The 143727-nt window shown below is 42.3% G+C and overlaps 4 protein-coding genes and 3 long non-coding RNA genes across 14 annotated transcripts in view; 4 read left to right on the top strand and 3 right to left on the bottom strand.

Annotated features, from left to right (window-relative positions):
• Positions 1–236, top strand: part of LOC309340285 — a 7390-nt gene extending 7154 nt beyond the window's left edge. For both annotated transcript variants that reach the window (XR_014155921.1, XR_014155922.1), the window contains exon 4: positions 20–236. This is a non-coding gene — a long non-coding RNA (uncharacterized lncRNA). The remainder of the gene's footprint in view (positions 1–19) is intronic.
• Positions 237–38365: 38129 nt separating this feature from the next.
• Positions 38366–43718, bottom strand: LOC309340111. Its single transcript, XR_014155803.1, has 3 exons — positions 43598–43718; positions 42064–42184; positions 38366–38531 (listed from the first exon to the last, which is right to left on the bottom strand). It is a non-coding gene; the product is annotated as an uncharacterized lncRNA (long non-coding RNA).
• Positions 43719–53080: 9362 nt separating this feature from the next.
• Positions 53081–57970, bottom strand: CRYAA (crystallin alpha A). The gene is made up of 3 exons (XM_081858637.1): positions 57328–57970; positions 55492–55614; positions 53081–54141 (listed from the first exon to the last, which is right to left on the bottom strand). The coding sequence occupies exons 1-3, from the start codon at positions 57514–57516 to the stop codon at positions 53932–53934; spliced, it is 522 nt and encodes a 173-aa protein (XP_081714763.1). The 5' UTR covers positions 57517–57970; the 3' UTR covers positions 53081–53931.
• Positions 57971–69442: 11472 nt separating this feature from the next.
• U2AF1 (U2 small nuclear RNA auxiliary factor 1) lies at positions 69443–85014 on the top strand. Of its 4 annotated transcripts, XM_081858634.1 has the most exons (9): positions 69443–69601; positions 71349–71436; positions 73899–73929; positions 74498–74564; positions 78012–78061; positions 79405–79503; positions 81235–81368; positions 81975–82067; positions 84742–85014. In XM_081858634.1, exons 2-9 carry the CDS (start codon positions 71390–71392, stop codon positions 84893–84895), a joined length of 675 nt encoding a protein of 224 aa, XP_081714760.1. In that variant the 5' UTR covers positions 69443–69601; positions 71349–71389; the 3' UTR covers positions 84896–85014. The 4 variants fall into 4 exon arrangements, with proteins under 4 accessions (XP_081714760.1, XP_081714758.1, XP_081714759.1 ...); XM_081858632.1 differs by lacking the exons at positions 73899–73929; positions 74498–74564 and adding an exon at positions 75307–75373; XM_081858633.1 differs by lacking the exon at positions 73899–73929.
• Positions 85015–97127: 12113 nt separating this feature from the next.
• Positions 97128–135483, top strand: LOC309340083 (cystathionine beta-synthase-like). 4 transcript variants are annotated; one of them, XM_081858591.1, is made up of 17 exons: positions 97128–97246; positions 110620–110831; positions 111010–111116; positions 113741–113875; positions 115964–116043; positions 116404–116538; positions 118025–118094; positions 119542–119633; positions 121105–121230; positions 121992–122076; positions 123324–123429; positions 124657–124734; positions 127068–127202; positions 128519–128627; positions 131161–131196; positions 133728–133812; positions 135227–135483. In XM_081858591.1, the coding sequence occupies exons 2-17, from the start codon at positions 110626–110628 to the stop codon at positions 135334–135336; spliced, it is 1695 nt and encodes a 564-aa protein (XP_081714717.1). In that variant the 5' UTR covers positions 97128–97246; positions 110620–110625; the 3' UTR covers positions 135337–135483. The 4 variants fall into 4 exon arrangements, with proteins under 4 accessions (XP_081714717.1, XP_081714718.1, XP_081714716.1 ...); XM_081858592.1 differs by lacking the exon at positions 97128–97246 and adding an exon at positions 99084–99255; XM_081858590.1 differs by lacking the exon at positions 97128–97246 and adding an exon at positions 107443–107583.
• Positions 135484–140427: 4944 nt separating this feature from the next.
• LOC309340124 overlaps positions 140428–143727 on the bottom strand; it is a 6091-nt gene continuing 2791 nt past the window's right edge. Inside the window, exons 2-3 of the long non-coding RNA XR_014155818.1 lie at positions 141441–141578; positions 140428–140579 (exon numbers count right to left, since the gene is read on the bottom strand). This is a non-coding gene — a long non-coding RNA (uncharacterized lncRNA). The remainder of the gene's footprint in view (positions 140580–141440; positions 141579–143727) is intronic.
• LOC309340084 (cystathionine beta-synthase-like) overlaps positions 142753–143727 on the top strand; it is a 36505-nt gene continuing 35530 nt past the window's right edge. The window contains exon 1 of the mRNA XM_081858595.1: positions 142753–142850. The gene's annotated coding sequence lies outside the window, so the exon portion shown is untranslated. The remainder of the gene's footprint in view (positions 142851–143727) is intronic.

Below are 143727 nucleotides of genomic sequence, written 5' to 3'. Positions count from 1 at the left end.
AATGTTTTGTTTTTCCCAGGGCCGACAAGATGGGGGAAGAAGCGGCCACAAATTGCCAGGGCCCGGCAGTCTGGAAGGGGGCTCAGGGCCTGACTGCCTTGCAACTGTTTTATGTAATCCTTAGCAAAATATATGTTTCCTGTTCAATGCACACACAATTCTGAAGAACAGCTTGCGAACTTGTGCCGTGAACCAAGCGTTTCCGAATATTTATACTGTAGTCTACACGAACATTCACTTCTGTGCTTCAACAGTTTGACAAGCCAGTCTCATCTTATTATGCACAGTTACGTTTGTATGTTTTTGTAAGTGAACACTTTAGCTTAACCTTTGCATTTGGGGGGATGTTTTTGGTTGGAGAACTGCATTGCAAAATCCAGAGAACAAATACATGCACTAAAACTTTTTAAAAAAACATTTGGAATAGATGCAAAAGTCCAGGGATGTCCCCACTCACAGCAATTTGTTACAAATATGAATGAGCTGGTGCCATTCTTTGGGGTGATTTACAACAATGGATGGTATAATGGTATAATGGATGGTATAATGATTTGATTGGATGGAAGAGGCTTTTTAAAGACAGGATTTTAAAATCATATGAAGAAACAAGCAAAGAGATAGTAGTAGTAGTAGTAGTAGTAGTCATAATAATAAAATTTATTTACCGTATTTTTTGCTCTATAAGACTCACTTTTTCCCTCCTAAAAAGTAAGGGGAAATGTGTGTGCGTCTTATGGAGCGAATGCAGGCTGCGCAGCTATCCCAGAAGCCAGAACAGCAAGAGGGATTGCTGCTTTCACGGCACAGTGATCCCTCTTGTTGTTCTGACTTCTGAGATTCAGAATATTTTTTTTCTTGTTTTTCTCCTCCAAAAACTAGGTGCGTCTTGTGGTCTGGTGCGTCTTATAGAGCGAAAAATACGGTATACCCCGCCCAGGACCAGGCTCAGGGTGGCTAACATCAAAGTATGATACATTAAAAACATAAATCAATCAATCAATTAAATTACAGCTTAAAATCACATTTGGAGCAGAATAAAATCAAGTGGCAACCCACGGATTATAACTATAGGGGATAGGAACATTGAGTGGGACAATACTGACCATCTTTATTTCAATACTTCCAAGTCAGACACATTACCCCCTGCTTGTTGATAAAAATTGGCCCTTTAAGGAAAGCAGAACTTAAAAGCTTAATGATAAAAGCACTGAAACAGAAATTACTGAGAAATATATATAATATTTTTATGATCATGGATTTATTTAAAAATCAACATATCAAACCAGATTTATTTAAACATGTTAGACCAGATGGAATGAGGGAAGATATTCCTGAAGAAGTATGGAATTGGGTCTGGCAGAGCTTTCCACAGCAGACTGTGAGCACAAGGCTTTGAAAGAAAGCTTTTATAAATTGATATTTTGCTGGTATTTAACACCCACAAGACTCAATCGCAGAACCAGCCCACCCATGAAATGGGCTGAGGCAGTAGCCTCGGGCAGCACCCATCAAGGGGTGCCACCCCATTCCACCTCCTGCCTCCCCACAGGGGCGGAGGAAGGGGGTTCAGTGGGGGCGAGCCGCCCCAGATGTCACCACTGAGGGGAGAGACAAAATGTGGGGCAGCACTCACCGTGGGGCCTGCAGTGCGCCTAAGCCATGCATCTCTCCTGGGAGTCACATGGTGGCTTGAGCGCCCGCAGGCTCCACGCAGCCCCAAATGGTCCACCAGCCGCCTCCCTCTCAGCTGTAGGGCAGCTGAGTGGCAGGAGGCAGGCAGACTCCTCTGAGGCCCCACGGAGCATCCTGCCCCAGCTGGCCCCGCCCTGTGGGCAGCTGTCCCTACCCCTGCAGGTGGCTGGCCCCGCCCCCGGGCCACTCCAGGCGCCCAATAGTCTTGCTCTGCCACTGCCTCCCCTCCTGCTAAGTTGGATTCTTGAGGAGAAGCTCTTACAGAGTTTGCTGCTCTGTTGTGGGGATGGTAGCAGGGCGTTTCTCCTTAGGGGCCAAAATGCCTTAGGCCACCCCACAGAACAGCCAGCACATGCTGGAGACAAGAAACACATCATATTTCTATGTCTTTGTTTTGTCCCAAAATAATGATCATTTGGGTGGGCAGAACAATTGAAAGTGAAATAATAACAGGGTGCAGACTTTGGGCTAACTCATTCAATAGATTACATGGAAATATGGTCTGGTCTTACCAGAGGTCATGGAGCTCACCATGCACCTTCTAATAGCCACTCAGCTAGCAATCTGCTATAAATGGTGGAGGGGACGGACTCAAGGGCACCTACAGTAGACAATTGGTCATTATAGTCATGGAAGCATTCCTACAGGGCAAAATTAACCAACATATTGAAATTGAAGAATAGCAGGCAACTTAATGACATATCAGTACAACAAGATGTAAGAAAATATCTGCCCAATTATATTGTTGGAAACGTTTTAAGGAACAATCTTTTTTAATGATGTCTCTGACCTTTTGCTGGATTATACAGATGTGTTTATATTTTTATACTTAAGCATGTGGGATGTTTCTTTATATTTCACATTTGTTTTATGCTTTGGTGCACCATTTTTATTTTAAGCAAACTGAACCAAATTGCCTGCTCATTTGTAGCTCATGAAAGTGTTGATTGAGGACAGGGGTTATGCTTTTATTCCCTGACATCGTCTCTTTCCTTTGAACAGCTGTGTGTTGTGTGCAGTTTGGGTGGAAGGAGAAGCCAGGGTGTGAGCTTCTGCTTGCTATTAAGAGCTCATTGCAATTGGGAAAGCAACATAATCAGGGATGTTGATTTCTGTGTTGATTGGGAAATATCACATTTGTACCAAATTTCAGGGTTCCAGATCATTGAGAAGAACTCTACGGGTTAGTCATTGAGGCCCAATGCTCTCTCATACCATACTCTTTTTCTTCCTCAGAAGCTGCTAAGATAATTCCCATCTCATGGCAAAGTCAATGTCTTTGATCTTCCTCATTACAGCTGGGGATCTTAATGGAAGCTTCCCCCTTCTTTTTTGGAAATAGGAGATCTTGGCCTTTATTCACTTTCCCGAAAAGTGAAAATAATCAATACAGCTTTAAGTAGTTATGTGCACTCTAGAGAGGGTTGAGGAAAAGGTGGTATGGCGTTTCTGTGGAGGCCCAGTATGGTTACTGACCCTTGAAAGAAGGTTTGTGGTTAGCTTGTTTATTTTTATGTTTTGTGGGCATGAAGTAACTTTGATGGTTCAGCAATGAATATTTCATCCCTTGTGGGAAAAATTCTTCTGTGACCCTTTCCCCCTCAAACTCTGCATGGGACATGAACCCACAGCCTTGCACAATGTTTCCAAGTCAGTTCTTTAGAACAGCAAAGCCTGCATTTACGCAGTTTTCTTACTGAGAGTGTCCGCGTTAGGCAATCTGTCCTACCGTGAAGCAGTGAGGCAGCTACCTTAGGCAGAAGATGCTGGGGACAGCAAATGACAGGAAAGTATTGCATATCCTGCAACTGCCCCAATTAAATTGGGACATCCTGGTTCACAGAGCCCAAAAATGCATGTTTTGGGGTAAAACATGCAAAATGGTGACCTTGCGCAAGATCCGTGATCTTGCACAGATCACACGACTTTCACGGGAGCAGGGCCAGAAATACGAAGGTCCCAGTTGCCGCAGTCAACAAAGAGGAAAAAAATTCAAAGAGAGAAACAAACCCAGTTTCCCCTCCACCCGTAACTGCTGTAGTGGTTAGTGCTTGGTCTCAGTTTTGGGGCAAGGTTCAAGAAGACAACTCTTCTTTCATTGGGAAGAGCTGCTCTGACCTTCCTTCAGATACAGGTAATAGGAAACAGCTTGTCTCCATTTACTCCTGGCTCTGCAGTGCATCACGCCTAACTTAAGCTGCCATGTTCCATTATTGTGCTGCTCTGATGTGTTTCTTGTACCTCTGTCTGGAAGCTGGATGAGAATGCTAGTAAGTTAAAAGCTGAGGGCCACCCCTCTATGCTCCTTGAGTTGCCGTATTTTGAAGTAGACAGCCTTGCAGCTCAAAACCATATAGCAAGCATCCAGCTGAAAATAGATGTTCAAAACAAGAGGGGTGGGGGGTGATCCTAAGAACGCCTCAAGTAATTGAATGTTGCTGGTAGTTGACGGCTGTTTATGAGAGCAAGCATTCCAGTTTGAGAGAGCAGGAAGCTGTCTTGCTCAGACATCACGACAGAAACAGAAACCACCATATTCCTGACCTCTTCCTCTCCAGGCAGCACAGCAAAGCTCTGTCTTCTTACTGGCACATCCTTGGGTCACTCCAGGGAGTCACGATGCAGATTTTCCACTGGCGTCAAATGTGCACAGATTTATAACCTGGGGCTCATGAGAGCAGCTAAGGAAGAAAATGTTTTTTAGATAACTGGCATACCTAAGAAATCATCTAATATGGGTCTTGATACTGAAAGGTCAACCATTTCCCAAAGGGCATGAGAAATATTTGATTCCTTCAGCTGTGTGTATATAGTACTATATTATGTACACATAAGAAGTCACCTCTAGCTTAATAGCAACTTTTCCACTCAGAAAGTTAGAGATGGGCTGATGTTCTTAATCAGCTTCTTCTTTTTTGGCCGGGGAGGGCGGGAGATGGCCAACTATTGTATTCTTCAGGCCAGGCAATTATCCAGAGGATAGGAGCGGTGACGGAAGTGTGCACTAGCAGCCTCAGAAGTGATCATACCTAATAAAGTAGGTGCCATGTAAGGGGATCCTAATAAATGGTGAGCACCCCAGAATCGTAATAAAGGGTTATATCCAACCCTGCACACCTGAAGTTTCTACACAAACAATGAGATTTCCCCTTCCTCTCTTCTCCCCCCACACAGTCAAAACTAGGAAACAGCAGCATTTTATTGATCTCTTTGAAACAGCACCATTATCGATATGAATAAACACTTAAGATTGTGAGAACCTATCGGCCATCTACTTCTTTAAGCGATGGACTAACCCCAAGAATAAGTAGAGACAAAACAGTAATGCTGCATTTCAGCACACATTTAAGAAATGAACAAACCTCTCTGCATTTGGACTATGGAAATGCAGCCCCTTTACAAAGTGAGTACATGTAGCTGCTATACAAAAAAACTACCCCAGTGGTTATATATTGGTGCTCTCCTGGTGCCTTCAGAGAGAATATCTTCACATAGGCCAGTCTTGATAAATATTCAAAGATCGGATCTCTATACAGGAGAATTTGCTGGCATAAAAAAAATAAATCATTGCGAAAGGAAAACCCATGTACGAATATGTAGTTTTTAGCATCACATGAACAGTTACTTCACCTATTTGCAAATGTATCTCTGTACCACCGTATCATAAAATACCAGGGTGGTATACAACATTATCAGGGACGCGGGTGGCGCTGTGGGTAAAACCTCAGCGCCTAGGACTTGCCGATCGCATGGTCGGCGGTTCGAATCCCCGCGGCTGGGTAAGCTCCCGCCGTTCGGTCCCAGCTCCTGCCCACCTAGCAGTTCGAAAGCACCCTTAAGTGCAAGTAGATAAATAGGTACCGCTTTATAGCGGGAAGGTAAACGGCAGCTTCGCCACGCTGGCCACGTGACCCGGAAGTGTCTGCGGACAGCGCTGGCTCCTGGCCTCTAGAGTGAGATGAGCGCACAACCCTAGAGTCTGTCAAGACTGGCCTGTACGGGCAGGGGTACCTTTACCTTTATACAACATTAAAATAAAAAACACTGTTAAAAACAATACAGGTAATCATTAAAGTGACATATATGTAAACAACCACTTGGATTGGAGCTCTTAAAAAGCTATCAACGTTGCCTTCCGAAAAGATTCTGTTTCTTTTCACACCAATGCAGATGAGAAGCAGCATTGTGCATAAGGTGCCTTTCCTGCTAGGCGCAAGACAGTTCCAATTACCTGGCTGCTATCTGTGGACAGAATGTGTTGCTGGTGATCGCTGAGCTTGGCTGCTAGCTGCAGCCAGGTGCTTTTCATTCATCCTAGAAGCACCGTCCCTCAAGTCCTCAGCACAGCAAGATGACAATTGCCACACAACTCCCCCATCATAGGCACATTCCCAAGGATCATCTTTCCTTAGGAATGAATTTGTTTCGAGAGCAATCGGGTGGCAAACAATGCACTCTGCCAGCTGGGATTTGCAGTTTCTGTACTTAGCTTTGGAGGTGAGGCATAAACCTTCTACCCTCCTGGCAGCTTTTGCGTAAGCATGGATGGAACTGTTGAGTGCTATCTGGCAGTGCTAGTGGGAAACAAAATATTTCTGTAGCTAGTCAAATCAGCCTTGAAATGTTATTGACTCTGTTAATGTTGCCAATATCAGGGCAGTGGTGAAATGAAATGAAATGAAATGAAATAGTTTTGTCACCAAACCTGACCTGAAACCTGAGTGTGGTACTGATAATGTCAAGGTCACAGGTTCGATTCCCATACAGGCCAGCTGCATATTCCTGCATTGCAGAGGGTTGGACTAGATGATCCTTGGGAACCTTTCCAACTCTACAATTCTCTGATTCTATGAAACCCCCACAGGTCTACAGAGGAATCAATGTGGAGGCCATGTTCTGTTTCTAAGTTGTGTTGCATCTTAATATCCCACTCTAAGCAGAGTTTCCAAAACTTGGGTTTCTAGCTGTTCTTGGATTACAACTCCCATCATCCTTAGCTGGCAGGACCAATGGTCAGGGCTGATGGGTACTGTAGTCCAAAAACAGATGAAGACCCAAGTTTGGGAAATCCTGATCTAGAGTAATAGATGCACTGGGGGTTCTCTTTCTCTTTCCCTGTTAGAAGGAAAATGCTCCAAATGGGCATCTTTTGTTTTTCTTTAAATAGGAACTACTGTAAATGCCGAAATACAATCTCTCTTGATGGTCTTGTTTGAATTATTCTCAGTTTTACAGAAGGAGTTTCCCTCCATTTTCTATTTTCCTATCTCCACTTTATAGGAAGAAGCCTTCCTGAATGTGAACTGCCCTCTAGCCAGCTCAGGGCACCTGCATGGCAGCAACTGTCCAGTGGGATTGTGTCATCCATTGCATCCGCTTCATGGAAGGCAGGACTGTTGTGCCTTGGGTGGGGAACAGAACAAGATGGTCTTTGGTTTCTGCCAAGTCTCTTTCTTTCTAAAAGCTGCTTTCTAAGATTTTTAATCTGTGGAAACAAAACCCAGGAAATGGTTATCGTATCAACAGGTAGCCTGGTCTGCTCTACCAGAGACACTATGATGTTGGTGTAGATAATATCCTCTCTTTCCTGCCTAAATTCAGGGGAATATATTTTCAGTTCTCCTACACACACACACACACACACACACACACACACACACACACACAATGTTCAGGAGGCAGGGGGGAGAGGAGAGAAAGTAGCTTCTCCTGTGTTGGGATAGTGGAGGCATCCCAGGCTACCTTCTTAGGCCAAGTTTGATTAGAGGGACATGAAGTCTCCCTTATATTTGCTGCCAGGCAAAACAAAACCCTGCACATTTTGAGGGCAGATGTCCTTCCCTCAAAATCCCGCTTTCCTTCCAAGCTTTATTAAACAAATCTTCCATACCCTGGCCTTTGTTGCAACCAGGGTAACTGGTACACAGAATTGCCTTCCGCTGCCACGGCTATTAACTGCATCTTCAATTACATGCTCAGCTTGTGAAATCCCTGCAGGAAACCACACCCCAACCATACTTCTCTTTCAGGCGTTTTAGTCATTTATGGTAAGCTTATGTAACCCTTGGGCCACCCAAGGGCCAGTTTCATAAATTGTGGAGGGTTGTTCTCATTCGTTTCATGAGGCTCCACCCACGAAACCTGGGAACCATTTTTGACCGGGTGACTTGCCACGCCACTCACTCACATCGGGAGGGTGTAATGCCAACCATCTGTTTACTTCAACTTAATAAGTGAAAGAGAACAAAGTTTTCTAGTAAATATCAAGTTCTCTCCCTCCACCCCAGCTGTGGCACAGAGTTCACTATGTAATCCAGGAGGTGACTTACTTTGCAGCCTGGCTGTCCTATTAATCTGCAAGTTAATTGGTCAACCAATCTGGAGTGGCTCAGGCTTGAAATCTGGAAGCCACCAGGTCAGGATTTTTGCAGGAAAGAGGCAATTCTATTTGAGCCGTGTGCTCCATGTCACCTTCTCTCTGCAGGTAGTTTGCCCAGCTTCTGTTGCAGGTTCTGCTACTAGGTGAAGTCGTGGCTGACTCTGGGGTTGCGGCGCTCATCTCACTTTATTGGCCGAGGGAGCCGGCGTACAGCTTAGTCATGTGGCCAGCATGACTAAGCCGCTTCTGGCGAACCAGAGCAGCGCACGGAAATGCCATTTACCTTCCCACTGGAGTAGTACCTATTATCTACTTGCACTTTGATGTGCTTTTGAACTGCTAGGTTGGCAGGAGCAGGTACCGAGCAACAGGAGCTCACCCCGTCGCAGGGATTCGAACCACCGACCTTCTGATCGGCAAGTCCTAGGCTCTGTGGTTTAACCCGCAGCGACTTGCTGCAAACTTACCTGAAGAGTGAAGTAGCTGTATTGATTCATGAAAGGGGCGGATGGGATGGGAAGAGAAATCGCCAAATCACAGCAGCGTGGGACCCAGGGGCATAACTATTTGATAATTTTTCAATACAGTGGCCTCCTCAGCACCACACCACACACATTTTCCATCACAGCCCTCCACACTTCCATACCTATCCAGTTTGTTTGCTGTTCTTGCATATCATTCTACCGCAACCACACATTCTTATTATTTGTATTGTACATCTTGTGTCATGTTGCCCATTTCCAATATCCCACCCATGGACCTTGCATGAGCTACCCATTACCTCCCCTAAATCTCCTTGCACTTCTTCCAGTGGAAAGAACGGAAATACACGCACGGTTCTTACTTTGAATTTTTTATTTTTTAAAACGTATTTCCAGGAAATTGTTAAATTGCTACTTTGCTTCTACTGAACTACATTGCTCATTGTTATTGCAAATGCATTGTGACAGGCAGCATCACTGTATTTCACACGAATTGCTGCAGAATGGTAGGGGCAAAAAATAGTGCAAAAAAGGGAAAAACTTTCAGCAGAGTACTCCTGATGGGGCTCGATTGCATGCCATAGCAGTGATTCTTCCACTAGGTGGCTACTGCTCAGATTGTGTCTTCCTTCAAAAGCTTGCACTTCTTTCACCAAAGAGTTCTTAGGGTCTCTGAATGAGTTTGGACAGCGATTGGATAACTCTTTTTGTAGAGACCAAAGCATAGCTATGGAATTTTGACCACTACTGAAGCTGTAGGCAAACTTGTTTATTAGCAAGAAAGCATTCAGCTGTTTCTTTGCTTTTTTTGAAAAAACAAAAAACAAACCCTGTCCTTCTAATTCTAATTATTATTATTTTTACAATTGAGTCCAACACTTATCAACTTTGACATGTTCATTTGTGTGGCAAGTTCATACTAGTATTTTAATGCATGCAAAGCTCTTAATTCCTGCAGCAGACTCCAGATTTCAAGAAACTGGAGAAATGCCATCCCCTTCATAAATCTGGGTTTAGTATTAGCACAGGTTCGAGCCCATACAACATGAGTCTGTCATCTTGCCTGACTTCATGAAATTGAAAACAAACACAGCCTTTGTCCTGCTATAAAGTGCTCCCATTAATGAAATGAGAGCTTATGCAGTCCATCACAAGGTATGTTGGATTTAAGCTACAAGATCTGGTTTCAAAGCCCTGCTCAGTCATGCACAACTCACCTTTTCTTGGGCCCAAGTTCCTCAGCTGCAAGGGCAGAAAAGCAGCTCATAATGATTCCTGCTCCTCTGGTTGTCTCACTGCTTACAGTCTTCTAAATGCTTCAAGAACATTAGTGCAATTTCTCTCTTAAAATCCTTTGTGACTGTGTATGGAAAAATAATATACTCATCCACACTTTAGGGACATGCAAGAGAACAAAGAATAAGATTGGTTGAGTCTATGCCCTCGGTCCAGCACTTGCATGAGCAGAAAATCACTCAGTTTCCTACTGCAGCCCCCAGTGACCCATCCCATGCAATTCCAGAGGGTCCATTTACCCCCCAGAATGACGTTGTTGTTGGCATCTATCTGTCTCGAGTGACAATGGAGTGGGTCTCCAGGGGTGAAGTCAGATCACGGTGTTAGCAGCACCAAAGTGACCACTCTGGGGCAGTGTGTATGGAGCTCCTGGGCTGCCCAGATGACAATACCCTCTTCTTGGCCTCACTGACGTGGTCCAAAGGAAAACAGAGTAATACACTGGGCAGTAACTTGGCTGCAGGAGATGCCAGGAGGAGGTATACAAGGCTTCATTCAACCATCTTAGGAACCCCACTCCAGATTTGTGTAGGGTTTAGTCCTTAGTCTTTTCTTCTCCCAAATGATGTAGGGGGGCTGCAATAGGAGGGAGATGAGATAGAAAAAGCCTAATGCATGAGCTGAGTTCTGCTCAATCATCTCTGGATCCAACCTAATATAGTCGTACCTCAGGATAAGAACTTAATTTGTTCTGGAGGTCCGTTCTTAACCTGAAACTATTCTTAACTTGAGGTACCACTTTAGCTAATGGGGCCTCCTGCTGCGGCCGCGCAATTTCTGATCTCATCCTGAAGAAAAGTTCTTAACCCGAGGTACTATTTCTGGGTTAGTGGAGTCTGTAACCTGAAGCATCTGTAACCTGAAGCGTCTGTAACCCGAGGTACCACTGTATGTGTAGAATGCCTAACCTATGGCTAGGTTAAAACAAAATAAAAAAATTCCTTCCAGTAGCACCTTAAAGACCAACTGAGTTAGTTCTAGGTATGAGCTTTCGTGTGCATGCATTCATTTCGTGTGCATTCTAGGTATGAGCTTTCGTATGGCTAGGTTGTTGAGCCGAGCCCCTAGGCACCCTCCGCTTTCACCTGTGCTAAAGGAACTACACTGCCTGCCAATTAGCTACCTGAACAATTGGGATCAGGTTACCTGAAGGACTGCCTGCCCCTGTATGAGAGCTGGTCCAAGACATTTTGCTACCTGAGGCAAAGGACAAGATGGTAACCCCCCTTCCGTGTTCAGAAGGTGATTGGACTGAGAGCTGACTCAAACGTAAACACTGGCAACAGCATAGCAGCATCCCCCAGCACACCTGAGGGCCACTGTCTATTTTAGAGGGTGTTTGGCAGGCCACCTGGCAGGCCACCTGGAACATCCACTTCTGCCCTCCAATGAAGTGGAACAATCAAGACAGCTGTACTGTTGTTCCCCTCAGCAATGGCTGCCTGAGGCAGTTGCCTCCCTCTACCCAATGGTTGTGCCAGTCCTGCCCTATACACACCTGTAATATCATTTCAATCATCTAGATATATTCTGCACAGGGCACCACACCCTGCAGAATATCAGAAGACAGTGGCTCGAAAATGGACATTTTCTGCCATTGTCCCTGCACTCTGGAATGTCTTTCCTCTGCCATACCTGAAGCATTATCCATAAGTTGTAAAGATGTACCTATCTTCTTTTTTTTACCAAGCTGTAAATAAGTAATTAAGCATATTTTCTTTAAAGAAAATGCTTTGTCTTGCCATGTACAAAAAAATAACAGATCATCATGGTTTGTTTATTTGTACTATTTGTAAAATTTAATTAAAATTATATAAAAAATAAAGACATACATTTTTGCCCAGGCTTTCCCTGACCCATAAGATTGGACCCTGTTATTACTAGATTTTTGTTTTTATCTCTGTGTTTATTATGTTGTTTTACTGTTGTTTTGTACACCACTTGGAGATTTTAAATATTAAGCGGTTTAGAAGTGCTTTTAAACAAACAAACAAACAAACAATGAGCTTCCATAAGGGAGTACTAGAAGGAGCCGAAAATCAGATGCAAAACTGCACTGCAAATTTGGCATCTGTTCGTATTTACATTGCACTAAGTTTCATTTGAGATTGGTTAGGCTAAAAAGAAGAGTTAAGGATAAATGCATTTTCTTTCGTGTGCATATCTGTGTGTTCTGAATATCAAATTTCACCTTGTTTCTTGATTTGCAGCTACTGAAATGTAAGGCAAATACTTGATTTGCATATTCATGGTGTTTTGATCACACTTTTGAGCAGTCTCATGTCAGTTTGGAATAAGGAGATAGGAAAGTGAGATACTAGGACAAGAATAATTAAAAACTGAATAAAACAGCCCAGGAGTTCAAACAAAGACTAATCTCTTATTTATAGGCATGGAAAGTTTAATGGGATTCATCTATTTCAATACATTTTATTAACTTCAGATGTTATCTAGCGTATTGCTTATTTTCTCATAGGTTTAGGGAGCCAATTTTTTTTTCTTCTTATCTTGGTGCTGATATATGTTCATAAGATAGAACATCCTGGGAGTTAAGACTAGAATATCATGGAAGGGGAAGGGGGGGGGAGTTTAGAAGTGTCTATCCCAGATCACGAATCAAATACGTAATCCTGTTTGTTTGTTTGTTTGTTTGTTTGTTTGTTTGTTTGCTTGCTTGCTTGCTTGCTTATTTGTTTGCTGTCTACCTTGGACCAGCTTTCTTTTTCATTCTCACTAAAATGGTGCCTGTTCCACTGAGACCATTTGAAACTGCAGTTATTGTATTTTCAATTACTACATGCCCTGTTGAATTGCACACCTGGAACCAGTGCTTTTTTCTTTAAAAAAATAATGTTTAGGGGTACTCTCATTTTCCTACTCATATTGAAATACTGCCCCTCAATGAGGCCAAACTTAGATTCACAAAATGTTTAGGGGTATGTGTACCCCTGCGTACCCCCCAGAAAAAAGCACTGCCTGGAACTGTGGAGTTTAAAGTGATGTGCCACTAAGTGCAGCACTACTTTGCTTGTACCTTGGCAACTTTAATTATCTGACAGGCTTGATTCACACATGAAATGGACTGTCTGGACAAAATGGCTTAGATCTACAGTTGCATGTGCTGGACTTCCTCACGCTTCCTCCCCAATGCCCCTAAAACACCTCCCCTGAGGATCTTTCCAATGGCATTGTATTTAGTTATTTATTTCCAAAACATTTAGATACCACTGGATTGTTTGAAGAAAAGCGGTTTACAGAAAATATAAAATTATCACTTAAAAAATTTACAGCCAGAATTTAAAACATACGTAAAGTACAGTGGTACCTCAGGTTAAGTACTTAATTCGTTCCGGAGGTCCGTACTTAACCTGAAACTGTTCTTAACCTGAAGCACCACTTTAGCTAATGGGGCCTCCTGCTGCCACTGTGCTGCCAGAGCACGATTTCTGTTCTCATCCTGAAGCAAAGTTCTTAACCTGAAGCACTATTTCTGGGTTAGCGGAGTCTGTAACCTGAAGCGTATGTAATCTGAAGCATATGTAACCTGTATACATAAACCATGTGATCCTGTATGGCTCCTCTTCTGTTTCCCAACAGTGACTTTGCAGGGATTGCCCTGGCAGATGAGATACATCTGGTAGGATCTAACCCAGAAAGGGGCTAAGGTGTTTGCTTGTCAAGGAGAGGCATGAAGAGAAAAGATACTCCTGCACCAAAATCCTTCCACTGAAACATTAACGAAACAATGAAAACAATGGGGAAACAACACAATTCCTCAGCTAGAACGTAAAATAATATACTGTGTTTTCAGAAGTAATGGCCAGAATCCCAAAGCTATTCATTTTAAGCAGCTTGTGCTAGTCCAAAGGAATTTTTAATTTTATGCCTATGAACAGTAGGTCCCCATGCCATCATTTCACAAACTGGTTTTGAGATAAAGCACAGATTCAGGTAGGGTGGTTGCCATTTGGCACAAAAGCTGCTGGTTGAGAAGAGCAAGCTCTCTTAGGCTCCTTCCTCCTCTAATAATTCCAGACCACTTTTCTTTTCACTGTGGGGGCCACCGGCTGATTGCCATCCAGCTGTCACGTGTCACAATGTTTTCCACTTCGTCGTGAATGAAATTAGGGGGCTTTATGTGGTATATGAATTTCCCCTTTGGCATTGAACATAAAAAGGGAGGAAGAAAATAAACTCAAGGATAGACGGGTTTTATTTCCCTGCATATATCTACAAGGCAGAAACATAATCACTATTTTTTTTCATGTTAGTGTCTATGGTGTGTGTGTGTAGTGAATATAACAATATGGTGAGACACACACAAAAAAGTTAGCAGAAGAAAGCCAGTGACCTGAAGTGTATTTGTGTGTGTGAGAGCGAGCACAGGAAAGAGAGGTGAAATTTAAATGTCTTGAGAGAGACTTAAGACTCATACATGAGAGATGCACTTAGAAAATCTCAAAGGGGTAGATTCAAAGGGGTACACACACACATGCCCCCTCAAAATATTTAGGCTTTTCAAGTATCCCCTTGGAATTATGAGGGGTGGGGGGGTACCCTTGAGGCTTGCTTCTTCTTTAAATCTTTTTCTTTCTTTAAGCAAAACTATTTTTTAAAAAACAGGGCAGGGTTTTTTTTTTACATAGTTCTCCTTTCTGTGCTAGTTCCCTCTTCCTTTGCCAACAACCTCCTGACCAAAAATGTACATATGAAAACGGAAAAGGGATAGGTAGCAGTGGGAAGACTTCATGACAATCATTTTCCAAAACTGAAACTTAAGCTATTCCCTGTAGTACTCCATATGCAAAACATGGTTATACATGGCAATAAACTTCTGCGATTGATTCCACATTAGGGCCATTTATTTATTTATTTTCTTTCATTGCATTTATATGCTATCTTTTTACTGAGGTGGTTTATAATTTTAAGGGACTAAAACATGTAAATTTGGCCAGGGACAAGGAGGGGATGAACTGGAACTGGTATTGATGTTACCTCTGCCTGCCGCACTCCCCTTCTTCTTTCTCCTCAAGAGGACAGATGGTGTCCATTGTCCTTGTGGTTGTGGGGTGGAAGAAGTGACTGTTCAGCTGGAGCAAACCTATTGTTGTCTGTGCCTGCTTCCCTTGCCTTCTTCTTCCTCCTCACAGGTCAGATGATGTCCTTCTAGCGCTGCTGAAGCACTGCTTTTCTGCAATCAGCTGAAAACAGTAGAGAAATGGTGGTTCTAAACAACACTTAATACTGCACTACGTTATCCAAAAATCCCCTTCACGATTGTCAAGACTCTGCCACAATGTTTATTCACATTTATGTCCCAGTCAGGAAAGGCCCTCTGCAATGTAGTACTTTCTTCTTTGCAAGTTATTTCTCTCTTTTTTTGCTTCCTGTTCAGTGTGGCTAGGGGGTTAGCAGTAAATTGCCCGCGTCACATGAAACAACAATCCAACAAACCTTAGCTACAGCTCCTGACTAGAGAAAGCTTAACCATAAGTTGGGACAAAAGGCTATGCCAAACCTTGATTTAGCTCTACAGTAAAAAGGACCAGGGAGGAACAAAGTTGCTCCTCTCTTAGTGTGCAATCCACATTTTTAATATTTTGCAGCCCAGAGTGGGTGGGAAACCCAGACAGATGGGTAGGGTATAAATTATTATTATTATTATTATTATTATTATTATTATTATTATTATTATTAAACATGTTGTCAGCTTCTCTTTCTAGGGAAAAGGAGCCATTTAATAATTGGTTTCCTGTCACTTGTTTCTCTTTTTCTTTCTTTCTGTAGTGAAGAGAGGGGGGGGTGGAGTATATTAGAGCCCTCCACTTCCCTCATGGGAACTAGAGGAGTGATTAAGGGGCTAAAGCATCAATAGTGCTTGACCTGTCCACAAATCATTGTCACAAATCAGGCCTGAAAAAACATGAGCAGACGAAACAGAAACAGTGATTTTGCAACATCATCTGGATTCTCTGTTGATTTGACAACAGCGTCATCTGCATTCTCTGTTAAATGTGAGTGGACAATGAAAAGCGTGTATATCTAAATTGGATAGCTTCCCGGATCTGTGCAATATCCTTCATATAATCTCATCAGAAATAAGAAAAGGCGAAATCTGGAAGACACTAGGTCACTTATCACACTGCTTTGAAAAAGAGCAAGTTGTAATTAGCAGCAGCAAAATGCAGAGTGGTACAACATGGGCTAAAACTGCAGCTCTTATATTTGAAAAGCCAGTGTCAGAAGAGCATTTTGGAAGAGGTTTTCTGAGAGGACATGTGTACAATGCAATGCAACCTAAATGACTTGTTTCTTCCACCCCACACAAACGCAGGCCGGAAAAATCCCTTAGCACTGCTAAATCTTCATATAGAACACGTATGCCTTTGTTTGAACTTACGCAGTCCCTTGGCCTCAGTTGCAAAGAAGCAAGACAACAATTGTCAAAGTGTTAAACTGTATCTACAGGGGTGTGAAGGGTCTGTTCACACCATGCTGAACTAATTCTGTCAATAAAGCATTTCCTCTGTTCAGTCATGAAGGCAAGGACAGGAGGAGGAGAGCCAGGGCTGGGGAGTTTCAGAAATGACCCAAATTAGCAATCTAGAAAAACATTTTTCTGTAAGGATTTGTTTTCATTCTTCACAGGGCCGTGCACAGCTTAGAGGGTTTCAATGCTGGCGTTTGGTGTGTGCAACAAAGGGGACATTCCCCCTCCTCACTTCGATATTCAGTTTTTGTAAGGAAAGCAGAGTGGGTTTTGAGAAAGGGTTGCTTCCTGTGTTTAAATTGAGCCCTGACTGTTCTCTCTCACACATCCATCTCTTTGACATCTAAGAAAATAGACATTTTCTCTGCTTGTTGCAACAGAATCTATTATTCACAAGAACTTTTTTTTTTCAGAGAGTGTGATTAAGCCTGGAGGATACAGCAGGGTTCCTTCAGAATTGGCATTGGAACTGAAGGCAGCATTTGCTGGTTCTCCTCCCAGTGCTTTGTCCTACCTTAAAGGTTTGGTCAGTGGGGGATTTAAAGAAAGCAAAATGCCAATACTCTACACTTAACCTGAACTTACAAATGCTAGATAGTGGCTGCATTCAGAAACAAGCATTGGGCTCATACTTTTCTACCCTCCTTTATTCTCCTTGTGTGCTGCTTTCCATTCTTCATTTCTGGTTGGATCGAACAAGGGTTCCCCATTATGACTTAACTGAGGAGTTGCACTGTCGCCAAGTCAACAAAATGTATAAGCAGGATTTAAAGGAAAATGGATTTGATGAGAAAAAGACAAAATTTGAAACAGAAATATTAAACAATGAATGCAAAATAATGTCTAAAATGTATAAAATACTGCTGGAATGGCAGTATTGAAAGACGAGGAAGTGAAAACGGTAATGATACACTGGGCAAAAGACTTTGGATACAACACACAGCTTAAAGAATGGGAGAAGTTGTGGAAAGAAAGAATAAAATGTACAGCTTGCAATGCCTTGAAAGAGAATATGATGAAAATGATGTATAGATGGTATATTACACCTGTGAAATTAGCCAAAATGTATACGACAAATAATAAGTGTTGGAAATGTAAAGAAAAAGAAGGAACATTTTATCATATGTGGTGGGAATGTAAGAAAGTAAAAAACTTCTGGGAAATGATATATAATGAGATGAAAAAGATGTTGAAATATACATTTTTTAAAAAACCAGAAGCATTTTTACTTGGTATCATAGGTGAGGATATTAATAGACAAGATGTTAAATTGTTTTTATATGCAACAACAACAGCAAGAGTATTGTTAGCCCAGAAATGGAAGCAAGAAGAAATTCCGACGAAAGAAGAATGGCAGACAAAATTAATGGACTATGCAGAATTAGATAAAATGACAGGAAGGATTCGAAACTTGCGGGACCAGAGATTTACAGAAGATTGGAAGAAATATACAAACTATTTGAAGAGCAACTGTAATCAACAAATTACACTAGTAGGACTACAAGAAGTTTTGTAAGGAGAAACATTTGAAACATTACAAAGTAGAAAAAGAATAGAGATATTAGTTAAGAGATTTAAATGTAATAGTGAAAGTAAGAAATGTTTATTAAGTGACTAGATTGGAAAATTTTCAGATGTGATTGATGGAAGTCAAAAAATTGTATAAGATGTAAAAGTATGTTTAATTGCTGTTGAAAATGATATGTTAAAAAAACTAAGAGAGAGAGAGAGAGAGAGAGACTTAACTGGGGAACTCTGGTTTTCATGCTGGTTAACAAACCAAGATAATAAGCCAGGAATTAAGTGCAAAAGGCAGTGCATGAGCGAAGGAGGGAACATTTTTGGTTAGGTAAGCCTTTCCAGACATGTATAGCATTGACATGTTTTCATCCGGGTTTTAGCTTATTGTTGATTTTAATTCTTTTAAATGTTTTAAATAGTTGCTTTTACCTGGGGTTTTTCTTTTACTGATAATTTCAGTATTATTGTTATTGTTAGCACCCTAGAGAGGTCACTTTGGTGCTGCAAATGCCACAGTTTGACTTCACCCTCGAAGGTGCACGCCATTGTCATGAGACAGATGGATGCCAACAATGCTTTTTGTAAACCACTTTGAGGGCTTTAAAAAAAATACAATACAGCAATATATAAATATTGTGAAATAAAAATAATAAATAGGTGGAAACTTCTCCATATATGTATGTGGATGTTTAAGGATAGGCATCCATTGTTCACCCTTAGCCTGTTTGCTGCAGAGTCACATCAGCAGCAATCATGCGGCGAGCATGATTGCCATGTGAAGTGTGGGGCTGCTTGCAGTCAACAACAGCTGCTTGTATCCTTAGTGGTTTAGCCAGTCACATCTGTGCTCACACAAACAAACACACACGGCTGTGTGAGGGGGGCTATTGTTTTGGTTTTGCTCTTATTTTGATTCTATATTTTGTGTTCTCATTTTTTATTGTTATGTGGTGAACCTGCCACAGAGGGAAGGAGTTGAAGCATCCTCCTGCCGGTGGTAACACCAGAGGGAGGTGGAAAAGAAGCCGATGGCCACTGAAGCCATGCAGCTGCCACATTCAGCTCTGTCCCCGGCTCCTCCCGATGTCCTGAAGACACATGCACGACGTCAGGTAGTTGGGACATCACGTGTGTGACATTTCCTCCTCCCCAACTGCCCTCATAAGCTGGCTCCTCTGGGGTCTTCAGTTTCAGGAAATCAGAAACCCTACTGTCTTCTGAGCAAAAACGCAGACGTCTTCTTGTATGGGAGGCCAACAATTCCTTACCTTAGTAATGGTGGTCTGTAGACAAACAAGATACAGTGGTACCTCGGGTTACATACGCTTCAGGTTACAGACTCCACTAACCCAGAAATAGTGCTTCAGGTTAAGAACTTTGCTTCAGGATGAGAACAGAAATCGTGCTCTGGTGGCGCAGCAGCAGCAGGAGGCCCCATTAGCTAAAGTGGTGCTTCAGGTTAAGAACAGTTTCAGGTTAAGAATGGACCTGCGGAACAAATTAAGTACTTAACCCGAGGTACCACTGTACAGTACACAGTGAATATAAATCTCAATGATGCCCCTTTTAGAAGCAAACCTTCATTTTCAATTGCCATCTTGAATGCACATACACACACACACACGCTTAGAAATGGTTTCAGGTTCTATAAAATTTGGATGATCACTTCGTGGCTTTGGGCTTCTTGAAACAGATGAGACTCATGAGAAACAAGGAAGAATGGCTAGCTATTAATAGAATGGCAGATTTTTCTCCAGGGCCATAAAAAACACACACCCTCAAACCTTGTCACCCAGTTGTACTTGAAGCATAGCTCAAGAGAGCTTATCTGATTTTGGACGTCATTCCCACTAACATCTGCACATGCTGTTTCATTCCTCCCTTTTTCTGTTCTAAGTTATCCTAAGAGGTGCTTTCTGACAGATAATGTGAAATGCCATCTTCATCGCTAGGTTGCAGAACTGATGGTTATACAGGTTGTCATCCTAAAAAAGGAACATTGTTAAGTTGTTCATAAAAAGAACTGCTGCACACTCCATGGACTTGCTGAATTGCAGAGTCTAAAGATGGAGAAGTCCTATTAATGACTGAAATCAAAGCAAAGCAGTTTATTTTAGCCAACACTCCAAAAGCTATATAAAGTTGCATCCCATAAATGCCTATGGGTTCAATCTCTGACTGGGATGTCAGTATCTGCAGTTGTCTCAAGAATAGGAAATAAACAAGGCAGCCATTGGAATGGAAATGGCACTGTTTCCATTCCTGTGCTGTTGAGTTTCTGTCAAATACTACATTATTTGTCTCGCTGTCTGCTCTTTAACATAAGTTATATGGTTAACTATTTACATAAGTATGTAAATTACATTCACTTCAATGTAAAGGAAACATCAAAACAATGTAAAAAAAAGAGAGAGGAATTGATTATGTATCATTTGTTTGCAAACTTAAAAAACAAGGACAGTGTGAGCAAATACCAATAATATTGAGACTGCCCCAATAGTTCTCTCAAGCCATTCATGGATGGTCCCTTCAGGAGCTGGCGTTATGAGCTCCCTGGCCTGGGCTTCCTTGCTTCCACCTTCCCTCAGGATACAGCCCAGAAAAGATGGAAGACTCTAATGGGGCATTATGCAACGCCCCCCCTCAGGACATAAAGTCCCCCTGGCCCTCAGGGCTTTGCCCAAGCCATGCTCCTCAGACCACATTCCCTCTCTCTAGGCCACAGTTCTCACCAGCCCAATCCCCAGCTCTCCTCAAGTGCTTCTGCATGGCTGGAGTTTGTTCGTGAACTGTGGTAGTGAATCTTGCTTTCCTGCATGGAAAATGGGTGTGTGTTTGGGAATAAACCTTTGGCTTTACCTCAGCGGGAATATAGACTATTATACGAAGGTACAAGTCACATCCATTGCTACGCCAACTTTATGCTCCTGAACCACCCACTGTTGGCCTATGCCCCCTACTGAAAGTTTGCTGACAGCTGTTGGACTGAAAAAAAATACACCCCACTTATCCTAATTTATACAAATGCCACATGTCGCTGGCCTCTGGAGAGCCATTGTTAATATGTACTGGGGACAAATACTTACCCTGTTCCCTAGTCCTAGTCCTTGATATGCCTATTCCACAGGACAGAGTACATTCTATGGGGCTTGAGCTAGATTTGTGGCCAGGTGACCTCCAGAGTTAGAATAATACAGTTATTCCAGGCTGATTCGATGTGTAGGGCCCTCAGACCAGAAACATACATTTTATAACTGTGGTGGTTTTTAGATTTTCCATCAAACTAATTGACGATCGGGGTTTTCTGAGCATAGGCATAGCGTCATTTTCTTACCACCAAGTGATCACAGGTAGATACATATGCATAACTGGGGAGATTAATTTTCCTGCTCAGAGGTCGGACCTTCCCTCTCATACATTTTGATTAAATTAGTATTCACACACTGTGTCCTATGGGCAAATGTGTTAACCAATTCTGAAGATGTAGCTTTGTCCACCAGAAACTTGTTCTGGAAGGAGGCTCTTTCCTGCGCTTTACTGAGCCAGCAAGCAAACAATGGAATATCACAGTTGCACACGTAGGAAATTATTTGTTTCATTGAATTGCTACAAAGACTCTGCCATTTGGGTTCATTCCAGAGTTCTTATTGTTTTCTGGCTTATGGTGGCGAAAGTAGTAATTGTGACTAACTGACATTCTAAGGAGCTGTTGACAGGAAGCCAGTAATTAGCTAAGATCTGGGACTTACCGTTTATTGAGACCCATTTGAGGCTGTTTTTCTTGGGAACATGGAAACCAGAGGATGTCTTGGTGACCTGAGGAACTGTTTATTTAGTATTCATCCTGATTTGTTTCCAGGGAGATCAGACAACAATTGGTTATTTTGTGAGCATTCATTCTGATAGGTTTGCAGGGAGGTGAGATGACGTTTCATCAAAGCAAATGTTATCCCACTTTCTAGTGGACTTCCCTGTCACTTGCCTCATCACAAAAAGTCCAGTCATTTGGGAAGCATGTTTGTTGTGCAAGCACAAGACCTCTGAGTCAACTCCAACTGTGCAACCTGAAATTTACAGGATGTAGTGGTTGAATACCACCTGAAAATGGTGACACTCTGGAAGCTCCTTGGCTTTCTTTTGTGACTTTGGGAGAAGACATGTATTTGGTTATTCCATCTAGACTCCTTTCATGTTCTCTATACTGAAGGATTAGGATGTTTATCATGTCCTTTACCTGACCTTTGGTTTCCTTCCTTCCTTCCTTCCTTCCTTCCTTCCTTCTTAGCTTGCATGTATATTCTTTTCTATATTAGCTTTTGAAACTTTGTGGTATCTCGAAACTTCTAAATAAGAAAGCAGGAAAAAGAAGAGGAGATAAAATAAAATATACCTTCAGGAAATGTAGGTTCAATTCTGCTGTCCACAGAAACATCACCATTCAGCTGACAGGAGCAGCTATGCATGATGTGGCCTGCAGGGTATCCAGTCTCTTGGTTTCCACGTGAAGCCAGAGGGCCTGCCTATCTAGTATCAAGGCTAGGGATGCCTTCTGGATTTGTTTGTTTTAATGGGAACCGTGGTTCAGCTTTACTAATTTTGACAGGGAGTGTCCAGAATGAATCTAGGAGTGGTATTAAACTAAGTTAAGTGAATCTGTTGAAATGAATCAACTTAAGTTAGTCATGTCTATTAACTTCAAAGGGATTCATTCTCTTGTTCCTTTTACCTAGTAGGCTTAATAGCAGCTCTGGAGGCAATAAGGGCCTGTGCCTTAGCATTCATTTGTACAGGTTTTCAGAACCAAAAGTGTCATCAAGAAATGTTGCATCAGAAGGGCACCTTAGAAGAGCAGTTTGTTTGATTTGGGGATGGTGCGGAAATTTACACAGTTCCAAGTGGTTTGCCAAAGGGAAAGACTTAACAGGGTGAAGAAATCAGCTGAGTTAGCTGAGTTGAAGAAGACATAGGATGAAAACCCTGAATAACAAAGCAATATTTTAAATGGGTTTTGAAGCGCTCACAACTATGGATGCCCAGGGCCAACATAAACAGAAGACAGATGATGACAGAGTAGTCAACAATCAAATAAGACAGAAATAAGTACTTCAGCTTGCTTAATGGATTCTGAAAATTGTATCTGAAAAATGATAGGGATTGTGCTGTAATTTCCATACTTTAGGGGGAAAGTATAGTTTATTCTTTGTCTACAGTAGCAATCCTTTCTTGAACTAGTTAGCCGCTGCAATTTAGCTGTAAAAATGTTAGGTGTCCACCTAAAATGAGAGCATCTCATGAGGGGAGTACAACTGGATCAGACAAGGGTCCATTATGTCCAGCTTCCTTTTCTGACAGTGGCCAATAAGATGCCTTTGGGAAGCCATGGAGACATCAGCCCCAATCACCCCCCATAGCTGTTGTGTTCATGCGTATGCAGTGAACCTGAAACTAGGGTTATAGATACCATACCATACCATACCATACCATACCATACCATACCATACCAATACCTTTATTGGCATTACAAGTTAAGACATTTCAAATCCATGGGATAATTTAAAAGGGACAGGAGTGAAGCTGTTGAGGGTCACAAGGCACTCGATTGTTCTACTTCACCCTGTCTATTCCCTAGAGGGATGATTCATTAAGAACCCTTTCGAGTAAGATGGAGATTAAAAAGGAAGCCACTGAGGCAGTAATGCCCTTGTCCTTGTCCGCTAGGAGGAACCTCATTTGGCTTTCTCTCGGAGCTGTGGGTCGCAGGTCCACCTTCTTCTTCAGCATCTGTTTGCGGAGTTTGCTGTGCAAAGGGCAGTCCAAAAGAATATGGTCCAGTGAATCTGGTACTCCCTGATTGCAGGCACACAGGCAGGCTTGATAGGGAATTTGCAAGTATCTACCTGTGGTCACTGTGGAGGGGAAAGCATTTAGTCACTGAATGAATTAGCATTTGAGCCAATATTTAACAACCAGTGATCTCCTTTCAGTTGAGTTTGGAAATCCAGTGCTTCACTGTAATTTTATGTAATGAATAAAAATATGAAATAAAATATGAAATATGAAATCTTTCCTGTGTAATAAACTATAGACTGTAAAACAAGATCTTTCTCGCTGCCTGTAAGAACCATAGCAACCTGTCCTTTGTTCATGTGCAATATGCAAAGAGCTGATTTTGCCATTTAGGCTGGTTGGCAAAAACGACTTCTTACACTTCCAAAGTAGCCCTGTCCATAAAAAAAAGCCCACTTCAACTTATCAATACCAAATCACCAAAAACTGAATTCTAAGTAGGCAATTTCCTCCCAGTGTGATTTTTGAACAATGAACTGCAAAGCATTTTAGAATCAATAAGATATGAGTGCCAGGCAGGGGGAGAAAGTAAGGCGGCTGTGATTTTCCCTGGTACTCACAGACCTTAGGGCCTAGTTCTCACTGAGGCAGCAAACCTGCATCTAGATCAGAGACTGGGAATCTGTGATCCTCCAGATGTTGCTGAACTGCAGCTCTCAGCATCCTTGACCATTCACTATGCTGGCTGGGGCTAATGAGAAATGGAGTCCAAATACATATGGAGGGCCATAGGTTCCCCAACTGTCTTAGGGACTCCACTCCAGATTTGTATAGGGTTCCTTAGCCTTTTCTTCTCCCAAAGATGTCCTCAGGGTTTACTCCTGATGCCTTTCTCATGAACGAGTATAGCTGCAAGGCTGGCTGACTGGGAACAGTTATGGACCACAGGTATGAAATTTACGGCATGTAATGCCTTAAGAGAAAACTTAATGAAAATGATTTACAGGTGGTACATGACACCAGTCAAGCTTGCAAAAATTTACCATTTGCCCGATAATAAATGTTGGAAATGTAATGAGATTGAAGGTACATTCTTTCACCTTTGGTGGACATGCCCAAGGATTAAGACATTCTGGGAGATGATTTATAACGAAATGAAAAAGGTATTTAAATATACCTTCCTGAAGAAACCAGAGGCCTTTCTCCTGGGCATGGTCGGCCAATTGGTGCCAAAGAAGGATAGAACATTTTTTATGTATGCAACAACAGCAGCAAGAATACTCATCGCAAAATATTGGAAGACACAAGATCTACCCACCCGGGAAGAATGGCAGATGAAGTTGATGGACTACATGGAATTGGTGGAAATGACTGGCAGAATCCGAGACCAGGGAGAAGAGTCGGTGGAAGAAGACTGGAAAAAGTTTAAAGACTATTTATGGAAATACTGTAAAATTAATGAATGTTAGAAAAATGTTGGAATGAAGTTATATGGCTTTAGTAGAAATGTTATAAGGAATTAAGGATAAATAGATTAATAGAGTATTAAAGGGAAAATAAGGTTAGAATGTGTTAAGATAATTATAGGATTAAAAATAGAGGAAGATGGAAAGGAATTGCTGAAAAAAATAATAGAAGTGGAATACAAAAAGGGAGGTGTGAGGAGGTCGCGGAAATAAGGGAATGAAAGATAAGATATTGAAATTATTTGGTGTGTTTTAAATTGTGTTTGTTTTGTTTTGTTAGTTTAATGTTAGATGTTTTGTTAGTGTAATGTATAGTTTTTTTGTTTTGTTTTGTTTTTTTGTATTGTATTGTATTGTATTGTATTGTATTGTATTGTATTGTATTGTATTGTATGGTTTTTATTCTTTGTAGTGTTTAAATTGTTGGAAAAGGTAATAAATATTATTTTTTAAAAAAGAGTATAGCTGCAAGGCAGTGGAGGTTTAGGATCAGAGTTTTCCTTCTCCTGGATGGGCTCCCTTCTCAGGTTGATGTGCCCCACCTGCCCTTCACTGCCCTCTACAGCATGTGCAGAAACTGACTGTTGGACCCACTATTGGTCTCAGCCATTCCCATCAGCTACCCTCACCTGGTTTAGCTGGCCAATCGAAGCTGTTTCCTAGGCTGTGGCCGCTGTTGCATGCTGACAGCTTCTAGAAGCCAAAGGTGAGACCTGAGTACTGAGTCGGGACCAAAGGTAGACAGACAATAGGAGAACAGTGAGGTACTACCCTTCCCCTAATACCCCATACATATTTTATTTTCCAAACAAATGTCAAACATATTTAATAATTGCATCCTTTAAGAATCACATCAATCAAGTGAGGCTTTTAATTGCATTTATGTCGTGCTTTCACTGTATATTCTCTGTCAATTTCACTCAAGTCATTATTTTCAGCTGCAGAATTCCCTGATATAATTCCATTTCACAATATTATAGGATATGCATCATGGACTAGTCTCCCCACCCACCTGCATCGTCAGTGCTAGGTGGAAGGTAAAGTAAATGAATGAATAAATGCAACTCATCTGCAAATGAAGCTCAAGTGATTCAGGTCTACTGCGTTTGCTGGGCTTGGCTGACGTAGCTGGCATGAGAAAATTACAGACACACCTGCTGAGGAACATAAATGACTAACCCTCATCAGATGAGTCCTAGCTTCTGCGGCAGTGGGCTAAAGTAAACCTGGATCTGACTGGCAGGTTGTTGTTGTTGTTTTAAAAAAACCTCACTTCTTGCAGCCCATTCATTGTGTCTTTTTGTAAGCCTTTTGTCAAAATAAGAATGCATCAAGAATAGTCTGTTATTAGGCACTATCCTTTTGTTAGCATTTACTGAGATAAAGCAGCTGGATTCTTAAAGCACACAACAATTTCACACACACACACACACACACACACACACACACACACACACACACCCCATAAAAGAGAAGAGCTCAAATAATCTAGCCATTCAGCAGATTGTTTGTTCCCTATTGTTCTGAAGAGACTTTTGGATCAAAAGTCCTGTATTTCCTCTTTTTCTTTCTTCTTCTATTCAGTTTACTCTTGTCTATGTTTTGTTTTGTTTTTTGATGTTATTTTCCTTTAATGTAACTTATCTATTGGGTGTTTTTTTTAATCTGATGTTATTTTATGTGCTTTTAACTATTTATTGTATTTTGTATGTCACCTTGAGACCTGGAAGGTGATAGTGAATAAATAAGTAATATTAGTTTAATAGTATTTAGCTCTTTCCATAATTTTCTTACAAGATCTAATTCATTAGGTTTCCAATTACCTTTTTCTTGACCTTCCGTAAAGAATCCTAGCCATAACTTATAATGCCTAGTTTTTATATTCAGGTCTTCTGTAAGTTTTCACATAATTCAATAAGAACAAAAGGGGATGTAATGGTACTTCAGATCCAAAGATCTCAGTGAGCACAGCAGTTACCATTTGCCAGAGCCTTCCATATTTTGAAAACATTTCTCTCCCCTACCCTCTTGCTTATCACAGCAAGTCCCTCTTTTGTGGGTCAGTTCTTAATTTGGTACTCTTCCATCTGGGTGTCAGGCTTCAGGGACTCATTTTCTCTCTCCCCCCCCCCCCTTTGGCAGTAGATAAGCAGAACAAAGCAAAGGGAGTCTCTTACCAGTTAAAAATTTTAATGATCATAGTGAGAGAACAAAGAATCCATTCCTAGGAATGAAGGTGCTCCCAATTAAGGATTCCCCCCACTTCCCCCCAGTCACCCACATCAGTTCCGTGTCTTGCAACCTGATCTCACAACCACTGTGCTTTCTGTGCTGCCACCTTATCTGCTCTCCTTGACCTTGGGCTGAGCGGATGTACGCTTTCCAGTGAGAGAGAGTCTGTTAACTGTCTCTCTCCCAGTTCCTCTTCTCCCATCTGTTCACCACCCAGTTTTTCCCAACTTCTGTCTTCTGAACTATGTCCCTCTGCAAACCACTGTTCCAAATCTATACTGTCCCACTGCTCCTGGGAAGATTCAGGATCCCAATCAGGAGCAGGGGGAAGAGGAGACTCCCACCATTCCTCCTCAGTGCAGCCCTCAGCATGATCCCTGACACTGGGCACCTTTTGTTACTGGCCACAGGCCTGTACTCTGTAACTAATGCAGCCCTGTGGGTCCCACAGATGCTTTGCAATCACAATCAGACCTTTCTTTTTCTTTAATTCCTTGCCTTGATTGTAAGTTATTCTCACTGACCCACACCGTACATTTAGAGCATATAGCTTTCCCCAAAGCTATTTCCCAGCTTTCCTGGGAACAGTCATTTGTTATGGGCACTGGCAAACTACACTTCCCATGATTCTTTGCAGGGATGGCATATGCTTTAAATGTATAGGAAACGTGATTTCAGTGCGCCATAAGACATAATTTCCAACATCCAGGGATGCTCAGGTTTTGACTCCCAAGCTGTCATGGGAGTCAACTGACTTGCACCAGAATGTGAGGGGGGGGTGGAAACCCAGTGCCTTTTGGTCCAGCACTCTGGCATGAGCCAGCTGACTCACACCAAAAAAATTGGGACATTCTAGGATCCAATCAAAAGTGGCTTCTGTAATTCCAGAGTGTCCTGGTTAAATTGGGATGGTTGAGCAGTATGATGAGGAGTATGGTGAGCAGCACCTTGGATAACAATACAACATGGCTACTTCTGGGTTGCAGTCCCAGCATTCTCTGCAACACTGTGAAAAATCCCTGAGTGCAACTCTTTACATCAGTGGCCTCCCTACTAATATTGCCATCCTAAACAGCCGTTCAGGAAACACTGCAGTCCCTGGTTGCTGTTAAGGCTTTGCTAGTGGTGGTGATCTTTTCCTAGGATTCTTTGTGGGAAGCCATGACTGCTAAAGAGGTATAAATATGCTTTCAGTGTATGGTGTTGATGCATGCACATTTAACTGGGGGGTCTCCACAAAGACTGTACCAACTCTAATCAAAATAAGGCTTACGCAGCATTTTGTTAACACCTGACCCTGAGGACTGTGTGGTGAAATATAGGACATGTCAGGAGGAGAGCAGCTATACTGATAACGAATTGTTCATCCCATCTCTTCATGCACACTATCAGCCTTTCAGCTTTTCTGCTCTGCGCGATCACAGCTCATGGCTGCTTGGTTGGTTTTAGGGGGGGGGGTGTTCGCCATTTGATTTTCCTTTGTTCGAATGACAAAAAGAAAAGGAAAGCAAGAAAGGGAAGGAAACAATGGAGATAGGATGGGGAGGGGGAGTTCCAAGCCCAAATGCTGTGCAGTGTCAGGAGTTCATTAAAAGTGGAAGGTTATAGCTCTTATTGTCCCTGCGTCAGTTCTCCCCTTAATGAGCTCTCCCCGTGACGCCAGGAGGAGCCTGTTAAATGTCAGCTATTTACTAACTGTATAGAAAAAGGAAGAAAAGTGGCTGTGTGCGGCTAGCCTGTCTGCCTACAGTCACCTCTCCTGAATAATCTGTTATGAAAGAATCGATCCAGCCTGCAAGAGGTGGCTACAAAGCCAGCCGAAGTCCAGGTGGGCTTTTCTTAAAAGGAAGCCACAAAAAGATGAGGAAGGTTCTGCTTGTCAGGTTCCGTGACCTTTCTTCTTTCTTCTTCTACTGCTTTCCTCCCAAACTTTCCTCCCCTTTCCTCCATCCCCTGCCCAAAAGAAAAAAATATATCTCCATTTTCTTTTCTCCTGCAGTTGGGAATACACAGCCTAAATGGCAGGGACACTTTTCCTTTCCTTGCAACCACCAACGTTTATGAATCCAAGAGGGTAACAATTTATGGAGATGGTGATAAACTGCACAGCACATATCTCAGAGCTCACATAGTCACCAACACAGACACAGATGCACAGCTGGCCTGGCCACACAAGTGTCAGGGCTCAAGCCATCAGTGGATCTTGAGCTGCTGGTCTGAAGAATTTCAGCTACAGGGTTATCAGCAGTCAACTCTGGGCCAGTGAAGGGATTTCAGAGAGAGAAGCAGGCAGAAGAAAAAGTCTGGAATGCAGTTGCTGCCAACCATGTAAGGTTAAAATCATGTATAGTAAATGTGTGTAGGATGCGATTTGATTGTAACAAAGAAACAATATGATGAAACCCTGGAAATACAATACAAAACAACAACGAAAACCACCCCTGTACAGCACATTGATTTCCCTTCTTTCCACCAGGAGCACCACACAGTGGGAGGTTCAGGGAAGCTCATGTCTTGCTTACGCAAAGTCATGGGCAGGATATTCAAAACAGGCAATGTTACACAAAATGCACAACAAAAGTAAACAGATGTGTGATCCTTGAGGAACAATATGTGTGAACAGCAAACAGCTACAAAATGTATGTGAAAAATGTGGGTTTTCAGTGGCGGTGCAGAAAAGCCCATTGTGTTGTTTAACAGGGATAGTAAGCTTCCTGTACCTCCATTAATGCTCTGTTGTCCATATGTACTGAAGATAGAGGTAAAAACTTAACTATGCAAAATACATTTTGGAGGTTTACATCAATAATCAAGGAAGGCAGTGACATGGAAGAGCATCTCACATGAACAACGGGGAATTAATGAGAGGAAAGTATGGATGGGCCCTAAGACACAGGACACTATACAAGCTGAGGAAGCTATTTATAGTACATCACATGGAAAGACAGTTGCAGGTGGCTGAAAATAAATCATGTATCAACTTGAAAGGTCTGCAGGTCTCCTGTCAGATACAGTGTTGGAGCGCAGCTTCCCATATTCAATCATGCATGCTGATAGTGAAAGATTCAGGTGCAATCTGTGGCAACTGTAGTAAGAAGAGTGCAAATCCTGGGCTAGGAGAGACCCCGGAGAAACACTGCAAGCCACAGCAGACAGCAGTGAGCTAAGTGCTCTTCAAGAGTAGCCCCTTTCACACTGCCAAAATGTAGTGTTATTGAATTCAGGTGGAGGGTACATATCTGTGCATAGGCTCTGTTCAGAGAGGGACATGAATGCACAAGGGAGCTCAGATGCAAGCCCTTCCCCCCCCCCCCATATTGGAAGAACACATGAGGGACTCCATCACAGCTGCCATTCACACATTTTTGAATGTATCAGCAGTTCATTGTCTCTTCTTGGGTAACACAGCAAGGATAAGAGCAGAGTGGGAAGTGCTTGCATCTCCTTGAGTTCAATCAACCCCCCCCCCTCACCCTTCCTCTCTCGTTCCCCATCATTAAATACCTTTTATCTGAAATGTTGATTTGGTAAATGAGCTGCTATTCAGCGTGCGAGGAGGGGGAAGCTTCCTCCAATTTTCGCTCCATGTAGTGATTGCGGCACGGAGAACGAATCTTTGCAAAATGACAACACCATGGGGCAAATCTTCAATGAGATATATACACAGATTTTAAACGCTGCAACCGTCATTTACATTAATGGGAGCCGTATGGCCAAACCGCTGAGCTAGAAGTGGGGGGACGGGGGACGGGGACGCGTCTTGCCCCCAGCCTCTCAGGTGAAAGGAATTGGAAGCATTAGGAGAGGGAACAAAAGATTCAATTCGGCCTCTGTGTGAGACTGACAGAAGACCTATCACTGAGGAAGAACTGTCACTCACTGCTAGCTAATCACAGTGACAGGCAGCAGGGGACAGGTATTGAAGGCTCAGGGAGAGGGCCGGAAACCTTTTGTGCATCGGTGACTGGAAATTCTAAATGAGATCCGCTGTGGTGACAGAAAGCACAAATCTCAGCAGCTTGCAAAAAGAGTGGGGGAAATGGCAATTATTTAACACTAGTTAAAAGCCTGTCCAAAGGCAGGCTGGGTTGGGGCGGGGTGGGGTGTTTGTGATTGAGCTCCCCTCTCTCTCTCTCTCTCTCTCTCTCACACACACCCACACCCACCCACCCCTACCTACTGGCACTTCAACCCAATGGCTTCTTCTCTTGCATCTGGAGGCCATTCACACCAGAACCACATAGCCCTATATTCCTTGGCAGCAAAGGAAAATACTTATACCTCATCCTTCCCCAACAAACCCAAGATGGCTAACAACTTTTCTTAAAGGAATTAACCCCCCCCAAAAAAAAAACAGTTTGATGACCACAACAATAAATGCAATAAAAGATTAAACAGCAGAGTGAAAAGATGAAGAAATACAAACCACCCATAAAAAACCCTTCACTTTTGGAGAGGAATTAAGACCACTCCCAACTATTCATGACCCAAAAGTCTTCCTAAAAGGGAAGGTTTGGATCATCCATAGACGACTACTAGAGAGTGGATGCAGGGATGATGTAGGCAATGAAACCACACTAGATATGTTCTTGTTGTTCTTCTTGTTGTTACTCAGACCAAGTGGAGGCCAAATGCTATAATTTCTGCAATGTCTGTATGGCCCTGATAGCACTGTGGTTTTTGTTATCCAGCTCACTGCTATTGTTCAAACAATTGTCATTTTTAAAAAGTCATTCTTCTTCAGGCTGCGATGAAATGGGGGCTCATATCACATAGACAGCCAGGTTGGTTGCCCTCTTGGAATCCACCACCAGGTGGATCCTGCTGAACTCAGCTTTATTTAGGTCGCTGGAAATGTCAGGGGTTCTCTAGAGCCCCAGAGGTTGTCTCATTCTGAGGATCCCATGAGGTTCAGTTGTGCTAAATAAGTCACTGTGTCCATGACTCATGGCACTTGTGGCTTCTGAGAAGTGATTCAGATATGAAATACTGTTTTGACTGTGCTAATTTGAGGATAATCTAAATGGGAGAGAAATTGGTTTTTTTTAAGAATAATATTAATAATGTTATTGAGCCTCATTTCTCAGGGGGCTATTTTTTTCTTACTTGACTGAACATTCTAGACTAAAAATCCTCAACTTGGTGTAACTAGGGAGTTCCCCAATACAGTTGTGTAGCATAGGGAGGCAACAGGGCTGGTTGGCTTGGGCGCAAAATCCTAAAGCAGTTTTCTGCAGGCCTGCAGAGACAGAATTTACAGAAAATGAGGTCCTTGTGGCAACGGGATGCCTTTTGAGATGGGTCATTACTTGAAGCTTTTTGGAAAATTATCTCGATCAGGGGTTGCCAAACTGTGGTCCATGAGCTTCATTCTTTGGATTTGTGGTTGAAGACAGGAGACAGTATAAACCTTGCATGAAATATTCATATTGACTTTTAATTGGCTTTTTATTCTTCCTTTTATTTCTTATAATTCATTGCACTTTGATTTCCATGGAATTCAAACTGTAATGCAATAAAAAAAATATAAGCAATAGAAAGCAATTAAAATGCAATTAAAAATCATCCAGCATTGTAATTGCTACAACAGGCAGGGAAAAAATCATTAAGTGGTCCACCAAGCACCTCAGCAATTATTAGTCTGTGGGGCAAAGTTTGGGAACCACTGATCTAAATGACTTAGCTATGTGTCTCTGTGTTTCTGATGAAGGTGAGAGAGTAATAGATAAATTGATTTGAACGCCCCATTCAGAGAAATGGGGCCATGCACAAAATAGGCTTTTTCTTTCTTTCCTACCCTGTTCTGTCAGCTTCTTTTCTCTTTCTCAAGACCCATGAAGTCTACTGGTGTTGACTATATAAAGACACAAAAGGGGAGGGGGAGATATATCATTTAACATCATGCACTCAGAGTACAATGAAAGCACCTGTGTTTTGACAAGAAAACTCAGTACATGTGACATGAAAATTGCACAAAAGAAATGGTAGATCAAAACAAGTACAGCTCAGATGAAGCACATTTAAATTAAGCAGTACTAGAACAAGGAATGGTCAGCTTTTAAAATGGCACATTTTCTTGCTAGCCACTTTCTGCCACAATGTAACCCTTGTTACAGAGTCTACCTTCCCCACCCCTACGCACCCAGAAGAAACTGGCTTTTCTGAAAGTTGAGATGCCATAATTCACCACAGGTGCACTGATGAATAGGATAAAATGACACAAAATCACACTTGAAGTATGCTAATCCTTGAAAAGTTAATTTCTAGTTTCTGGAAGTGCTCTTACAACTAGTAAATATAATAGCACCCTGAAATGCTATTAGAAAGATATGATTTATGAGCTATGGTATCTCTCAGTGGCTTCAAATTGTGTGTGTGTGTGTGCATGCGTACATTGTTGCTAATTGAAAGTAACAACAAAAAAGCCAGTGCTGTTGAGTTTTTCAATACCCTACTGAAATTCACACACAGCCCTATACACTCAGGACCTGCTTCACCTATCAGAAGACAAGTACAGTCGGTTTGATAGATTGGATTATAGGAGGTTTCCATCCAATTCCATCACCCATACATATCGGGTACCAGCTGGGAGGTAGATAGTGTCACCCTTCACCAGTCCTATAAACTGATAATGGAGCTGATGCATACATCAACACCAGGGATGGGGAAATCTGTCAGTTTCAGTTTCTCCCAATTTCTCACTCCCGTTTCGTAATCTTTAGTTTAGTACAGTCAAACCTCACTTCCAGAACACCTCCGTTTTGGAACGTTTCAGCTCCTGAATGACGAAAACCCGAGAGTAACTGCTTTGGTTTTTGAACGATTTTCAGAATCGTTTTCATTTTTTCCTATTGACTTTGCAGCCAGCCCATTGATTCTCGGTTTTAGAATACTTTGGAAGCCAAACAGTCTTCTGGACCGGATTAAATTTGAAAACCGAGGTTCCACTGTACACTACATTTCTGCACCAGTTCACAATCTCTTTCTTTTTGAAAGTCCTCACACACAAAAATTATCAGCAATTTTGTTTCTTCTAATAGACATATTTGTGGTGGTGGGTTATTTTGTTGGGAAACTGTACTGCAAACTATGGAGAACTGTGATTATCAAAGGATAGCTGCATTTTCATTTGCATAGTCTTTTGGGAAGTGAAAATTAACAGTTTAATGCAAACTGAACAAAATTTTACCCCCATTCCTAGTGATAACCTATTTCTTTCTACATACTGACTTCTGTGGATTTATCTGGCCCACATACAGAATTGGGTTTCATTGCTGATGGCCTTGTTGTCTATGAAAGATGAAGATCTACAAGCAAAATATGCATTCCTTAGCCAACATTGGATGGGGCCCAAACACAGGATGGTTCAAGGACCAGCAGACTGGAAAGTCATGAGGGTTTCTTTTGGTGCATTATGTAAAGCTGAAACCACCACTTTTAAGTAATTAGTATTAATGTGCTGTTGACTTTGGCTCTGAGTCACTGAATCAATGAAAGACAACACTTTTCCACCTTGCTCAGCTGTGACTTTCGCTGCTACTTAATACTTCAATTGCTTTTTGAACCTTTGGGTTGCTTGCTGGAGGAAGTTGTTTTTGTTTTCTTTCAAGTGTACTTCTTTTTCACAATAGGTATCGCTTTCTTACTCAATGACCTTTAAAAGAAAACATACATGATTTCTTTTATATAATTTATGCTCTGTGACACAATGAATAATGGGATCCCCTAACCACCTTCAAGGTGCATGTGTAATGCTATATAAACTGATATGACTCATAAGACAAGCAGAGCGATGAAGAAGAAATAAGGCATCTTGCAGAAGTAACAGCTATTTTAGTGGGTGAAATATTAGAGCTGAAGGTTTTTGCTATTGATTGGTAAATACATTTGAGATTGCTCAACATTTGACTTTCCCCTGCATGGTATTGACTTCTGTTTTCTTCCCAGGATGCTTCTTAAGAAATTACTCGACGCATTTTCATTGAGATGGCTTTTAAGTCAATAGACCCCGTTTATTTTGCCTTGTGGTCTCCCCCTGCCTTGTCTTTACAGATTTACTTTTCAGTGAACCAAAGGAGAAACTTGAGACAGTGACAGAAAAAGACAAAGCTGATAGGAAGAAAAATCCAGCATCCGAAACAGGCCACAAATCATTCTTCAGTACTTATGTCAGCCTCTGCAGTTCAATATTGAGCAACCTCCCTATTAAGAGAGATCATTTTAAGTCATGGCGTTCAATCCTATATCCCAAGGGCACCCAGTGTGGTTACCTCTAGACTACAGTTCCCCTCCTCCCTGACCATTGGCTGTGCTGGTTGGGGCTGATGAGAATTGTAGTCTGGAGGGCACTATATTGGGTACCCCAGCTGTTAACAGAGGGACAAGAAACTTGTTCAGGTCCAATAATTGCCATGAAAATATATCTGGACTCTGCAAACATGGCAGGTCTAGGGAGTTAATAAAAGGGAAACTTGCTCATTCCAGTTATAAAAAAGGGTATTACAAATTGTGTGGTGAGTGCTTGGTGAAAATGGAATATTCCCATGTTTAATGCTGCAAAGTTTCAGCTAGAGTATTCCAGAGGCACTGAGGTACTCTTCCCATATGCTATTTATCAGTTTCACTTCTCAGGTCTGGCTCCAGATTTTGAGAGGCCTGGCCTTGAGCAAGTTGCCACAGCCATTTCTGTCACCACTGTCATCCTGGCCCATTTGCTTGCTGTCTTCTTCAGGGCCCAATCCACAAGGCGGTCCTCACTCCTGTCACTACGTGCTAGGACAGGGATGGGGAACCATGTGTTTGGGGGCTCAATGTGGCCCTCCAAACCTCTATGCCTGGCCCTCAGGACTCTCCACAGGCCACACCCCTCACTGCCACTGCTTTGCAATACTAGTGCTTTTGGCTGGCTGGAATGTGTTCCTGAACTCTAATGATGACCCTTGCTTGCTTGGATGGAGGACAGAGGTGTGTGTGTGTGTGTGTGTGTGTGTGTGTGTGTGTGTGTGTGTTGGAAGGTAACATTTACACCCATTGCACTGCCCACTTTTGCTTCTTTTCCCTCCCATTATAGGCATATGGCCCTTGGAAGCTTGCTGAGAAGGGAACGTGGCCCTCAGCCTGAAAAGGGTTCTCACCCCTGTGCTAGGGTTATCTGGGCAACAGCATGTGATTTAACAGCTGTCAGCATCCCAATCCCTAAGGCTCAAAGGCAAGGCCTGGTGATGTCACAACAACATTCTGCAGGCGAAAAGGCATCAACAGCTAAGAGAAGAAACAGATGGTTCTAACAGTTGACAGGGAACCCCCTGCCACAGCATAGGCCTTGGCAGGTGCTAGAGAATACTGACTCCAGATGCCAGCCCTACCACCAGTATGTTGCAGGTCAAACTGGAGGTGGCCACTGGTTTCCCTCAGTACTTTCAGGCACAACAAATCTGGCAAATTCCCTCCACTTGCATGCATTGAAAATTGCATGCACATCGGGTGCAGCAATGTTGGTAACGAATGCTCCCACATCTCTTTTATTGGGCATATCTGCCAAGGAAAACCACACTTGGGTCCTGTATCCCAGCAGCAATGTGAGCACTATGTGTACATGCAGTGAAACAGGTAAGGATATAATAGTTGGAGGCGAACGGTTTGCACACTGCTTCCTGCGTAGAAGCCTAGGAAATTGTGTCACGCTGTAGGAACTCTTAAACACCATATGGAGAGCTTGATCTGAGCTTCGTCCCTAAAGTGTTTTGAGTGGTGGTGGACTGAATAGCAGCTTGCGTTAATGATAAAGCACTCAGAGAAATGCTTAGCTATGAACACTCTTGAATCTGGGCTGCCAATTCAGAATGTTTAAAAACAGCACCTTGTCACAAGGGCCCTGTGAATGAGCTTTGATCTCCGAAACCAGATCAGATTTAACTGCTCACGCACAAGGGCCTCACAACACTGTACTAAGCAACAACATGAAAACACAGGCAAGGGTCAAATGCACCATTAGGAAGCAGGCAAAGATGAAAGAGTTGAAAGCAGAGAAGGGGCAAATTAAAAGCTCCCCCCCCCAAAAAAGCCAGCACCTAGAGGGACATATATTTATACCTTTCAGTTTCTCAGACTTTTCCAGTGATCAGGATGTCTTATAGTTAGGGATGGGCAAATCTGTCAATCTAGAGTTCCTTTCATTTCTCAGTTGTCCCCCCATCTGAAATTCATTTCTCTACATTTCCACATCAGCTTACAATTTCTTTTGCAAGTCCTAATTACAGTTCATTAGCATTTGGTGAAACTTTCTCCTAATAAATACAATTTTGTGTGCAGTTTTACCTAATAGGCATATTGTTGTTTTTTGCGAAGCAACTTCCCCATATATATATATGTAATACATTTTTAAATGTAATTTTCACCAATATATGCATTTTATGCAAACTTTACCTAATATGTGAATTTTTTTGGTACACATTACTTGGCTGAGGAACTGCATTGCAAAATTCAGAACAGTATGAGTTTTGAAGAAATGTGTTTCAGTTCGTATATTATTTCAAGAAATGCAAATTAGTTAGGTTTGCCATTAAATGTGAACTGAATCAAATTTCTCCCCTTCCTGCTTGTAGTGCATGAGTGCCAAATGTAAATGTTCCTATGCATTACAAAAGTGCCCTAATGATTTTGATACCCCTATCAACGAGGTGTTGCCCTGCCTGTCTGTCAACATATTTCTGGCTTCCCTTAAATACCTATGTATTCTATTTCCTCTGAAGTATGGACACATTTAAGTCCCTCCATGATTTACAAGTGGTTCTGTTTGATTGTAATTTATTTGAATCGTGCCTTAAAATGTACTAGGGACACTTCTACAAGGAAAAATAAATAAACAACTACCTGTTCCAAATCCCAACTAAAACTTAAAAATGTGTATGTGTGTATATATGTTAAGGATTCATATTCATCATCATTTGTCACAAGGTAAAAGTATTTAATTCAACGTTAAAATTTAGCACTCAAATGAAGAGAGGAGAAAAACCAAAGATCTGAGCAAAAGACAAATACTGTACTGTATTTATTAAATGAGAATGATATAAAAATCAGCAGTGAAAAGCAAATGGCCTTTAAGTAATATTGTCTAGATTCAGTTTGCAGGCTTTTGTTCTTGTAGATGTTGCTGGTGTGACAAAGCGTCTCTCTGTTTTTACCTCCTGTGGGGAATATAATCACAATTATCAAGCCTGAAATGGTAAGTGCATTGACCCTGAGAAAATGGCAAGATCTAAAGGGTGAAAAGCCCTGTGCAATATTAGACATGGAGTCAAGGAAATCTAAATATTGGAGGAAGTGGATGTGTCAATAGTTTAGGGCAAGATGGAGCAGATAAAATATGCAAATTAACCAGCATGTAATTCAGGTGAATTGTTTGCTGTGGTGAATGGAGTGTCATCATAAATGTGCTCCTTGAACCATCTGACCACCAAATTTCTGTACAGCTTTACCTAGGAGCAGGTTGCACTGAATTTACTTCAAAGTGCAGTTGTTCAGTCTGCTCAGTTTTGAAATGAATAAAAAACCTAGCCAGGTATAACAACAGTATACTATTTAAATACAAAGCAAATTGTCAGGGAGGGGAAATGGTAGCTTCCAAAGACAGGCAATGCCTGATGTGGTGGGAGCATTCAAGCTGCAATTTACCCCACCGAGAGTCTGAAGTGGTTCAGTCCAGGAGCAGCCATTACACATTATACTTCTGAATATAATTTATATCCAAGACATTTGAATTATCTCCTACACACTAACGTGGTTCTTTACCAATGGGAAATATGCCTCTTCTGCCATATAGATAAAAAATATTAAAGGGGGGTAAGTGGGACAATACTAAAACTATAAAGGAATCCTTCTCCTGAAGGTGATATTGAAAGGAAAAGAGTTTTAAAAGGATAGAAGAAGAAGAGGAGTTTGGATTTGATATCCCGCCTTTCACTCCCTTTTTAAGGAGTCTCAAAGCGGCTAACATTCTCCTTTCCCTTCCTCCCCCACAACAAACACTCTGTGAGGTGAGTGGGGCTGAGAGACTTCAAAGAAGTGTGACTGGCCCAAGGTCACCCAGCAGCTGCATGTGGAGGAGCGGAGACGCGAACCCGGTTCACCAGATTACAAGACTACCGCTCTTAACCACTACACCACACTGGATAATTCTTAGTTCTGTATAATGTACAAGAGAAGAGCCATAGTTCAGTAGTGAAGCAAGCTAAACACACAAGAGCCATAACAAGGTCATAGCCTATTTAAGCATTGCTTCAAAAATCTTCATAGGGAGCAATTCATAAATGAAAATAAGGTTATAAGCAGCAACAATATTCTAGAAGAAAATAACACTTGCTAGGACTGATTCATGCTTCTTCTGTGTCTGATAAATCTTTTCAGCTCTCTAGATTTTTGTAAATATTGTATGCATATTTTGTATTATTTATAAATATTGTATGCATATTTTGTAAATATTGTATGCATATTTTGTGTGGACAAAAATCTAAAGGTAGTCTAGAAAATGTTTTTGATTGAAGTTTGTTCTTGAGAGGAAGACCTGTTTCTTTTTTTAAGGGAGCACTCAGGTCAATTTTAATGTTAGGCAGAAGGGAGATGGGGTTAGGGTTAGGGTGTGTAGAGGGGAGTAGCTTCTCTTCTGAAGCAGCAGAAGAGTTAACTGAGTTACTTCCACAGAAGAGATCTTTAGAGCTGCTGAGGCATTGTATTTCCACAAGGAGCTAGAAGCAGAATTCAACCAGATTCCACAGAGCACTTTATTGCTATCCAGTAATGTCCTTCCTTATGGCCAGGATCCTCCCTCGATGCTCAGCAAAGGTCCCACAACCATTTATCATTAATACCCAAGCCAGCATCAACAGGAAGCAATAAAACTGACTGGACCCTCAAGTAAATAACTATTAATTGAAGTTTCCTGGAAGCTTTGTGACTCTAAAGGCTGCAGGTGGCTATCACCGCCAGCATTTTTCAAAAAAATAAATCACAAGCTGTTTGCTTTGCATTATCTGATGAACTGATGAAAGTGAGATGCATCGGTAGATTGATGTTTACTGGAATCCCCTCGCCAAAATCTATGTTCTTTTTTATTTCCCTGCTTCAGTAATTAGTCAAATGATGTTAGTGCATTTCTCCTCAAAGCTATATTCACCTTTATGCCATTTGCATGCTAATTTACCAGAAAGCTAGCAAGGTATTTGCATGTTTTTCCATCTAATTTGCCATCAGTACCATTTATAGCAGGTGCAACACTAATAAGCAACTCAAGTAATCAGCATAGGTAGAGAAGCCTCTGAGTTTCATAAAACATTAGTGGCTGGCCGCTCCTTTGTGCACTCCAACCCTGTTAATGCTACTTTGGAGATGATGATGAAGAAGAAGAAGAAGAGGAGGAGGAGGAGGAAGAAAGAGAAAACTGAAGTCAGTGGAAATGGCAGATTTGGGCATTAGCATTGGTGGCATTGGGAAGAAGTACAGTGGTACCTCGGGTTACATACGCTTCAGGTTACAGACTCTGCTAACCCAGAAATATTACATTGGGTTAAGAACTTTGCTTCAGGATGAGAACAGAAATCGTGCTCCAGCGGCGTGGCAGCAGCAGGAGGCCCCATTAGCTAAAGTGGTGCTTCAGGTTAAGAACAGTTTCAGGTTAAGAATGGACCTCCGGAACAAATTAAGTACTTAACCCGAGGTACCACTGTATAAAGCATGTTCTTTTGTGCATTAGTTAATAATAGCCAACAGTACTAACTGTTCACAAACTTGTCCTAGCCCAGGTACCTAGAATTAAGTTCTGTTACTTCAGTGACATGTAAGGGAGGATGTTGTTAAGTGAGTGACCTGGGAAACTTTCTTCACTACCCAGTTAACAAGAGCAGAAAGGGCTGGAGGAGGAGGTCCATACCCAAGCAGCAGAGCACATGCTTTGCACATAGAAGGTGCCACATTTAATTCCCAGCATCTCCACATACGGCTAGGAAGGCTCTTTCTTGGAAAACTGCTCCCAGTCTGTGCCAGCAGTATTGAATTAGATGGGCCTATGGTCTGTCCAGGGCCCCATTTGCACTACACATTTAAAGCAGTATCATCCCACTTTGAGCTTCCCCCAGAGAATCCTGGGAACTATAGCTTGTGGTGCTGAAAGTTGTCAGGAGACCTCTTTTCCACCCACAGAGCTGCAATCCCCAGAGTTCGGAAGAGAGACTGATTGCTAAACCGAGCTGGAAATGTGAGCTGTTTGTTCCAACTGTTGAGTGAGCAGCTGAATACCCATCTTATGACTGGTGCCCCCACACCTAATATCCAAAGGTGGATTTAGGGGAGCACATCGGGTTTGGTCACACCGGGTGCAGAGCTTCTGGGGTGCAACTGCAGGCACTGCAACTATGATGTCCTACGGGAGCCGATTTGTGGGGGGTGCTGGCTTTTGGCAATGCACAGGACACCACTGAAATTTGAGACAGACGCCAAGATCTGCCACTGGGCAGGCCCCTGCGTGGACCACGCTGTGCTTGGTTGGAGGCCTGAGATCCAAACACTCACTCACGGATCCATTGATCCAAGGGTATCATTATTCAGATACCTTCAGAGAAGATGCAGCTATACCACTGTACTCTCACACCACAATCGTGCAGCTTATGACTTGTTTGTGTGGTCCCCCCCAGAAGGTAAGCAACAAAGAGACATAGTTCAACCCACTGGATAATTTCTCCAGCAATAAAGTAAGGCTCAGGTGCTTCATAACACAATACAAGGCCAGGACAGTGTGGGGAATCTTTGCTGGTCCCAAGCACTCCATCCTCCTCATGTGGGTTTGGACCTGAAAGACCCAGCAAAAGTATGGGTAAGTTGTAAGCAAGTGAAACTTGTGACACTTCACAACAGCATTCCTGACCATGGGGCACTGCTGTTAATGCAGGCATGTCCAAAGTCCATTTCAGGGGTCTAATCCAGCCCGCCGGTCGGTTTAATCTGGCCCCTGTGGCAGTTTATTTCCTGGGGTAGGGTAAAATCCCAAAAAAACCTCAACAGCTTCAATCCCCCCAAAAAAGGTTAACAACTTTGGTCGGCCTTCACGGCCCTTCACTTCATCAAATCTGGCCCGCTTTGGGGGAAATATTGGACACCACTGTGTTAAGGCATCAGCCATCAGCCTTGGCTTCAAGCTTTCAGGCCTTCTGACGCTTGAGCCAATGTGAGATAGCCTTAATTCTGTTCTTAAACTAACAGATATATATATATATATATATATATATATATATATATATATAGGTTTGGAATCAGACAGAGGCAGCTGAACTTAGGTCCCCTTGAAATAACGGAGACAAGTACTGTAAGTCAGGACTTTTAAGTCCTGTTGATTTCAATAACAATCGAAGTAACTTAGCCTGAATCCAATCCATAATTTATATTTTTGTTTGCAATATGTGTACATACTGAAACACAAACACACTCACATATACGTTTCTATCCATGGAAGGGCGTGTTCTGTTATCGCAAGTGGAGAGCCCCAGGGTTCATGACCTACTTTGCTTGCCACTCAGTCCATTAGTAACACACTTTCAGGCATGCAGTGATGTCAGAGCTGTCAAGATCAATTAAAAACCTGTCCAATCCTTGCTGTCACATTAGCTTCAAGTCATTTCTGTCTCCTGTGTTTGTGTGTGTTTAAGTGCGTTTCCTGTCAGATTTTGTAGTTTTGAAAAATCTGACAGATGCTGTGCAGAACAGTTCTATAAACAGGACTTCAGACAACCTTTGCCAGGAGGAAGCATGTTTTCCAGATCAAAGCCAGTGTTTTAATTTTACACAAAAATGCCGTCCTTCCTTCTCCCTGTACTACCTAGATGCAGAAGATTTAGCAAAATGGTAGAAAGTGAAACTCTTAACTGGAAATGGAGAATCTACTCTAAGGAAAGTGGGTATCTTTTCCCTCTGGAACCTGGTCTGGCCCTACAATTAGGCAGAGTGAGGCAGCCCAGTCAGGCAGCAGATGCTGGGAGGGGGCAGGGGAGAGAGCAAGGAGTGGTGGCAAAGTCTTGGAGGGCAGAGCTATGTGTACCATATGTGTACCATATGTGTACCTGCACCCCTAAGCTAGCCCTGTTGCCCTCAGGTGCAGTGGAGGACACTGTTGCTCACTTCAGTGTTGAAGTAAGGTTCAATTGCCAGTTTGGTTGGCTTCTGTATGTTGAATGGAGGGAGCCATCTTGTATTTCATCTTGCCTTTTACCTCAGGCTGTAAAATGGCTTGAACTGGCTCTGTCTGGAACCCTCCCATGCTCTTCTCAGAAAGTCAGCAATGTGTTGAAGTAATGGCTCTTATGGCTCAAAGTTGGACTGCCCAGAACTGCTTTTGAACCATATTTTCCAGTTCTTGAACCCATGGAGAGACCCTTTGTGGGTTTAGGTGGCACAACAGTGTCAAGGTCTCGACAGGTCTTGCTTTCCTTTTTGTCACAGGTCGCTGCAGTAGGAAATAGTGCGTCTGCCCAAATGAATATAATCGTGAACCTGGCCAAATGGATCAAAACTGCATATCAGAATGAAGGACATGATTAAACTATAGTATAGAACATGCTGCCACAAGCTGTAGTGATGGACGCCAAGTTGTACAGCTTCCAAAGGGGATTAGATAGATTCATAGAGGATAACGCTATTAGTGGCTATATGTTCTGGCCAGTCTCAGAGGCCCCATGCTTCTGGAAAACAGTTGCTGGACTTCATAAGAAGAAGAGTGCTGCTCATGCCGTGCTTGTGGGTTTCCCATAAGCATCTGGGTGGCGACTGTGAGAACAGAATGTTGAGCAGGGTTCTTCTTAGGTTCTTACAAAAGCATTGCAACTGCAGAATCCAAATTTCTATTTTAAAGCATCAGATTGCAGCCCTGTAGACCAAGTTGCCACATTCCTGACATTTAGAGCACACTCCATAGGAACACGGAAGAGGTTATGGGGAGTCAGAATCCCAGGTAGATGAGGCAAAGTCCTCACATGGTCATGGTCAGTTTAGTACCTGCACTCCAGTCAAGATTTGCTAAGAGCTTAGGGACAACTTAAACACAGTTTTGCACAACACAGTTTTGTTATAAGTATTTACAATTGCAGAGAGAGAGAGAGAGAGAGAGAGAGAGAGCGCCTTGTTTACAATTACAACTCTGTCTGAATCATGCTCTTTGTGTGCTGATTGTGTCAGATGAGTGGGGGTATCCTACAGGGCAATATGAGGAAGCCTGAAATTGAACAGGGATAGATAACTCAGCTCCATGAGTCAAAAGGGCTTTGGTGGTTTCCTCTATTCATGGATCACATTGCCTGGCCTGCCTGCCTGCCTGGCCTCTCTCCTCCTTCCCAACGCTTTCCCCCACCCCGTCCCCTCCTCTGCTGGAGCCACCTGCCGGGCAGTGAGGGGCTGGCAGTGGCTGCGGTGGCTGGAGCTGGGCTGGGCTGGGCTGGGCTGAGCACAGTGGAGGGGAGGCGAGGCCCAGGACTGAGGCAGCGGTTCCCTCCAGATTGGACTCCCAATTTCCCCCCTCCTGCTCCTGCTCCCTTCTTCCTTCTTTTCCTCCCTTCCCCTTTTTTGGGAATCCCAAAAGTTCATGTTTTAATAACTACCTGTTGTAGCCTGATTGTACAGTGAAGCGCATGCATGTGCAACAGATACATGTCCTGAGAATGCAATTTAACCCTTCGTATGCAGCCAAACTAACCAGCAAATTCCATTATTTCCCATTTAAATTCATTAATTCTTCGATATTTGTGCCCAGAGGAACTTCTGAGTGTTCTTGCTAATATTCACAAATCCAGCCACACTACCTGTATATATCAGGGGCTTGCAAAATGGGGACTTGCACATTTCCAGCAAACCAAGTGAGATAAACCTCAAAAGGTACTTTAAAAACAAGTATTTTCATATCACTTCACTCCAGAGGGTTGTTATGCCTCTAGCATTTTAAGTAAAATGTAACTCATAATCAGAAGCAAAGGTCATTTCATATCTACTGCATGAGGAATGTGCTCTGCTGACTACATTTATGCGAAGCACATCAGGCAGAACAAATATTTTGAAGTTCTTCAATAAATAGTTTTTGGCACCTTTTTTGCTCACTTGGTTTGTTGATTTTGGAAGCTGGTGCTGCTCTCCTTTGTTTCGTTTTTGTTGACTCTTACATATCTCCCCTTCACTTAAAATGGCTGCAGAAGCCCGTTATTCTTTGGACCCCTCTTTTCTGTGAGAAAATGGAGGACAGTGAATCATGGCCAGAACACTCTCATTGAATCCTCCATCTCGCTCTAAATGGTCCCTGAAATGAATTCAATTGGTTGGCTGGGGTGTCAAGGAGCAAATTTCAAGTAGTTCCTTGTGAAGCTCTTTGGTTTTGTTGAAATCACCTTGCATTGACAAGCAAGAATAACCTGAGGTTTTAACATCGTTATGGATATTTTTTATTTTATTTTATGTTGTTTTGTTTTGTTTTTGCCCTCTTGGCTCCTGAGTTAGGGGAAAAGAAAACAATTGGGAAAAGCAGTCTTTATTTTGGAAGGCTGCACATCTTTACTTCAGAATGTCTGTTTTTGCAAAGTTGCTTCAGTTCAACCTCCTCATCCCCATCCATGATTTCAACATTAAAAATTCTTTTATGTGGCATTATGTGGTGAAGTAACTTACCACTCAGCTAAGTATACTGTAGTCATTGCCTAGTTCAACTTCAGATGTGGCCCAAGCCACTGTAATTGACCTGAAGAAATATTGTTGTCATTCTTGCCTATTGCACTGAAGGAGAGTTACCTACAAAGCTACAAACAAACCATCATTTCAAGGGTGGGTGGGGGGTTTGTAGTATATCTGATGTTAAAATGTATATTATGTATGTAAATGTATACATAATAGTATATCTTATGTTAAAATGTGTATTGGGCTGCATAAACACTATTTATTTAAAGCATGTTCTGCCCTCCCACAAGAATCCTGGGAACTGCAGCTTACCTCTCACAATGCTACAACTCCCAGCGTACAGTTCCCAGAATTATTTGGGAGCGCTTTAAAAATATGCTGTGTGTACACAGCCTTGGTCTCTCTATCCTGCATTTGCAAAGCTTTTCACACAAGTAACACAGTTCAAAAGTGAAAAGAGACCTCAAAGGCAGTAGAACAGTACATGCCTACTCCTGTCTTTGCTCCTTTAGGTGCATTTAGGGCAGGCATGGCCAAACTTGGCCCTTCAGCTGTTTTGGGACTACAACTCCCATCATCCCTAGCTAACAGGACCAGTGGTCAGGGATGATGGGAATTGTAGTCCCAAAACAGCTGACGGGCCAAGTTTGGCCATGCCTGATTTAGGGTTTGATGTCACAAAACAAAGGAACACAGGGTGCTACCTTATGCTGAGAGTCAGGCTGTTTTGGTCTGTCTAGCAGAGACTGGCAGAAACTCTCCAGGATTTCAGACAGAAAAGGCTCCCAGCCCTACCTGGAGATGTCAGGCTTGAACTTGGGACCCTGGGCCTGCAAAGCACGCAGGTGCTGTGCCCCTGAGCCACAGCCCTTCCCCCAATAAGTCAGGGTATTAAAATGGCCACGGCATCAAGTGACCACTTTGCCATTCAGGCTGGTTGCTGCCAGAAGAACTGGTACAAACCAGACACAGTGTAAAGTTAATAGATAACTAGGGTCTCGAGGGGAACCTGGGAGATAGCCAGAATAACAGTGCCCAGCCACTTAATTAGCAAGCACGGTAATTTAGGATGGGCACTACCTGGAAGCGTTACAGAAGACCTCGTTGACCGCCGCATGCCTCTCGGAGACACGAGCAACGGTCATTACCGCCACAGCAAATGCTGAAAGAACCGAGCCTTTGAGCGCAGCTTGACACTGCTGTAATCAAGTGCTGCTCTTAATGTACTCCTGCAAATAATCCTCGCTCGTGTCACATGCCGGCAGCAAAGTGCTGCAACAGGGCCCCCCTCTGGAAGGCAGACTTATTTCCAACCTTTGTTTTTTCGCTGAAGGAAAGACATTTGTGCCATTGTACAAGGCTTAGCCAAATTGGTTGGGCCTGCCGCCTTTTGCAGCTCTCGCTGCAGGGCGGTGTCACTTTAGCCACACGGGTTTGGGGTAATGTGATTGGTGTGATTAATGCTAGCAGCTTGGCTCAAGGTGTGTGCAGTGCTGCTCTTTCCTTAGCTGAAAAACAATACGGGCTTGTCATTTTCCAGAACAAAGGCAGGAAGCATCGAGAGCAGCAGCAGCAGCAGGACTCAGTATGGTAGTTTACTGCTTGATCGAGCTGTGCTTTCTTTGGAAGAACAAAAGGAGCAGGATCGGCTACCATATATGGTGCTGTTTATATGGCATAGGCCAGTCTCCCCCAACCTGGCGCCCTCCAGGTGTCTTGGACTACAGCTCCCATCAGCCCCAGCCAGCACAAAACATCTGGGAGGGAGAGCCAAGTTGGGAAAAGCTGGCACTGATCATTCAGGACCATAATCTCCAAGAAATACATGTCAAAAACATTTTCATTTTTCCTCATAGGATTTTTGTACTGCTTTAAAAAAGCTTGGGATTGGTCAGAAGTGTTTAACTTCATTCAGAATGGTATGATTTTTTTTTTGAACATAATATATCCACGTATATATATAAAAAAATTTTTAAAGGAGGGAATCTCACTGCACACAAATTATCGGTGATATCTAAGCCATACTCAGAATATACCCATTAATTTAAATGAGGGTGCTTAAAGGTCACCCCATGGTTAAAGTCCCGAGACACTATTACTTATTTAGAGAGAACAAATACATTTAGGGAAGGCATTATGCCTCCATTAAGCCTTCCTGAGCTGTACTAAAAGTGCATTGGGTGCTGTGAAACAGTGTGCTCCATAAATGTTTGTGGCATTTTCCCCCATTATCACACATGAAACAAATTTGGCATAATAAACTAAAACAAAAGTCTAGGTTAGTCAGGGATGAAATCTACATGGCACAGTTGAGTGCCTGTCCCTGCAGAGAGGGTAAACTGTGGGTAAACCACCCAAAAGGTATGCTGAAGAGTTTGCTAAAACAGTCATAGCAGATAAAGCTGTTGATAGTAACTACAGTGGTACCTCGGGTTACATATGCTTCAGGTTACAGACGCTTCAGGTTACAGACTCTGCTAACCCAGAAATAGTACCTCGGGTTAAGAAATTTGCTTCAGGATGAGAACAGAAATTGTGGTCCAGCGGCACGGCAGCAGCGGGAGGCCCCATTAGCTAAAGTGGTGCTTCAGGTTAAGAACAGTTTCAGGTTAAGAACAGACCTCCAGAACGAATTAAGTACTTAACCCGAGGTACCACTGTAGTTCTAGTTGTGAGGGTGGGGGATGGGGAGGGGCCTCACAAGAGGAGTAGCCTAGGGCCTCTCTTCATCTAAATCCAGCCCTGCCACCTAGTGACAATCTTCCTCACTATGCTAAGACATAGTGTATTTCTTTTTAAATTATGGCAATTATTCCTACATTTTTGATTAACGGAAAGATGAGTCCTCTCTTGTTCCTTTTGTGGTGAAGTATTTCCTTATTTTGGGTGATGGAGAAGTGCTGATGGTAGCATCCTTTCTTGCCAACTGGGCAGCGGGGGTGGGGGAGCGAGAGTCAAGGGTCCTCCTTAGTTGGCCACTCTGTGACCCTTTCGTTCCCCCCTGCAATCTGAAATAAAAGCAGAACTTCTACTATTCCCGTTTCCAGTGGTGCATGGAAACAGGAGGGGTGAGCAGGAGGTTATCTCTACCATTACTTATCATCCTTTTAATAGGGAAGAGAGGAGAGGAGAGGAAGCAAAGCTATAATCATGAGTGACAAGAATACCACTCAGCTTTCTGAAAAATAGAAAGGGACCTAATTCTGTTTCTAAAATAAAAAATAAAAAAGAAGGAGAGCCATCTTTGTGTCTTCCAGTAGCTGCTGAAAACTGTTCTGTTTTAATGAGTTTTTCCGTTTTTCCTTTATTTATAAAATTTCTTTACCGCCTTTCATCCGAGGATCACAGGGTAACTTACAATATAAAAACACCAACATGCATAGCATAATAACAAACAAAAACAATAACCACACCCACAGTTTTAAAAGCCATGTATTGTTAAATAGATTATTTAATTAGCCAAAGGCCTGCAAGAAGGGGGATATAGTTGCCTGGTTCCTATAAATATGTAACCAAGGCTCCAGGTGAACTTCTCTGGGGCGAGCATTCCACAAGTGGGGAGCCACTGCAGAAAAGGCCCATTCTTGTGTTGCCGCCCTCCAAAACTTTCATGAAGGAGGCACACAAGGGCCTCAAATGATGAGTGCAGGGTCCAGGCCGGCTCACATTTCATATGAAGCGTTTTACCCATTATGCTGTGTTCCATTGTTCATCTGTTTTATCTTGTGACTATTTGGAATGTAATTAATGAACATAATTGTTGAATTATTGTTTTTAATGAAAGTCATTGGTTGTGTTGGCAAATTCTTAGCTGGAAATGGCAGTGGGGTGTCATATATGATTAGAAACAAGAAATAAGGCTGAAATTCTGATGCCAGCCTTAGGATACAGTGTAAATGCTGCTCCATCACTGGAATGGAGCTGCCTCCATGGGACAGCACTTACGCCCCTCAGGAAGCCCTAGATATGCCCATGGGGTGTTCCATAGGCATAGACATATTGCCAGTGGTGGGTCACTGCTGCTAGGGATTTGGAAATGGGGCATGTCAGGGCCATGCTGGGGTGGATCACAAGATGTCTTAGAACCACAAGATCCAGTTGATCAGGAAAATGGTGTTTGGCCTGTTTTAGTTGGGCCAAAATTCATCCTATTAAAGGACCAGGAACTACTATTAATTCTGGCCTTAAGTGTGTCCTTCAGGTTATCCCTTGTTTAGACTGTGTACACATCACTAGCTTTAAAAGATTGTTCTTTATCTCACTTCAGATCAAAATTGGTTCAGGGGTGGGGGCATATGATAATGTGTAATAAACAACAGGATAGATAGGGGTTGTGGCTATCATTGCTGTGTATACCACACAACTCTGCTTTTCCACTGTGGATTTGTAAACAGTCAAAGCAATGTTTGAAAACAGAATGAAAAAATATTTGGGCTGGGTTGAAAATGGGCAGATTAGCTCCCTGTAAACCATATTTACAAGAGATATTTTCAGATGTATTTTCAGGAGAGCTTTCAGGAGGGCAATGACAGGAACTGTGTGGCTAAGGAGCTCCTCGTCACCTGCTAAGCTGCTTATATTTATAAAGAGGCATTTTCTCTCAGACAATGTCTACTGCTCTGTTCAACAAAAATGTGGATTTCTGCTGGCCATCCATGACAGTAACATTACTGAATAAGTGGCCTCTTTTGTAAACAGTGCATGGACAGCAGGATTTTATATTGTTATGAGTTTGTGGCTGTTAAATTCTAATCAAGCCTTCTGATCCCTGGATCCAGCAAGTGTTAAAATGTAAGCCAAACTAGCTTCCTGGGTTGAAGGTGATCACCTGGGTGATGGGCCAATAAGAGAACAAAGAAAGGAGGCTCTGTGCCAGACAGCAAATGGGTTGGGCCCCCTCCCTCAACTCAGAGATAATTATAAGGACAAAGCCTGAATTGAGAGGGCAGAGTTTGCTGTAATGTGAGGGAAAAGCTGCAGACTGGAAAACCAGAGAGGCAGAGCACAATGTTTGATTTCTGTTTTAATCCAAGGCTGCAGCTATGGGAGTAGCAGGACCTACTTGGTGCTGATGCTGTGAACCCCTCCATCATAGGCTCAGGTTGTATATGTGTGTAAATAAACCATATATCATAAAGACACCACATTCTCCACTATGTCTCATTCCCAAAGGGAAACACGAAACCTGAATGAGCCCTGGGACCCCTGGAATCTCACACTGCTCAGAGATTAGGGTAGCATGCAACAATACCTTGGCAGGGCAAGTTTTTATGGCATAACATTGCTAACATTTATAGTATGTTATGTGAAAATAATAACTTTTCTATGATGTATCGTTTAAACAAACATAAATTGTGTTTCTGCCTAGAGTCTAAGATGTGAATTTGCAGTATGCTCTCATTTAGGTTTTAAAAGCTGCCGTGCCACATTCAGAAAGCACACAACATTCCCCTAAGGGTAGCTATCTCTGTTCTAAATGCTGAATTGATCTGCAATTATTTGATGAATTATTTGATGGAGATTTTCTCCCTATTTTATGGAGCATCAAAGAACAGATGCAACTGAGGGGCTGTCAAAAGCAGTATAGAGCCAACTTTGATCCGTTTTGTGCCATTTGTGAAAGCGTTGCTATTAGCAGACACCTTTTTCCTTGCTAAATGCGGACAGGAGTTTTACTTTAGCTGATTCCCGGAAGACATTAGAAATCCACTTCACAATTTTTGGATTCCCTTACCAGAACTATAGCAAAGCCTGACCTCTTGTGGTAGGTAGAGTGCAAAGCAATTAGGCAACCAGCTGCATGATCGCTATCAGATGGGTGGATCTAAACACAGGAATACAACACTGTAAATAAGTCAGAAATTAGATTGTTTTTACCAAAAGGAAAAAGTACAGTGAGAAATCCCATTTTAAACAATTCTCACTCTATGGCGCCATCTGGTATTCTATGTTTAAAACGCATTCAAATCGCGTTATTGTGACGAATGCACCTGAGTGCAGTCCGTAACATTAAAAAGGTGTACATAAGTTATTAGAGACAGAGAAAGGCTTATAGGTCTGGAAGATAATGGGAAGGCCATCTAGCCCAATTCTCACCCAGAACAGGACCCTCCTTGCCTGAAAGCTTCACTCATTTGACTTCTCACTTGTTTCTGAAGATTGTAAATCTTCTTGTAGAAATGGGCTTGTTTCAGTTCCTAGCACTGCTAACAATATATGATACTCAAAGCATAGCCTGATTATTGATGTTCAAATGGTAGCCACTTCCTTTCCAGTTAAGAGAGTCCATTCACTCTCCTACTTCAATTCCATTCTCTGTCTATGTCAAAAAAGTTGAGTGTCTGGACTGTAAATTCTTCAAGTGCAGGATACCAACCCAATACCTTGTGGCAATAGAATGTATGATACACAATTGTATATGATACTCAATATAATTATTGCATTTATATTGTATCCTGCCTTCAAGGAGATCAGGGCAATGTACACAGTTCTCTCCCTGCCCCTTTAATCTTCAGAACAACCTTGCGAGGTAGGCTGAAAGGTAACTGGCCCAAAGTCACCCAGTGAGTTGCATAGATGGGCAGGGATTGGCATTGCTCTACAGTCATACCTTGTTTTTCAAACAGAATGCGTTCTGGAAGTCCGTCCGACTTCCGTAACATTTGGAAACCAAGGCGCAGCTTCTAATTGGCTGCAGGAGCATCCTGCAGCCAACCAGAAGCTGCGGAAGTCGTGCCGGACGTTCAGCTTCCAAGACAAAGTTTGCAAACCAGAACACCTACTTCCGGGTTTGCGACGTTCAAGTTCCAAGTTGTTTGTGAACTAAGCTGTTTGAAAACCAAGGTAGAACTGTACTTCCCTGGAGAAAGAATAGCTCATACGAGAGAGAGGGGGGGGGAGAGTGCACAGTTGCTAGAGCATGAGACTCTTAATCTCAGGATTATGGATTCGAGCTCCACGTTGGACAAAAGGTTAGAGAAGGCTTCGTGGAGAAACAGAGAGGAGAAGGTGGGCAGGTTGGTGGGGAAAGAAGACACGTTGCTTGTTTCACATTTTCTTTATTGACTGCCACTGGCTGAGTTCTCAGATTGCGCCAGACATCAGTAAAAGAGGTGGAGCTATGTTAGAATTACAGCAAGATTAAGGAAGATGGTGTGATAACACGCAGGCCTGGGGGAAAGCTCAGTAGGGATTTGAAGCCTCAGCACTTGTGATGGACCCCCGAGTGGGTCTGCAAAGACCATGGAGAGATGTGCTTGTCCTTGCACCAGCAGAGGAAATGACAGTTGATGTTGTAAATGGATGTACTCTTTCCCCCTCTTTCAACTTTGCTGGAAAAAAGTTACAGCCCTTTCCAAACACTTTTTGTGGCTTTTCCTCCTTTTAAAAAGTGCATGGCACATTCGTTACAAGTACCACCCACTCTTTCTTCCTCTTCTTCTCCCCTCTCACTAATCAGCTTAGCTCTCGCTTGCTCTTAATTACTTTAGGGTAGAACAAGCCTGTACTGTTGCTTTCGCTTAGCATTAACAATTGATGCATTGAGAGCTAATGCTGCTGTCTGGTCAGCTCTTGTGTTTGGGGCTTGGCAGATGTTTATCCAAACTAGCACAGCATCCTAGACCATTTCAGCAAGTATGTCAGATCTGCTGCAGCACCCTTTCGCCTTCCACGTTGTCACCCCGACATCACAAGGTTTTAGGCTTCAGCTTCAAAGTCCTCTAGCCGCTCACCCGGCCTCTCATTCCATCCAAGAGAAAAATTAGAACAAAAAAGAGAAAGAGAGAGAAACCCTTCTAGATATTCACTGATATCTATGTAATGGCTCTGTGAATGAGGCCTGCAAGTGAAGTGTGACAGCCTGGATGCTTCTTTAGCAGCAGCAGGTTCAGCCTAAGAAGAAGGAGCCGAGGTTGGCTTCTCCTCACGGGATACAGGTATGGGTCTCTCGCTGTGGCTGGGGTCAGTGTTGGACTGGACCTTGGGAGCCGAGAAGGTCAGCATGCCATCAGCAGAGAGAGAGCAGGTGATGGCCGCTTGGTCCACATTGGATGGGAAGCGGTACCGACGGTGGAATTCACGGGAAATATACCCATGGTCATCCTGACAAGAGACAAAAGAAACCGATAGCATTATTTTTTTTAAAAAAATTGCAGCTTTCCTGTGAGATAAAGTAATCATTATTTTAACTGCAGAGATAGAGAACTCAGGCTGAGCGGCTTGCCAAACGCCTCCTCAGCTGTAACTTAAAGGGGAGTCTCGGATACAAAATGGAGTTCTCAGAGTGGTTTAATAGTCAATCCCTCTTCAAAGGGAACTCTGGGAATTATAGCTCTGGGAGGGGACTAGGGGGTCTCCCAACCACTCTCAGCATCCTTAACAAACTACAGCTCCCATGATTTTTTTGGGGGTAGTCACAACTGTTTAAAGTGGCATGATTCTGCTTTAAATGTGTAGTGCAGATGGTGCCTAAGATTTCCACTCACTGAGTGTGGTTGTAGGCCTTGGGGTATTCCTGCCTTCCAGTTTTTGAAGCCTTTCCATTTCAGATGTAGTAACTTTCCAAGCCCAAGGCTCTTGATTCCTTCTTGTGTCTTGTTTTAACACTTCTCATTCGTGCTGGCTTATAAAAGCTCAGCCTTTGCAGTTGATTTAGAGCTACTGACCACTGGGAAATCCTCCCCAATTGGGCTTCTATTGACTTTTTACCTAGTGTACCGCCTAAAATTAATTTCTAGCTTTGCTAATTTAAGACAAATTTGTCCTTACTTTGTTCTTTGCCTCACAAAGAAAACATTGGAATGATTGGATTGTGATACACAGACAGACAGACAGACAGACAGACACACACACACACACACACACTTTCTTTGTCTTAAGAGTCACGGACTGACCTGAAACCAATTAGCACCCAAGGCAAGCTAATCTCATTTAGACTTCAAGTCTCCAGCCCAGTCAAGCCATTCTTATCTCTCCACACCCACCCAATGCCCAACTTGCAGGTTTTACTTAACATCCAGCTGGATGAAGGGTTATGAAGAACTTGATAACTTGCTCATTATTTTTTTATATTTTGATTGGCCTCAATAAAGGTACTGCACTACTGTAGATTTTGGATTTTGTTTTCTATGGACCAACCCAGCTAACTATCCTGTTTCAGAGTTATTAAAGTGCAGACATTTTCTTGGAGTTTCAGATTACATTATTTCTGTACTGAAAAAAATAATTACCCAGTGATGCCCACTGTCATCTAAGTGCTATGGAGTACATGATGAAAGAAAATGGATTTTTAAAAATCCGAACCATAACAGTACGTATCATCAAATCTGACATTTCACCTTTCCTAAAGCAGATGCACACACCTCTGAGCTAAATCTCAGTAGTTAATGCTAAATAAAATAAATTTTTCATTCCAGCAGAGTAATTTGTATTTTCTTTCTCCCTTCTGCTTACCTGTCTCTCACTGTGTTTGCCATGAATTTCCACAAAGTCTTCAATGACCTTCACACTCAAATCTTCAGGAGAGAAATGTTTTACATCCAAAAAGATTGTAAACTTGTCCCGGTCAGATCTTACCTAAAAGTGAAATAACAAGAAACAACCCCCCACCCCCAAAACAGAATTAGAATTCAAACCGGTTGTTACTAACACTAGGCAATTATTTAAAGAACAAAGTAGCTTTTAAGTCATATCATTTACTCTGTGATTATATTTCTCAGATTCCCTGTGAGATAATTTGTGACGGCAAAATCATTAAGACATGTTCTTAAACCCATGAAATTAGCAAGTGTCTTTTTATTATTCTTTTCAGTTTTCAAAAGGATTTGTTTCGAAAAGCAGGTGAGAATTAAGTCTACAACTTGAGTCAGTTCACTCACAATTGGCACCAGTGACTTAACTACTGGTATTCTGGCAAGTTTGTAGGTTTGGGTGTGATTTTAGGATGCTACATACAATTGTCTAAATGCTGTTTGCAATGCAGCTTGTGGCTTCCATTCTTCACTCCAGTTATGACCACTGTACTATTCAGTTTCCACAGAGTCACTTCAGCATTTATCTATTTTGTGGATAGATTATTTCTTGCCCCCAGCAACCCAAAGGGTAATCAGAGGCTTTTGGGAGTTTTCGCAACTTGCCCGCATGACTCTAAAAACCTGGGCATGCACAGACACTGCAGGAGACTTGAGTTTCATGGCTAACTTTTAGAAGCTGCCACTGCTTTTCATTGGCTTAGCTCTTGCTAGATTTCTGAGCCAGACCATAAATGTATGCAGAGTATCCAACAAACACCCAATATGGTCACACGTCCTATTGGAATGTTCTGACCTCAGCCTGAAAAGCAACACTTTATGAATAACCTTTGAGCTGCTCTTCCCAAGAGACCACTATGCAGCGCATCAAACAAAACACAAAACCCACACTTTTAAAAAGGCAACAAAATGTACTTGATTAAGTAAGAATCTGCTTCATTTTTAGGAGAAGGGCCACAGCTCAGTGTTACGGAATCTGCTTTGCATGCACAATGTCTCAGGTTCAATTGGATAGCTCAGTTAGTTAGAGTGTGGTGCTGATAATGCCAAGGTTGCAGGTTCGATCCCCCATAAGGGACAGCTGCATATTCCTGCATTGCAGGGGGTTGGACTAGATGATCCTCAGGGTCCCCTCCAACTCCACAGTTCTATGAATCCATGAAATGCAACAATATACAAAGTCCACAGTGTCTCCAGGCAGGGCTGGAAGAAACCCTGTAGAGCTACTGCCAGTTAGTCTGGACCAGGGATTGGGAATCTAGCTATCCAGACAGTCCTGGACTCCAATTCACATCATCCCTAGCCACCATGGCCAATGGTCAGAAATGATGGGAGGAATATCTAGGTCACAGGTTCGCCATCCCTGATGTAGACAATACTAAGCTAGTCAGACCAATTTCTGACTCAGAATAAAGCACCTTCCTATGTGTTTTGTTGTTGTTGTTGTTGTTTTTTAAAAAACCACCTAATTTGTAAGTGACACAGAGATCATCTAAACATGCGACACACTCCCTTCAGATAGTTAAGAGCTGTTAAAATACGATTTTCCAATTCTGCTTATTTTTCTTAAAACTGTTATGACATAAATCCTGAACTACAGTTTCTATCAAATATTGTTCTTTCTAGCACCTAATCAATCTATCCCGTTCAATATGGGATTAAACTGATTAAACCATGCAACACACCTGGTGGTTTGCAAAAAGCTTGCTTTTTTTAAAAAAAAAAGAGCTTCAAATGTATTCAGGAACATGAACCTTACCTCAGAGACACCTGACTCCAGAACGGTGCGGAAGAGAGATTGCCTGTAGTATGGGCTGATGGTCGAGGAAAGCAAAGGCAGGAGATCATATTCAAAAAGACCTTCTCCAAAAAACTGATCAAACAAACGGCTTGGAATTAAAGGTCCAAGAGCCCGTTTGAACCAGGGGTGCTGAATGGTAATATCCATGGTCTCTGCTGCTGCAAGTTTGGCGGTGGAGAGGAGACAGTGCAGTCACTTTGTGACAGTGAAGTCTTTGCTGGACTGCACAGTGGAGGTGTAGAAAACTTCCCTCTATATATACGACTTTCACAGAATGAAGGCATTAGTGGGATTTCTCTGGAAAGACATGATCTCATGATGAAGGCCAATCTGGTCAGCAGAAATTGTAGGGGCTGACCCGAGAGTGACAGTCTGGTTAGAATCAGTGCCAGATATCTCTCTGAACAGCAGCTGGCTGGCCTGCAGCATTCTGCGGACATAGGAGGGTGTCACCACGGCCCGGCAGTACAGAACACCAACCCTCACCTACATGAGCCATTCCAAAAGACTGTTATTGTCGTTGACATTACTGTGGAACATTTTAACGAGAAAACTCACTAGCCTTTTTTTACTCGCATGTTGGTTTGGTGTTTGCCCGAGACGTGAGAGAGAAGAAAGCAAATATTTTACAGACATTTTACACTGTATACTTTACCTCTCCCCCCCCACCACCCAAAAAAGAGAGAGGGTTTCCACTAAATGACAGAAAATAGGAGGCATGCTTCCAGACTGTTACTGGTTTCAGGTAGGGTTCAATCATATGCTAGCAAATTCAGGCTGTGTATTTAAAGTTGATTTGAAATAGCTGGCTTGCTCTGCTCCCAGCACCTCATGCTGGGAGGCACAAGTTTTGGGCCCTTGGAGTGGTGTTATCCTCTTGGAACTGAGTCACTTCACTGGATAGAGAAAAATTCCTGAAGGCCTCCCAGTTGCGAAAACTGCAAAGAGGGCCTTGAAACGCTTTTGAGGTGTTATCATCTGAGGAAGGTCTTGAAGCAGGATCTTATCTGGAAGCTGGTCTGTTGTCTGCTGCTCAGAGCATTCTTTAACACAAGAATAATTATTTTTGTTCTTTGCAAGCATTGCTGAAATGTAGATTTGGCAGTTGTAACAATATTTCGTTTACTTTGTGGCAAACTTCTTCTCATTATCAATATACTGTTGGTACAATAATATATTATACCAACAATAATATATTGTTTCGCTTTAAAACTTCAAACTGAAAGCTGTCATGTAGTTGACCCTTAAATGTAGATGAAGCAACCTGGGGCCTTCAAGATGTTGTCGAACTCCATTGCCCAGCAGCAGCAACCAAGATGAGAATTGGTTAGTTGGAAGTTGCAATCCAGCAACATCTGGAGAGCCACAGGTTCCCCATCCCTTCCTTAGTGTGAGACAAAAATCCACATCGGCAGAAATCCGAGGCTTGATCTGGAATCCAGTCATCCAAGTAACTGAATGAGTGAAGCTGCTTATCCTTGCATCATCTCTGAGCTGTGCCTCCCCCCCTCCTGCCACCAACAAACCTTCTTCCTTCCTCTAGCTGGAAGAGAAGATATGCATTTTCAGGTAAGAATGTCTCCCTATCTCTATGGGATTTTGTGGTGGCTCTCCCTTACGTATTCAGAGTCCATCTACAATGGGTATTTGTCATGTTAATTTTAAATTTTTCATGTGCACAATGGCCTGCAGAGTGTCAACTGAGAAATTGCTGAATGTTAAGCTTACGTGGTTATCCCATCTTCTACCCTTCACAAGAAACAGGGAACTGGGTGGGGAGACCCCTAGTGCTGTGCAAGGCCATGACCAGACTGAACTTTGGAAAATGCTTGGTATCAGCTCAGTGTTTTCCAAAACTGGATCAGAGCAAAGGCCTGTCTAGCTCAGCATCCTCTTCCCACAGCAGCCAACCAGATACGTATGGGAAGCCAGCAACCAAGGCCTCCTATTTTTAAGGGCAGATGCCTGAGCATTAGCCTTGTCTTGGTTCCTGCCCTTTAGGACCATACAATTTTACCTTCTTCCATATTTAAAATTGTTGGGGGTTCATTTTATTGCAGCATGTGCTTGAATTTGGAGCAGCTTTTCCATTTGAGCTGCATGTTGGAAAAGCTAAATATCAGCTCTCTTTATACAAAGGCAGATATTTATTTTATCTAAAGAATTTATATAATGTCAACAGTCTGCCTGGGCCCAGCCAAAGGGGCTTAAAAAGTTACTAGCAATCCCTTTTTTCCACCTCAGAGCCCATGTCCTGAACACTGAGCAAATCCCATCAGTGCCCGGGGCGTATAATATCATTGTTGTCAAATCAATGGTGAATGTACGTGGTGTTAATCCCTGGCACATATTCAACCAAGCTCAGCAAGTTTCAGCAGCACAATGCACTCCATGTCTTCATCAATGGATTTATATGGTGAATGAGATGCTCAACACTTCAGCCCATGGACCTTCAGGACAGTGGGAATGGGGAAAAGCAAGATCACATGGGAAGTGCTACAGATTAAGGAGAGGGCTGCGCCTTTGCGCACAGAATAAGATATAAAGGGCCAAATTTAAGCACACTCCTGCCATTTTGTGTTGAGTGCATGATAACATTTTCAGCATTGAAACCACGCTGAAATGTGCTCAACTTTGGTTGCATCGTGCCAAAGTGAGCAATGCAGTATATCTTCTATCAGACGTAACTTTTGTTGTTAAGGGTCCGCTGAAGCATTGAGCAATCATGGCTTTCCTGGGCTCAATGGCTTGAATACTTGCTATTAATAGTAAAACGTTAGAGATGGCTATTACATAGTTTGGAAAGGAAAAATAAGATGACGCAAAGGAACTGTGTAACGGGATGAGCGACACAAAGTGATTGCTGTACCTGCTGGCAGCCTTAGGAAACAGAGGGTCGCAATTCTCTTCCTCTGGGGATTCATCCCCACCCATATCCAAATTTGCTAGAACTGTAGTAAAGCCAGTCTGAGCCCTATGGCACAATATGCACCACTAGACCATCAGTCAAGCCCAGCAAGAAGAACAAGGGAATCCTCATTAGACTGGGAGGGTGATGCACAAAGTCTTGGAACTTTGGTATTGTACAATTTTGGTATTGTACATCTGAAGGCAGCTCTGTTTAGGGAAGTTTTTAATGACTGATGTTTTAATGTATTTTTAATCTTTTGTTGGAAGCTTCCCAGAGTGGCTGGGGAAACCCAGCCAGATGGGTGGGTAGAAAAAATAAATTATTATTATTATTCCCATATATATGTGCCTATGTCATGTCAAATGCTTATGTCCCTGCAATGCCTGCGAGGACTTGTCCATTTGCTGTAGTCAGGACTCCTTTCCATGACTTTATTTGCTCTCCCAGTAAGTCTTAGACCCGAAGTGTGAAGCACAAAGACATATAGCTTAAACTCTGAACAAAGTCAAAACATAGTACCATGAAATTCTGGAACCTCCATTTCCCAGCATGGTTCCGAAAAGGCAGAAATCCCAACAGTGGAAAGAGGGTGGTGGGCAAAAAGACAACAAAGGCAATAGAAGGTTCTGAAATGCTATATGTTTTTTCCACCTCCCACCCCCACCCGCAAAAAGAATTTCCCTTGAAAACAGCTGCAACTATTATCTGCTGTGAATGTTGTTACAAGGCCTTTGACACGGCTGCTTCTAAATACAGAATCTCAGACTTCACATGGCCAAGCTTTCCCTTCTATTATCTCCACAAACTGTAGTTCAGACCATTTGTTCAGTGTGTACACAGCACAGCAGAAGCAATGTGCCGTCTTCAGCTGAAATCACAATATGTTCCACATCCATCTAGTGGCCTATCTTCCCATGGATTATGGCCTGGAAAGGCTGGTTTTCTCTTCTGTGAAGCCTTCAAAACCAATGTCTCACATGGTGGGAAGATTTGTAAGCCCCAGACCCTTCTTTTTGTCTAGACAGAACTTATATAAGTTGTCCATGTGCCATACTTTATACAGCTCAATTTCACTATATAAATGTGAACTGGCTGCAGACCTGAATGCTACGCATAAATACAGGGAGAACTGCACTTCCCATTTAGGGACTTAATCAAGTCAAGGACAGAAGCTCATACATCTCCGTGGGTTGGTAGAAGTGCTTCCAATTCAAGTACAGAGCACACATCTCCATGCAGGTCAGCATACACAAATCCTCACTCCTGACATTATGTATAAATATAGAAAGTGTGATTCATTTGCATTTCCTGAATCCAACCACTTGTAGAAGCAAGGGTGGCCAATGTGGTGCCATATATATCCAATTATCCTTGATCCTTGGTCATACTGGCTGGGGCTCACGGGAGTTGTAGTCCAACAATGTCTGGAGGGTAACACCATGTTGACTATTCCTGTGTTAAAGGGTACAGTTCAACACCTTGATGGATAACATAGCTCCTACTAACATGTAGTGAAGTGTGACAGAAGCTTCCTTGTGGTGACATTGTAAAGGGATATACTGCATTACAGTAATTACAGTAATCCATCCTTGAGCTTACCAATGCATGGCTCACCTTGGCCAGCTACCCTTATCCAGGAATGATCACAGCTGGGTATTAGCTGAAGCTGGTAGAAAGTGCTCCTAGCCAGAGCAGCCATTTATGCCACAAGGGACAAAGACGGATTGAGGAGCAGCACCCAGACTCCACCACACCCATTCCTTCTGTGAAAGCGCAACACCATCCACCCAATTCTCAGATCAGGGAACCACTCTTCCACATCCACAGGGCTTCTGCCTTGTCAGGATTCAGCTTTTGGCCCTCATCCAGTGCAGCACTGCGCCCTGAATACAGTCTTCTACTGCTTACAACCTTATCCCACATCTGGTCTGAAAACAAAGTCTAGTAAAATTCCCAGCATTGGCATTCCAGTGAGGACAGCTGCTTAGGAAAGCAATGTGCTAGGAGAAGAAAACAAGCAGGCCTCTTGTCATTGTTAGCGGACCAATTCAAGTGCAATGTATCACGCTTCAAAGCATTTGTTGTTTTGCAGTAGCTTTGAAAGAGAAAATGTGTGTGTGAAAGAGAAAAAGTATTGCTTGGAATGATCACCGCATGAGAAGATGTGTTAATGCCCTGGTGTTAAGATAAAAGAAATAGTATGCTGTTCTTATATGATAACAGGCAAGTTTTCTCCACTGGACACTGGTCCAAGAAGCCATGTTTTGTCATCTACAAATTGTGCACTCCAATCTAACAAGGGAAATCCATATGCGGAAAAGAGGCTTCCATGCATGGATCTCCTTGCTGGATCAGAATCCCATCCTACCTATATCTGGATACTCATTCACACACATTATAATCCAGAAAAGTGCCCTGCTGGATCAGACCTAAGGCCCATCTTGTCCCATAGTGGTCAACCAGATGCCTGTGAAAAGCCTACAAACGAGACATGTGCGCAATAGCCCTCACTCACTCATGTTCCCTCACCACGCCTAGTCACATGTGGAGGGTGATCCACATTGTACTACACAGCAGGGGCTATATATTCCCATGATTATGGCTGGATTGGGTGGCCTGATCTGCACTGAATTACCAAAGGAAAGAAGACCCTGAGAAATGAGAATAAAATTACTGTCTCGAAGAGCTTTCTTCACCCTAGCCCCGTCCAGTGATAAATTCCAATTCCATGTAAGCGAAGAGAATGAGGATAGTCAACTCCGTAAGGTCAATGGATATTCATTTTATTGTAAGAGATGGTCTCTTATTTGAGAATGTCCCATTTCACACCATTCACATCCTTGCCCCACAGGTTCCTCTTCACCTGTCCAGTACAATATGACTAGGATGCCGCTACGAGAGTTCCCGACGTGCCCCGTAATTTTACCTACCTATTGTGGGCGGCATCTCTGAGTCTATAACAGGGAATGGCTCTGGTAACTCTACTCTGAAAGGAAGTTAGTGCTGTCATTCTATGAACTTGAGGAACCAACCTGAAGATGGCTGTCTCCAGTTCTTCTCCTCAGACTAGTTGCTCTGAAGAACAGTAAAAATAGGCCAGGGGTTGGGTTCTTCTAAGCTATGGCCCTTCTCGATCCAGATTCCCACCTTCCCCCAAATTAATTTTCACTACCCCAAATTCCTTTCCTCGGTGGGAAAGTGGGAGGGAAACAAATGATTGGGAAATTTGGGGGCGAAATTGCATAGCTTCTGGAATGGAAATTAATGTGTAAAGAGAAAAACTGTTTTCCGGCTATGTGGGGCTGAGGAAACTTTAAGTGGACCTGCTCCATGAAGGCCAGCATTCTGCAGCCAACAGCATCCCACCAACCAGGTGCCTCTGGAAATTCACAAGCCAGAGTAAAGCTGATGGCCTTCCTCATCCTAGCATCTGGTACTCAGTGGTATGCTGAGGTTCCACTGAGATGCAATAACTATTAGCTGTTGACAGATGTACATCATGCATTTGTCTAAACTTTTTTTAAAAAAGGCCATCCAATGCAGTTGTCATTACAGTCATACCTCGGCTTACAGGCGCTTCAGGTTGCGTGATTTCGGGTTGCGCGCCGCACTGAACCCGGAAATACTGGAACAGGTTACTTCCAGGTTTCGGTGCTCATGCATGTGCAGAAGTGCTAAATTGCGACCTGTGCGCGCGCAGACGCGGCGCTGCAAGTTGCGAACATGCCTCCCGCACGGATCACATTCGCAACCCGAGTATCCACTGTACTGCATTTTAAGACTGTGAATTCCACAAGATAACTGTGGTTTGTATGAATAATAATAATAATAATAATAATAATAATAATTTATTATTTGTACCCCGCCCATCTGGCTGGGTTTCCCCAGCCACTCTGGGCGGCTTCCAACAGAGATGAAAAATACCCTAAAATGTCACATATTAAAAACTTCCCTGAACAGGGCTGCCTTCAGATGTCTTCTGAATGTCAGGTAGTTGTTTATCGCTTTGACATCTGATGGGAGGGCATTCCACAGGGCGGGTGCCACTACCGAGAAGGCCCTCTGCCTGGTTCCCTGCAACTTGGCCTCTCGCAGTGAGGGAACCGCCAGAAGGCCCTCGGAGCTGGACCTCAGTGTCCGGGCAGAACAATGGGGGAGGAGACGCTCCTTCAGATATACTGGACCGAGGCCATTTAGGGCTTTAAAGGTCAGCACCAACACTTTGAATTGTGCTCGGAAACGTACTGGGAGCCAATGTAGGTCTTTCAAGACCGGTGTTATATGGTCTCGGCGGCCGCTCCCCGTCACCAGTCTAGCTGCCGCATTCTGGATTAGTTGTAGTTTCCGGGTCACCTTCAAAGGTAGCCCCACGTAGAGCGCATTGCAGTAGTCCAAGCGGGAGATAACCAGAGCATGTACCACTCTGGCGAGACAGTCTGCAGGCAGATAGGGTCTCAGCCTACGTACCAGATGGAGCTGGTAAACAGCTGCCCTGGATACAGATTTGACCTGTGCCTCCATGGACAGCTGTGAGTCCAAAATGACTCCCAGGCTGCGCACCTGGTCCTTCAGGGGCACAGTTACCCCATTCAGGACCAGGGAATCCTCCACACCTGCCCGCCTCCTGCCCCCCAAAAACAGTACTTCTGTCTTGTCAGGATTCAACCTCAATCTGTTAGCCGCCATCCATCCTCCAACCGCTTCCAGACACTCACACAGGACCTTCACCGCCTTCACTGGTTCTGATTTAAAAGAGAGGTAGAGCTGGGTATCATCTGCATACTGATGAACACCCAGCCCAAACCTCCTGATGATCTCTCCCAGTGGCTGCATGTAAATGTTGAAAAGCATGGGGGAGAGGACAGAACCCTGGGGCACCCCACAAGTGAGAGCCCAGGGGTCTGAACACTCATCCCCCACCACCACTTTCTGAACACGGCCCAGGAGGAAGGAGCGGAACCACTGTATGACAGTGCCCCCACCTCCCAGCCCCTCAAGACGGTCCAGAAGGATGTCATGGTCGATGGTATCAAACGCCGCTGAGAGATCCAGCAGAACTAGGAAACAGCTCTCACCTTTGTCCCTAGCCCGCCGGAGATCATCAACCAGTGCGACCAAGGCAGTTTCAGTCCCATGATGAGGCCTGAATCCCGGCTGGAAGGGATCCAAATGGTCCGCTTCTTCCAGGCGTGCCTGGAGTTGTTCAGCAACCACTCGCTCAATCACCTTGCCCAAGAATGGAACGTTTGAGACTGGGCGATAATTGGCCATCGTGGCCGCATCTAAAGATGGTTTTTTAAGAAGCGGTTTAATAACCGCCTCTTTCAGCGGGTCTGGGAAGGCTCCCTCACGGAGGGAAGCATTCACCACCCCACGAAGCCCATCGCCCAGTCCTTCCCGGCTAGCTTTTATAAGCCAGGATGGGCAAGGATCCAGGAGACAGGTGGTTGGCTTCACTCGTCCAAGCAGCCTGTCCACATCCTCGGAGGTAACAGATTGGAATTGATCCCACACAACTTGACCAGACAGGACTCTAGCACTCTCCCGCCCCGGCCCTGCTCCCACGGTGGAGTCTACTTCTTCCTGAATCTGAGCGATTTTATCTGCAAAAAAAATTGCAAAATCATTGCAGGAGAACATGTGGCCCGTACTGGGCCCCAATGTTACAGGTGGTTCCACTAAATTGTGAACCACCTGAGTCTCCTGCTGCTGTTTTCTGCAGATGCAATAGAGGCGGTGAAGAAAGTCTTCTTCGCCGTCGCTATCGCCACTTGGTAGGCTTGACGTTGAGCTCTAACCTGTGTCCGGTCAGATTCGGAATGAGTTATCCGCCACCGGCGCTCTAGCCGTCTCAACGATTGTTTCATTGCCCTCAGATCCGTGGAAAACCACGGGGCTCTCCGGGCTCCATGCAATCGGAGAGGGCGCTTCAGAGCCAAACAGTCAATAGCCCTGGTTAACTCCACATTCCAGCGGGCCACCAGGGAATCGGCTGAAAGGCCATCAACATGGGATAAAGCATCCCCTACCACTCTCTGGAAACCATTTGGATCCATTAAGTGGCGGGGGCGGACCATCCGAATCGGTCCCACCTCCCTGCAGAGGGGATGGGTCGCAGAGAAGTCCAGTTGCACCAGGAAGTGGTCTGACCATGGCACTTCTTTCGTTTCACTTTTACTTAGTGTCAGATCACCAACATCCGTAGAGGTAAACACCAGGTCCAAGGCATGTCCGCGGCTATGGGTTGGGCCAGACTTATTCAGGGACAGCCCCATGGAGGCCATGCTTTCCACGAAGTCCCGAGCGGCCCCTTGTAAGGTCGCTTTCTGTGCTTTCTGATGCTTTCTTTTTCCTTTTAGATCTTAAAAAAGCAGGAAATTGGGTTGCAATAGTGTAGGAAGCAGCTCAAAGCATGGCATACCATGGACAGGCAGCAAGGTTTGGTGCTCAGGATATGTCTTCGACCTCCACAGTCTGAGGGCTCAGCCACACTTAGCTTTTGCCCTATGCGTTCTAGGCACAGAACCACGCTTTCCCAGTCCATGTCTGAGCACTTATTTCCCCAGGAAAACCCACTCTTTCACACTAAATCAGAACAACTGGCAATCTGGGGTTGGGGTTTTTTTTTTTTGTTTGTTTGTTTTTTGCAGAATTGCTTTCAGTGGTAAAGAGCAGGTTTTTGTGGAGTAAGCACGGGGGGGGGGGGAGGCATTTGGACATGAGAGCTTTAAAGTACAGACATGTGTGAGAAATATGGCACAAAAGGAAGTCTGGATGAGCCCAGGCACGGTATGCCTCTGAATGCCACTGGCTGGGAATCACAAGTGGAGAGAGTGCTTTTGCTTTTGTTCCAGCCTAGTGACAGGTTGATAAAGGCTGCTGCATTCATTACAGCCCATCTAAAACTGATTCCAAAACCATTTCCTGCCTGCACATACTTCTCTGGGAGAAGTTGCTTCTTTTTACCACTGGAGGGAGTAACAGTCATATAAATGTAACACTGAGTTAAATTTTACTTCTCAGCAGTTATGGTGCACCTTTTTATCTCCACCCACCCCTCAACTTAAATTCTTGCTTTAGACTGAAATTCCACATACACTTACACAGGAGGAAGCCCAACTGAATTTAATACAGTGGTATCTCGGGCTACATACGCTTCAGGTTACAGACTCCAGTAACCCAGAGATAGTACCTCAGGTTAAGAACTTTGCTTCAGGATGAGAACAGAAATCGCGCAGCGGCAGCGGGAGGCCCCATTAGCTAAAGTGGTACCTCAGGTTAATAACAGTTTCAGGTTAAGAATGGACCTCCAGAATGAATTAAGTTCTGAACCCGAGGTACCACTGTAGAATGGGTTACTTCTGATCAGCATGCACATGATTTTATGGTGTAATTTACTGAATTACTTCTTGGTTCAGGAGTTTTGTGGGTTCCTCCCTTCTCAATGGGCAATTTCTTGTGATCGCACATCCCCTGTCATACTACAATAGTTTTTCACAATACATTCAGCATGAGAGTCATATTTATGCCAATGAGGAAAGAACACTGTAGCTTGACAAAAGCATGTTCCCAGATAATGTGAATACAAGGTATGTGGGTGGGCTGGTTAGCTCTCCTGCTTCCATTTTCCTCCCTGTAGACGTGCACCCAAGATTCTGTTCTTCCACCCTGCCAGACTGTGGGTGTTTATTGTCAGATAGATGTTTCTCATGCATTCAAGTTTTTTGGCAGTGTCCTCACATCATCAAAATGCCAGCCCATTTAAAATTCCCATCAAAATTCCCCACCCCATTTAATCCAGATTTGCAGTTTCTGGAGGAAATCCAGCAGCAGCCAGCATGGTCCTGTATCAGTCACAAAGCCACCTTGTTGGTGTGGGTTTTGTTAAAAAAACCTGGTTGCAAAACTGCTGAAAAAAGTTTTGAGCTGATAAAAGAGGCTGCCCATACATTTTATCCTGCCCAACTGATGTTTCCATGGATGATCAAGCCCCCAAAGTGTTAATCTGACTTGACCCTGTTAGGTGAGATTTGTCATCTCACAATAACAAGAGTGGTCCCTCCTCACCCAGGATAGATGAACTTGGGAAGAGGCAGGGTCTGTACTAGGAAAGAGAAGTGTCTGCTCTCACCTGCTTAAGACTATCATTAGCAGACAGAGGACATGCTTCTGGCATGTGGCAAAGGATGACAGTCAAGAATGTCCTTGGAAGTCATTCTTGGGGGAGGGGGGGTCAACAGAAGGTTACAGGGACCCTTTGTCAAACAGAAGCAGCTTTTGGTATTAGCTTACTGAACCCTCTTGGCAGAGTGGCAGGATAAGTGTTGTGCAAATCGGCTTTCAATTGTTTTACTGAACCCCACTCTCTGGCACAATGGTTAAGTAAAGAAAGATTTCATTTTTGTTCACTGTCTGTATAAAACCCCTCCTGCTGCCATCACATACCATTTGTAGAGAGAGCAGTAGGAGTGAAACGAGAGATGAGCCAAAAATCTTAATTAAAAAAGCAACTTTTTTTAATTCTCCGGGACCATCTTCCCACATATCTTGTAAGGATAGCTAAGATGATTTACCTTACAGTGCTGCTGGAAGGATGACGTCTAAAGGCAGATTACCCTCCGTTTCTGGTAGATCACCCCCTCCCTCATGCAGAACCGCATGCTATTAGCTTATTCACCAGCCTGTGTCCACAAAAAAAAAAAAAAGTCCGCCCCCCCCCCACCGCACTGCGGACCTCAAAATGCAGTTCAGACTAACGAAATTTTAAAGTATCTCTATCGGCACCTTCACACAACACATTCTAGGGCTTTTTCCTGCCCGGCTTTAAATGCAAATACAGACATTTTCTTGGAACGGGGTACAGTTGCTGCAGCAAGGACCGGAGGCTGATCTGATTCCTTCCCAAATAAACTTTAATTTAATAATGGAACCAAGTATGGAAGAGTGAGTGACAAACCGAGACACGGCAGCTAGGAGCAGCTGCCCCTATGGAGAAATCTCCGGGGTGGGCGTATCCCGGTTGGCGATGGAAGAAGAACCAAGGGGGGGGGGGGGAGAAGCCAAGTCACCCCGCGCTGGCGCATGGCAGAGACAGCTGCACCAGGCGCGTGCGCGAAGCCTTTCCCCGCAGCCCCTGCCTTACGCGCTGATTGGTCGCCGGCGCTTGATCGTTGCAGCGGGTGGCGGGCGGCGAGGCCGTTTCCGGCGCGGGGTTGTGACGTCTTAAGCGGGGTGCCGAGGTGTCCGGCGGGCGGCCGGGCAGGGCAGCTTGTAGGAGATGGCGGAGTATCTGGCCTCCATCTTCGGTACCGAGAAAGACAAGTGAGTGGGTTCTTCCTCCCCCTGGCCTGCCCTCTCTCTCCAAGGGCGGGGTCCGGCCTACGCTTGCGGGGTGGGTGAGGGGGGTGGCGGGGCCTGTGCCAGCGCCCTGGCGGGGGCCATTCCTAACAATGGTTCCCCACGAGGAGCCCTTTTTTTCCTCGCTCTCTCGTGCGCGTGCGCGGTTCTTGGCTGTAGAAGCCTCGAGCGCGCGAAACCTCCTTCAGCCCTTGTTCCGTTGCTTCTGCTGCAAAGTGTCTGCCTCGTGCAAGCCTGAGAGGCGCTCCCTATTGGACCTTAGCGGGCGCGATACTTCCTTCCCTCACGAGCCGAGGGAGGGAGCGCGCTCGCTCGCGCGCGCGCCTGCCCGCCCGCCAACAGCCCAGGGGGCGCGCGCGCCCTTCCGGAAAAGAGCTGATGGCGGGCTCACGACTGCGAGGAATCCCCAGATCCGGGTTTTTTTCTCTGCTCTCCTCTTGGTTTTCCTAATGAGTTGAATGAGGAAGGGGAAGGGCCGGCGCTGCTAAAATGGTCGGTCTGGCAGCAGGTTCGCCGCTGAAGATCTCGTGGGGGAAATCCCCTTGTGTGTCTCCGAGACTTAACGCTTTCTCATCACGCCTAAGGAGTTTTGAAGGGGCGCAGAGTTTGTTCTGTTAGTGCAGCTACAGCCTCAGTAGAAATGTTCAAGCTGGCTTTCATGATCACACTCAAATCAATATATATATAAAAGGTACATGAGGTAGAAAACTGTACATAATATTTTAGAGGAGGAGGGTTGTGGACCTTTGAGCTGGGGACATCTGCCTTCCACTCCACATTTCTGTTCACAGGGAGAGGAGGGAAGCAGGTCTCAATCTATCTAAGCTGAAGAAACTCCTTTGCGCACTACTAAACTTCATGTCCATGCACTGATACTGGGAGGAAGCAGTAAACATGAATTTCCTAATTGGGCAGAAACAGTAAAAACCAGACCATGCAGCATGTTCTATTTTACTCTCATTGAAAGCCATTTCTGGGGGCAGCTTACTACTATGCTACCCAATTTAGTGCAGCACTGAGCAACTGAATGTCGCCAACTTGCTGCAGAAGACTCATTATCATACAAGTTGTCATACATGTTGTCACATGCCTGCCCAAACCACACTTTTCAACTTTTCTATGGTGTGGAAATAAAGCAGCGGATGTCTGCAGTTCACACCTATGATATGAATGTTCCCACCCCATCTACTATCCAACATGCCCTAGTAGTGGACAAATGGAGAGAGGAGAAAGTACCATAAGTTGAGGCAGCGCATCTGCTTGTTTTATAGACGGTCCCAGATTCAATCCCTAGCCTAGCATGTCCAGTTTGAGCTGGGAAAAGACTCCTGTCAGAAACCCTGGAGAGCTGCTGAGTGAAGACAATGGTGAACTCTAGTAATTGACAAGGATGCACATCTGCCCTCAGACCCCAACTTACAGCTTTCACCATTCTCAGTTTTAGAGAAGGCAATACTGTACTTTAAAACAGCCAATATCAATTGTAGTTGAATCATTGCTAAAATAGATATGAACTAGCACAGGAACGGAGAACACCTCTTCTAGACCTCAGGACTCCACTGCCATGCCTTGGCTGGCCCTGCTTCACAAATCAAGTGCTTTTGCCTGGCCAGAGTGTATTCTTTTGATTAATAAGCTTAGCTATAATTCCATAACTAGTTTGTATAGAAATGGTTTCAATTGATACAATTTTTGTGTCTTTTGGTTTCAGAGTCAACTGTTCTTTTTACTTCAAAATCGGAGCATGCCGTCATGGAGACCGGTGTTCTCGGTTGCACAATAAACCAACATTTAGCCAGGTTGGTGTAAATTTTTTGGGTAGAAGTCTTACATCCAATGCAGCCATGACTTTCAGAGCTCCAATCTGTGATGGTTAAATCTGAGAAACTATAAAAGTATCATGTATATATTTGTTGATTTGTCCTTGAGTTGCTATTCATTTCTTTTACTCGCCCTTTGAAATATTTTTTAAAAACTTTAATGGTTGCAGAATTTTTTTCCATAATTTTTCCAATATTAGATGTCAGCCAGTGGTAACCTCCTGGGTAATATTTAGCAACTATATAGCTGGTTTTTTATTTAAAAAATGGGCCAAATTCTCTCTTGTAAACCAGGGATAGCCAAAATGGTGTACTCCATGTGTTGTAGTGCAACTGCCATAGTCCCTGAGCACTGGCCACTACTTCCTTGGCAGGAGTAATGGGAGTTGAAGTCTAACAACTTGGAGGACACCATGTTGATTGCCCCTGGTGTAAGTGTGCATGTTTTCAAATTTAACCAAAATGCCCTGACAAAGCGAATCTGTGAAATAGCAAAAATGCACATATCCTTACATTCTAAGAGATGGTGACATTTGCAGATGTCTTCTCTACTACTTTATATTTCCACGTATAGCATGTGTGGAATTCAGAGCAATCCCTATAAAATGAGTGGGGGCTGTGTAACAGTATGAGAGCAGCATAATCAGTTTCAAAACCTTTAAAGTAGTTTGAGAATATAGGCTAGCATAAGGGTTACCAAACTGTTGTTCACAAACCATCAGTGATCCACAAGCTTCATTCAGGTGGTCCATGGTGTGCCTGTAAAAATACAATGAAAAATCATACAGCATCTAGCACAGTGCGTTATAATTGCTACAGTGGGCAGAGAAAACGTTAAGTGGTCCACCAAGACCCTAAGCCATTTTCATGTGGTCTTTGTAACCACTGGGTTAGCCTATACAGATTAAAGCTGGTTGGGATGATCACATTCAGTTTGGTTGCTACAATTTTGTTTAATTTATTTTTGAACTCTAATTTTATTTTAAAAAATATCCAAGCTCCCTTATATCTTAGCCTGCTCATCTACTTTCAAATAGTTAAGATTGACATAGTCAAAATACAAAACAAATAACTTCAATACTTAAGCATGAAGTAAAATAGAAAGAGGCAGTAAGGGAGAATGTGTTCACAGACTGACTGCTTGGGCAACTCTTAAAGCTAAACTCCTATGCAAACTTACTTGGGAATAAACGCTGTTGAACGAAGTAAGACTTTTATGAGAGTACATGTAGACGAGCAGACTGGAATAGTTTGGAACAATAGCTTGTCTTATACTTTGATCCACCTAGTATATATGCCATAATATTGTTGTGATCCACCAATTTAACATCATAGTTTGATGCTCCACTGATGCCAAGAATTTGCATGTCCTCTCCTGAATATTTAATTGTAGTAAATCAGGAGTTGAACTGAGCTGTGGTATCTGCATTTATTTGAACTTTGTAATAAGAATGCCAAAGCAGATGATTAAATGTGGCAAGCTTTTGTGGATTGTAGTTTAGGGTGAATTCCAATAGCTTCTGTGAGTGGAATCAACTTAACAACACGATTTTAGCATCCTGACTTCTGTGCAGCCCTCTTTGTGCCCCCATAATCTGCTCCAAAGTGTTGGTGAGGAGACCTGGAGTGAAGCTGGGGTTATGGGGAAGAAGAGGAAGCAGGGACCCTGTTGTTGTGCAGTTGCACAGTGTTGAATTTCAGCTTCAGTCAGGGGTATTTACATCTGTTGTCATGACTGATAGAACAGTTAAGATATCGTTATTAGGAACCCAGGATTGTTTGGAAGATTTTAACTTGCATCTTCTAGATGTGGAGGGACAATTTCTGTATCTTGCTTTTTCAATAGAATTTTGATCTTTGTCCCTCCATTATGCACACCCCATTTATATATGTGCATTCAAATACTATTTTGCAGTTAGGTCAGCTAATCTGATCTGTGACTTAAATTTAAGAGTCTTCTTTCCTGCTTACTTAAACCAAATAATTTGGCTTAATAAATTAATGTCACAATGTGTTAGGTACTGAACAAACAGTGAATATATATTGTGTTCCTACTGCTACTACTGAAATTGTTTAGTAATTCAATGTGGTTTAAAAGACTACCATGCTAGTTCCTGCCCAGCTTGCACTAAAATAGAGTTGCAGGTGAGAGAAAGTTGCAAGTACTCTCAATTTGAAATAGGCTAAAAACAGTCAACAAATGTAGATGTATTTTGTCTCTACCGTGGCTAGGGACCAGAGGTTAACACTGGCTGGTTTTATAAAAACAAAAAAGCTCTGAAAACAATGTTTTCTTTAAATACAGTTGGTTATATTAAATTTGAATGAAAGCTCATGAAAACTAACATTTTAATTAAGTAACACTGAGCTACTTACACTAATATGGACATTAAAACTCTGAGATATTAGATTACTAACTTAAACATGGTTTGTTTTTTCAGACAACTTGATTTTAAGAAGAACGATACAAATGTAAGGTTTCAAGTCTGCCTGGGCAAATCCTTCAAGTAGAAAGCACAAAGGCTGAAAGGATATTCTTTCTTTAAAGATCTGCAAACTGAACATTTAGAAACTCATATTATTTAAACAGAAGTTCCACCAAGGAAATGCTTGTTTAGAGAAATTGAAGAATCCTGTTCCTTGTGGCAGTGGCCTTTTGTTAGAAAGGCACTGCTTATTGGGGGCACCATGTAGCATTTTTTACGACCCTCCGTATTTGATAGGATTAAAATTAGACTAAATTTAGGCCCATGCTAATAAGTTACTAAAATAGTATATTGCTAATTCTCCTTCTGGGAGCTGAGCTGAGGATGCCTCCCTTGATAAGCCAATAGTACAACTTCTTGGTGAAATTAAAACTTGTTTACATAATATGACTGAGTGATATTTCAAAACATGGTGCAAATAAAAAAGAAAATAGTGTACCATTTGAATATAATTTTATATTAAGCTGTTCGCAAAAAAAGTTGTCTCTTTGCAATTGTCTATTATATGCACAGCAGCCAGTAGAATTCCCCTTTTTATTTTTTTTTCCCCGCAGACCATCTTGATTCAAAACATCTATCGTAATCCCCAAAACAGTGCACAGACGGCTGACGGCTCACACTGTAAGTCCCACAGTTGGAGAAATTTTTTTTAAGAATGGTGTAAAAGAGCCCATTCCTAAATATGAGAAAATCATGTTGGCTTCTGAGCTGCTGACATAAAGCTGTTGCAAACAGGACAAGTGACGGAACTCTTACATCAATCATTTGTCAAATGCCTATGTTATGTGCAAAAAAAAAAAAATGGTTAAAAATGATTGGGTTTTTTGGTTCAAAACTTCCCGTATAAGGACATGAGCATTAAGACATGTTCATTGTTTATAGTACACCTTAGGCATTTATCAAATGACTTGATATTTTAAAATCTGAAAACATAGGCTTTTTTGCCATATACGGTAAGTGATACTTGGGGATTTTTGGTTCACCTTAACATTCTTAGGCAATAGAGATTTCATAACAGCCTTATTATTGTGTGTTACAGTGGGATCTAGTTCCTGACAATTTTCAACCTTTCCATATGTTAAGGCTATTTATTGCTTCAGGTTCAAGATTTATGATAATAAAATGCCATTAGATGCATTTTAAATAAATGCAATAATAAGTGTTGTGAGATCTCTATTTTTTTTCCTCAATACTAGGGTGGTTCAGAAGGGTCACAAGTCAAATGGCGCATATTTCCCTCGGGAGAAAATAACATTCTCTCTTTCAGCACTGAGACTCAACTAAAAGTGATCACCACAAGGAAACCAGTTTCTTGTTAAAACTTATTTTCCATAATATAAAGTTGTTGCGTTTTGTATTTCAGACCATTGCCCTCTTGAACATTTACCGTAACCCTCAAAACTCTTCCCAGTCTGCTGACGGTTTGCGCTGTAAGTTCATACAAGTTCCTTCACTGGTTCCCTGGGCTTGATTGTCAGAGCTCAGTGTCAACTGAAGCTGGTCTACCATTTTTAGTTTAATGGAGCAAACTGATCACATTTTATTAAATGTGCCTGAAATTTTTGGTCCTTCACATATCCCATGCCCAACCCATCCCCCCAAAAAACTTGTTTCCTCTGAAACTTTGGCTACCTGCCTATTTTATGAATTTTTTAAAGGGACACATTTTAAAGTTTTCTACTCCATCCTTGCCATTGGCCTCCATCATTTTAATGTGTCCTTGCTTATATTTAATGTCACATATTACTGTTATCCAAAGGCTAGGTCAACAGCTTATTAACTTAACTCAAGCACTTATCCATCTGTTTACAGATGTTAAAATCACTTTAATTTGATCTCTCTGCATAGGTACGGTTAAAATTCCTTCCTTGCTTTAAAATCTGAAATTATGAACTGATATTCATTTATGGGAAAGTGTGGAGATTGTCTTGAACTAATTCTTAACACTTGTGTAGTTATAAACTGTGAAAATATTTGCCTACTGTACATCAGTAGAAGTAAGTGATTTAAATGGGTAAATAATTGAGCTAATCTGTCATTTGCTCTTGAAGCAGTTAAACAATGCAATAATTAAATGACTTATCGTTAAGCACAGTCTGGTATTTACAACACTATTTCTCCTAGCACTGCTAAATGATATTCAGTGTTACGTTCGTATCTGGGCATGTGCTAAAATTTCCACCAATCTGGTATAAGTAATTCATGCTGTAGCTGCATGGTTTGCTGTGGAGCTCTTTTTATTTGTCCGGAATTTACTGGCTGAACAAACATAGCAGCAAGTCTCTTTAAAATGATAGTTCAAATGTAATGTTTAAAATTTGGTCTCAGTTGAGTAATGCTGCTTGACAAATCAACAGCCTTTTGCTGTTTTAGGAATTGCATGGTTTGTTATAGTTACCTAGCAAATATTTACATTGTTTAACTATTCTGCTTTCCATATATGTCATATAGTATTATCAGTTGTGTCTAGTAGATGGTGTACTTGTTCAACCTAGTAAAACACCATCACTTAATTTGGTTTGTTTTAGTTTATGTCTTACAGGAAAATGGTTTTACCAAGTTTAAAAAAATCACATTTGGCAACAATTGATATGTGTTGAAAAACCAAAGTAGATTTTTAAAAATCTTGTTAATTACTATTTCTATTTCTGCTGACAACTGAGAAAACAGTTAGCTATTAAGCTATCTTGATATTTTGGTTTGGGACAGTTTAATCCATTTTTATCAAGCTCATAGTGTATTTTAAATGGGATTCGACATCTGTCAGTCAACATTTAGTTCCTAATGCAATAGTGTCCCTTTAAACTAAATGTAGAGTTGTAAGTGTGGTCATAGTTTAACTGAAAATAGATCCAAGAGTGGATCTCAGCTACTTTTTCTATTCATTAAAGGTGGTGGGAAACCGAATTTTGAAAATACCATAGAATTTTCCCATCCTTAAGTATTTTAGATTTATATATGAGAGGGTAAGATGCTTTCTAGAACTGCAGACCACTCAGGGTCAGATAGCTATACATATAAAGTTTTAAATTGTGCTTAATGTATGCTAAAATGCTATAGCCGTCAGTTTTTGCCATACATACTGGTTTGAAATTCATATTTATGTATTTAAAACCTCCCCTGTTTATGAACAGGTGGCCTAGATGCCTGCAAATGCATACTTAAGGGCATGGAAATAATATAGCATGACTTACTTTAAATATTCTGAAAAATGTGAAGACTGAATTAGCTTTTGGAGCAAAATTGGGTTCCTTTCCCCTGTCAGTAAACCTAGTTTTGCTAATTTGAAGGAAGTAGAAACATGTTAACTTAATATTGCGTTCAGTAAAGCATATGAATTGTGAACAGCTTTAATTAGCAAACTAATTATAGTGTACGTGGTCAGACTCTAAGGGATGCTGCTCTGTTGTCGTAAGGTATTCAGCAACAGAAGTGGGGGACATTTTTAGTAGTTCCATTTACCCACTAAAATCCCTACCCCCCAAAAAACCCTGCACCAGAGGATTGGGGAACCCTCAAGCACATTTGGAGGGAGGGAATCCTGCTTGAGAAAGAAGGATTTGCTGAAAATTTCCTTCTTCCCTGTTCAGAGATGCCTGCTGTCAGTAGAGCAACACCTGTTGGATTCCACTGTTTGCTTTTAGAATAATTTTAAAATTAAATTCCCTTATACAGTATTTTATTTCTCCCCTTATTTGAATCCTAGTACATTCTTCAAAGGCTGTTCATGAAAATCTGGTGCACTAAAATTAAGATAGTTGGAGCTGGGGGCGGTTGCATTCTGTATCAGATCAGTTTCCTTAGATTTAAACCATTCTCCATGGAAGTGTGTTATCTATCAGGTTACTGATTAAAACTATTAAGAGATTGTTGTGATTGTTTTTTCTTTAGGGGCTTGGCAGAACTGTTTATGGTCTACTCCTAATGGTTAGCTACATATTACGTATTTTTTACTCCAGTAGACGGCTTCTACTTACTTTTCTACTTACATAAAGTATTTTTAATGTGCTCAGAGTCCTTTGCCTTGTTTGAGATTAGATTCTAATTAATATGGCTTGGTATTTGCAGGTGCTGTGAGCGATGTTGAAATGCAGGAACATTATGATGAATTCTTTGAGGTATGTTACACTGAGTGCTTTGAAAATTTTATATAAATGAGAACATCAAGCACAGTTAACATTATAAGCTTTGAAGTTTATCTTAGAGCAAAAGATGAACAAAATTATGCCAGATACTCTTCATCAGCAGGAGGGGAGTATTTGAAATTCTTTGTTCCTTAGATTCATCTTAGTAAAGTTTATCTGGCGTAAGTAATAATTCCCTGTAACAAGCAATAGATTATGGGGAAACGTAATGAGCAATATCCAGCTAGTGTCCCTGAGGGCATTTCTCAAGCCTGTAGGCCCCACCAGACCACTTTGGACAAACCACACACCAAGATTCTTTGACATCAGGCATCAAAAAGTTCAAGCTGTGGTTGCAAAGGAAGAATTGGGAAACTACTTAAACCAGATGTTTTCAACCTTTTTGAGTCCATGGGTCCCTTGAGCAACTTCCTTCTTTTTGTGGCACCCCTGTGGGGCTCAGGACCCCAGTTATGTCACCCCTTGCCTGCAGAGCCAGCAGCCTCTCACCCTTTTTTGAACACCCTCCCTTCTGGAGTGTTTCCTTAGTCTCCTCTCTCCTTTCTTTGGGAGTCGTCCAGGTGGCTGCAGCTCCCGCCCCTGTTCTCTGAGCTGCCCCACCCCACACCAAAGAGAGTTGCCTCCTCACATCGCCCCACAGGGGCCTGGGCAGAGGATGCCCCCAGCCTTAGTGGCCTAGCGGAGACTGGCCAAAGGTGAACATGCACCTTACCTTGGGAGGCCGCAGTGGCAGAATTTCAAATACTCCCCACCCCTGAACAAAGTCAGGGTAGACCCATTGAAAGAAATGGGCTTAAATTACTTAATTTTAATTCATTGAATCTGCTCTGAGTGTTAATGACACAGGATATCGCCCATTTTATTTTTCAGTCTTCAGTTATTTTAGTTTCAGTTGTGTAGTTTAATTTTGAATTCTTATTTGTTAAAAGCTATTTATGTCCTACCTTTCTGGATACAAATGCTTCCAAGGTGGCTTACAAGTAACATCAAGATGCAGTCTTTGAAGCCATCATAAACAATATCAATATATAAACATATAAAATTGTCACGATTTCCCATACAGGGCAGTTGGTGGTAGATGGGGAAGAGAGCAGTTAGGTCAAACAGGCTCTCAGGTCTGCACCTTCCTGCTTTCTTCTGAAATCCTTCTCAACAAGACATCTAGTGGTAGATGGCCCTGTGGGGGGAAGAGGGATAGAGCCATTGCCAAACCCTATGTAGCCAAGAAAAACAGATTAAATGCCAAGTTGGTGATGTATAGGCTTGCTAATCCATCTAGTTTAGATCAAATTAACACTCATTTTTTCTTCATTTAGGAGGTCTTTACAGAGATGGAAGAAAAATATGGTGAAGTAGAAGAGATGAATGTCTGTGATAATCTTGGAGATCATCTGGTTGGAAATGTATATGTAAAGGTAAGATATAAAAAGTCCACAACTGCTGATCAAAATATTTAAATGTCTTGCTTTGTATATTTGAAAAGTAACTAGCAGTCTTGAATAGTTAGGCTATGTGTATAGCATAAATATTAATGAATACTTTCAAATGAAACCTATTAAGCCCAGCAAGAAATGTAAATAAAGAAATGTGGTGAATGAACTAAAATGCTATCTCCCTTATCTGACTGTCTGCTTTGTTTCTATTTCCCCCCAATATCACACTCGCCATGTCTGTAGACACTTAATCCTCTTAATTGTAGAGTGCTGCCGACCTAGCAGTTCGAAAGTACGTCAAAGTGCAAGTAGATAAATAGGTACTGCTCCGGCGGGAAGGTAAACGCCATTTCCGTGCTCTGCTCTGGTTCTCCAGAAGCGGCTTAGTCATGCTGGCCACATGACCCAGAAGCTGTACTCCGGCTCCCTCGGCCAGTAAAGCGAGATGAACGCTGCAACCCCAGAGTCGGTCACGACTGGACCTAGTGGTCAGGGGTCCCTTTACCTTTACAATGGAGCAACAAATGTTTAGAACGACTTTTCAGATTGGGATTCATATATGGAACTTTTGTACATGTACTCTCCCCTTCCCTGCATTTTAACATTACAAAGTAATTGGTTCTTGTATCTTAACTATCCCTGATTCAGGTCCAGCCTGGGGAATTTTCCTTTTTTTATTCTCAAAAGTATACACTTAACGCCAGGCATTGGTCAGCACTATAGCTACTTAAAGTGGTTGTTAAATTGTGTGATTCTGTCTAGGATTTTCCAACAAAGAAAATGTAGTTTACTAAAATTATTATTATGACATAGGAAACTATTAGGCAAATCTAAGGAACATCTAAGAAAAAAACTAGAAAAAGCAAAATAAAAATAGCCACTGAAGTGCAGTTGGATAGTGAACTAATGGTGCTAAAAATGACCTAAGTGTTGCTGGAGTATATCTTGGAATGGTAGCTGCCTCATCCACTTGAATAAGCAGGGTTTATTAAAATCTTTTCAGCTGACACTGGTGAAAACATTTCCCAATTCATTCTTTCCTTGGACAGGCAAAACTAGACACAGATGTGTGCCCCTCTATTTATAAATATGCTGCTACTCAAACCATTTTTTTTGCTTTCATATTCCCTTCCCTGACCAATACATTTGGGTCCAAGATACTTTGGTTATTGTTGTCAGAATACAGTACAATGAAACTGTTAATTGTATTGTTATTGTCAGTCAACATTGAATACAGTATCTAACTTTACTACAAGCAACTGGTACATTTCTATAATGGACAGACTACATTTAGTTTACTTCATATGAACATATATTGGTTCTTTTTTTTTCCTTTTTAGAAATTTAACAAAGAGGATTTTTTAAAAAAGGATTATCAATAAAAATGTAAATATGACAAAAAATGAATGGTATATGAAGAATAATGATACCTTTCAGGGACACATTAAGGATATACAGTAATCTTGATTCTAATAAAAGTATATCATGTTCTGAAAGAATTCTGCCCTTATGCATTGATATGCTATTGACGTGCTGCTTGTGTCCCTGTCCCCGTCCCCCCGAAACATGCTTCCTTACTATTTCGCTAAGACTACGTAAATGAATCTTTTGTGCTTTCCTAATTTTCATGTTGGCACTGAGAATCATGTCAGTTCCTAGTAATATGTAAAAGTGGAGACTTCATTTTTGTAAACTTAGCCTTCTTTTTTCCAGTTTCGACGTGAAGAAGATGCAGAAAAGGCAGTGATTGACCTGAACAACCGCTGGTTTAATGGGCAGCCAATACATGCAGAGCTCTCCCCTGTGACAGATTTCAGAGAAGCTTGCTGCCGCCAGTATGAAATGGGGTGAGTAAACTGTTTTCTGCTGTCTCCATTTTTGAGGTGATTTGGAAATGCTTTTTTGTGTTAAAAAATCATGAGTGACAGGACACTGCTTCATGGTTTTGAATCCTGATTTGCCCTCTGTGAATGGACATATTCCCTCCATTCACAGAGGGACCTGGGATCCAGTAGAACAGGCTTCCTCAAATTGCCCGCCAGATGTTTTGGGGGCCTACAACTCCCATGATCCCTGGCTAGCAGGACCAGTGGTCAGGGATGATGGAAATTGTAGTCTCAAAACATCTGGAGGGCTAAGTTTGAGGAAGCCTGCAGTACAGATTCCTGCTGTACTACGGGACAGGAACAGCATTTTTTTAAAATTCCCCAGCTCCCTGCAATGCCTCTCCATTGCTGTCAAGGTTCCCCAGCTCAACATAGCAGATTTTAAAGGGGATGCATGAGGATTAGGCGATCAGCAAGAACCGCTACCCTCTTCTGGCAGGAGCATCCTGTTAGTGGAACACCACTCATAGAACAGTCCCGCCAGCAGAAACTTTGTTAGAATCTAAGCCAATAGCATTTCCTTAATCATCATCAAAAACCTTGCGTTGTTGTTTTTTCCCCCTCAAGGGAGTGTACACGAGGAGGTTTCTGTAACTTTATGCATTTGAAACCCATTTCTCGAGAATTGCGACGTGAGCTGTATGGCCGCCGCCGCAAGAAGTAAGTGCTTGTTGTTCTTTTATATTAAAAAAACTTCAATTTTTAAAAATGTGTGTTTTTCTACAATGGGAGAACTTGTAGGTAAGCTAGGTGGTGCGATACTACCAAATTTGTCACAGCTTATGAAGATGAAGACTGATGCAAGTACCAGCAATTCATGGTTTTCATGTTGCTTCCCATCCCATTTCAGTTGAATGCAAGTAACTTTAGCAAACTGAAAACTGAATGCAGTGGCTGACAAGCTGAGCTATTAAATGTTGGAGCAATAAATGTGCACTTGTTAAATTGCTGATATTGTGCTTTTTCTTAAGAATTGTACCTTAGGACTGATAATGATGGGCAATAGTGCCCTACTTCATGCAGAGTACATAAATGTTGCAATAAGGAGTCTCTTACTGGGTGATAGCATGAATTGCTATTGTTATACCCCACCTTTTCCCCTGACAGGGACTCAGTGGTGGCTTACAGATAAAAATAAGAACAGCTATAAACATAGGGGGAATTAATTTTTAAAAACAATTAAACATTGATAGAAATATATATAATATATTACAGCCATACAAATATATTTATTTAATACTGATGTGCAGGTTAGCAAGGCTGGAGCAGGATTGAGCACAGGTGATTGGTTTTGCAATACAGCTCTAGTAAAAAGATTGCATTGGGTTGCAAAGGTGTGAGTTCAAGACTGAAATAAGACACTGGTAAAAATGTTGATTTATGCAACTTTAACCACAGGTTGAAGCAGTTCATTCATCAACTTAATTAGGGTGTTCCTGTTCTCCCATTAACACTTCTAAATATATTTGCAGGAGTCTGGTATGAAGTTGTTTTCTCTTATTTGAGTTGTAAATATGGTATGCATCTGTAGCTTACAAATGCTAGCTCTCATAATTCTAGCTGAGGTGGCCTTTTCCCTCCTCAAACGACCACAGGGCTAAGGAACATCTTGAGCTAGTGTTGTAACTTGTGTTGACCAGTTTGTTACATAATTCTAATCAGTGCTTATTGTTTAAATATTTCTATGTAAGCAGCTTTGTGAAGTTTGCCTAGAAAAGTGATACATAAAGTATCTTTCAATATTTATTTATTATTTAAGTTTCATTTGAAATCAGTGCTTCATTCTGAAAAAAAAAATCACAGTGAACTTTTTAATCTCTTTAATTGCCACCTACCACTGTTTAAAACAAAAAAGCAATCATAAGCGATACCCAAGTATGACTCACTGAAATCAATGGCCTTAAGTTGTTATTATTTATTAAATTTCTATACCGCCTAAGTTACTTAGTCCATTGAGCAACATCCAGTGTCACACCAGCAAATGTAACATGAGTCCTGTTCCTCCCTTCCTGCTGCAGGTCCCATGGGGGAGGGAAGGAAAAACAAGTCTCATTTGTGCAAGTAGAAGTGTTGCACAAGTGTGACTCCACAACTGGAAACCAGCCATTGATGTCAATGGGTCTGCTCAGAGTTTGACTGATGTTGGATATCACCTGTTTTGTCAGCGAAAAGTTAGTCAGTCCCCCAAAGAAATTCCAGGGATTTCTCTGGAGTTTGCACATCTTCTCCATAATGCAAGAGGAAGCTCCATCTGCTTTTCCCAAGTTTAGCTGTATCCACAGCTCTACAAATACTGCCTTTGAGGGATCAGATCTGTTATATAATTAGGCCAGAACATGCTGGTTTAAAACCTGAATGGGTCAAAGTAGTAGTACATAATTGGGAACTACTTGTTTGTCACCTGCTACCCGTGCTTGGTAAAATGCTCCTCTCTAAAGGATAATTCATAATGTAGTTGCATAAGTTTTGAAATGTTAGAAAAGGACGTTGCAGAATATTGCAGCACACAAATTCTGTATTTTCCTTGCATCTGGTTACCCTCCTCTATGTGGACCACTTCCACGAGCTGATAAATACATAGTAATATTTATATACAGCATAGCATATGCACAGGCTCTTAGATGTGAATCCAATTCTAGCACACATCATATTGGGACAAATGTTGTTGGGTCTAGCACTGCTGCCTCTGATGTAGCTCAGCTGGATGATGGCAGGGCCTGGGGGAAGGTAGGAGCCAGGAATGGAAACCAGCAAGGTCTGTGTTGGCACAGCCATCTTAATTATGCTTGCCCTACAATTAATTGTTGTATGCTGGGGGGCAGGGCAGTAACAATCATGTTTGATATTGTACTTGTAACCTGCCCTAGGGACTAAGAAAAGAAATCTAATAAAGAATAAGAATTAGGAAGTGGCAAGAAGGGGGCCACTGAGGGCAGTTTGCTTATTTACATGTTGCTTTCCCAAAGGGTGAAGACATTTACTAAATATTGAAATACTCTTTGACCTGTTAAAATTGCCTAATGTGTGTGTTCTGTTGTTGCCGTATTCTAATGCAGCTATATTTGGCTGCAAACAAGACTCTACACCCTTCACCTCCATCCATTTGGAAGAGGGCAATTACTTACCAGGACCAAAGCTCTGGTCTCCTAGGTTACTAACAAAAAGTATGGGCAGCACAGTTTTAGTATTCAAAAAAGCAGACTCTTGCGTAAAAACCTTGAACAAGTTTTTTTTTTTTTTTTAAGGTTTGTATTTGAGCAGTTGTTGCTTACATAGTCTTGATGCAAGGAGAAATGTGAGAAAGTTTTTCACTGTGCTCATTTTTTTCTACCAGGCATAGATCCAGGTCAAGGTCCCGTGAACGTCGCTCTAGATCCAGAGATCGTGGTCGCGGAGGTGGAGGAGGTGGTGGTGGTGGTGGCGGCGGTGGTGGCCGAGAGCGTGATAGAAGGCGGTCAAGAGATCGTGAAAGATCTGGACGATTCTGAGCCATGCCATTTCTACCTTATCTGTTAGAAAGTGTTGTAGTTGATTGACCAAACAAGTTCATAATGAAAACTTTTTTTAAAAGATGGGCTTCTGAATAAAAATTTGTAGTGATACAGTTTTCTTTGCGTAACTGATTTCTTATGGAAAAAAATATTTCTTTGACCTTGATGAATGATTTGGGTGGGGTGGGGATTGCTATGTACTGCAGAAGAGCTGGTTTTTACATTTGGATATGCATTAAATTGTTCATGTATATAATACAAAATATTATATACATTAAATTGTGCATAAGCAGTTACTCATTTAAGTTTCCTTCTTTTGTTATGCTTTCTGCTTATTTAGGTTAGCGTAGGCACCTCTAAATGAAAGCTGTGAAGGAGCATTTCTTTACTCGGACAAGATGCTTAGTTATATAAATCTGTATGTTTATTTGTTACTAAGAAATCTGTTCTCTGTGAATGTGGCATTTACAATAAATCCGGTTTTTGAACTAAAAAAATTAAGCCTATTCTCTAAGCACTCCTGAGTAGTTGCAACTCCAGGTTGTGCCAAAATTCAGAGTTTATTTCCATATGGAAGCCTATTTTAGTTAAAGTGCCATATGAAAGCTGAACTTGGGGGTTCTTTATTATAACAGGCTTTTTGTCCAGCCTTAGGAAGAAGTCAGTGAGAGTTGCCAGTTCACCTAAAACAAATGCCACCTTTAGTCGTATTTATTTTATGAAATTGCATACTACCCTTAAATTAATTTGTATGCTTCCCCTCAGTCAATTGCTTCCTAAGATCATGAACAATAATATGATGGTTCCAGGACCCAGCATAGATGTCTGAAAAACAAGTCATGCCAGACCAATCTCCTTTCTTTTGATAGAGTTACAAGCTTGGTGGACCAGGGGAATGCTGTGGATGTAGTGTATCTCAATTTCAATAAGTCTTCTGACAAAGTCGATGTGGGCTGGATGAGGCAACTGTTAGGTGGATTTGTAGCTGGCTGGCCCACTAATGGTTTCTCATCAGCCTGAAAAAATGACATGTGGGGTGCCCATAGGGTTCTGTTCTGGGTCTGTTGTTGCTCAACATCTTGAGGGGATGCTCATCAAATTTGCAGATAATACCAAACTGGGAGGGGTAACTAATGCTACAGAAGACAGAATCTGATTCAAGATGGCCTTAACAGATTGAATTTAAATAGGGAAAAATGTAAAGTTATACACTTAGGCGGGAAGAAATATAGGATAGGTGTGGGGCACAAATATAAGGGGGGGTGCCTGGATTGCAGGTCAAAAAAATAAAATGGCCTTCAGATGCTATCCGGACTAATACCCCACAACATAAACCAGTCAACTGCTTGAATGCTGTACTCTTGAAACTTTGTCTTGCTTTTTAAACACTTCTTTAAAGCAAATCATGGTGCTCAGTGTGGTTTGTCCATTGACTTGAGTGCATTACTATTGCAACTCAATGAGAAAATGCATCTTCAGATGGAAATCTTCACCAGGGTATCCATTTCACAATGTGTGAAATGTCCCTCGATCCTGCAAGGGCACGTTTCATGGGAAGAGGCGACGCCAACGGACGGGGCTCGCAGCAAGAAACGAGCCTACGATGATGAGTCAGCAGCGGCGCTGGTGGCTCCCTCGGCAACGCAGGCTCGCGATGGATCGGGCGCGCTGACTCAGGCTTGCTTTTAGCCGCGGCGCAGTGGCTCCGTATCCTCCTGCCCGCGGGAGACAAAGCGCATCGCTCGGCAGCGTAGTCCAGTGCAGGCGCTGATTGGAGCCACGCAGCCCGGCACCCACGCATCTTGCGCTGCGTGCCGCCGGCTTGAGCTCGAGATATAGGGAGGAAGCGCGGACTAGCACACACTTCCGGTGTGATTCGACAGCTTCGAGTGGCGGCTGCGCAATATGCCTATTGCTTGAAAGGGAAGGCCAGCCGCCAGCAAGAGTTGAGACTGTTTACAGGAGAGGTGGGCAGGGCAAGGGCAAGGGGATCGTTTTTTGCTGCTGCTTTTAGTGTGTGCAAAAGTGTGAGAGAGCAGGCTGGAGCCGTGCTAAAGGAGCCCTGCTAAAGGAGCAGCTCCGCCAAACTCTTCCTGCCTATGAACTCTTTTCATGCCAGTTGGTCATCATAAAAAAATACTACAGTATTTAACGTTAAGAGCAAATGTCTGAGTTTGCTTCCCACTCTTTTCTCACCATCACGTTTTGCTTCTGTGTCGTGTCTTTCAGGTTATATAGGCCTGCAGGCTAGTACTAATTTGGTTGTGTATAAGCCACCTCAGAGTTTTTCTTGACTGAAGAGGGGGGTACAAATGCTCTAAATAAACAGCAATAAGTAATAGCTGCTCTTAGTATATCGGAGATACCAATTTTTAAACCATATAATCCTGCCACATGTTAGCATCTCTGCTGAATGTTCTCAGTGTGGTGGTGCAGTAATAAAACTGGTAGCACATTTGCAAAGCTAAGCAGGGTTCGATATGGTATTAAACTGGATGGGGGGGGCACGTGTTGAGATTCCTATTAGACTAATGACCTGTAGGGTCCCTGAGGAGGAACAATGAATATATGTGAACTGTCCAAGTACTCAAGGCTGGGCAGGTTATTTCAGTAGCTGAGGCAAAAAATCTTACAAGTGCCTTGGTCAAGATTGAAACTTTCCTTGTTAGGCCGGATTGCTGCTATAAAGATGAATGTATTGCCAGAAATGCTGTTTTCGTTTCAAACTTTGCAGATTGTGGACAAGACGGAGTGCTTTGGGAAGTGGCAGAGAGATATTTCCAAATTTGTCTGGCAGGGCAAAAAGCCCAGAATCAAGTTTAATATATTAACTGATGCGAAAGAAAGAGGGGGCTTTGCCCTGCCAGACTTAAGGCTGTATTATGAATCAGCAGCTTTCTGCTGGCTAAAAGATTGGCTGCTTCTCGAAAACTCTGATGTACTGGATTTGGAAGGTTTTAACAATGCTTTTGGTTGGCATGCATATTTATGGTATGACAAGGTTAAGATTAATAAGACTTTCAAGAACCATATTGTCAGAAAAGCAGTGTTTAATGTCTGGACAAAATATTTTTTTTTTTTTTTTTTTTTAATTCTCTTTATTAAGTTTCGTTCTTCACATACTCACAAAAAAGTAAAACACAAAACATTAAATAAAAAAAAAAAAAAAATGTAAGGGCACCATCACAAAAAGAGAAAAAGGGGACAGGTCAAAAAGGAGAAAAAATAAAAAAGATAGAAATAAAAAATAAACATTAGACCAATACAGATCACACACTATCTGACTTCCTTCCCTATTGATTTCGGATTTCTAATTTTTTTTTTAAAAATATCATTTTTACCGCTAATACTGATTGTTAGTTTACACATCGGAAGTTTTATATTAGACCTGCTATAGTTGGTAGGTTTTTAAAGTTAATTTCTATGTATGCCATGAATTTAGACCAATCATTATTCAACTTTGTATTCTTTTGGTCTCTGATTCTCTGCGTCATTCTTGCCAATTCAACAAAATCGTATAGTTTTGTTTGCCACTCCCTTACGGTTGGTATATGGGTACTTTTCCAGTTTTGAGCGATTAACATTCTGGCCGCTGCTGTTGAATATTGGAATAAAGTTTTATCTTCTTTCCTAATTTCCTCCCCAATCATACCTAATAAAAAGGCCTCTGGTTTTTTAGGGAACGTGTATCTAAATATTTTTTTTAACTCATTATATATCATGTTCCAAAATTTTTTAATTTCCTCACATGTCCACCACATGTGTATAAAATTACCTTCTTTTATTTTGCATTTCCAGCAGGCCTTATTACCAGTCTTGTACATCCTATTTAGTTTCTCTGGTGTTATGTACCATCTATATATCATCTTCTCTAAATTTTCTCTAATTGCAACACTCGCCGTAAATTTTATTCCCTCATTCCACAGCTTTGACCATTTTTCCAGTTCTATGTTATGCCCCAGATCTATCGCCCACTTCACCATAACTTCTTTAATTTCTTCGTCTTTTGTATCCCAATCTAGTAATATATTGTACATTTTGGATAGTAACTTAGATTTACTTTCTATTATTTCTGTCTGAAATTTCGATTTCTTGTCATTCATTCCAATTTTTTTGTCTTCTGTCCATATTGCGTTGATTTGATGATATTGTAGCCAGCTTGTCAACTTCCCCTTCAGCTCCTCATATGGTCTTAGTTTCCAACTGTCTTCTGATCTTACCAGTAAATCTTCATATGTTAATTTTGGCTCTTCCATGTTAATTTTTTTAATTATTAGGATGTTTGTTGGGGACAACCACCAAGGTGTTCTCCATTCCAACAACTTTTTGTTTTTTTCCCAGGCTTCATATAGTGGGCCCCTGATAATATGATTTGAGAACCCCTTGTGGGCTTTTTCCTTGTTTGACCATAGGTAGGCATGCCAGCCAAACCTATTGTCTGCCCCTTCCAAGTCCAATAGGTCAGAATCTTCCAATGTTATCCAGTCCTTAACCCAACATAGGCAGGCGGCTTCATAATACAATTTTAGGTTAGGGACTGCGAGTCCTCCTCTCTCCTTTCGGTCCGTGAGTAATTTAAATCTGATCCTTGGCCTCCTTCCCTGCCATATGAATCTTGAAAGGGTTTTCTGCCAGTCTTTGAATAATTTAGACCCTCTAATTACAGGAATGTTTTGGAATAAAAACAGCATTTTTGGAAGGACATTCATCTTTATTGCCTCCATCCTACCCATCCATGAGAGATTGACTCTATTCCAGACATCCATATCTTTTTTGATTTCTTTCCATGTTGTCGAATAATTGTCTTCAATTAAATTTATATTTTTTGATGTAAGCCATATTCCTAAATATTTTATTTTTTTTGCTACCAATATGCCATATTTTCTCTCTAATTTTTCTTTTTCCACCTTTCCTAAATTCTTTATTAGCATCTTTGTCTTTATTTTATTCAATATAAAGCCTGATGATTTGCCGTAATCTTCTAAAACCTCCAGCGCTTTACCAATACTTCTTTGCGGCTCTTCCAGAGATAACATCAGATCGTCCGCATAGGCTTTTAGCTTGTATTCCTTCAGCCCTATTTTAATTCCTTGTATTTCTGGTATCGATCTTAATTTGTTCGCCAGGACTTCAAGCACCATGATGAATAAGAGCGGGGAGAGAGGGCACCCCTGCCTTGTTCCCTTCTCTATTTTAAATGTATTTGTAAGATTATTATTTATTACCAATTTTGCCAATTGTGTTGAATATATTGCCTGTATTCCTTTTAGGAATTCTCCCTCTATCCCAGCCTTTTCCATAGATTTTATTAAAAACGCCCAAGAGACATTATCAAACGCCTTTTCGGCGTCTATGAAAATCAGTGCCGCCGGTATCTCGTTGTTAATCTCCAAATATTCAATTATGTTTATAACGTGTCTTACATTGTCTTTCAAAAACCTGTTCGGGAGGAAACCCGCCTGGTCTTTATGGATTAAATTTGCTAGGCACTTTTTTAGTCTGCTTGCCATGATGTCTGCATATATTTTATAGTCGTTATTTAATAGAGATATTGGCCTGTAATTTTTAATGTTCAATTTGTCTGTGTCCGGTTTTGGAATTAGCGTTATAAATGCCTCCCTCCAAGACTCAGGTATTTTACCTCCTTTCAGGATATTATTCAATGTCTTGCAAAGCGCTGGTGTCAATTGACTTTCCAAAACTTTATAGTATTTTGCCGATAAACCATCCGGTCCCGGAGCTTTCCCTAACTTCATTTTTTTAATCGCCACCTGAATTTCTTCTATTCTTATGGGTCTGTTTAGTTGAGATCTCTCTTCTTCTGTTACAGTCTTTCCTTCACAGTTTTTGAGATAGTCCTCTATCTGAATTAAATCTTCTTCTCCTTTTTTATATAACTTCTCATAAAATTTAAGAAAATTTTCCTGTATCTTCTTTGGGTCCTCTATCAATTCTTCCCCTACTTTTATTTTGTTTATCACATTCTGTTTTTGTCTTTTCCTCAGTTGCCAGGCTAGTAGTTTCCCAGTTTTGTTTGCCGATTCAAAATATCTCTGCCTCATTAACTTAACTTTCCATTCAATTTCTTGGTTCATTAGCATCGAATATTGTGTTTGTAATATTTTTATTGTTTGTATGCTTTGTTCGTCTTTCGGGTTGTCTGTTAGTTTTTTCTCTGATTCTCTAAGCTGTTTGAGAATTTCTTCCTTCTTTTGCTGTCTTATTTTCTTCTTGTAACTGTTTTGTTGGATGAAGAAACCTCTTAGGACCGCCTTACTGGCATCCCATACTACTTCTGAGTTTATTCCTACATTAAGATTCAAATCAAAATATTCTTTTAGGGTGGCTTTGGCTTTTTCAATAACTTCATCATTGTCTAATAAATATTCATTTAACCTCCACCTGAAACCTCCTTGTGTTGGACCTTTTATTTCCAGTGTTATTGGATTGTGATCGGAGAGGGTTCTCGGTTGAATTTCACATTTAGTAGCTCTTAATGTGAGTTCCCTCGAGGACCATATTTGGTCTATTCTACCCCAACTTTTATGTACCTCTGAAAAAAAAGTGAACTGCTTTTCTGTTGGGTGCTTATGTCTCCAAATGTCTATAAGATCCATATTCTCTTCCAAATCTTGGAATGATTTTGGAAGTTTTCCTTGGTTTCGTTTTTTCTTTTCTGTTTGTCTATCCATCTCTGGTGTAGATACAGCATTAAAGTCACCCAATAACAACAACCTATTATTTTCTAATTTTATTAGGACTTGTTCCAGTTTCTTGAAAAATTCTAATCTATTTGAATTTGGGGCATATATATTTACAATATTGATTTTTTCCCCCTGGAAGTTAATTTGTACTCCCAAAATCCTTCCTTCTTCATCTTTATAGATCAGTTTAGGTTCCCATCTTTCATCAACATATGTTACTACTCCTTTTTTTTTCTCTGACGAAGAGCTTATAAATTCTGTTCCTAGGTTCTTGTTTGACAAGACATGTTTGTGCTTTTTGGCTACATGAGTCTCTTGCATACAGATTACATCCAATCTTTTCTTTTTCATAGCATTTGCAATTTTATTCCTTTTAGTTTTGTCATTCAAACCGTTTACATTCCATGTTAGAATTTTAAGATTCATTATTACTCTTGTCTAGTACTAAAATCAGTGATTTTCCTATTTGAGTTTTACCAAATTAAATTCGGGTGGTTTCGCTTTCTGTTTCTTCCTCTTCTTCACCACCTTCTTCCTCCCCTGTCTCACTCCCCTCCCCCTCCTCTTCATCCTCTCCTTCCAAGCCCCTCCCAGCCTCCCCTCCTCCCGATCCTGCGACACCTGTCTCCTCCCTCCCTCCACCCCTCCCCCCGCCTCTGTCCTCCATCTTCCCAAGGTCTTTCTCATATCTACGTAGAAATTTACTGACTTCCTGACTTTCTGCGATCTTAAATCTTTTTTCTTTATAAAAAAAGGAAATCCCTTCTGGGAATTCCCATCTGTAATATATTCCATTTTTCCTTAGAATGTTAACTAATTGTTTATAGCCTTCTCTCTTACGCAGAAGCCTAATCGGTATTTCCTTGAAGATGATAATTGGTCTTCCATCGATTACTAATTTTTTCTTGTAGCTCTCTCTCAAAATTCTGTTTCTCATCTCTATTGATTTAAAAATCACCAAGCAGTCTCCTGGGACCTTTTTCAGTTTATTTTGTTTGGGTCTTATCTTTATTCTAAAGGCATTTTCTATTGCTTGAGCTACTTCTTCTTCTTTCAAGGTTAGCCACTTCGCCAGTTCTTTGATTATTTTTCCTTTGATATCTTCGTTTATTTCTTCCCCCACTCCCCTAAATTTTAGGTTTAGCTGTTTTTGTTTCATTTCCATCAATGCTAGGTTGTCCAGGACTTGATCCTGGGTCTTGCTTAATTCTCCAAAGTTCTCCCTTGCTTTCTCCGCTTCCTTTCTCTGGTCTCTCATTTCTTTTTGTACTTTTTTGTTTGATTCCTCTAAAGATTTTGTTCGGGTCGTTAATTCTTTTATCTTGTTTGACAGTTCTCCTACCACCCCCTCTATTTTTTTGTCAATCGAATCCTGCATCTCTCCTAATTTTTTCTCTATATGAATTTCATTCTGTTTAAGTTCTTCTTTTATTTTCATCCATAGTACATCCAAATCTTTAATTTCTTCCTGTCGTGAAGTTCTCCTCTCTAGTGGTGTTCCCGCTCCCTTCTTCCCGTCCCTACCCGCCATCTCCCCCTTTCTTTAAGAATCAACAAAGTTTAACTTAACTTCTTGAGGCTCTCCCCTAGAGGGCGCACAGTCTTATATGATCTTAATTATTTCAACAAATGATTTACTAGCTTGCCTTTAAACCAGATTGGAACTCTTACAATCTCTTCTATTTCTCCTCTAAGTTCCGCTACGCAGGCAAACTCACACCTTACTGACCACTTAGACAATATAAAAGTATACTATCCCCACCTAGAGAAGTTATTTGTCTTTGAGGGAGAGAGGCCAAAGGGGTTGGGAAAAAAGAATACAGGGGCAAATAGAGGGAAAGGAAAGGGGGGGTGGAAGACAGGTTTGAGAGAATTAAATGGAAAACTATGAAGATTAATTATAGAACTGTAAGTATATTCAGTGACCCAGTTTTGTTATAGTTTTCATTAAGTTGTAGCAGTTTATTTCTCTTTCCTTTAAACCCTCTTCAGCCACTTGTTTGGCCTAATCCACATGGTGGGGACTTTATTCAGAAATCTTTCTGGTTGCTATCCGGCTGCTATTCCTGTTAGTACTAATACAGAGGAGGGGGTGGGGTAAGGGAGGGGAGAGACAGAACAGGACAAGGGAGAAGACAAGAACAGGGAGGGGACAAGAGGGAAAAAAAATAAAATAAAAAAAAATAAGGAACAAAAAGGATTTCCAGGTACTCCTTATAATGCAAAAATAGTCCACAAAGGGAAGAGGGTCTGGACCGAGGTTCAGCTTCTTGACTTTACGCTTTACTACTGAGATTGTCCGAAGAGTTCTTTTATTCGTCGACCTCTAACAAAGAGGGGGGAGAGTCGTGGGTGAAGTTTTTTGTGAAATTTCCTTTCCTAAATAGTGTTGCAACCTTCGTTTCGCGGGATTTCCCCCAACGTCTAACTGAGTCTTTTGTAGAGCCAAGTTGTAGAAAATCCAACTTAGTCGCTATGAAAAGGGAGCAGATGCTGGCGGGCCGTATATCGCGGGTCCCGAACCATACGCTCCCCCCGCTGTTAATAGAATAGGTAAAAAGAGAAGCCAAATCTTTTAAAGTCAAGTCTGTAAAGTCCGGGGAAAAAAATCGAAAAGGGAGACACGCAATTTTCTAATTATTTTCAATATTGTCGTCCGGTTTCATGAAGGGGAGGGAAGACGTTTATTTCTTCAGCGCCGACTATGCATTATACTTTCCTCCTTCCTCCGTTCCTCCCTCTTCCCCGCTTAGTTTCCGCTTTTAAATCCGCCTCTAGCTCTATCTCCGTCACCCAAAAGCAATACAAAGTCTCTGAAGGTTTTCCTTACTTGGTTACTTTCTTACAATTTTATTTCCTCTGCCCCGCCGCTCTGCCGACGGGGACTTTCACTCTCCGTTCCTACAGCGGGTAAGTAGTAATCTCTTTGTTCCGCTCTTACGATTTTAGTTTCAGCGCCATCTTTGATCCGAAAACAGGTCGGGCTCTTTTAACTCAATCTATTAACATCCTTCGCCCCTTGGTTTTTATTTCTCAATTTTCAGCACCTTCCTTTATCACATAACGCCGAGGGCATCAGGTGTTAAATTTGCAGAGGTTTGTCGCCGTTTTCAGTGGGTACTGGAGGCATTACCGCATGGGGTTCGCAGAGCTTACCGGAGTGCGTCCCTCGATCCCGTCGCTCCCGAGTCTTCTCCAAAAATAGAAAAAACCCGAAGGAGTTTCTGGACCACTCAGACGCTGCTGGTTGCGCTTCTCTCGAGGGGGACCCCCTCGAGATTTTGGGGTCGCAGTGCCTATGCGTTGCCCCTCAAAAACCCCATGCAGAACGGAGAGACTTCTCCGCGCTCCCGCACTGCTAGCGATCCAAACCGGAAGTCTGGCAGGGCAAAAAGCCCAGAATCAAGTTTAAGATATTAACTGATGCGAAAGAAAGAGGGGGCTTTGCCCTGCCAGACTTAAGGCTGTATTATGAATCAGCAGCTTTCTGCTGGCTAAAAGATTGGCTGCTTCTCGAAAACTCTGATGTACTGGATTTGGAAGGTTTTAACAATGCTTTTGGTTGGCATGCATATTTATGGTATGACAAGGTTAAGATTAATAAGACTTTCAAGAACCATATTGTCAGAAAAGCAGTGTTTAATGTCTGGACAAAATATAAAGACTTATTGGAAAATAAAACTCCAAGGTGGCTTTCACCATTGGAAGCTAAGGCCCGGAAAAGACTCAATATGGAGGCCGAATGGCCGAAGTATTGGGAAATATTAGAAAAAGATGGAGATAATTGGAAATTGCAGAGTCTGGAGAAAATGAAAGATAAAGTGCGAGATTGGTTACATTACGCTCAGATTAAAGAAGTTTTTAAACTTGACAAAAAGTTAGGATTCCAGGTGGAAAAATCGAAGTTGGAAACGGAATTGTTAGAGCCTAAGATTAAAGTACTTTCAAGAATGTATAACTTGCTGTTAAAATGGAACACACAAGATGAAACGGTCAAATCGGCTATGATAAAGTGGGCACAGGACATTGGGTATAATATCATGTTTGAGGACTGGGAAAGGTTGTGGACCATTGGGCTGAATTTCACTGCATGTAATGCTTTGAAAGAAAATGTTATGAAAATGATATATAGATGGTACATGACCCCAGTTAAACTTGCAAAAATATACCATTTGTCTGATAACAAATGTTGGAAATGTAAAGAAAATGAAGGAACGTTCTTTCACCTCTGGTGGACTTGCCCTAGAGTGAAGGCTTTCTGGGAAATGATATATAATGAGCTGAAAAAGGTATTTAAGTATACCTTTCCTAAGAAACCAGAGGCCTTCCTTCTGGGTATTGTCGGCCAGAGGGTGTTAAAGAAGGACCGAACTTTTTTTATGTATGCAACAACGGCAGCAAGGATACTCGTCGCCAAGCATTGGAAAACCCAAGATCTACCCACACTGGAAGAATGGCAGATGCAACTGATAGACTACATGGAATTGGCTGAGATGACCGGCAGAATCCGAGACCTGGGAGAGGAGACGGTAGAAGAAGACTGGAAGAAATTCAAGACCTACCTACAGAAACATTGTAAATTGTATGAATGTTAAGAAGGATGCTAGATTATAAATAACATGGCACCATTAAGCTAGATGAAGTGAAATATGAAGATAAGTTAAACTTAAGAAAAGACAAATTTTGGATAACTATCAGGCTAAATTTAAATCTTTAAGGTTTGAATAAATGATATCTAAAACTAGAGATACAATTGGAAAATTAGAAAATAAGAATGGAAATAAGGTGATAAATTGCTGGTTAAAATTTTATATTTAGGAACGCAGGAGCGGGAGATGTGAGGGAGTCCAAAGAAGTTAAGAAAATATGTTAAGATATGTGTTACACTGTTTTTTGGTATTGTAATTATAAAAAAAAAATTGTCAATAAATATTTATTTAAAAAAAAAATCTTACAAGTGCCTCTCCCTGTCAGTAAAAATACAATAAATTAAATAACAAGTTGGTGATTGTTCATGATACCCAGAATTAGCTCCTTGAGGCAGTTCTTTTACCAGTTGGAAGATGCCTGAGGCACATATCTAAAATCAATGGCAAATAAGATTCAGAGCTAATTTTAAAAAACATAAAAAACAAAACGCCTAAACACCTAAACAGATAAAGGGTAGGTTCACATTAGCAGCTTAAAACACAAGCCATATTTACATAGCATCTTATTATGAGCAGCTGTGTCTAAGGAGAGAGAGAGAGAGAGAGAGAGAGAGAGAGAGTGCCAAGGCATCAAAATTAACACGGAAAGCGAGTCTTCAAGCAAAAGAACTGCCGCCCTACAATCTAGCTGAGTTCCCTGTGTCGTAATATTTCCCTTTGCCATGCAGCTCGGAGAAACCATCTAATCTGCGCAGGCTGCAGGACTGACACGCCGCCTTCTCATTGGCGGGGTGTGTCCCCCCTACGCCCCCGTCCTAGCCAATCACCGCCCGCGCTCTTTCCAAAAGAGAATGTGGGCTGGGTAAGGCTGCTTGCACACGCCGAGCAACCCTCTGCGCGGCTGGATCGGGCGCTGCTTCTCTGCTCTGCTTGCGGGGAGCGTTTCCCATCCACGCAGCTAGCCCGCTGCCCTTTCCTTCCTTTCAGGCACCCAGGTGAGTCTTGGTTTTATCCTCTCCCCGCGATTAGTAAGGAGTGGGATGCGCATCTGATGTAGGGCAATAAGTGGGGAGGAAAGGACGAGGTGCAGGCAGCGCCAATTCTGACCGCCCCAATCGCTAGAGGACTTCTTTGTTAAGGGTGTGTTTGCGTTGGGCACTTTTTCTCCCCCCGCCCCGTCCCGGAGCCTTGGGGCAGCGCCTTTTTCTTCTCATTCACCTTCCGGTTGCATCATCTAGTTCTCAACAGGTGAACTGGAAGCAGCGCCAAACGGCAGATGATGGGTTTTAATTTATTCTTGCTTGCTTTAGTGAAGGTTGCTTCTGAACGAACTTTATTTCTTTAATTTTTCTTGGTGGGGGGCCAGCCTTACCTTGCTATCTCTCCAGAAAACAGCAAAACCCCATTAGGCAATGGAGGGAAAATGCTTACTAGGACGGAGGCAATAATCGTTGTATAATAATCGTGTCCGACTCTTCGTGACCCCATGGACCAGAGCACACCAGGCACTCCTGTCTTCCACTGCCTCCCGCAGATTGGTCAAACTCATGCTGGTAGCAGAACACTGTCCAACCATCTCGTCCTCTGTTGTCCCCTTCTCCTAGTGCCCTCCATCTTTCCCAACATATACTTCTCATGAAATCCTCTACCTAGGCTGTATAACCATACATTTAAAGTACACATGCACAGTCATGGGAACTGTAGTTTACCCTTCAAAGAGCTACAGTTTCCAATATTCTTTTTTTGGGGGGTGGGGGGTGGGGGTGATTTAATGTATAGTGTGTACACACATGGGCATAGCAATGATTTTTGTTGGGGGAGGGGCAGGCATTTTGTTAGGGGAGGCAGAATCTCAGTTAGCTATGTATTTTTATTGATTTTTATTGATTTAGTTAGTGGGGGATTTGCCCCTCCCTGCCTCCTTTTGGCTAAGCCCATGTGTACACAACCTGTTTCAGTTATTAAAGCAAAATCAGTCTGTTTCAGTTATTAAAGCAAAAACAAACCACAAAAAATTGGGCAAGACTATTATAGTTTCTGGGCTTGATTGATCATGGTGTGGGATGGGCCTTTCGTCTGCTCCAGCAGGCCTCTTTTTATGTATTCTAGAAATAGATTTCTTAGGGTGGTACTGACAGTGTGACGCTAAGTAATTTTGCTCTGAAATGAGCTGCACTGAATTCTGTTGGGCTTTCTCCCAGGTAGGTGAACGTAAAATGTTGCTAGAGCCGTTTGCACTCCCTGCCAGGTGCAGATGTTAGGAGTTTTAAAATGCAGTTGCAGCATTCATATTGCAGGCCTCCTTAAGCAAAACCCAATTCCAGCCTTATAAGTGAAAATGTGATTAATCTGAAATGCATCATTTAGATGAAGAACATTAACGCTGGATAGAGAATGAGTGTAGTTCTCAATTCAGTTCTACATTCTGGCCACTATGTAGGAAATGAAAAGCTGAACTTAACTCAAAAGTGTATGACTCATTTGAGCCTACATCTTGCCGAAATGCATGGACATTAGAAACAGGATCTGCCTTGGTTGGGCATCTTGTGCAAACTCAAGTTACAAATGCCTTTTGCAGATACGATGGTTGGAGAGCTTTTCTGAAAGAGTTCAGAGGTCAAAAGATACTGGATATGGTTCCAGTCTGGCAAAATTCCAGAAATTTTGGTGGTTTCCTTTTTCTTAAAGGGATCCGTTCCTACAGTGGGTTTTTTTTCCATTATGCCTGCAAATTCATGGTATGAGACTGAATGCTTTACCTTTTGTTGCAGGTATACCCTTTTTGCCCTGGTGAAGCAGTGATCTTAGATACTGCACGTACTTCCCAGGATCTTTTTGTTGAAAAGGGGCAGGCATATTTAGAAGCAATTTACAAGAAAAGGTACAAGTTGTTCCTCAGGGTCCTCTCCAACTATACAATTCTATGATTCTATGAAGATAAAACAACAGATGTCCCTGAGGCTTGAAATTCTGTGACTGATTTACAGAGCATTTGTACTTGGCAGTAAGTCCCACTATGTTCTATAGGGGTTGTACCCATATAAGTGTGCCTTAAAAATCATTTGTATGCAGTTACTGTGAGTGTGGGTAAGCAAATAGTTATGTGGAAGGGAAAACATTTTTAAAGTTCCGCACTGCTTTAGAAGTAAAACAGTGAACAGTTATTTTCCTATACCTGGTTTATTCTTCTGAAGTCTTATTCGGTTAAAAAGAGGCATTATCTGAGATAGTGTTTACTCTTGCTAATTATTAAGTTGTTGACGTAATATAGGCAGATTGTATATAACTCTCACATGGATCTTTGAAGATGCAGTTTGGTGAGCATGTGCCTCAGGGAATGACAAAATGAGCGTTCTTGACACACCCTCCTCAACTGCATCATTGGAAATGTCCTAAAGACTGAAACGGAAGCTTTGTTCACACCTTCATAATTTCGCATTCGTTGAATATATGGAGGGGGAGGGGGATCATTATGCTTGCTAGCTTTGCCACTGGCTGTGCTGAAGGTAAGAATGTGCTCTGAGTGCATGCAACTGGAGGGTCTTCATTCTTAGTTGCAACTCCTGATCTTCAATTCAGATCCTACATTCACACAGAGCTTGTTCTCACCTGTATCAAGGCTGTATCAAGTGTATCAAATGTATCAAGGCTGGGGATAAAGTAAGCAGAAACCATCCTGGTCCCTCTTGTGCATTCAGTGAATGTGTAAATATAAAATGAGGACAGGGCTCGTGCACTTTGGGGATAGTCAATTGACAAAATAGGTGCAGAATATAATAAAAAAAATTATGACTACAGATGGGATAGAAATGGAATATTAGTTTGAACATACTTGTGAATTCTCAATTTTCAAATAGCAAAGGACCCATGTATGTCAGAATTTTCCACACTTTTAACATCTCTTCTGTATTTGTGGGGATGAAAGAGAGCCCAGATGTGTGTGTTTGTGTGGTAATGATAGATACCTATCTTTTGATTCCTCTCAAACAAAATGAAAATCCGAGTCTTGAGTGGAAGGGATGATAGGTATTCTGTGAAATCGTTTCATGAGTTGATGGAACATGTTTGTATGATTATTGTAGCTGTTTAAGGGAATTCTATCTTGGGCATAACTTTCCAAATACTTAGATGTGGGTTTAATTGCCTATACCAGTAGATGTAGCGATAGACAAGACACCTTAGCTCAAATACTTTATTAATAGGTTGTGCATGTCCAAAGAGTTTTGTGTTGTGGTTTTGTTCTGTGGTAACTCACTTTCTGGCAAGAGCATGTAGTTGCTGTCTTTATGCCAACAAGCATTCATATGTGAAAGGTAATATAACTGCCATCTTCAACGTTGTAAAGATAACAGACATAGATATACACAAGGTTTGAAGATGAGGCTGAAAAAACAAGGTTGAACAGGATTTGGTTCTTTTTTGATAATTTAAATCCTTTGATAAGTAATGTGGCTTGCTGGCGAGATGCTTTAGGGTGTGTTTGGCTTTTGTTTGGGCCCCTCCAGACTGCTGTTTGTTTATTTTTGTGGGTGTTTTCTGCAATGTGACATCAACACAGTAGTACATTAATAGTGGATTTATCCTGGGCCATCATTCTGCTTCATTAGTTGTTCTGCAGTTCTTCCCCAATGTTACTGCATTCTTGCCTCCTGGAGGAGCAGTCTTGGGCTATAACAACAACAAAGCCCCCAGAACATGTGTGCTATGAAAAGTCACAGGATTTTAGCAGAACATTTAATAGGAGCATGCATCTATTACAAATGCAGCAGTGTGGTCACTTCAGAGCTTTGCGGGCACAAATGGTATTCATAGAACCATGGCTTTAAATTGTGGTGCCCAGAACTGGACACAGTATTCCAGGTGTGGTCTGACCAAGGCAGAATAGAGTGGTACTATTATTTCCCTTGATCTGGACACTATACTTCTTTTGATGCAGCTAAATAGCATTAGCTTGTTTGGCTGCTGCATCACACTGTTGACTCAGGTTAAGCTTGGGTATAACAGTCCTGATAACATCATGAAAAACCCATCATGGGGAATCCTCAACATCTGGTGAGGCCCTTTTTATGAAATCTCACTGTTGAGTAAAGTCAAACTTTGGCTTTCAAGATAGTCACATGATTTCACTACAAATTGATTGAATTGTATTTTGTTTTTTTGTAGTAGTTTCTGTGTGCCAAAAGATCAGGGTTCTTTCTACTGTTGCAACATTACACTGTAAAAGTCACTTCTGGCCCTGTCTTTTCAATAACTGTTTCAAAGTGGGCTGTACTGAACTTCTGACTTTTCTCTCTATCCATACATATATCAAAGTCCTTAGGTGAATGGGCTGCCTCATTCAGTTCAGGGAGGTAAGCTTTTTTTGAATACCCATCAGAGCATGTCTGTTGTCCCTTTTCTCACCCAGAGTTAATCCCTCCATAAAATGAGGTAAGCTTTGTAGGTGGTGTACCTGCGTGAAAGTGTGAGAGTACGCACACAGGCTTTTTGCACTTGAAATTGCCGGTTCATATTTGAAAAGATGGTCAGAGAGTGGCTGGCGCAATCCAGCCAGATGGACGGGGGACGGGGTATAAATAAAATTATCATCATTATTAAACTAATTATTATTAAGCATGTTTTAGTTTTCTGTTGGTTTTAATTTACATGCTACTTTTCCTTTGTATGTCACTTTGAGTTCCATTTTGTAAAAAGAAATGACTACAAAGTGCAAATAATAATAATAATGTTGTTCAAAGTGTAAATAGAAACCATTTGATTACTTTCTGTAGAAATCCTGTTTCCCTCTCAATTCCCTGATAGCTTAGCAAACTAGTAAACAAGTCATCAAGATAGGGATTGCCTTGTGATGTTTGAGAATGCCAGGATGTTGCTTAATATATTGATTCTGCAAATTCCAGTTATGTCAATATACCATACCCTGGCTCTGTATTTTAAAAATATTGACATCAGGTGCTTTGCAGCACTTCTGCTATCCTGGAGATTTATTGACAGTTACTTGGAGCACACAAGTCATGCTCAAGGTGGCATGTAGCAATGGGAAAATCAACATTTATGCAAATGCATACAAACAAAGACAATTAAAAGACCTGTTAAAATATCATCCTCTCAGTGTCTCTGCCAGAAAAATAAGCCCGAATGATACAAATTAAAAAACCCCCGATGGGGTTGGGGTTTCAGACACTGAGGGTCCAGTGGCCTACCTAAAGACATTATTGTAGTTTTTGGCACTGCAATGGAGAAACCTCTATCCAAAATGTTCATAAACACAACTTTGCTAAGAGCAGGTTTCTAGTTCTGTTCGCCTCCTAGGAAGGAAGGAACATCCAGTTGAACTGGAAAGTGACAGTGACGGAGTCCATATCACTGACCTCATTTGAATCTGAGGAAAGTTAAAGTATTATTGAGATTTTTAATTTTAAAAATTAAGGATTTGCTGGATTTTGGAGTCCGTTTTGAAATGTGTGGCTTAATCTGAGGGCCTTATTAATTGTGAAATATCTGAAGTTGTTAAGGGGCCATTAGATTTTTGGCATCAAATTGCCCACCTTTTCTGACAGCTCTCATAACGGGTAGGCCAGGAACATGGAAAGGTAACATGGAAGCAGGCCCATGCAGAGCTTGCTTGAAGCCTGGGGCGGGAGTCTTGTTAGAATAAAGTTATGAACTCAAACAGGCTGCCCCCAACCCTCTGCATGGAAGAGTGATGAAATGGCATCCTTTTGGCGCCATATAATTGAATCCTCCACCCCGAAATGTTCCTGGCAGCAGGCTTGTGGTTTTCTTCACGCCTCCATGGTCCACTAGTGCTAACTTGCCTTGCCCTGCCTCTAGACAAATGAAGCCCAGCTTCCCACCCAATTAGCATCTTTGCTACATGATGTGTGATCTGGGGTTTCCCCCACAAAATTATCTTAAAAGCTTTTCTTCTCATTTTACTTATATTAGGGAAGTGAACCTGTAGGGGTAACAGAAGAATTAAAAACCCCCAACTAAAATATTTTACAAAGATAGGCCAAGGCTGGGCAAAGTTCAGGCTTGTATCAGCTCTACCGTATTTTTCCGTGTATAACACAATCCAGTGTATAAGACGACCCTTATTTTTGGGAGCCCGAAATTAAGAAATTTAACAATTAAGAAAGTTGTTGAGGGGTTTTTTTGGGGGGGGGGGAGTTGCAAGAACAGTTGTTGAGCTTCTTTTGTAAGTTTGTTAAGCTGTTTTTCAACGATCCCCCCACTCTGGTTGATGGAACTGGTGCCGTAACTCACCGCATACTGATACCCACCATAAGCAGCCCCCTTGCCAATGTTCCTCACCCACCTGCCAAAGTTGGCCCATAAAGGGTCAGGGAGATAGCAATCTGGCCAGCCCCTGCTTTAGGACATGAAGAACACATAATTATTGAGAGCAGTTGTGCATAAAAAGTATTTAACATGTGAAAACAAGGAAGATTTAAGGTAAACAACCTGCAAATGATTCCAGAATGCAGTGTTCTATCATGTGTTATTATCTTTAGGAGATTTGTGTGTAAAGCTTTTCTTCTGGGCACACCCTCTCCAGTCATAACAGAGCCCAATATTGTTTTCAAGGTCTGAGAAGTCCTCTTATCAAACTACCAGAGTTACATCTGTGAGTCAACTGTGGGCTAGCTTTGACTTGAGACTTTCTCTAGAAATGGAAAGCAGGTGATTTTCTTCCACAATGAACTGAATTTGTGACGCACCACTTAAATAAATACAGCCACACAAGGCAAATTCCATTTCCGAGGAGGAGTGGTTGGTACATAAGCGTTTCTGCTGAAGCATGCTCCACCCCAAGGTTTAAAGCAGAGCTTTCCAGTCTTTTCATGTTGGTGACACACTTTTTAGACATGCATCATTTCACGATGCAGTGATTCAGTTTTGCATCATTTCGCGACACAGTAGTTCAGTTTTACTAGGAAACCGGACGTTAAACTGTTCCCTTTCCAGCCCCTGGAGGAGCGTGGGGTGTGTTTGCGTGACACACCTACACACTGCAGCCGACACACTAACGTCTTGCAACACACAGTTCAGAAAGCTCTGGTTTAAAGGGATACACAATTCAATTCAAGCTGTACCGTTCCAAGATGCAGAATGGGAAATCACATCTTGGGACGGTCCCCAACAATGAAGTTTTGAAAATCCCAGCACATAAAACTAGCACATCAGAGCAAGTCCTGTCTATCACTTTTGTCTCAGATGCAATACTTTCCTACAAGCAGGGACAGGCCTGTTAAACTACTCACCTACTAATTTTTGACATGGGCCTTGTGCTGAATTTAGCAGAGACTGAAGGTCCAGTAAAATTGGGCCATTTTGCTGACTTGCTGCCACACAAACCTAAAGCACAAGCTGATCCCTAGTGTGATCAGCAATAGAGGCTTTTGTTCCGCCCTTCCCTATTAAAGCCCCTCAGCTACATGTTACGATTTGCTTGTCTTTCTATGATTCTCTTCTCTGTGCTAGACACACACAGTTCCTTTCTGATAGAGACTTGTTTTCTGAACTCCTGACAATCTTTGTTCTCTTTGTCTGAACCCATCCCATCATTTTAAAACTGCATCACTCAGAACTAGACAGTTCTCCAGGCAAAGTCTGACTAGAGCAGAATAAAGTGCAGCTATTAATTTGTGTGTCCTGGAAACGATCTGTTAACCCAGCCTGCTGTCGCATTAGCCGCTTTGCAGCTGTGTCACGCTGCTGACTCATGTTCAGCACTGACCAGCTGCAATCCTGAGATCATTTTCACATGTCTGACTGTCAAGACACTATACCCAATCCTATACCTATGTATCTTATTTCTAAAGCACTTTATTACCTCAGTGCAGACCTTTGCATTGGACACATATTTTTGAAGGAGTTCAATTACATGTATTTAAAATCCCACTCTTTTAGCCAAGAAATACAGTCATACCTCGGGTTGAAGTAGCTTCAAGTTAAGTATTTTCGGGTTGTGCTCTGCGGCGACCCAGAAGTAACGGAGTGCGTTACTTCTGGGTTTCGCCGCTTGCGCAGACGCTCAAAATGATGACACACGCATGTGCAGAAGCAGCGAAACGCGGCACGTGCAGATGCACAGTCGTGTCTTACGTTTACTTCAGGATGCGAACGGGGCTCCAGAACGGATCCCGTTCTTATCCAGAGGTAACACTGTACTCCCAAAGCAGCTAAGGATTCTCACACAGAGAGACAGAGATGGATGCTGCCCTCAGGATTACAATCTTAAAAGACACAGAACAAAGTGAACATGGATTGGGAGGCAGGAGGAAATAATTTAACAGTTTCAAGTTCTTAGTTACAGTTTGTTCTAACAGAGGATGTACCTAAGATGTGAGATGGAAAAGTTCAAGGAGAGGAGGCACTAAAAGTTGCTGCAATCTTAGCTGCATCAATAGGTGGATTCTGCAATGCTGCTCCCTCCTCCCCCAGTCTGATGTTAATCATAGAATCATAGACCTGGTAGGGACCACCAGGGTCATCTAGTCCAACCCCCTGCAATGCAGGAATATTTTGCCCAATGTGGGGCTCGAATCCACAACCCTGAGATTAAGAGTCTCATGCTGAGTGAGCTGTCCTGGGAGCCCAGCAGTCAGGTGACAGTTTTGCAGGCTGTTTCTTTTCCTTTTTCCTGTACAGTTTCACGCTTTTCTATATATCGGACCCCAGGACAGTGGAGGGAAGGGAAATGCTTTAATTTCTCATTTCTCTTCTTCCCCGCCAGCCCAGTTTGTTTCTCTCCCCTGCTTTACCACATTGCTACTTCTTGCCACAGACCGTTGCATGCAGTGCCAGGATGATATCGTAAATACCAACAAGATTTTGGAACGACTCCCAGGCTCCTTAATATAACTGATTAACCTTAGGAAATAGATATCCCAAATCTGTTTGGCAAGACCCATGCTATGAGTGGAGCTGAGATTACACACCCTTAAGGCTATAAATGTCATGCAAAGTGTGATGACTTCGGCTTCTGTACACTGATACACTGAATGCCACTCAAGTGGGTGTTGCATAATCTTGGCACACATAAGGCATTACTATGAAGTAACTGAGATCCTCCTAGTATCATTTGCAACTGCCATGGAAGTCGTAGGGCATAAACAGAAGATGGATATAGAAGGGTCTATATCAGGGAAGGGGAACTCGGTGCCCTCCAGGTTGCCATTACCTCCAGCCAGCATAGCCAGTGGTTGGGGATGATGGGAGCTGGAATCCAACAAAATCTGGAGAGCTACAGGTATATATGGAAGCACATTGTCCTGCACCTGGACCAATGAGGGCAAACAACTGCGTTTTAATTATTTATTAGTGAACCCGGTTATATCAGCTCCTAATGTGCAAGTGATATACAGCAATACTCCCCACTAACTACGACATCTGTGCCTGTCTTCGCCCATTTGGAGCAATGGGATATATCTACCCCCAGTTCCTCCTTAAAAACCCTTGGCTGATGCTCTGTATTCAAAATGAGCCAGGCGCCAGGCACAGTTTGCACCGATCAGCCACTTGCGACCAAGTGAAGATACCTGGGTGCCAGGATGGTGTCTGACAGCTCCATCATCTGGAGGTGCATGCCTGGGGATCCTTGGACCTAGACTGTTTTCACACACTCATACGACATCTCATATAATTCTATCAGTTACATTTTATCTGCATAATCAGAATGAATTTCAGGAACCAAAATGCTTTTTCTGTGCAGCAGGAACAGAGAACATCATGATAGTTAATTGTTGTCGCTTGTCTCCACCTACCCCACCCCTCTGCCCTGCTCAACAGTTGTGAAGAATATTCCATTGTTATGAATAGTCAGTGTCACCATTAAGAAAAAGGGGTAAGAATATGTGGACGCTCCCTGGGTCAAGGGACTTATCTTCTTTAAGTTCTCAGAGCTCTTAACCTAGCTCAAGTTTGCCATCTGAACTAGCCAGATGTTTAACTGATAATCACAGCCAGTGATTGCAAAACAAGACTTTTCACAAATGTTGAAGTACGATTCAACTGCCAGTCCAGTGTGCTTCTGTATAGAGAGAATATGATGGGGTGAGGTGTGTCTCACCACAGGCAACAGAATGTCTTGTGCCAGTTTAAACTGTCTCACTATTCTTTTGTCAGCTGGCAAGTTAATGTTAACCAAGGTGTGGGGCATCGGGTGTGGGCCCTGAATGTGCCTCTCTTTCTCTCTGGCCCTCTGAACACTCCCCAGACCACCACCCCCCACTGGATCCTTTTTGCACCTGGTGTTTTTGCTTGGCAAGAGTGTAGCCTTGAACTTGGGTGATGTCTCGTGCTTCTCTGGATGGAAGATACAGAGGTGTGTGTAAACTAGCCTGTTGTTCAGAGGGAAAATTTACATCAGTTGTTCCACCTACGGTTTCCTCTGACCCTGCCCTGCCACTAGAATCTGGCCCACAGATATTTGCTCAGAAGTGAATGTGACCATCATGCTAGAAAAGGTCTCTTCCCTCCCCTCCTTACTCTATAAGAGTTGTGGACTTTTTTATTCTTATCCAAAAGAGCAAGCTGGGACAAAATATGCCAGGCAAAGCAAATGAAAGTTTGTTTTTTCAGTAATCACCCTGCTACAAAGCAAGCTCAAGCTCTTTCACAACAGCTTTAATCTAGAGCTCTGGTTTTGGAATTGGCAACCCCCTTATCTAGAACACCCCAGTGATAATTCCACAAGGATCTCAATGCTGTGTATGATCAAAGGCTGTCTTAATTCTAAGTACAATACACTTATGCACTACTTTACTGTATGATGCTAGCATCTATTGCCATCTATTGTCCAAAAGTTGTTTCATGTTGAGGTTCATCTGGGGATTTTAAGGTAAGGAGGGGAGTTGCCATGGGAAAATGCCTGACGTAAGGCATCTTCAAATTGGCCAGTTACTCCCTCACTTCTTAGACTTGGCCTGTGAAGTAGGGCAAAGCATGAAGGCCACTTATGAGATAAGCTAGTGGCTTTATATGAGAAGGAAATAATAAATAAACTTTCCCCTGCTTCCTTTGCAAAGCCTTTTTTTCTGATTACATTTGCATAAATGTTATAATTAAATGACTGACAAGTGCTGGAAGTGGATTCAAGATGGCTCCCAGCGGGCTAATGCTCTACTTGCTAAATGATTGGTCACCTACTAGGGAGAATATGAAGGTTCTTCAGAATGCAGTAGAGAAAGAAGTCTCAAATTTCAAGTGAAATGCCGCTTTGTAAAAGCATTTCACTTCACAAACCTCACGATTTAGTCTGGCAAACCGTTATGTAGGGCAATGCAGAAGCTTTTTAGTGGATCTTGAATTTAGGAATTTGTAGGCTCACCTATCCTGTTCCTTGTCGCTCTAAGACTTGGGTCTGCAAATATCTATTCAGGTAAAATTTGCGCTTAAGGTTGCAACTTCTTCTCCTTGGCAGAAGGGGGCCCTTTTATGACAGAAGGATACTAACCTTCTGTGATCTTGCTTCTGAATCAGCGCAAATGGGTGTTGAGAGGTAGTGAGAAGAGGATGCCTCCAAATTATCAATGTCTGCTGACAATTATGGAGTCAGTCTCTAGAAATGCACCAATTCTAGAAGATTCCAAGTAGTGTCTTGCTTGGGAGTATTTTGTGCACTTTATTATTTGTCCAGGGGCAGCATTTCCTGGTACACTTGAAGTTTCTAGTTCTAGATTTTCCAGTCTTTCAGGCTTTAATGTTGCTGTTGATTGTTTATGGATATAACTGCGCCTTTTAACCTCTTGTTTCCTGAGATCTTGGAGAAAAATATTGCCTGCTGTGTGTAGTATAATAAGGGAAATAACATTTTCTTTCAGGTCACATAAGTCATATTATAGGACAATTTGCAAGATGATCATGGGAGCTGAAAGGAAAGGTTACAACATTTGGCCATTTTTAGGGCAAGTAAGGAGGCTGGGGGACATGGTAAAGGTAAAGGGACCCCTGACCATTAGGTCCAGTCATGACCGACTCTGGGGTTGTGGTGCTCATCTTGCTTTATTGGCCAAGGGAACTGGCGTACAGCTTCTGGGTCATGTGGCCAGCATGACTAAGCTGCTTCTGGCGAACCAGAGCAGCGCACGGAAACGCCATTTACCTTCCCGCTGGAGCGGTACCTATTTATCTACTTGCACTTTGACGTGCTTTCAAACTGCTAGGTTGGCAGGAGCTGGGACCGAACAACAGGAGCTCACCCCGTCTTGGGGATTCGAACCGCTGACCTTCTGATTGGCAAGTCCTAGGCTCTGTGGTTTAACCCACAGCGCCACATAAAACACTACCTGGTGTGGAGAAAGTGAACAGAGAGACATTTTCCTCCCTCATACTGTTAGATCTGGGCTCATCCAGTGAAGCTGAAGGTCAGAGGTTTGGGGACAGACAAAAAGAAATACTTTTTCACGCAGTCCGTAGTTATCTATGTAACTCACTGTCACAAGATGGAGTAAGGGGTTTAGAGAAATTCATGGGGCCTCAGGTGATCAATGGATCCTTGTCATGATGGCTGTGCACTACCTCCACTGCTGGGTCTCTGGGGTGAGTTCTGTTTGTGCCCAGGTTCTGCTTTGGAGCTTCTAGTTTTGGCATCTAGTTAACCACTGTAAGAACAAGATGCTGGACTACATGGGCCATTGGCCTGACCCAGCAGCGGTGTTCTTTTGTTCTGTTCAATATTGGGATCGTGCGATCAGAACCAAGGTAGGGAAATGAATTCCAGATGAACTAGTCTAGAATTTGTAAAAGCTGTGGAAGGTGCCCCCCCTTAATTTACTGAGATGTTCCTGGTGTGTGAGAGAGAATCGTTATCAGGAATGGAGAGGGTACAGCTCTGTGTTAGAGCATATGCTTTTCATGCAGAAGGTCCCAGAGTTTAACCTTGGATTCCCCAGCTGAAAAAAGGACTGGGTACCAGCTTGATGGTGATGGGAAAGGCATTTGCCTGAGAGCCACTGCCTATGAGAGTACAGTCATACCTTGGATCCTGAATTCCTTGGTACTTGGACGTTTTGGCTCCCAAATGCCGCAAACCCAGAAGTGAGTGTTCCAGTTTGCAAATGTTCTTTGGAACATGAACGTCCGGCGCAGCTTCCAATTGGCTTCAGGAACTTCCTGCAGCCAATCAGAAGTTGTGCTTTGGTTTCCAAACGTTTTGGAAGTCAAACGGACTTCCAGAACGGATTCCGTTCAACTTCCAAAATGACTGTAACTAGTACTGGGCTAGATGGATCAGTTGTCTTACATACAGTAAGGGCATTTTATTTTAGGTGGTAAAACTTAATTTTTTGCATTTATTGACAATTACTGTATTTTGCCTAATGGCGAGTGAAAATTTCATTAGTCCCTTTCTTCCCTTGAGGTCACAATGCCATCGTTTCCCACAGAAGCTGGGATGGACACCTTGGCTTGCTCTCACTTCTCAGCCAGCTGCACACCCAATGGAATTCCAGAGAAGGAGCCTTGCAACTCCCCAGAGAAGGAAAGGAAGTGGATCAGGCCTGACATTCCAAGCAAGTGTACCTGGGAGCTTGGGAAATCTCCTTCTGAGTCGCCCCATCACCATGTTGCAAGGTAAGCTGCCATTCAATAGAACCACAAACTGAGGTCTGATTAGCTTTGGTAGTTAGAATCCAGCGCGCTCGTTTGGTTTGATACTTTGCAAGCCATGTTGAGGTGCTGGTTGATATTGCTGTGGGGTTTACAGTTGTTTCCCATCCCTGTTCTATGTTCATGTGTCTTTCTGGTTTAGATCCGAGACTCCAAAAATTATGCCAGACATCCTCAAGAAGATCGGCGATACTCCCTTGGTGCGAATCAACAAAATTGGGAAGCTCTTTGGACTTAAATGTGAACTTTGTAAGTATCTTCTGGTTAGCTGCAGTTGTAAATGCAAACATTTGTGCTGTCGCAATGATCAAGAAGGACCAGTTCAGCCAGGATTTTGGTAGTGTTTGCTGTAAACTCGGCTTGACTGTAAAGCCACTGGCCAGTTCAAAAGAGAAATAATAATAATAATAATAATAATAATTTATTATTTGTACCCCGCCCATCTGGCTGGGTCTCCCCAGCCACTCTGGGCGGCTTCCAACAAAGATGAAAAATACACTAAAATGTCACATATTAAAAACTTCCCTGAACAGGGCTGCCTTCAGATGTCTTCTGAATGTCAGGTAGTTGTCCATCGCCTTGACATCCGATGGGAGGGCATTCCACAGGGCGGGCGCCACCACCGAGAAGGCCCTCTGCCTGGTTCCCTGCAACTTGGCCTCTCGCAGTGAGGGAACCGCCAGAAGGCCCTCGGAGCTGGACCTCAGTGTCCAGGCAGAACGATGGGGGAGGAGACGCTCCTTCAGATATACTGGACCGAGGCCATTTAGGGCTTTAAAGGTCAGCACCAACACTTTGAATTATGCTCGGAAACGTACTGGGAGCCAATGTAGGTCTTTCAAGACCAGTGTTATATGGTCTCGGCGGCCGCTCCCAGTCACCAGTCTAGCTGCCGCATTCTGGATTAGTTGTAGTTTCCGGGTCACCTTCAAAGGTAGCCCCACGTAGAGCGCATTGCAGTAGTCCAAGCGGGAGATAACCAGAGCATGTACCACTCTGGCGAGACAGTCTGCAGGCAGATAGGGTCTCAGCCTACGTACCAGATGGAGCTGGTAAACAGCTGCCCTGGATACAGATTTGACCTGTGCCTCCATGGACAGCTGTGAGTCCAAAATGACTCCCAGGCTGCGCACCTGGTCCTTCAGGGGCACAGTTACCCCATTCAGGACCAGGGAATCCTCCACACCTGCCCGCCTCCTGTCCCCCCAAAACAGTACTTCTGTCTTGTCAGGATTCAACCTCAATCTGTTAGCCGCCATCCATCCTCCAACCGCTTCCAGACACTCACACAGGACCTTTACCGCCTTCACTGGTTCTGATTTAAAAGAGAGGTAGAGCTGGGTATCATCTGCATACTGATGAACACCCAGCCCAAACCTCCTGATGATCCCTCCCAGCGGCTGCATGTAGATGTTGAAAAGCATGGGGGAGAGGACAGAACCCTGAGGCACCCCACAAGTGAGAGCCCAGGGGTCTGAACACTCATCCCCCACCACCACTTTCTGAACACGGCCCAGGAGGAAGGAGCGCAACCACTGTATGACAGTGCCCCCAGCTCCCAGGCCCTCAAGACGGTCCAGAAGGATGTCATGGTCGATGGTATCAAACGCCGCTGAGAGATCCAGCAGAACTAGGAAACAGCTCTCACCTTTGTCCCTAGCCCGCCGGAGATCATCAACCAGTGCGACCAAGGCAGTTTCAGTCCCATGATGAGGCCTGAATCCCGACTGGAAGGGATCCAAATGGTCCGCTTCTTCCAGGCGTGCCTGGAGTTGTTCAGCAACCACTCGCTCAATCACCTTGCCCAAGAATGGAAGGTTTGAGACTGGGCGATAATTGGCCATCGTGGCCGCATCTAAAGATGGTTTTTTAAGAAGCGGTTTAATAACCGCCTCTTTCAGCGGGTCTGGGAAGGCTCCCTCACGGAGGGAAGCATTCACCACCCCACGAAGCCCATCGCCCAGTCCTTCCCGGCTAGCTTTTATAAGCCAGGATGGGCAAGGATCCAGGAGACAGGTGGTTGGCTTCACTCGTCCAAGCAGCCTGTCCACATCCTCGGAGGTAACAGATTGGAATTGATCCCACACAACTTGACCAGACAGGACTCTAGCACTCTCCCGCCCCGGCCCTGCTCCCACGGTGGAGTCTACTTCTTCCCGAATCTGAGCGATTTTATCTGCAAAAAATTTTGCAAAATCATTGCAGGAGAACATGTGGCCCGTACTGGGCCCCGATGTTACAGGTGGTTCCGCTAAATTGTGAACCACCTGAAAGAGTCTCCTGCTGCTGTTTTCTGCAGATGCAATAGAGGCGGTGAAGAAAGTCTTCGCCGTCGCTATCGCCACTTGGTAGGCTCGACGTTGAGCTCTAACCTGTGTCCGGTCAGATTCAGAATGAGTTATTCCACAGGGCGGGCTCCTGCAAGTAAAGAAATACAGCATTGGGCTGATTCAGAGCTGATATCTCAAAAGCCTTTTGTTTTGTCACCTTCTGTGTTAAATTATATTTCTTTAATTTTACTTCTGTCATTTGTAGACTGCCCAATTGACAATGTCCTCTGGATTGACATAAACCAGAAACAATAAAAAGAAGCCTAGAAAAATAAAATATAACTAATCACAGTACAGAACTAACTAAATAAATAAACTAGTAGTGCCAAAATGATACCGAATGAATAATTAGTGGGTGTTGTCTGCAACGGGGTGCAAAGGAAGTGGGAAGCTATTGCTGCACCGTGTGTGTTTCTGCACCCAGCGAGGCTATAAATTGGCCAGGTGCATTTTTCCCCTGAAAGAGGGCTAGACATTAAAAGCTGACGTGTCCCCTCTATTGATAAACGGGGGGAAATGAAACCTAGTCTTTGTGCTTTCCAGTGGCAAAATGTGAGTTTTTCAATGCTGGAGGGAGTGTGAAAGACCGGATCAGCCTAAGGATGGTAGAAGATGCTGAAAGGGATGGGATTCTGAAACCTGGAGATACCATTATTGAACCAACGTCAGGAAACACAGGTACGGTTGCTTGGGAGTGAGAGCAATTGTAGTGTGTTGTTGGGCATAGCAGTAATGCAGACAGGAGGATAATAGGACAGGGATTGCTGAACAGGTATCTGGGGAGCTTTATTTCTCCCCAAAATGGAAGCAACATGATGGATATGAGAACATTAAGCTCTCCCATTGAAGTCATTGAGATAATCAAGCAATATCTCTTGTGTAAAATCATGGAGCTCTTTGTGTTTACCAAACTGAATGAGAAATACTGTCAGAACTAGTTTTCCCAACAGTTTACCTTTTAGAATCTATGTTCAATTGCATTATTTTTTTAAAGGAAACTCATCCTCCTTTTAACAATTTCCAGTCCTCTATTAGATTATGCTTTCAACAGAGCTGTGGAACGTTACTCATTCATATAGACACAATGTGATATCACATCCAGAGGAGAGAACAAGTATGAAGAAAGCTTTAGTTGTCCTTATACGCTGGTACAGTATAAGGTTAAGGACATGGTTAAGGACATGAACTATGAGCTGGAAGGTCCCTTGTGTGAATCACATTAATTCAGCCTTGAATTCACTTGATAGCTTTTACTGTGTCTCTGTCAGACACGCCCCCCCCCATCATCATCATGTTATATAAACAGCAAATGTTGCCTGTTCCTTTTCACTGAAAGCTTTGGAAACTGTTACATCAAAGTGTTGTTTGAAAGCCCAAGGTGTCCAAGGACTGATGATGTGGTTTAATTGATCAGAAGTTGTTCAAAGGCCTTTGAATTCTTAAGTTCCTTGATGCTCCACTTAACACTCAGCAGTCAAGTCCCATTGTGATGTCAGAGAAGTTAAACCAATGGTAGCCAGAGCTGCCATGACACCTCTGGCTGCAGAGAGACACTGTGAAATCAGAGCTGATTGGCATCAAGAAATGAGGGTCATGCAGAGAGGAAGAAATAGAGGGGGCGGTTGGAAGACTGAAAAAATCAGTGAACACAGAAGAGCTTTTAAAGGGGAACAGAGCCATGATCTGTTGTAATGACTAAGCTAATCTGTAACACGGGGGCGTTGTAAGGATTACTGAGCAATGTATATGAACAGATAGCTTTTCCTACCTAAATAGTAAGCAGTCTTATTGGATTAGCTTTTCACTCTTCTCTTGGGAATCTTCCAGCGCTGCATAATTCCCCAAACATATTAGAACATCAATACTGCTTTTGTTAAAAAGAACAGTGTGATCTTTGGCATCTCTTAAGATCTAAGCTGTACCTCTTGTTCTCCTACACTCTCAGAAAACACAGACCGCTCTGTTGTGGTTCTGTTCTGCACAGGCCGAGTTTAGAGTGTTATGATTGTGTTACGTACAAGTGGACACAAAACTTCACAGCAGGTAGTTGTCCTTGTAGTTGAAACAGCCTTAGATTTTACACTGAATGTATTGAATGCTTTCTCGCTAATCTCTGAAATGGTACCTTCCAGTGGTTAGCGATATTGCCCCCTGATGTCTGGGGAAAAGATGAATCAGGATGTAATCCTAAACTGCCATGTGTGTTGGGAGAGAAGCATACACACAACTAGAAGTGTCTTGAAAGCTTTTTTAACTACAGCCAGAAACTTGGCTAAACCGGCAGTCTTCTTGTTAATATAAAAATGGCTTGTTCTATCAGTATGAGTACCCAGTTGGTCCAGAATGGCAGGGCATACATTTCAGGGATGTCATAACTCAGTGGTAGAACATATGCTCTACGTACAGAAGGTCTCAGGCTCAAATCCCTGGCATCTCTAGAAAAGACTGGAAAAGGTTCCTTTCTGAATACCTGGAGAGACAGGTCAGTTGGTGTAGACCTGCCTTCCCCAAACTGGTGCCTTCTCAGATGTTTTGAACCACACCTCTCATTATCTTTGACCATTGACCATGGTGGCTGGGACTGTTAGTAACTCTAGTCAAAAACATCTACAGAGCACTAGCTTGAGGAAGACGGATAGAGACAGTACTATATGAGATAGGCAACCAGCTGGACTCTGTATAAGGCTGGTTCCTGTGCTCCTGCAAGTAAAGAGTTTTAAAATATAAATGTGTGGCTTCCTTAGTGATGCATTTCCTTGGTTCCAGGGATCGGACTGGCTTTGGCAGCTGCAGTGAAAGGCTACCGCTGTATCATCGTCATGCCAGAGAAAATGAGCATGGAGAAGGTCAGAGCTGCTTATCATTTCAGATGCTTACAAATTGTCACTTGTTGTGTAATTGGTTAACTGGGACATCGTTAGCCAGCAACGCAGATGGCTGCATATAGGGTAGATGCTGTTTAATACGGTAGTTCTGAAACTTGCTGTTTCAGTGAGGTAGCAAAATGTTTAATGAGGTTCAGGATTTGGACTGACATTCAGTATTTGAAGTTTAGTCTGGCATTAGGCTGGGAGTAAAATAGCCGACATCTGAATTAATACATAGTGAAAGCCACTCAAAGTCTTATAGCTTAAAGTTTAATTTCCCCGTTGCTCAGGTGTTGTGTGGTGCATTTCACAAATTTGCTCCCTCTTTTTTGAAATCAGGTGGATGTTCTGCGAGCTCTTGGGGCAGAAATTGTGAGAACTCCAACTACTGCTAGATTTGACTCTCCAGAATCTCATGTCGGCGTGGCGTGGAGACTGAAAAATGAAATCCCTAATTCCCACATATTGGATCAGGTAAAGAGGCAGAAGGAGAGAAGTACTTCAGATAGCTAGGTTCTAAGTGGAATACACTCCTTTTCATTCATCGTTCTAATATCTCAGTGAAGCTGATAAGTTATAATTCCCAATTCTCAGGCACAGGGATGGAAGAGTCTCTGCCTGAAACCTGGGACAGTCTTCACAGGTCAATATAGACCAGTCTTCCCTGACTCGGTGCCTTCCAAGTATTTTGGACTACTCATCCCATCAACATCAGTCGGCAAGACTAATGGTCAGTTATGGCTGGAGCTGTAGTCCAGAACATTTGGAGTGGCACAGGTTGGGAAAGGCTGATGTAGACAATACTGAGCTAATAGAACCAATGGCTTGTTTCATTATAAGTCAACTTCCTATATAATCTTAAATCGATTGGACTAAAGTTAATTGCACTTAACTTGTCCTCCAACTCATACACAATTGTCGTCCTGTGGGTGGGGCTCCGTTGTGGGCTAGTTAGCCACTGAAGAGGAGCAAGCATTGGTGGTACGTAAGGAGCATGTACACCTCTATAGTAGTAAAAAAATAATAATTAAGTGGTGCTGAGACCATAATTGGAACTCCCTTCCTATTGCTATCTGATAGGTGCGTTCACTGTATTCTTTTCGGTGCCTGCTGAAGACATTTTTATTTAGACAAGTCTTCCCAGGTGTTTAGAAAGTGTGTATGAGTTCTACTTTGTTTTAGCCTATTCTGTTGCGGGTTAAACTTTTGGTATGTTTTAAATTATAGTTGTGAGCATTTTAGTGAGCATTTTATTGTTTTATCTTTTTTGTAAACCACTTTACAAAATCAAGCGGTATATAAATTTTATGAAATAAATAAAATAACAGTACTTTGGCAAAGAAACACCCCATGTTCTACTCTGGGGGTATATCAGGGAACAGGGCCTTCTCAGCAGTGACCCAAAATTCCAGAAACCAGATCCGTGCAAGATCAGGCAAGTGCTATATGTAGGGATTTTCAAGTGGGCTTTAAAGACTTTTGCTCCCTCTCTGTAACTTTCTGTGGATGAGGTAAATTAGACCGTCAATATAATGTCCTAAATTGAAACATGGGAAACTCCCTTCTACTGAGTCAGGCCACTGGTCATCTAGCCCAGTTTTGTCTACTGGCAGCTGCTCTCCAGGGTTTCAGTTTTCCCCAGCCCTGTCTCAAAACACCAGGAATTGAACCTGGCTCCTTTTGCATGTGCTCTGTCATTGAGCTATGGCCCTTCCTGATAGCATGAGGATTTGGGGAGGTAGGTTTTTCTTGTGTTTACTTTTTAGATTATTATTTAATGGGCTTGCTTTTAATGGTACTTGTAATAGCTGCTTTTTGCTATTGTATACTGCTTAGTGGAGGATTCTTCCTTTAAAAAGCAGCTTATACATTTATTAAACATTTAAGTCCAGCAACAGCCCTCTTTGTAAACTTGCCAGACTGTTGTTTTTCTACATTTTCCTTTCATTTTTCAACATAGTACCGCAACGCCAGCAACCCCCTGGCCCATTACGATTCCACGGCTGAGGAGATCCTGCAGCAGTGTGATGGTATGTTCAGCGGGCAGGTAACCCTTGGGCCCCTCATCCTAGATGCTTTGAGAAAAGGGGGGTTCTGGGAAATTGCAAGGCTACTATAGGGCCAGGATGCATAGAGACGTGGTGTCAGTGGGTCTCCAACAGCCCCCAAGCTACTTTTCTCCTGCAAGTTTGCCATGCCCGAGAATTATAGAGTTGGAAGGGACCCCATGGGTCATCTAGTCCAACCCCCTGCAATGCAGGAATCTCAACTAAAGCATCCGTGACAGATGGCCATCCAACCTCTGCCTAAAAACCTCCAAGGAAGGAGAACCCATCACCTCCCAAGAAGTGCTATGACGTCTTTTAATTTGCATAGTGTTCTAATGGCTGGAATCAAGATAAGGCTTCAACATTGCTATAACTTAGCAATTCCACAGCACATTCCAGTGCATAAAGTATTTTACAACTCTTCTCTCAAATTATTCTCACAATAGCTCTCTGTGGCTGGTTAGGCTCGGTGCCAATTAACATGTTGCAACAGAGCGGATGTACTACCATGTATTTGTGTCACTGGGTAAATGAGGTACATGTCCACTTCACACATTATCAAGTACGCCCTAAATGGAGCATTGCATGAGTGTGGGGTGGACCTGCGACATCCACAACATGTGAACCAGTAGCTAGAGACAGTGCTTTACCTAAAACCATCGGTGGAGCTTTGTGCCAGAGCAAAGATTTAGATATTGGTTTCCCATCTTGAAAGCCCATATCTATATCTCTAAATGAATATCTCATAGATCCATAGATACAGGATTATTGTTTCATTTGCTTATGTATTATTACATGCCCTAGGCTTTCAGGACCTGGCAGGCCAGACAGATTAGTAAATAAATACATTTGCTGGCATTTGCTATAGAGTGGAAATGTGAATCTAGGATTCACATAAGCTGTGGATTCTCTCTTATGTTTATACAATTAATCTGGGCTTCAGTTGATGTTTTGGGGACAATTCTATGATTAAGTTGTGATTCCTGCATTGTAGGGAGTTGGACTAGGTCATGTTCACAGTACAGTCGTACCTCTACTTACGTATCCCTCTGGATACGGAATCTTTGGGTTATGGCCATGGCAAACCCGGAAGTGTCTACTTCCGGGTTTCGCCGTGCGCACATGTGCAGAAGCGCGCCTCTATTTACATAATTTTCAGGGTGCGAACGGACCCCCAGAATGAATTAAGTTTGTATCCGGAGGGTCCACTGTATAACCTATTGCATTTTTTGCATTTGCTAGCTTAAGGCCAGTAGAGGGAGCTCCCACATAGCATTTTTGTCTGACGAAATGTGTTTCTTCTGCCTGTGCCATACTGAGGCAAAGACCCTTATACTAGAATTCGCTAAAAGACTGTATCCATTCAGATTTGTGTCTTTAATTCCTTTTGGCCACTTCAACTGTACACATGTTTCTGCCTCTCTGATAGGTCATGTAGACATGATTGTAGCTGGAGCGGGTACAGGAGGCACCATCACTGGCATTGCCCGAAAACTAAAGGAGAAATGCCCTGAATGCAAAGTAAGTCCCAGGCTAGGGCAGGCATCTCAGCCACTGCTTCATCATTTTCCATTGTTTATGGATTGATGTGATCCCGAGCCTTATTGGGGCATAGGGAGTCTCATGAGCCTTGTGTTTTCTTCACCCTACTGCGTTATCTCTGTTTGTCAAGCCTTCTGTTCTCATGTTCCAGGATGGGCCCAGGCAGACAGGCATTTCTGCCCTTAAAGCAGGCAGTGGGACCTGTGAGACAGGCTTCTCTCGACCAGAGTTTGCTTCCATTCTGTTCCATGGCTTCTGGGGTGACAGCCTTCACCATGCACACAGATCTGCCCCCAAAATGGAGCTCATTAGCAGTCATGGTGCCTGGGGAAAGCACTGTTGTTGCCATGATGACATGGATTGCCACCAGCTATATGATTGATTGCTGCCTGTACACTTGCTATTTGCATTTTTATCCTCATGTATGTATGTCTAAGGAAAGTTGGGACTACTTGCACAGGCAGAACATTCCTATGTAGACCAGCTCATTATGTTCATGTTAAGCATTCTTGATGCAAGAGTGTCCTTTATACTGTTGCACACCTTGCATCACTTATTCCTTATCCTTAACTATGCACCTGGAAGCCCACAAGGGAAAAGCAGTTGGGGAACGATTCTGAGCAGAAAACCAGCTGTCAAGGATAGAGTCAAGTACACCCCAGAGCCAGTCGCCTTGGCATGGATGTTGAAATCATCCAAAACCAGCAGTCCTGGGGTTCCTCAACACCAGCTCTTAGACCAGCTCTGTCAGTTCAGGCAGGGAGACTCTAGCAAGGTGGGCAGTAAACAAACAGAATCCCTAGTCTATTCTGATTCCCCAGTGCCAGGGACACAAACTCTAGATCAACCCCCCGAACTAGACAGAAATTCCTATACTTTTAAAAATTTGGGCAGAATTGTGTGAAATTTGCCAGCAAGGTCACCCCTTTGGAGAATGTAAATACTACCAATTTTGAGAAAGATGTTTCAAAGAATCTAATAATTTTATTGTGTCCAACATAGGCATTTCATCCTCGCATGAAACAGAATACTTAGTAGAATCTTAAGAGTAATAAAACACGCTGGACATCTTGTATCCTGTACTGTGATTCCTTACAAAATTATTTGAGTGATATAGAGATGTATGTCACTGAGCACATAATATCATGTTTCTGTCTGTATCACCTGTTGGGGTTATATATATGTAATGAGAGCTAACATCTGAATGGATCCAGAGCACACTTGTTGACATTCACCCTTTTACTAAGCCAAACGAAAGCAGTGTAGGAGCAAGTGAGTTTTTTCACATGCTTTAAAAGCAATGATTGACATCAGGTTTGGTGTTTTCCAAGTTTTAATGACCGGGAAAACATCTTTGCAATGCCACAACAATTTTGACTTACTATGACTGATTTAACAATGCTGTTCTTGATAGCCAAATGCTGACTCAATGCTAAAACCTCTCTTGCAGATTATAGGTGTTGATCCCGAAGGATCCATTCTTGCAGAGCCTGAAGGACTAAATAATACAGACAGGACAACTTATGAAGTGGAAGGGATTGGATACGACTTCATCCCTACTGTTCTGGACAGATCAGTAAGTCAGACTCCCCTCATGTGCATGACTTACAGTCCCCTTACTGCTGGACACATCTTGCTAGCGTGTCCATAATTCTTAGGTCTTTGGAAAGGCTTTTTTGCATCTGATTTTCTGCTGTGAACTTAGTCACGCTTCCTCAGGAAATGCATAGACACTTTGCTTTCCAAGTTTTCCTATGTCCTTTTTCATAGATCCCCTCACTTTGTCTTTATTTCCCTGTGGCTACATGTGGCTCATTCCTTGCCAAAATAATGCACGCAGAGCAAATAATGGAGCTCAGAAATGCATATGCAAATGTGCCTAATATTTTCCCATTGAGCAGTAGAAAATCTGTGGATGTAGTCAACTGCCTTCTGCTGACCCAGACCATTGGTTGCTCTAGTTCAATATTGTCTACACTGCTGCTCTCCAGGGTTTTTGGGCAGGAGTGTTTAGCAGCTGTACCCGAAGATGCCAAGGATTAAATATAAACATCCACCACTGAAATGCACAATAAAACAACCCCATTAATACAGCACAGCAGTTGAAACAGGAGACTGAGGAGATCGAGGGGATGTCTGTATATGTGGGCAGCAGGAAGACAGTTTCCAGATTTCTCCCAAATTTGTGGCAGTGGACCCAAGAGTCTGCCACTAGAATCCATGTCTTCTGTCCCACACTGAATTTCTTGGCCTGCTTAGTATCGACTTAAGGGCCCAAGTGCGGAGACAGGTTCAAGGCTTCATGGGGTTTTTTTGTTTCCTCACCCTTTCTTCCAGTTGGTGGACAAATGGTACAAGTGTAATGATGAAGAATCTTTTGCCTGCGCGCGCATGTTAATCAGAGATGAAGGATTGCTGTGTGGTAAGTGCTTTCTGAGAGCTATATTTGTATTCGTTGAGAATTGAGTACTCAAGGTGACAGTAACAGTTGAGAAGGAACCTCTTTGCTCTCGAGACCAAGTCATACTATCCTTTTTGTCACACTAGTGGGTCACTGGTATATGAGTATTGTAAAGCACCACGTTTGGTAGCTTTTGAAAAAATAAATAAACACAGCAGTAGATTGTTGTGAGGGGCGTATTCTTAATTGCCTGCATAGGCCTGGCAGAATAGAAGAGTTTTCCGCAGGCATTCAAAAGTTGGCACAGAAGGCACCCGTTGTTCAGACATTAGAAGACAATGTCACTTCTTTTAGAATATATATCCAATTAAGCACCTGCAACTGTACCTGTAGTTGCTTCTCGGCTTCAGCACACAATAAAGGCAGCTCTAATTATAGAGCCTTTTCTTATTTTAAATTTTTTATTTAAAATAACTACATACAGTCAGAGAATCATCTCTGAATACTCCACAGAGCTTTGTCAAAGCATTTATGCTAAAATCATCACAATCTTAACAAACACAAAATGATGCATTATAACCTCCATCGTTTTGGCGGTTCCAACTGAACATTTCCATGAAAGGAATGAGTCTTTGCTGCTATTTGCTGGCTCTTGCAGAACACCAAGCTTTTCTGAACAGAAAGAATGAGGAAATGATTGCTTGGGTTGTTTTCTTCCCTCCGACACCGCTGTTGCCTGTATGATACACATGCCAGTCTTGGTTATAATATGGCAGTAGCAGAAAGGCAATCTTGAGAGGTAAGGCAAAAGATTCAGTTAGAAAAGTCAGCTCCAAGGTGCTGGGGTTGGTTTTTTTTGCCAACATTTTTACATAACTCCATTACACCATGTAACAAAATTGAATTTCCAGTGCATTTCTGGGAACAAGTTGTGAGATAGTGGCTTGCACCAGGCTGGTCTATTTAACGATGCCTTCTTATCCTGGGGTGAGTAGGGATATGTCCTTTTTACAGTTATTGATGGATGAGCACTTTGGGGCACTTCTGTTGTTGTTTGAATACTTGTTGTGCCGTATGTTTTATATGAATTGTAAGTGATTTTGAGACAACTTTTTTGTGGAAATTGATGAGATATTGATAATGTATACTTTGTTAATGATCAAGTTACTAGGACTGCAGGCTCTCACACTATTCTTTGTCTCCTTTTACATCTGCATTTTCAAAATGGCTTCCATGCAGTTTTAATGGTGTCCTCTGTCTTCTGTCAGGTGGCAGCTCAGGCAGTGCTATGTCTGTTGCCGTCAAGGCTGCCAAAGAGCTGAAAGAAGGACAACGCTGTGTCGTCGTCCTTCCAGATTCTGTCAGGAACTACATGTAAGTAGGTGTCTTATTTCTCTGTTCCTGATGCTGACTGTGAGGTAGGGGACCCTGCCCGCACGACTAGCACTGCCCATTTGGCATTCCACCTCTGAATGTGATGGTGGCAGCAGCATGGCTAAGTGGCTCCAGCACCACTGCTGTAGTGTATGAAAGGCAGCTAACATCATTATTATTATTATTATTATTATTATTATTATTATTATTATTATTTTATACCCCGCCCATCTGGTGGCTGGGTTTCCCCAGCCACTCTGAGCAGCTCCCAACAGAATGTTAAAAACACCGAACATTAAAAACTACCCAAACAGGGCTGCCTTCAGATGTTTTCTAAAAGTCAGGAAGTTGTTTATTTCCTTGACATCTGATGGGAGGGCGTTCCACAGGGCGGGCGCCGCTACCGAGAAGGCCCCCTGCCTGTTTCCCTGTAGCTTCAGTTCTCACAGTGAGGAAACTGCCAGAAGACCCTCAGCACTGGACCTCAGTGTCCGGGCAGAATGATGGGGGTGAAGACGCTCCTTCAGGTATATGGGGCCGAGGCCATTTAGGGCTTTAAAGGTCAGCACCAACACTTGGAATTGTGCTCGGAAACGTACAGGGAGCCAATGTAGGTCTTTCAAGACTGGTGTTATATGGTCTCAGTGGCCACTCCTAGTCACCAGTCTTGCTGCTGCATTCTAGATTAATTGTAGTTTCCAGGTCACCTTCAAAGGTAGCCCCATGTAGAGCACATTGTAGTAGTCCAAGCAGGAGATAACAGAGGATGGGCACTTGAGGTTATGGCATCTCAGATGAGGCCCACCCTCTCACACTCACTGCCATTGCCCCTGTGCTGCCCTCCCACCTCAAGCTCACTCACTCTGAGAGACTGCCGCTGTTCAGTGACTTTCTTGGGTCTGGACCCCCCTCTGCCAGTTTTTCCACCCATCCTTCCTGCTGCCACTTTCATGCCCTAGCCCAGCCATGTTGACTTCTCCCTTGCAGGACTGGTGCCTGTGTCATGGCCCAGTTTGACCTGTGGGTGAACCAGCCTGATTATATTCTCCTTATGTAGACTTTTACAACTGTCTCACTGAGAACCAAGCGTATTAAAAGAGAGCTGTTTATTCTACGTGCAAGCTATGAAATGTTATGCCGTGTCATCCTTTATAGCTTATTTGCTTTTAAGGCAGGTATAACCTAAATTGCTACTTGTGACTTGTTTTGTTTCTTGATTGCTTCCAGGTCCAAGTTTTTGAATGACAAATGGATGACTCAAAAAGGCTTCATGAAAGAAGAAGATGACATTATTAACAAGCCCTGGTGAGGTGACCATGCCTGTGAAAGCTTAGTAAAATAAGTTGCGACCAAAAACCCACCCTTAAGTCAAAATATTTTTTCTAATATGGATAGTTAAGTCTACACAAGCTAACTTCATAAATATGTCCAGAAGTAATGTTGCTTTGGATAATTGCTGCTGTTTGAAGTTATCTGCCCCTCTACCTGCATCTACCTCCACCTCAGTCATACATATTAAAATGGCATCCTAGTGCCTTGTTGGCATTACTCAGCTTTAACTAGGGAGTTTATAGGGCAGTCATTATTCAGTACTAGTTCTGGTATAATCCATTTACAAATTGTGGGAGGAAATTAAGGGTACATTTCTTGCCAGTGTGGTATAGTGGTTAAGAGCAGTGGACTCGTAATCTGGTGAACTGGGTTCGTTTCCCCGCTCCTCCACATGCAGCTGCTGGGTGACCTTGGGCTAGTCACACTTCTCTGAAGTCTCTCAGCCTCACTCACCTCACAGAGTGTGTGTTGTGGGGGAGGAAGGGAAAGGAGATTGTTGGCCTTTTTGAAACTCCTTAGGGTAGTGATAAAGTGGGATATCAAATCCAAACTCTTCTTCTTCTTTTCTTAAATTCTCTCCCCCCCCCCTCTATTTTTGCTGTGACGATTATGCATGGAGGAAGTGAAACTGAAGAGAAAGTCAATGACTTGGCAAAATCTGAACCTAGGTCTCCAAGATGCAGTAACATTACAACTCATATTGTCCACACTGACCCACTCTAGGCTCTGGAGATATAACAGTGTTTGTTCGTGTTGAAGATACAATTCCAGCTGTACTAAACTAGGCATTAGGTTTTGATTTCCATGTTAACCTGTTGCAGCAAAAGGGTGCTTATGGCACAATATAGGCCAATGGGTTTATAGTGGCATAAGCTTTCATGGACTCAGCCCCACTTTATCAAATCCATGAAGTGCTAACCACAGTTGGCAGGGGTGTGCGAGAAAGAGAGGCATGTACACAAACACACAGCGACTGTGAAAAGTACAGGCTGTGGAAATTCTAAGCCAGGCTTAAGACACACAGAGTGACCCTTCACAACAGCAATAACCCAATTATCCAGATTTTATTATTGTGGTAAGATGGCTGTGTTATTGTCAGTTATGGTCACTTTGCTTAAACTGCATAGGATTGTCACAGTCTGTCCTTTTTGCATTCCATGGCTGCTACTTCCATTTCTCTTTTCCCCTATGTCCACTTGTGTATATTCATACAGTCATACCTCCGTTTATGTAACCCTCTGGTTACGTAAACTTCAGGATGCATGCGCGGCAAACCAGGAAGCATTTTACTGGGTTTTGCCACATGCGCAGAAACAGTCCTCAGGTTGCGGAAACCTCGGGATCCAACTGGGCCTCTGGAATGGATCCCGTCCACAATCGGAGGTAAAAAGGTAAAGGTAAGGGTACCCCTGACCGTTAGGTCCAGTTGCGGATGACTCTGGGGTTGCGCACTCATCTCGCTCTATAGGCCGAGGGAGCTGGTGTTTGTCCACAGACAGCTTCCAGGTCATGTGGCCAGCATGACTAAGCCGCTTCTAGCGAACCAGAGCAGTGCACGGAAACGCCATTTACCTTCCCGCCGGAGCGGTACCTATTTATCTACTTGCACTTGACGTGCTTTCAAACTGCTAGGTGGGCAGGAGCTGGGACCGAACAACGGGAGCTCACCCCGTTGCAGGGATTCGAACTGCCGACTTTCCAATTGGCAAGCCCTAGGCTCTGTGGTTTAGACCACAACACCACCCGCGTCCCTTACACTCTCTCTCTCTATATGTATGTATGTATGTATATATACATTGCTAACTGAGGACAACTCCTTGTGTGTCTAATACAGGTAGCCTATAATCACAAGAGCTTGTGTACTTTTTAAAAATATCTCTTAGTCATTCAGGTGGCACAAGACTCTTTAAAATGTTGATGGTTAACTCTTTTCAAATAGGGAGGTGTTTTTTTTACTATTTGTCCTGGCTCTGAGCATCCATATAGTCTCATTTGAGCCAAAATACACCATATGGTGAAAGGTTACCCCAGCCAGCATGGTCAGTCATCAGGAATGATGAAAGTTGCATGCTCTAAACATCAATCCATCCTAAAGACAAGCACGTGCTCCGGAATACCCTGAACAACCTTTTCTGTTAGTAGGACAGAGGGCACTTAAATACAGTAATTGGCTTCATGAGCGTTTCCAGGAAAAGCTTACATTAAGATACAAACTACTAAGATGCAACTGTTTCTCGGTCTTTGAATTGCTTGTGTAAATTCCTGGGTGGAGAGTGATTTTATATTTGTTTTGTTTATTTTCCTAGGTGGTGGCACTTGAAAGTTCAGGAATTGTGTCTCTCTGCTCCCCTGACAGTACTACCAAGCGTTACCTGTGAAAAGACCATTGAAATACTCAGAGAAAAGGGATTTGACCAAGTACCTGTTGTTGATGAATCTGGGTATGTGTAGATTTTCCTCCCTTCCAAGTACACCCAGTTTCTAAATGTATATTTAGTATCTAGGTGCACACACATAGTCATTCCTGCCATTTGGTTTCATCCACCTCGTTTCATGATCCCATCTAGTTTGCTTCTCTGAATTTTCAACTATGAGCCTTCGCCTGCATATTGCTCACCAGATCATTCCCCTGGTACAGAAAGTCTCCTGAAATTGGTTGAATGAATGATCAGGCCCCTGATTAGAGACTAATTGGGAGTGAAACCTCCCACCTTCTCTTTTTTTTTTCCTATCCCTGTGCTATATAGGACATCAACAAATATTTTTGACTGTCACTTCCGTCACAGGTGTGGCTTTTTAAAATCTTCTCTTAAAATCTTGGTATGGTTTATTACCTTTTGAGGGCCAGAGTCATCTGCTTCAAATGACCCATAAAAGAATTAACTGAGCCTAAATGGCATCTTAGTCCTGAAGTCACCAGGCATGAAATAGGCCAGTGGGATGGTCAGCATTGCAGGTGGGTCAGACAGGGACAAGTTGCAATGCAGGCAGGATGTTCACTCCCAAAAGTTCATCCCAGTTAACAACGGAAGCTAAACGAGGTTTATTCTGTGACTCTCACATCATTTGCAATAAAAGCAGTGCAGGCAAAAGAAAGACCAACTTTATCTAACACACAATTTTATCCAAATTGTACAGACTGGGAAACTGGGGAAGTGATGACTGAGAAAGACGCAGCATCTTTGAACTTTCTGTTTCTAGCAACAAGGCTTTTTATGTTATCCTAAAGCAACTGTGTTAGGAACTGTGCATAACTAGTCTTTGTCTAAGAATATAGCTTTGCAAGAAAATCCAGCAATGCAAGTTGCCCTGAGTGTTGTACATAAATGGAAAAATGGCTCATATTTAATAATAATAAAATGACAATAAGGTAATTATAATAATCTATACTGTGGTATGCATTCCCGCAGTGTATTATTATTATTATTATTATTATTCCTCTTCAGGGTTTATAGCACACATTTTTTGGAAGGGGAGCAATTAGGAAAGGGAAAATGGTAAGCAGGGAAAGTTCCTCATCCCTTCCATGCTAGTTCTCCACACTTAAACTCCTTCCTCCAGAGGTTTATAAAGAAAATGGTGTTTGGATGCTATTAAATAGAACCTGTGGTTTTACCCCTAAGGATTCTGCGCGCCCCTGAATTCAAATTGAGAGGGATTCTGTAAATATTGGCCTAAAACATTAAACTGATAAAAAAAGGAAAGAACCCACAACTCACCCAGTAGAAAACTGTGTCTAATACCTTCTTCTTTTCAGATTGATTTTGGGAATGGTTACCCTTGGCAACATGCTTTCTTCACTGCTTGCTGGTAAAGTGCAGCCATCAGACCAAGTCAGCAAAGTAATCTACAAGCAGTTCAAAAAGGTATCAAAGTCTTCTGGTGTCTCTTGTTCCTTTCCCTGACCCGCACCATTGCTGAGGGGGGAAAGAGGTTTTTGGCAAGGGGGAGGTCGTTTGACTAAAATGTATGATGCACATTAAGGAAATTATACACAGTTACACACAGTTTTAGATACTGTTTTGCTGTAGGGTTGTTCACATGTTACACTGAGCACACAGGCACAGGCGGTCTCTACACATTTGCAAGGGCTTGTGTGAAGAAGTGAACACAGCTCAACTGCTGTGTATTCTTTGAACATTACATGCGAACAAGGTTACATATACTGATCAACTCCTGTGTACACGATATTGTACGTATGAACACCGCTTTCAAAATCTGGATATGCCTATTTTGTGAAAAAACACATGTATTTAAATGCAAATGTTTTTAAAATATTTTACTTATTTGTAAAAACCAGGGGTAATTTGTATGCCCCTGAATACCATTTGCTGGAAATCACAGCTGAGAAGAGTGTTGTGGCCTCCAGGCTCTGTTTGCAGGCTTCCCACAGGCACCAGCTTGGCCACTGTGAGAACTGGGTGCTGGAGTAGATGGACCATTGGCCTGATCCTGAAGCGCTCTTCTTATGTTCTGAACAGACTCCATCTGTACTATACAGTTAAAGCACCATACATACCACTTTAAACAGTCATAGCTTCCCCCAAAGCAATTTGGAAACTGTACAGCCGTATCTTGCTTTTCAAATGTAATCTGTTCCGGAAGTCCTTTTGACTTCCAAAAATGTTTGAAAACCAAGGCACGGCTTCTGATTGGCTGCAGGAGCTTCCTGCACTCAGTTGGAAGCCATGTCGGACGTTCGGTTTCCAAAAAATGTTCACAAATCAGAAGACTCACTTTGGGGTTTGTGGCGTTTGGGAGCCAAAATGTACAAGTACCAAGGCATTTGAGAACCAAGATATGACTAGTTCGTTAAGGATGTTGAGAGTTGTTAGGAGACTTCCATTCCCCTCACAGACCTACAGTTCCCAGAGTGGTTTAACAGTCATTCCCTCTTCCCAGGCAACTGGGAATTATCCCTCTGTGAGGGTACTAGGGATCTCTTAACAACAGAGTAAAAAGATACAAAACCCTACATTACAAAAAAAAAAATCTGATAAAAACGTAAGACACAGAGCAGTATGTTAGCACAGCAGCTGATGTGTATCTATATGTACTAGAGTCGGGATACATTTGTTGTTGTTGTTTAGTCGTTTAGTCGTGTCTGACTCTTCGTGACCCCATGGACCAGAGCACGCCAGGGATACATTTAGCCCACCCCAAGTCAAACAATTTAGCCTATACAGTTGTACCTTGGCTCCCGAACACCGCAAACCCGGAAGTGAGTGTTCCAGTTTGGAATCTTAATGTCCAACAGGGCTTCCGCAGCTATCAATTGGCTGCAGGAGCTTCCTGCAGCCAATCAGAATACATGCTTTAGTTTCCGAACATTTTGGAAGTCGAACGGACTTCCAGAATGGATTCCATTCGACTTCCAAGGTACGACTGTACAGGCCTGGGGGAAATGCCTGAACTCTGAAGAAGGGCAAACATGCCTAGCAATTCATGATAGTAATATTTTAACACAATACTGATAAATAGGGAGGGTATGTCAGTCCCATTTTGATTTTGGTCTCAAGAGTTTGAGTCTTCCCGGTGGATAATGAGACTCTTGGCATCTGGTGTTGTAATTTTTTAGCAGGCACAATAGTTTACTGCAGGATTTTGGCAGCTGTTTCATGAGCAGTATTAGGATGGCTGGGTCCACAAAGCCTTCTTTGGAGGGGAATGCAAACTATGGCAAAGTAAAACCAAGTTGCAACACTTTGCGTAAAATTACCATTAAAAGCTTGTTTGCAGCACATAACTGAAATAGACAGCTACATACTCTGAAACTGCAGCTGCAATCTTGTGCACGTTTATTTGGGGGGGGAGCGTAAATCCAATTAAAATAGTGACATTATTGTAGTTTACTTTGGTCAATGTCAGTGAAATGTTCTGCCTATTAAATTCTCTAAATAGGAATCATGGACATTCATTGGGGGTAGTCGTCCCCCCGAATGAACTGTAACTCTCAGATTCTGAGCTTTTATTTTTGTGAAAAGCGTTTGTAGCAGCTGAAATGAGAGGCAAATTGTGCCGGCACAATCTTCAAAATATTTTGTGAGAAACTGCTCTTGAATCTGTTTTTTACTTTGCCTCACCCTGAAAAATATCCTGCACACGCACATAACTGGAAGAGCTGCACTTTACAGCTTGTCACAATCCTAAGCAAATCTGCTCAGAAGCTGGTCTCCACTGAGTTCCTTGAGACTTACTTGAAGCCTAAGGGAACTTACATGCAAACCAATGTGTACCTTAAAAGAGACACTTCTACTTCGCATCAAACTAATGCTTTAGCAAATATATTTTCTAATTGTTAAAATTCTGAGGCTAAAATGTAACACTGCACCTAATCACTTCATGTTTTCTACTAATGCTTCGTGGTCACATTAAATTAAAATTTAATTTCTTCCCTAGCTGTCAATTGAATCATCGTGCAAAATGTATAATCTGGTGCGTAATTAAGCAACATAGCTTCTTTCCTCTCTTAAGTGTAACTGGTGTTCTTACGGTGGAGGGGCCCATGTTGCCTAGTGGCAAATAGCAAGGTTACATAAGCTGCAGTCTGCGGGCAACTACCATACCAAAAACAAAGAGCTTCTGACGCTGGGGAAAAATAGCCCTTTTGGACTGGAGGCCAGCTGCTTCTGCAGTCAAATGTTCATCCCCAGGTAGCGGGATTGGGGGAGAAGGATGCAACTGGGTTTAAAGATGTGTGCTGTTTGCCTCTAGATAAAAAATTCAAACCCTGCATTGTTTATTCCTTTTTATGGCTAAAGCCAGGGCTGTGGCCCTTCTGTCCTTGTGCCATACAAACTTGGCAAAATAAGCAGATGTTACATAATTTGCATAATTTATTCAGGTTGCAGAATTTTTGCCATAGCATGGAATGTTGATTATCCTGGCACAGAATTTTAATCTGTACTGTTACTTTTTAGAAAGTAGAGTATACCCAGCCCTGGCTGTAGTTCCTGGTTCTTTAGTGGCAATTTCTGGGAACTGTCTTCCTTTCTTCTGGGAGCTCAAACATTGTTGCCTGGAGTGCCCCTCCTTCATACAACTCCTTTACTCTGTAACCAACATTACCACTAATAATTTCATTCCTAACGTACTACAAAGAAATGTGATAAAATGGCACTTTTTAAAATTTTGAACCATAGACTGCCAATCTACTTTAGATGTTTTGTCACTGAAAGAGAAAATCTTGAACAGCCTTATTATTATAGAAGAAAATTATTGGGTATGCTTACAGCTGATTCGGTCGGTTTGACTGGGAGACTGAGTTGTTCCAGTAAACCAAGAAAAGGTTCTTTCCATTATGTTAAGATACAATCGCTCCTAAATTTATAGTATTATATTACATTTAAAGTTACGAAATCCTGATGGGTCTTTGTAAGCATAGATCGTGATTGATTGCCATAATGGTATTGGTGATTAAAAAGTGCAGGAAGGCTCCTGTGAGTATAAATTGAAAGCAACTGAATTAAAACACAGCACTGTTGTGCTTAGTGCCTCTGTTCTTGCTCTGTCTGCTTCCCTCTCTTAGACTTCAAAAATCTTATTTCCTACTGAATTGACAAGTACCGGCATTCTTGGCTCACAAGCCTAGAATCTAGGACAATAATGATGATGGGCAGAAAATGTAGATTTTGTGTGCTTGAGTGTTTCGGAGGACATTGTTTCAAGCCGAGTCGGTGCGGATAAAATTGCCAGCTTTATAGACTACAGTGATAAGTCCCTACTTTCTATTGTGTGAGACTGAAGAAATGCCAAAGGATACCGCAGCCTCCTGTCCCTTTCTCCTGTTGTACCTGAGCAGCCTTATTTTGAGGACTGAGCTGATCTCAGTTGTGTTTCACAGGATTACATTTATAATGAGTTGGCTCCAAAGAACTGTAAGTGGAAGGGAAATGCCTGCTAGTGACCTTCCAGTAAAGCTTGCACAGGAGTTTGTGTGCTTCTGTGATAGGTTTTGTGGCACAAGAGATTGCACAAGCTCTTGTTCAAGTGGAACAACGTGTTCACTTTTCTCACATGGTGCTCTAAGCTTAAAGCTTGGTGAAAACCTGGGATGGGGAGACTGTGCCCCTCCAGATGTTTTGGATGGCAGCTCCCACCTGCTGCCACCATTATGGCCAATGGTCAAGGATGATGGAGGTTGTCAGCCACAGGTTCCCTATCTCTGGTGTAAAGCATTGCTTTCATATGCTGAAGGTTCCTCCAGTTTGTGGAAGGGCCCTTTTGCATCTTGGCCACAAAATACAGGCAGCTTAGATACTGCCTTTTTCATTCTGCAAGTTTCTTTTGATTGATTGATTGATTGATTGATTGATTGAGGCATAGTATTTTCTGTTTTCCCACAGCTCACGTCAGTAGCAATGCATTTATATCACAACTCCTGAAGTCCAACTCCTTGTCAAAGTGAGATATCTGCTACTGCAGCGCCTGTAATACTTGGCCATCTAGACTTTACTTAAGTGGCCTGGGTATTCATTGTTTTGCTGGCCTATATTGCTAGGAATGAAAAGCAATATCCCTGTGGGGAAATTCAGTTCTGGAATATGGACTTGTACTTTGTTTCTACTGAATGGCTTTTATAGTTTTTCTCACACCTCTTATTTTGTCCCAAATCGCCTCCTTCCAGCTCTTATTGCCAGAATTGGAAAATAAACCACTAGTAAAGGTGTGTGTTTCTGAACTTGCAGTTGCTGTGCTTTAAGCAGAGAGAACACGTGGCTCTCATTGGGTTTTTACATTACCATGCTCTACAGACTTTTTTTTCTTTCATTCCACTTCTCTTTAAAACACCAACATTTAACATGAACACACACACTGAAAAATAAAGATTCATACGATAACTGCCACATCACAAAACAAATGCTACTTTCAAAAGCTTTTTGGAAAAGCACTGGGATTGGGGAACTTATCTATCAAAATTTGTAAGGCTATATGCAATTGCTTTTAAAGTCTGTTTCTCTTTGCAGATTCGTCTGCAGGACAACTTGGGGAAGCTCTCCCATATTTTGGAAATTGATCATTTTGCTCTGGTGGTGCACGAACAGATTCAGTGTAAGTAGAAGACCTGGCAAGAATCCTACTGTCTCTGCCACATTCCCCGTTGGCTATATAACATATAAAAACAGTTAATGGCAGTGAGAATCTTCTGTGTCTTATATAGGGCACATGAAGGGACCACAGGATTTTCGCCACACATATGAGGGTAAGAAATAAGCTATGCTAGTGGAGGCTACACTATGCCAGTTCTGGGTTAGACAGGGGAAGTGCCCAATGCATACATACCCTGGCCTCCCATTTCTTTGGTGCGTCTCCAAGAGTACAATGTCTCATGATATGAGTAAGTGTTTGCAGAATCCAGCCTCATATGCTGTTGCATTGCTAACTTAGTTGCAATCTTCCCTGAGGTGAAAATCAACAATTTCTCACCTGCTGGAGTCCTCCTCTTGTAATTTGGGTTGCCTTTCTCCAACAGAGCCCGTGGTCTGTTGGTGCCTTAGTTGGTGAATGTAGGCAGGGGAAAGTGGTCCAGACATTCTGGTCCCACCACATGCTGTTGTGGTGGTGGTGCTTCTGCTGCTTTCCACTGCATTGTCCTTCACAATTTTTATTTTAACTGAGGTACAAGGCAGAAGACAGAGGACTTCAGCTATGAAACTCCTGCATTTGAACTAGGACTAGGCAGAGCACAGTGGCTCTGTCTAGCGACGCCTCTGCTGTTTGTGCTCTGAAGGTCTTAGTTAGAAGATAGCAGGCTTTGAGGCCTAACCCTACTTACCCCGTTGAATTTAGTAGGATTTACTTCTGAGTGAACATGAGCAAACATGATGGTTAGACATGGATATCTATGCCTCTATCAACACAAAAGGCTTTAAAAATATGCTGTGGAACAAGCAGAAAGGCTGGTGCCTCAACAGCTAAATAATACAATTCATGCAAGGCAAAAGCTACAATGCCTTGCTCCATTTACCTATGAAATGCTCCTTGCTTAGTGCTCTCTGTGTAGAACATTGGGTCGGGGTTAAGATGAGTCAGGCAAATTGCCCTTAGGAGATAGTAGCAATCCCATATTCTTCTTTCGCTTCCTCAAAAATGCCTGCTTGGTGCACTGACACCATATTGACTTTAACTGAGTGCTAACACTGCAGTGCCAACAGCACAGGCAGGACCAGTTACCAGGAGCAGATTAAGGAAGCCATCCTCTCCCCTTGTACTGATCTTGAGAATGCCTCGTGTCAATGGCAAGCTAGGATATGCCTACCATGCTTTAATTTCGGTTGCTTTTTTTGGTTTTATATGTACTTTTCCTCTATAAAACTAATTTAAAAATACGTTTTCAATAACCAAAACATATACAGTGCAAGAGAAGATACTCATGCCTTGAGACACAAGTAGTAGTTTGAAAATTGTGTATGTTAGGGTTTGGTTCCTCAACTCATGCCTTGTCATGTTCTTCTCCCCTCTATAGATCACAGCAATGGCCAATCCAGCAAAAAGCAAATGGTCTTTGGTGTTGTCACAGCAATCGACTTACTCAACTTTGTGACTGCCCAGGAACGACGAAGAAAGGCAACCTAATTTCAAGAAGCACATTGGTGGCAGCTGCTTCAGTAGCTTTTAGGGTTTTAATTATCTTTTTTTCCCCCTTCCCATTTTTGTTAAGACAATCTCAATTTGATTTTATTTTTTTAATCTAACCAAATAAACCAAGCATCATTAGTGGAACCACATGGGTTGTAAGCAAGGTTCTGCAGTCATAACTTCCAGTATGCTAAGGAGCATGCTGAAAAAGTAACCCAAACTGAATTTATGGTAGTCATCAGGATCGCTGCTGTTCAGTGAGAGGTTGTCTCCTCCACAAAGATTGGTTCTCTTTTGCTATGATACAGCTGAGTTGCAGAACCCAGAACTGAGGAACTAGCAATAATGGCTGGGGTGACCAAACCGTTAATGTCTCTGATAGTGGCCACATGGGGTTCTCCCCAAAGCACACCGTTCCTGCTTTCATGAGTGCAATGTACCTTCAAACTCTTCCTCACTAGTGTTGCAGGCTTGGGAGGCCTAGCTGCAACCTTAGGCATCTTATTCACATTACAACCTGCTAGGTGTCGAGGCTCCCGTCTTCAATACTGAAAACACACGAAATAACATCCAGGCCTTCAGTTCTCCCTTACTAGATGTTTGGTATCCTCTTCCGCACTCTGGGAAAATCATGGAGATGGGGCAACCTTGGACAATTTGACTAATAGACTATTGAACAGCAAAATTATTCTATAATAGCCACTCTGTGTAGGCCAAAGAAAGATTAACAAATGCCCTAATCTTTCATGGAAAGTCTTAATGATGATTCTTAGCTAGAAGTATGTCTACATTTGTTATATTGTGTTGCTTTACGCCAGCTTCCGTTCTACTTTGCACATGAGTAAGCTAATATTGTGTTATGTTTGGCTTGGGGGTGTTATGTTAGTCTTTATGGGGGATATGGGAAACACATTTGGCTCTTCATTTACTCAGGTGAATTTGTTTAATTGAATTGATGTCGTTTTCCCTTCTGTGACTTCCTCTAATTTTCACTGGAAATTTTTAAGAAGCATGATACCGATACTGTGATTTGGTTTTTGGTTTTTTTTGCCGTTCTATCTATACTTGTGTTTTATGTCAGAAAACCCTCTTGCTACAATCAAATATTCAGTGAAGTGTGCATAAGAACATTGGTTTCATGTAGAAAACTCAGATTTATATATAAAATTTACCTTTAGATGCTTTCTTAGTGTAAATTCAGTTTGGCCCAGTTTATAGCAGATGAAATACCTGTTGTCCAATATTTTGTTCAGTATTGTAGTCACCAAGCATTAGCATTTTAGCATTATAAAAAAAAGCAAATCCATATGTTTCTAAAAGTTTTGTTCCAAAAAAGCTAAATAAAAAATATTTCATTTCTGACAAACTAACTAGACTGCATAGTTTGTTGTTATCATTATCATCCTTCATTGTCTTGTCTTTGAAGTACTTCTGACTGCAGACATATGGGTCCAGAGGGGGTACATCACAGTGATCCTTTGTTGGGGGGCAGGGATGCATTGATCCAGTGTCCCCTCCCTATTCTCCAACTGGTCAGCAGCAGTGTAAGAGATCGTGGCACCAATCATATTTTTGGAGGCAGTTTTCAGTCCGGCACAAACTTCAACCAGGTCCTGTGTCTGCTTTGTGCTGGAGTCTTTAACAACAAGCAGGGTTGGGTATCCAGAAAACAATATCCATATGCCCATATACATGAAATCTGAAATGAAAGCTAATTCTTGCTTGTGCAGTTATAATACTGGTTGTAGCATTGTCTGGTCCCCAAGTTGGGGAGTACATTACTGTGGAAGTTTTTTTAAAAAAATAAATTAGTCCAAGTCTTTAGAAATTGATCCTGGAGCCCTTAATCTGATGGGATTGACAGAGGTACATACGGTATTGCCTCTGTCTTTGGCAGATGCGCCTAATGTATTTGCACTAATGCAGATCACTCAGAGGAGGATGTACACCAGACCATGAATTGTTCCCGAAGTGACCTTGATCTTCACATTTACAAAACCAGAGAGGAGGCCGGCTTTATAAACTGTTGTACCGCAGCATCTCTGCACTCTCACTGAATTTCTTCATGCAGCATTTCTTTTTTTTCTTGAACATCTCCACAAATGTTAGAGGATGTTGGAACTGCTTGCAGCCACAAATTGGTTTTGTGGGTCAGGAGGTGTGGGCAGACTTCAGGATTGTTTAGGGCTACTTTACTTCTTTTTTAAAAAGTAGAACCTGAAGATCAGCCAACCCTGAGCCATATCTAAGAAACATGCAGACAGAATGAAATAAGATAATGCATTGGAGTTCATTCTGAACCTAGGAATTAGTTTTCAGTACTGGACTTAAGGTCCTTTCACGTGTAAATCCACTCTTGATTAACTTTTGCAGCAGCCTAGTTTAGGTGAGCAGCCTAGTTTATTTCTTTAGTTAAGATAACTTGTTAGTTAAGACTAAGACTTGTTAGTTAAGACTCAGTAACACTTTGCTGATTGCTGAAAATTCACCAGGTATCGACCAGCAGACCCTGATCTACATTCTGCCCCCTCCCTATCTCAAGTGCCCTGAGATGTTAAAATGGCTGGTTTATCCTTTCCTTTTTAGGAAAATTGGGTCTAGTTGGATAGAGATAGGGCCAGATGGGGCCTTTTTAAAATCAGTCAGTGCATCAGCTGACTGATTAAAAATGAGGCTGCCCTCATTCACCCTATTACGTGTAGGTGAAACAATAGGGTTAAGTTGAGCACAGTGTGTTCTGTGCTGTACTTGTTCTGTAGATAAATAGAGGACTTCAGTCCACAGCATTACTTTCATAAGTAATAAATATCCCCTTAGAAAAATAGTTCTGTGTCTTTACCTCTCAATTACTGGGTTGTCTGAGGAGACAAAGTTTAAAAAGATTACAAGTCTTTCCCAAAATCACCAGGAGTCCTTTCAATAGAGGTGCAATTAATGGAGAAAAATATATTTAAATTTTGTAACTGAATGCCACAATGATTAATATGGCAAGCTTTTTCAAAACAACCACCACCTAGCTATATTTGTGGCACAGCTGCTGGGAAAGTTTCATCTACATGAGGAAAAGAGGAAGGGCGCCATTCTTTTAAAAGTGAAGTGCCATTCTGCCCCCCTCCCCAAAGATTTCCCCAAGAGCCTGTGAGAGGATTCTCCTCCTTCTGCCACCATACTACCCTAGCAAATCAGCTGATGCCTTCAAGGAGCTCTCCATGCTGTGGGATATTACCCAGGGTTCATGTTTACTTTTAGAAGTGAGGCACAGTGGAGACTATGATGTCTTTAGGACATATAATTTATTTATGCATATATACAACCTGAGCCTATGACGGAGGAGTTCACAGCATTAGCAAACCAAGAGATCTCTCTCTGCCTGCTGCTTTGCTTCTAGGTCACATCACTCCTCAACTCTGGTTTTTGTCCTCACTATCTGGGAGTTGAGGGAGGAGCCCCACCCATTTGCCATCTCCTACAGAGACACTTAATCCCCTTTAATGGTACATTACCACCTCAGAGGAAGCTAGCTTGGCTTGATTGGATTTTAACATTTTCTGGATCCAGGGATTGGAGGGGCCTAGCACCCAAAAACTCCTAACAACCAAGACATCTGTCCCCGGATGTACAAACAAACAGCAAAATACAGTTTCCTTGTAGAAAATTAACAGAAAAGGCATTAGAACACACACAATCATAAACAGATAAAACACAATTACACTTTTAATTCCTTTAATTGTATACCACCCAGGGTATCACCTCACTGGAAGCTACCTTGGCTTGATTAGATTTTAACACTTGCTGGATCCAGGGATTAGAGGGGTCTGGCGCCCGTCTTAACACCCCAGACCTCGACTAAATTCTAACATTTGCTAGATTCACAGATTGGAGAGATCAGGCACCCACAAATTCAGAACACTATATATCAGCCTACCAGTAGGTGACATTTATTTGTACAATAAAAACAGATCTCTTGTAATTTAGTTCCAAAATTAATTCAAAACTGATAGGTTTCAAAGCTTATCAAGGTGGTTAAGTGCACAGAGTATAGCAGTGTGTGTGCGTCTGTGTGTGTGCCCTTGGACTTTAATCTGTACCTTAACTGTAGTTTTATGGCTTATGGTCTAAGAGCCTTGAAGAATCAAAAGGAAAGATGCAATTACTCGGGGCATGTGCAAAAAGTCCACCTGGAGCCTGTCCTCTTTGGATCTAATCTAGAATAAGACAGCAAAAGGGGTAGTAAAAATTCACAGGAATAAAATGTGATCATTATTAGCCATGAGACTAAACATAACTTCCAGGCAGTATCCAAAGTTCCCATTCTTGTTTAAAGAAATAGGTGGCATTATCGTCACAACAAATCTGAAAAGTTGCCCTTCTTGCTCATTAGCTTGCATGTGTTTGAGTAGCAGCCTTCTAACAGCCTACAGTTTTACTGTATATTGTCTGTTTCCGCCCACTGTTCCCATACTCTGGGTGATATGCCAATTGTGGTAAATGGTATTTCTTATTCTATCTTAGGTTACATTATCAGCATCGCTCTCTATTAAATGGCTCAGGCCACATGCAAAGTACTGTTCTCACTTCTAAGTGCTGTATTTTGTGAAGGATTTTGACAAACTAAGGTGTCCAGAAGTGGATGACTAGCATGGTCTGGAAATCAAGTCATAGAATCATAGAATCATGGAGTTGGAAGAGACCACAAGGGCCATCGAGTCCAACCCCCTGCCAAGCAGGAAACACCATCAGAGCACTCCTGATATATGGTTGTCAAGCCTCTGCTTAAAGACCTCCAAAGAAGGAGACTCCACCACACTCCTTGGCAGCAAATTCCACTGTCGAACAGCTCTTACTGTCAGGAAGTTCTTCCTAATGTTTAGGTGGAATCTTCTTTCTTGTAGTTTGGATCCATTGCTCCGTGTCCGCTTCTCTGGAGCAGCAGAAAACAACCTTTCTCCCTCCTCTATGTGACATCCTTTTATATATTTGAACATGGCTATCATATCACCCCTTAACCTCCTCTTCTCCAGGCTAAACATGCCCAGCTCCCTTAGCCGTTCCTCATAAGGCATCGTTTCCAGGCCTTTGACCAGTCCTATGTGGAACAGTTGAAAGAGCTGGATATGTTTAGTGTGGAGAAGAGAAGATCAAGGGGGGACATGACAGCAGTCCTCTGATATCTGAAGGGTTGTTAAAGATGCAGAAGATCTGTTGCTTCACAGGGCAGGACTAAAGCCCATGGGTGGGAACTGCAGGTTGACATTAGAGAAAAAGGCTATTTGGCGGAGGAACAGACTACATTGAGAAGTGCTCTCTATGCAAGGAAAATGGTTATAATTTTCATTAGACTACTTGGGAGGCAAGCCAGTACACACAATGACACAAACAAGATCAGTGTCCCATAATGGGTTAGAAATGGTTGTGTGTGTTGTCAAGGAAACTTCAAGGAACGAGCTCTAGATGGCCTAATGCAGACATCCTTAAAGTAGCCTTACATTCTGTCTTCTCTGTTCTTGAGAGGTGATCCTTACCAAACTTTTTAAATTCAGGTTGTCCCCATGTCTCCTGGCAGAGGCTCTGTGCCTTGAACAATAGGCCAAAATGCAATGGGTGAAGCTTTGCCACCCCAGCAATTCCCTATTAGGAGTTTCTGCCTGCCTGTTAAAGGCCTCAGAAGCTTTCCAGAAAGAGGCGACCATCCTGTTTATAATGCAGCCTTCCCGAGACTTGGGTACCCAGATGTTGCAGGATTACAGCCACCATCAGCTTTAGCCAGCATGGCCAATAGTCAAAGATGATGGGACTTAAATATTGAGGGACTTAAAGTTGGGGAGGAGTTCTCCAATGCACAAAACAGCCCAACAGTTAGTTTTCTTTCTGGCAGCTTTGATGCCAGTGGAAGTTCTGAACACACCCAACCCTCCAGGGAACAGAAACCACAACGAGATTGCAAATGTTAAATGACATACTAGTTATATCCGCATAATCTTGCTTCTCCCTGGCCCATCAATTCTGGGCTGTTTACATTTTACAGCTTGTTTGTTACGTAAAAGAAAGATAAGGGTTATATAACCTTACAACACAATTTTTACTGTTATGCATAAAAATACCATGTGGAAGGTGTCTATGAACTCCACGCCCTAGATACTTTCTTTAGACATATTTCCACTGACATAAAGTGGAATGGATAGTAGTAATCAACAGCCCTCTCTTTTAAAGTCATCTTGGTCGGTGCACATCACTGCCACCTGTGGAAATGAGTTTCACAGTTTAACGGTGTGCTGTGTGAAGAAGTACAATAACACTTATCATCTTCATAGTATGCTGCAGGTTGTTGTTATTCTGGTGGAAGGGAAGGGGCTACATGGCAGCAGCTGGTGGGACCAGAATGCAAAGACTACATGGGAGACAAGCCACTATACATAAACTCATAGAGCTGCAAAGTTGGAAGGAGTCCCAAGGGCCATCTAGCCCAACCCCATAATACAGGTATCACAGCTAAAGAATCCGTGACAGAATCTGTTTTAAAAACCTCCACTGACGGAGAGTCAACCACCTTCCATAGTAGTCCGTTCTCAATGTCAGAAAGTTCTTCCCAATGTTTAATTGGAATCTCTTTTCCTGCAATTTGAATCCATGATGCTATATAGCCTCTACACAATTTCTGGGGTTAACCCATCAGGATGGAGTGGAGTTTGGATTTGATATCCCGCTTTATCACTACCCGAAGGAGTCTCAAAGCGGCTCACAATCTCCTTTCCCTTCCTCCCCCACAGCAAACACTCTGTGAGGTGAGTGGGGCTGAGAGACTTCAGAGAAGTGTGACTAGCCCAAGGTCACCCAGCAGCTGCATGTGGAGGAGCGGGGAATCGAACCCGGTTCACCAGATTACGAGTCCACCGCTCTTAACCACTACACCATACTGGCTGAATGTGCAGTAAGCAGGCTATCTGGAAGAGACCACTATCAAGGTGCTACCTTTTAAAAGTTAACAGAAATTGGCTAGTCTTGGTTGTTTGTCATTTTATCTGAAGCACATTCACTTGAACAGAGATGGTTCTACATAAGGCTTTTTTTCAGCTGGAACTCAGTTCTGTCACCTCTCAGGTGGGCACCAGTGGTGTTATAAGAGAACAAGAGCAGCATTTATGGTGAGCTCCAGCACTTCTTTTTCTAGAAATATAACACTGGTTCTACAATGTCAGGGAGCGAAACAGGCAAACAGGGATAGCGTTCTTTCTCTTCTAGAACTTCTGTGTTCTCTTGCAATCAAGATTGGCTGAACTTAGGTATGAGAATGAGTGCTGGAAAAATATTCATATCCCACGTGCAGCTCAGTGCTACCTGGAGTGTAATTGTACTTTGAATACGAATAAGTAGATGTGGGTCAAGAGGAGCCAATCATTGTGCTTTGAGCAGTGTTCTAAGGAGGCTTATCAGCTTCCTGGATCATAGACACAGATATAACTGAGCAGTCAAAAGCATTAAGAGGCACTCTCAGCAAGCAAGCTGACAGACAGGTGAGTCGTCTTTTCTGATAGCTCAGTGCTTAGGTTCACCCTTTTAATGGATTTAGTATCCTTTGTGTTGATTCACTTATGTTTGTGGCTTTTTTTCTTTTCTTGCTTGATTGATGTTTACTGATTATCTGACATTTGAAGAGGTGGATGAGATTGCAAAATGAGCATTTTTATGCAAGGTCCTGAAAAATAATCTAGAAGTTCCAGGATTTTCATATTAGGACTACTATGCTAAACCCTTCTTTATTATTTTATTTGATAGAACTTGGGGGATTTCTGCAGAAAATTAAGAAATATTATTGCCCCCAGACTTGTTATCACATAACCCTATAATCAAAATAATCAGTTTATTACCTCTAAAGCTACTTAAACATTGACAAAGGCCTCCTGTGAAACTATTTGAATCTTTAAACTAATGCCTTCCAAGTGTCTTCCATATCTGTTAATATAATATAGCACTCTTCCCATCACCTCCACCTTGTGATTTCTTGTTATTTCATTCCTTGCTATGAAGAAATTGCATTGTTTATTTGCACATGGACCTTTTCTGTAGCTTAAATATCTAAACGTAGGAGATGATAGACAAATTTTGGAAAACACAAGAGTTGCTTAAAACCACCAAACCATTGCAAACATGGGACAAGGATGCATGCTGTACAGAAACCAGCTAACAAAACCAGTTGTCGGAGGGAGACGAGGCTGTTTATTGCAAATAGTTGCCATTGCAAGATGCCACAAGCAAATTTATCAAATTATTTAGGCAGCTCAGCCCAAACATGGCAGCCATCAGATATCAAGTATCAATGCATTATTTTAAAAAGGAAGTGTTATTTAATTTTACTTAAAAAACATTTCCATTGAGGAAGTATACAAAGAG

Source organism: Podarcis erhardii, assembly GCF_964252035.2.
Source record: "Podarcis erhardii genome assembly, chromosome: 4".
Lineage (NCBI taxonomy): Eukaryota > Metazoa > Chordata > Lepidosauria > Squamata > Lacertidae > Podarcis > Podarcis erhardii.
The sequence above is the reverse complement of the archived record's forward strand: the minus strand, read 5'-3'. Positions and strand labels throughout refer to the sequence as shown.

What these genes read in the sequence shown, in the direction of transcription:
- U2AF1 (XM_081858632.1), top strand. Translation starts at nt 69,558, where the DNA reads ATGGCGGAGTATCTGGCCTCCATCTTCGGTACCGAGAAAGACAA. An exon ending in ATTATGATGAATTCTTTGAG is followed by an intron (nt 78,062 to 79,404) that starts GTATGTTACACT and finishes TTCTTCATTTAG; the next exon opens with GAGGTCTTTACAGAGATGGA. An exon ending in TATGGCCGCCGCCGCAAGAA is followed by an intron (nt 82,068 to 84,741) that starts GTAAGTGCTTGT and finishes TTTTTCTACCAG; the next exon opens with GCATAGATCCAGGTCAAGGT.
- CRYAA (XM_081858637.1), bottom strand. Translation starts at nt 57,516, where the DNA reads ATGGATATTACCATTCAGCACCCCTGGTTCAAACGGGCTCTTGGACCT. An exon ending in TGGAGTCAGGTGTCTCTGAG is followed by an intron (nt 55,615 to 57,327) that starts GTAAGGTTCATG and finishes TTTCACTTTTAG; the next exon opens with GTAAGATCTGACCGGGACAA. An exon ending in GCAAACACAGTGAGAGACAG is followed by an intron (nt 54,142 to 55,491) that starts GTAAGCAGAAGG and finishes GTCTCTTGTCAG; the next exon opens with GATGACCATGGGTATATTTC.
- LOC309340083 (XM_081858590.1), top strand. An exon ending in AGATGAAGGATTGCTGTGTG is followed by an intron (nt 122,077 to 123,323) that starts GTAAGTGCTTTC and finishes GTCTTCTGTCAG; the next exon opens with GTGGCAGCTCAGGCAGTGCT. An exon ending in CCTGTTGTTGATGAATCTGG is followed by an intron (nt 127,203 to 128,518) that starts GTATGTGTAGAT and finishes TCTTCTTTTCAG; the next exon opens with ATTGATTTTGGGAATGGTTA.